The 112,280-nt window shown below is 27.8% G+C and overlaps 10 protein-coding genes, 1 long non-coding RNA gene and 1 pseudogene across 13 annotated transcripts in view; 4 read left to right on the top strand and 8 right to left on the bottom strand.

Annotated features, from left to right (window-relative positions):
* LOC149054720 (paired box protein Pax-1-like) overlaps window positions 1-16,737 on the bottom strand; it is a 17,960-nt gene extending 1,223 nt beyond the window's left edge. Inside the window, exons 1-3 of the mRNA XM_089229061.1 lie at window positions 16,598-16,737; window positions 3,717-3,870; window positions 1,711-1,940 (exon numbers count right to left, since the gene is read on the bottom strand). Of these exons, the coding sequence (XP_089085187.1) occupies window positions 1,711-1,940; window positions 3,717-3,729 (243 nt within the window). The 5' untranslated portion in view covers window positions 3,730-3,870; window positions 16,598-16,737. The remainder of the gene's footprint in view (window positions 1-1,710; window positions 1,941-3,716; window positions 3,871-16,597) is intronic.
* A 16,168-nt stretch (window positions 16,738-32,905) lies between these two features.
* LOC107168132 (Dystroglycan) lies at window positions 32,906-42,310 on the top strand. The gene is made up of 16 exons (XM_015517439.2): window positions 32,906-33,339; window positions 33,648-33,825; window positions 36,373-36,564; window positions 36,628-36,756; window positions 36,809-36,931; window positions 37,000-37,155; window positions 37,213-37,488; window positions 37,563-37,682; window positions 37,751-37,974; window positions 38,033-38,170; window positions 38,239-38,617; window positions 38,681-38,887; window positions 38,980-39,150; window positions 39,222-39,533; window positions 40,408-40,770; window positions 41,068-42,310. Exons 2-16 carry the CDS (start codon window positions 33,655-33,657, stop codon window positions 41,314-41,316), a joined length of 3,210 nt encoding a protein of 1,069 aa, XP_015372925.2. The 5' UTR covers window positions 32,906-33,339; window positions 33,648-33,654; the 3' UTR covers window positions 41,317-42,310.
* Window positions 42,311-43,768: 1,458 nt separating this feature from the next.
* Window positions 43,769-45,235, bottom strand: LOC107168123 (G-patch domain and KOW motifs-containing protein). Its single transcript, XM_015517426.2, has one exon. The coding sequence runs from the start codon at window positions 45,068-45,070 to the stop codon at window positions 44,042-44,044; it is 1,029 nt and encodes a 342-aa protein (XP_015372912.1). The 5' UTR covers window positions 45,071-45,235; the 3' UTR covers window positions 43,769-44,041.
* A 3,167-nt stretch (window positions 45,236-48,402) lies between these two features.
* Window positions 48,403-51,728, top strand: LOC149054721 (52 kDa repressor of the inhibitor of the protein kinase-like). The gene is made up of 3 exons (XM_089228588.1): window positions 48,403-48,510; window positions 49,140-50,853; window positions 50,929-51,728. The coding sequence occupies exons 1-3, from the start codon at window positions 48,403-48,405 to the stop codon at window positions 51,726-51,728; spliced, it is 2,622 nt and encodes an 873-aa protein (XP_089084714.1).
* Window positions 51,729-52,512: 784 nt separating this feature from the next.
* On the bottom strand, window positions 52,513-54,925 carry LOC149054722 (uncharacterized; annotated as a pseudogene).
* Window positions 54,926-56,876: 1,951 nt separating this feature from the next.
* Window positions 56,877-69,882, bottom strand: LOC149054723 (PAN2-PAN3 deadenylation complex subunit PAN3-like). Of its 2 annotated transcripts, none has more exons than XM_089228941.1 (13): window positions 69,641-69,882; window positions 68,792-68,893; window positions 64,046-64,147; window positions 62,391-62,504; window positions 62,088-62,301; window positions 61,867-62,013; window positions 60,175-60,291; window positions 59,929-60,094; window positions 58,858-59,083; window positions 58,658-58,797; window positions 58,408-58,596; window positions 58,174-58,336; window positions 56,877-58,106 (listed from the first exon to the last, which is right to left on the bottom strand). In XM_089228941.1, the coding sequence occupies exons 2-13, from the start codon at window positions 68,870-68,872 to the stop codon at window positions 57,975-57,977; spliced, it is 1,791 nt and encodes a 596-aa protein (XP_089085067.1). In that variant the 5' UTR covers window positions 68,873-68,893; window positions 69,641-69,882; the 3' UTR covers window positions 56,877-57,974. The 2 variants fall into 2 exon arrangements, with proteins under 2 accessions (XP_089085067.1, XP_089085066.1); XM_089228940.1 differs by lacking the exon at window positions 69,641-69,882 and adding an exon at window positions 69,234-69,585.
* Window positions 68,842-70,016, top strand: LOC149054724 (uncharacterized). The gene is made up of 2 exons (XR_016191976.1): window positions 68,842-69,019; window positions 69,112-70,016. It is a non-coding gene; the product is annotated as an uncharacterized LOC149054724 (long non-coding RNA).
* A 2,083-nt stretch (window positions 70,017-72,099) lies between these two features.
* Window positions 72,100-80,622, bottom strand: LOC149054725 (DENN domain-containing protein 2A-like). The gene is made up of 10 exons (XM_089228947.1): window positions 79,166-80,622; window positions 78,916-79,044; window positions 78,723-78,828; window positions 76,737-76,930; window positions 76,444-76,665; window positions 76,216-76,358; window positions 75,875-76,033; window positions 74,853-75,048; window positions 74,540-74,776; window positions 72,100-72,594 (listed from the first exon to the last, which is right to left on the bottom strand). Exons 1-10 carry the CDS (start codon window positions 80,147-80,149, stop codon window positions 72,349-72,351), a joined length of 2,616 nt encoding a protein of 871 aa, XP_089085073.1. The 5' UTR covers window positions 80,150-80,622; the 3' UTR covers window positions 72,100-72,348.
* A 184-nt stretch (window positions 80,623-80,806) lies between these two features.
* Window positions 80,807-83,887, top strand: LOC149054726 (syntaxin-10-like). The gene is made up of 4 exons (XM_089228946.1): window positions 80,807-81,556; window positions 82,224-82,429; window positions 82,599-82,693; window positions 83,593-83,887. Exons 1-4 carry the CDS (start codon window positions 81,494-81,496, stop codon window positions 83,667-83,669), a joined length of 441 nt encoding a protein of 146 aa, XP_089085072.1. The 5' UTR covers window positions 80,807-81,493; the 3' UTR covers window positions 83,670-83,887.
* Window positions 83,888-84,393: 506 nt separating this feature from the next.
* Window positions 84,394-87,865, bottom strand: LOC149054727 (uncharacterized). Of its 2 annotated transcripts, none has more exons than XM_089228945.1 (5): window positions 87,540-87,865; window positions 85,508-85,595; window positions 85,185-85,440; window positions 84,911-85,108; window positions 84,394-84,790 (listed from the first exon to the last, which is right to left on the bottom strand). In XM_089228945.1, exons 2-5 carry the CDS (start codon window positions 85,589-85,591, stop codon window positions 84,528-84,530), a joined length of 801 nt encoding a protein of 266 aa, XP_089085071.1. In that variant the 5' UTR covers window positions 85,592-85,595; window positions 87,540-87,865; the 3' UTR covers window positions 84,394-84,527. The 2 variants fall into 2 exon arrangements, with proteins under 2 accessions (XP_089085071.1, XP_089085070.1); XM_089228944.1 differs by having other exon boundaries at window positions 85,508-85,601; window positions 87,540-87,864.
* A 1,532-nt stretch (window positions 87,866-89,397) lies between these two features.
* LOC149054728 (elongator complex protein 2-like) lies at window positions 89,398-99,053 on the bottom strand. Its single transcript, XM_089228942.1, has 12 exons — window positions 98,709-99,053; window positions 98,064-98,253; window positions 96,899-97,015; window positions 94,708-94,935; window positions 94,303-94,560; window positions 92,958-93,175; window positions 92,717-92,893; window positions 91,785-91,962; window positions 91,496-91,642; window positions 90,354-90,519; window positions 89,718-90,230; window positions 89,398-89,606 (listed from the first exon to the last, which is right to left on the bottom strand). The coding sequence occupies exons 1-12, from the start codon at window positions 98,847-98,849 to the stop codon at window positions 89,453-89,455; spliced, it is 2,487 nt and encodes an 828-aa protein (XP_089085068.1). The 5' UTR covers window positions 98,850-99,053; the 3' UTR covers window positions 89,398-89,452.
* Window positions 99,054-101,555: 2,502 nt separating this feature from the next.
* Window positions 101,556-105,462, bottom strand: LOC107168119 (uncharacterized). Its single transcript, XM_015517419.2, has 8 exons — window positions 104,789-105,462; window positions 104,540-104,608; window positions 104,038-104,076; window positions 102,393-102,500; window positions 102,227-102,333; window positions 102,096-102,157; window positions 101,914-102,014; window positions 101,556-101,839 (listed from the first exon to the last, which is right to left on the bottom strand). The coding sequence occupies exons 1-8, from the start codon at window positions 104,888-104,890 to the stop codon at window positions 101,639-101,641; spliced, it is 789 nt and encodes a 262-aa protein (XP_015372905.1). The 5' UTR covers window positions 104,891-105,462; the 3' UTR covers window positions 101,556-101,638.
* Between the last annotated feature and the right edge of the window lie 6,818 nt (window positions 105,463-112,280).

The raw sequence follows: 112,280 nt of genomic DNA on the forward strand, positions 1-112,280 counted from the left end.
TTTTAGTATCAAATAATAACCAATAGTTACAACCAAGTATATCAAAAACGGACTTCAGCTCAACTTTTAAATCAATATATGATGGCCACATATGTTATTATAAGTTATAACCATATAGTTACCACGCCCACACATTGTACGACACACGACGTAGCTGTGAATCCGGTTCTAAGGTATATATATTAGTATATTGCATGTGGTCACCGTATTTCCATAACTGTGTGATCCATGTTTTAAATTTTCTTATTATTTACCAAATTAAATAATATTGTTTAAATAAAATTATTTCATTGAACTCAATAGTCATTACTCATCAATAATTTTATTTGAACGACCAACTAACCTATTATACGTCCCATGGCAGAGTAAAGTTGAATATTTTAAGCTATTTGGTGTATTATGTTAACGATATAAGTTATAATACCACTCGACCCATACGGTCACACGAAATACAGTATTCAAAATCAATAACAATTAAAAATGCATGGGTTGATTACAGTATTATTAAAAAAGGTCAGGTAAAAATATTGGGTATAGAATATTAAAAAAATACATTACCTAAATAAATAAATAGTATAATATTGGTTGTGTATAATATTATGTATTTAAAATGACACATGTCTCATTATTATAATACAATTTATAATTTTATAAATCCTCAATCTAAAACGATACAACTATAACATCATTTTATTCATATTATTTGTTCAAATATCCCATTTCGTCTAAATCTGAACTTATAAATTCCGTTTTAATATATTTTGTTTATTTTTTGCGGTTACAATATATCAACTGCTAAGAGAAACATTGTATTTAATTTTAAAGTTTTTCAACACAGAACAATTTTTTTACTGTCAATAATTTAAATAATACTGTATAGCGTAATAAATAGTTCAAAAAGATTCAAAATAATTTTGAAGTTGAAAAATCATAAAAATGTTTGTGTTTATAACTAAGGATTAAAAATACAACAGTAAGTTTTCCATAAGTTTTCTTTCGAGTAGCTATAGAGAAAACTCAAAGCGTCATTAATGGAAAAATGTTTTGAGCGTTTGAGTTTTAAATTTTTATGAAATCGCGTAACGATAACGATTTATCCTCAAACTAGGTATATGTATATCTATGATAATATAAGGTATTATGAATTATGATAACTACCTACATGCAATGTTTTTGGAAAAATTGATTAACCATGCCTTATTCAAAATGCGTCCTAATTGAAAAATAATATATTTGTTTCGAAATATAGAATATATGACAATATTAAAATATAATATATCCTAGACTGACAAATCATCTCCGTTCAGAATCGTTTTTCGTATACAATTATACCTATCATTGCATTCAAATCTAACCTACCCTAGTCAGAGGTCCACCCCACCACCTAATGTACAGCAGAGCGACATCCACTTACCCGCCTTTTTAAGTTGCACCGAAAAAACAATTTATTTCGTAGAAACCTATATAACTATAGTGTTAATAGTAATATGCATTTTTGTAAAAATGTATTCACCTATGTGGTATCTAGTAACTATTAACTATATAATGTAATATATCATATACGTAAGTACCTACTGTTTAGATATATCACGGTTATTATACTCTAATTTCTAAAGTTTAGATATAAGGCGTTATAAATTAAAATATAGGGTTTTTTTTTTAACAAAATTTGATTCCATGCTAAACTGTGTAACCTAACTGTATGTTTACCTTATTTTTTTGCAATCCAGCACCACCAATTGAGCCCGGTCGTATGGAGCCAGTTTCGTAAAATCTAGTTAGGATTTTTGACACGCATCCATGTGAAACCAGAAGTTGTCGAGATATATCACATGGGCGGACACCTAACAGAGCTAGCTGTACTATTCGCCTTCTAACGTAGTCCGGCAATGGGCGACCGTTGACAAATACACCACCTAATTGGTTAACGCCAGCTTGACCTGTAATATGAATCAATAGATAACATAATTATCAAATTATCAATTTTAATTTATAGTACTATTTTATAGACTAGGTACTAGGTAGATAGACTTAATGCCTATAAATTTACGAGTTTTAAGAAACGCAGATTCCAAAATATAATACTTATTAAACAATGATTGAAGTCTCAATAAACATCAAAAAGCTATAATCAAAACATAAAAGTTGATTACGACAAAGTATATACCTATTTATAACCTATACTATATACAAATGTATACTGTATGTCTGTATGCCTGCAGAAAATAGAATATATATTATTTTCGTATTAAACACTTTATAACATTATATAAAACTTGGAGTTAATGTGGGCAGACCCCCTCCCAAAAAAAGTGTATTTAATCCACACACATAAATCAATTTATATTTTTCTTTATCTACAGAGTAAAAATATATATATAAATAACATCGTTATTTATTATTAAAATTAGAATGTATGGTAGTATGTTTATATGATAAAAAAAATACGGACAATGTATAGAAATATTATATTTATAAGTCACTATAATTGTTTAAGGCTCGATCAGAAATTGGAGTTTGCGCATGGCTATATGCCTATATAGTACATAATAATAATTGTTTACCTTTGGACGCTTATAATGTGACAGTAGTGATAGCTTATATATTTGTAGTATGAAGAATACACCATGTGTAATATATTATACATTGTGGTAAAAAGGTATCGAAAATAACGATCCTGCACTAAAATCATAGGACATAGATATTAGGTATAATATCTATGGACTATGACTAAAATGGGTGTTTTAATTTTTCAGAATAATATCTAAACATCGATTATTATAAGATTACTTCAACAATTTTCAGGCAGTCAGCTGCTGTCATCATTATTCAGACTGTAATTTAATAATACACTACATGACACAAGTTTCTTGCATATATAGGTTACCTTAATATTATATATTATTTGAAATATTAATATAATAGCTAAGATAATAATAATAATAATAATATACATATAATTGATCGGTGTGAAAATACGCTTAATCAGATATATTATTGAAAGCTTAAAGCTAATATCTCTAGTACCTAATTTCTAATAAATAAAAATCGAAATAACGATAACCTGTAACAAAAATTAAATTAATGTTGGTTTGAAATGAAATAACATTGGTATTCAGAATATAGGTAGGGCTAGTAGGAAGTAGTTGCAATGAAATTGTAAATGCGTTAATTTTACCCAGAAATCATGAGTTTAATAAACACTTGTCGACACGACATGTGGTGATGTATTATTTTGTGCCCAATACATTCATGTTGAAAAAATAAGAAAATTTAAAAATTATGACACTCTTCGGTCCTAATTACTCTCTAGCGTTTGTGGAGAATCAAAAGAATCCTGCGGTAAAAAAAGAAATATAATTTCGATATATAGCGTGTATAATGTATGGTATAGTGCATAAAGTTGGATCAATTGGAATAAGACCTTCCAGCGGTTAGAGGCGGATCCAAGCCGGTGAAATGATGCAACCCTGTAATTTTGTAAAACTACCGCCCATTAACACCTAGGTGGTAGACCTTAGCAGATGTACCGACTTGGCTCCCGGTATTTATCATCATTCAATTCTTTGCAAGACGTTCTGCGCTAGACATATAATGTTTTAAATACCTACCTAAAGAGAATACGACGATCCGTATAATTATGCATAATTGATTTATATGCGTAAACATCTGAACGAAATATATGCATGGATGTTACGTATGAAACTAATGCTTACCAGTATGTGGCATAATGTTCTATATAGGTAATGACGTATACTGGAAATGTACCAATATGATATTATATTCAAGCACTTCTTTTAGTTGTTGACGTAACTTGTGTTGAAAGTTTTACTTAAAACTCTCTTCATTTATAGTTTTCCAATAACTCATCTAAAAAAAGAGTTCATTCTTTAATCAATTGTAAACAGTAAACACTATAATTAGAAATTAAGTTTTAATAAATAATATAATAAAATATAATTCTAGCAAAATATTAAATCCACAATAATTGTGTATAGTATAGAATATATTAGTATTATTATGGCACATTTACTACATTTTGATTTTGTTATCAAACTTTTCACGAAATACCTACCCATTAATTTCACAGACTTCAATCATAACGTGTATCAGTGCAGTATATCGGTTTTAGACTGATGAAATAGATAAATATTTTATCATTTTTATCAATTTTATCAATTTCGTGTAATGGAAATTATTATTTTACACTTAGTGTAATCTTTTTTTAACTTAACTGGTACTATATGGGTAACTTTTTGTAAAATGGTTATCAGAAAACTCAATATGTAAATAGTTAGGATAGTCTAGATAATAGGTTAAATTAGTAATAGTATGTAATACTATTCCCCCAAATCTCAATTTTAAATTATACAGTTAAACAGTTTTATACATATGTACTTTATTGAGAACCAAATAATTTGTTATATTATTTGTATACCTTATAATATATTAATATTATTTCTTAGTAGATAAATTGACATTTTTAACATTTGTATTGATTTTGAATACTGTGACTGTAGGCAACTCACGTGGAGGTCAGATTGCTTAAGAGGAAGACACTGCAGCATCGTTTGTTTTCTCTCTCTCTGGTCTGCGCGCAACACAGGCAAAACATATTTACGCAGAATTATTTTTGTTTATATTTTTGAGTAATTTTAGAGTTAGAGACAAAAACAATAAAGATAAAAATTGTTGAGATCAATTTTTTGTTTAATATACATGTTTTTATTACAAATGATGCACATGCAGTCTATGATATTTGTAAAAAAAAAACATGTAGCTCGTTGCATAAAAAGGCTAAACACCCCCAACATAGAAGCTCGTAGCCACAGCCCACAGTACTTGAATTACGAAAAACATAGAAGAAGGACGTAAAAGTGTTAAAAATTTGCGCGTACATGAAATCTGAAACATTATTAAATGCGTTATTATTGATTTGGAATTTGCATATAACAAATTACAATAGTCTCCGCTCCCTCAAGAGTACCCAACAAACTAAAACACCTACTACTCGTAGGTTGGTGCGATATATATATATACAGGGTGTCCCGTGAGGATTTACTCATTGCGATATCTCCCGAAATAATGGTGATATCTAAATTCTGGTTTTGTAATAAGACTCACAGTGATAAGAACTGCAATTATTTCATATTTTAATTTATTTTAATGTTTTGGTAAAAAGTTAAAAAATATATTTTTTAATTTAATTATTTCAAAAAAAAAGTTAAAGAAAGCCATTTTGTTGAGTTTATTTTTCTGAAAATATTGACATTTCAAAATTTTAATTTCATTAATTTTCTGATTTTTAAATTTTTTTTAGTTTCGAGAAAAATTGTGAATTCTTTAACACCGTAATGTTATCAATCATGTGACCCGCCTCGCCGCGCGCATTCCCATACGGCCGGCCGAATATTTTTCGTGTTCAAAATAGTTATAAATTTATAATCATATTTTATTTCTTCAAAACTAGAAAAAATATTAAAAATTAGGAAATTAATGAAAATAACATTTTGAAACGTCAATATTTTTAGAAAAATAAACTCTACAAAATGGCCATCTTTAATTTTTTTGGAAATAATTAAATAAAAAAAAGCGGGTAAGTGGATGTCGCTCTGCTGTACATTAGGTGGTGGGGTGGATTAGGGTAGGTAAGATTTGAATGCAATGATAGGTATCATTGTATACGAAAAACGATTCTGAACGGAAATGATTTGTCAGCCTAGGATATATTATAGATAATTAAAAATTTTCAAATCTTTGATTTAAAAAGAAAATTTTGTATAAATTTCTAGCTTAAAATAATTTGTGAATTTTCGTAATTTTTACGTATTAAGTCAATATTTGAACTTCAAATACTAATAAAATAAAATTGTGCCTATGTATTTTTATAAATTTTTAATAACTATAAGAATAACTAATGAGGAACTTTGTATTAAATTTTCAAGTATTTTGATAGGGTCAAAAAAATTTTATCAACCCTTCAAAAAAATTTATCAGAAAAATTGAAAATTTCAGTTGTCTATAAATATCTCAAAAAAGTCAAAATATTTTTAAAATTAAATCATGTAAAGAAAATGCCAATCTAAATAACTGATAAAATTTTCACGTATCTACGACTTATACTTTTTGAATAATAACAAATATTTAAAATCGTTTCAAGATAAATTTCGTAAAAATTTAAAATTCAAACGCACCTCAAATTTTTCCTATAATGACGCTTCGAGATTTCTCTATAGCTACTTGAAGGAAAACTTAGTGTTGTATTCTTAATCCTTAGTTATAAACACAAAAAATTTTATGATTTTTCAGCTTCAACATTACTTGCAAATTTTCGCATTTTTGACAGATTTCGTAAAAATTTGAACTATAAACGCTTATAAAAAAAATTGTGCCTTTGTATTCTTATAATTTTTTAATCACTATAAGAATAACTTATGAGGAACTTTGTATTAAATTTTCAAACAAATTCTTCTCTAATATCCATGAAAACATTTCGTAATCACAATATAATCATCTCTACTAATATATATGTGTTATAATCTGTGGTAACATTATTGAACAAATTTTCAATTTTTCAATTTCCGATCTAAATATCTGGTGAAATTTTCAAGTATCTACGACTTATAATTTTTGAAGTATAACAAATAATATTTAAATTCGTTTGACTCATTTAAGGATAAATCGTTTTCATTACGCGATTTCAAAAAAATTTAAAACTCAAACGCTCAAAACATTTTTCCTATAATGATGCTTCAAATTTTCTCTATAGGTATTTGAAGCAAAACTTATGGAAAACTTGGTGTTAAATTTTATAACATTAGATATAAATACAAACAATATTATGAATTTTGAACTACAAAATAATTTGCAAATATTCATGGTTTTGACGAATTTCTGTCAATATTTGAAATTCAAATGCTAATAAAAATTTAATTTGAATTTCCGGTTGACATTTTTTTTGTGATAAAGATTGAAAAATTTGTAAGGAATCTTGTATTTTTGAATTTCTAACTTATAATAATTTGCGAATTTTCGTGATTTTTACGTATGATGTCAAAATTTAAATTTAAATGCTTGTAAAAAAAAATGTGACTATACATTTCTTTTATTTTTCAACTGCTATTGTAAAAATATATTATGAGCCTTGTATTAAATTCTCAAATCTTAGAATTAAAAAGAAAAACTTGTATAAATTTCGATCTAAGATAATTTGAACATTGCCGTAATTTTTATGTAATAAAAAAAAAATCGTGCCTATGTATCTTTGTAATTTTTTAATCACTATATGAATAACTTATGAGGAACTTTGTATTAAATTTTCAAGTATTTTGATAGGGCCAAAAAAATTTTATCGACACTTCAAAAAAAATTTTTCAGAAAAATTGAAAATTTCAGTTGTCTATACATACCTCAAAAAAGTCAAAATATTTTGAAAATTCAATCATGTAAGGAAAATGCCAATCTAAATAACTGGTAAATTTTTCAAGTATCTACGACTTATACTTTTTAAATATTATCAAATGTTTAAAATCGTTTGAGGATAAATCGTTATCGTTACGCTATTTCGGAAAAATTTCAAATTCAAACGCACTTAAAACTTTTCCTATAACGACGCTTCGAGTTTTCTCTATAGCTATTTGAAGGAAAACTTAGTGTTATATTTTTAATCCTTAGTTATAAACAGAAAAAATTTTATGATTTTAGATTCTGAGCGGAGCGATGAATGTATTGATTTTACCATGATGTGTGTTTTTTTTTTTTTTTTGTGTCTGTCATCACGTTTTGGGGCAGTAAAAATACTTCGATTTTTAACTTCAATACCTCGTTCGATCAGAAAGTGAATCTAGTTGGTACTTTGGGGGGTCAAAAGTAAAAAATTCTTAATACTTTTCTAAATAATTGAGAAAAACAAACTAAAAATTAAGGGAAAAACGGGAAATTTTACGCACACTCATTTTTCGACAAAATCGATTTTGGTTTTTGATGTAACTTTAAAACAAATGACCATAGATACATGAAATTTTCACCTAATGTTTATATAAGTATATTCTATCCACTATGCAATTTTCAAAAAATTTCGACTTAAGTTGAACTATTCATAGGCATTTCAAATTTTCGATCATTATTAGTTTTTTTTTAATTAATATCGATATAGTATATTGTGTGGCAAGGGCGGGAAGTGAGCCATTTCAGTCGCGGGCGTCGTGTGCGGCACGAGCCGTAGGCGAGTGCCGCATTTCGCCCAAGACTGAAATGGCCTTCCCGCGCGAGCCACACATACTATTTTTTGTCACGCCCCTGCGTTCATGGAAAAGGTTATGCAGGGATCTATGCAAAATTATAGACTATTCTACAAAAACAATTTCATGGAAGACATTTTATTTTATTTCACAATTACAATTTTCACTTTATATATTTTATTATTGTAACTGATAAGATTATTATACTAATATACTATATTATTACTAACGCATCGTTCGACGCACTTATCTAGGAATAGTGCAAATTAAATATGTTTAAATGTTTATGCGTCATGCAAGGAGGTTATACTATACATTTAAGATGTAACCAAAAGTTTATGTTTTGTAAGAACCGTGGTAGGTATACATTTTAATTTCTGGTTGTGCAGGGGATACGCGCCCGGCGGTCGGCACTTTTGGGGATTTCTTCTTTTCCGCCCGGCACTTTTGGGGATTTCCTCTTTTCCGCCCGGCACTTTTGGGGATTTCCTCTTTTCCACCCGGCACTTTGGGGATTTCCACTTTACCGCCCGCTGGACGGAAAAAGGACGCTTTCGAACGCTTCAACCGTTGTCGAAAACCAAACTTTCGGTGCAGGCGTGACAAAAAAAATTTATTTGTTAGGCAGAAAAGCTTGAAAATTTAATACAAGGCTCTTAACATATTGTTACAATAGCAGTTGAAAAATAAAAGAAATTCATTGTCACAATTTTTTTTTATAAGCATTCAAAGTTTGAATTTTGACAAAATACGTAAAAATCACGAAAATTCACAAATTATTTTAAGCTAGAAATTCATAAAAATCTTCTTTTTAAATCTAAGATTTAAAAATTTAATACAAGATTCCTTACAAGTTTTTCAATCTTTATCACAAATAAAAATTCCACCGGAAATTCAAATTAAATTTTTATGAGCATTTGAAATTTAAATTTTTACAACATTGGATTTTCACTTTTAGCGATTTCCTTATTTTGGTGTAACTCTAAAACAAATTACCGCAAATCCTTGAAATTTTGACTGAATGTTTATATTGGCGTTTTATATATTTGATTTGAGCTGTTTACTGACATTTTAATTTTTCAGTTTAGTTTTTTTTTCTATAAATATCGATAAAAATTTATTTGTTCGGTAGAAAAGCTTGAAAATTTAATACAAGGCTTCTAACACATTGTAACAATAGAAGTTAAAAAATATTTAAAATTCGTAGGCACGATTTTTTTTTATAAGCATTTAAAGTTCAAATTTTGACTAAATACGTAAAAATTACGGCAATGTTCAAATTATCTTAGATAGAAATTCATAAAAGTTTTCCTTTTTAATTCTAAGATTTGAAAATTTAATACAAGGCTCCTAACATATTTTTACAATAGCAGTTGCAAAATAAAAGGAATACATAGTCACAATTTTTTGTTTAAGCATTCAAAGTTTGAGTTTTGACAACATATTTTGTAAAAATCACGAAAATACAGAAATTATTTTAAGCTAGAAATTCATAAAAAATTTTCTTTTTATATCTAAGATTTGAAAATTTAATACAAGGCTCATAATATATTTTTACAATAAAAATTGAAAAATAAAAGAAATGCGTAGTCACAATTTTTTTTTTACAAGCATTCAAAGTTTGAATTTTGACAACATATGTAAAAATCACGAAAATCACGAAAATTCGCAAATTATTTCAAACTAGAAATTCATAAAAATTTTTCTTTTTAAATCTAAGATTTGAAAATTTTTAATAATCTATAATAATATATCCTAGACAGATAAACCGTCTTCGCTCAGAATCGTTTTTTGTATACAATGATATAATATCATTGGATTCAAAATTAATTCCATCCATTACAGTAACCCACTTGTAACCTACTGTACAGTACAGTCTGTACAGCAGAGCGACATACACGACTTACCCGCTTTTTTAATCTTCAAAATTACTTGAAAATTTTCGCGTTTTCGACATATTTCGTAAAAATTTGAACTATAAACGCTTATAAAAAAAATTGTGACAAACGATTTTTAAATTTTTTTAGCTACAATAAGAACAACTTATAAGGAACCTTGTATTAAATTTTCAAGTTTTTTTGGTCGTCCAACATTTTTTACCGACACTTCAAAAAAAAATTCTCAAAAAAATCTGTTGGAAAATGTTTACTTTTGACCTCTATAATGCACCAAGGATATTCACTTTTACATCGGAAACCACACCCAAAGTTTGAAATCGAAGCATTATTTCGACTAGTTATGCTGTACACAGACACAAAAACAAAAAAAAAACACTCATAATTGTAAAATCAATACATTTATCCCTTCGTTCAGAATCTATAATATATTTCTTAATTTTTTTACAAAAACATTAAAATAAATTTTAAAATGGAGTAGTTGTAGTTCATATCCCTATGAATCTTATTATAAAACCAGAATTATGATGTCTCCATTATTTCGTAAGATATCGCAATGGGTAAATCCTCGCGGGACACCCTGTACATATAGCATAATTTGTCATAAAAATATATTTTACATATACCGTGTATATATGCTCGAATAGTCCATTTATAAGAACTTGACAAAGTTTTACTCCACGTATAGAAGGGAAACGATCTGAAAGTTAAATTATTGAAATCGAATTCGATTCCCCGTGGACTTATAAACGCGGCGTGTATATTATTATATCACATTGCAGGTCTTTTTGTTGGAACGGACGTAAATATGTCATACACGCTATACGAAGTTTATACAATATATTATATTATACATACAACATGCATGTGATGATGTGCAGACAAATCGTATACATTCATATGTATACATATATATTATGACACATTTTGTTCGGCGGCGTTAAGTACGCGTGAACAACGCGCGAGTGCATCTGCAGTGGCGGCGGCTACGGTCCGGTTGACCTGTGCGGATCACCCGCTGACGCGCGTGCGGTAGCAGTGCTGTGCGATGCAATGTTCCCCGGACCGTATCATTGACGTCCTCCGGCACCGCACTGCAAGTCTCCCGAGAGATGCGCCTTTATCACATCGGTCGCTGCCCATCGATTTCGACGAAATCACCTCGGTGGCACACACGCGCAACCACACACACGAACGCATAAGCATAATAAATTTAATAATAATAATGCTACTGCCGCCGTTCTGATGTTATATTATTGTCATCATCGCCCGTAATCCCGTGTTAAACGCGCGTGCGCGAACCCTCTCAGTCGACCCGTTCGCACGGATGAATTGTTTACAATAATAATAATAATATGTAAACGGTGGCGGTGTCTCCCACAAAGGACCCGTGATGTGTAATGCATATTATATGAGTGCGTGTGTACTTATCGTATTTTGAAGCCGCGGACGTCGTCGTCGTTCGGTGACTTTAATAATTGGTTTTGCCCTGCACCGCCGGTTTATCGACACGGTTTTAACGCCTTATGCTTCATATATTATTATATATATAATACATCCCGTTGGTTATTGCCATAACCACTCTTTCTTCTATCTTCATCTACCAATCACCACCTACCTTCAGTTTACCCCGTTCATTTTTATTAACTTTGTCCTTTCGCATATAATATTTACATAAAATATATATTATTTGATTTCACAAGCTTTAGATACTGTGATTGTGACATATGCAGATAAGCACTTGGGTAACTAAAAAAAATACATCAACGTTTATTTTTCTGTAATAACGTACCTAGAGAGCATATTATCAATAACTGATTTCATACTAAACACATAAATATATACATAGGTATACAGGATGTAACAGAAAGACCTGACCAAAAAAAAAAAAAAAAAAATTATGCCAATACATCGTATGACAATTTTTTAGATTCTGAACGAAGTGATGAATGTATTAATTTTACAATGATGTGTGTTTTTTTTTTGTGTGTGTCTGTGTACAGCATAACTAGTCGAAATAATGCTTCGATTTCAAACTTTGGGGTGGTTTCCGATGTAAAATTGAAGATCCTTTGTGCATTATAGAGGTCAAAAGTAAACATTTTCCAACAGTTTTAAAAAAAATCGAGAAAAACAAAAAAAAAAATGACAGAAAAACGGGAATTTTTACGCAAATCAGTTTTCAACCAAATTGATTTTTTTATATGGTTGTAATTCAAAAACTAATCACTGTAAATACTTGAAATTTTCACCAAATATTTATGTAAGTGTTATCTATATACAGTTTAATTTTAAAAAATTTTGACTTTTTTGAGTTATTTATAGACCACTGAAATTTTCAATTTTATTGAGAATTTTTTTTTGAAGTGTCGGTAAAAAAATGTTGGACGACCAAAAAAACTTGAAAATTTAATACGAGGTTCCTTATGAGTTGTTCTTATTGTAGCTAAAAAAAATTAAAAATCGTAAGTCACAATTTTTTTTAATAAGCATTTATAGTTCAAAATTTAATGAAATCTGTCGAAAACGCGAAAATTTGCAAGTAAGTTTGAAGTTGAAAAAATCGTAAAATTTTTTGCGTCATTATAGGAAAAATGTTTTGAGCGTTCGAGTTTTACATTTTTATAAAATCGCGTAATGATAACGATTTATCCTCAAACCAGGTATATGTATATCTATGATAATATAAGGTATTATGAATTTGAATTATGACAACTACATGATAACTACACTAATTGATTAACCATGCCTTATGCAAAATGCATCTTAATTGAAAAATAAAATATTTGTTTCAAAATAGAATATATGACAATATTTAAATATAATATATCTTTGACTGACAAATCATCTCCGTTCAGAATCGTTTTTCGTATACAATGATACCTATCATTGCATTCAAATTTAATCTCATCCATTACAGTAACCTACTGTACAGAGTACAGCAGAGCGACATCCACGACTTACCCGCTTTTTAATATTATATGATAAATAAATAATTTAAGAAATATACTCATGTCAGCAAATTCTCAAAAACCATATTTTTTTTAAAGTTATTGCGTTCCAAATTAATTTAATCAACAAAATATCGAATTTTAAAAAAAATTCTAAAAAATAAACTGCTTGACTTAGATAAATCTTTTTACCATTAAAATTGTTTTTATAATCAAATTTTCAAATAGGCTATTTTGAATTTATCCAACATTTTTTTAATTTAATTAATTTTTTTTCAGTACTAAAAAATAAAACATAAACAAATGTATTATACATGTAGTGCTATAGGTTCACTTAATAACGAAAATAAAAAATATTAATGTGAAAAAAAGTTAGTCCAAAAGTCAGTTCTATCTGTTACACCTTGTATACCATAATTATATTATTAGACTAAATACCGATACCTAATATATTATATATTGTGATTCATAATTTCATATACTAAGCATTTAATATGTAATACATTTACCAAAAATCTAATTCTTATTGAATTAGATATACGACTTATTTTTAATGATCTTAATCAGATTTTGTTGACCCAAAAAAAGTGAAGTAGAAGATTTTTTGAAAATATCTATATCTATGTATATCAAAATCAAAATTTGAACGACTGGTTTTTAGTTGACTGAGGAATAATTCCATGATAGTAAGAATAACGGTTTGGGAGGTATAAAGGCCAAAGGGACAATGATGATTTGAATGGCAATAATCTATCGATTTATAATTTGTAAATATTGTCATTGTTTTTCTAGAGGGGTCATACAAATTAAATCGAAAGCTTGAATAGAACAGATGAGGCAAATATAACCACTTTACTCCTCTTCAAATGACGCCACTGAGTTCCTTAAAACCAGATAACGCAATTTTTTATATGAATCCAAACCAAACTAAACTTTTCAATATGTTCAAACTTTATATCAATCCAAATAGGAAATTGTTTAGAAAATAATAAAAAATATATATACATTTTTTTTATTATTATTGATCTTTATATAGCTTCGGCGACATGGACCATTAAAACTTACATGTTTTAGGTGACAAAAAAAATATATATATATATATTTAAATCGTTCTTTAATCACTCATTTCTAATATATATTTCATCACTTCTTCAAATCAAACCAATTTTTTAATACCTACTGCTTTATATATTTGTATACAGATATTGCCTAATTACATCATGCGTGGAAATATTTGTCATTATTCTTAAATCTTAAATATATTATGTAATTCAATTTAGTAAAATGTTTTATAACTATACAACTACTATAACTAGATATATTGATATATATATATATCATAAATAAAAGCACCATATTGAGTAATCGTATGCATGCCATATGTTAATTAGCCACAAGTTGATCACAAAAAATGCACCATATATTATACGTCACAAATCAAATCTTATGCACTCAGCAGATTTACAAATGAAAATAATTATTGCATAAGCTGCAGAAATAAAATTGTGTACACCCGCATGTATTGCTGATATGATTTAGTTTTTAAATGACCATACCTAAACATCATTGCAAAAAATGTATCTAAACCAATCTTTGCGTACAATTATAAGATTTATTAAAACATTAGGAGTCTTGTATTAAATTTTGAATCTTTATTACTAAACGAATAAAATTGTACAGTCATTTATAAAAAAAAAACTAAAAAGATCGAAAATGTCAAATTTTTATAAATAACATAAAGAGATTTTAAATATTTTGAAAATTTTTTCATGTATAGAAAATGTCAGTATAAACATCCAGTGAACATTTCATGAGTCTATGGTAATTTATTTTAGAGTTACATCAATAACAAAATTCAATTTTTTCAAAAATTGATTTTGCGTAAAAATTCCCGTTTTTCTTTAATTTTTTTTTCCTGGTGCTTTTGAAAACTATTGAGAATTTAAAAATTTGACCTTAATGATAATATGAAATTAAATTTAATGATAATATAATATCATTGTCTGCGAAAAACGATTCTGAGCGGATTCTTTTATTTTTCTCGATCTTTTGAAAACTGTTGGAAAATGTTTACTTTTGACCTCTATAATACACCAATGATATTCACTTTTACATCGGAAACCACCCCCAAAGTTTGAAATTGAAGCATTATTTCGACTAGTTATGCTGTACACAGACACAAAAACAAAAAAAACACACATCATTGTAAAATCAATACATTCATCACTTCGTTCAGAATCTAAAAACAGAAAATTTCAAATATCTCTAAAGAACTTAAAAATTTATTTAATTTGCATATAAATATATAACTTTGTAAATAACATAATGTACCACTTCCTTATCACAGTACCACTAAGTTCCCCCCCACCACATCCTAAATTTTGAACCCATATGCTAAATGTTTTTGTGGGCCCCATAAAATATTATTTAATATTAAATAAGTAATCCTATAAAAATGTCAAAAATTAAAAATTTCATATCAACAGGCCTCTAAAATAGCTGCACCCCTGCATGTACTGCAAATCTAATAGTCCCCCTTAGTGGAGGCCCTGGTACCATTAGAGAAACTACAAATCAATAATTAAAATTACCACAAATTCAAATATATCTTTAAGATTCTACGATTAAATTGTACACTATTGTATCTATAGTATATATATTATTCTAAACAATTTGAAAACAGTACTAAAAATTGTAAAATCTCTTCTCAATATATCAATTTCAGTTCATATATCTATATCTATATACTTATGTGTATTTAGTATTTACTATACCTACTTATATATTAATTAGATTTAAAATTAATGAATCGTTTTAACTTTTGATCATGAATCATAAGCTATATAATAACCTAACTATGAGCTATTATTAAAAATTGATCGAAGTAATAGGTATACCTACAGTTTACTTATTTTACACTTATTTTGGCATGTGATTATTTTTACCTTTACTTAAATATGATTGATTCTTGTACCGTGAATTAGTTGTGCACAAGACCGGTACTGCAGAATATTGTTTATTATAATCATTATAAATGTAGTATGTATTCGAGTATAACTATGATAGAATACATGAACTAGAAAGCTATAATATAAATCGAAAACTGATTGATTCATATATAAATTCAATTAATTGATAATTATTTTTATAATATAATGGCCTAGTAGATAATTTCTATGTTTTTTTTTTATCATTATATTCAAAACCATCACTATTCACTATGGTAGCGCATATGTAGGACATATAATATATGGTATAATTGTATAGGTATAATATTTTATGAATTAGCAAAATAGTAATTATATTCAAATAAATTATACAACTTACACAGTTACACTTATAGTATGTTAAATAATAGTATTGGTTATAAATAATAATTATTAAAATAATTTTATTAGGTAATTTATTATGTGGCGCCGCGGAAACAATGCGAAAGCAGTTCTCATGGCGTCGTCAGTTAAAAAATGAAAAACAAAAGTTAATATAATATATGTATCTAATATTCACTTACCTGATTATGTAGGTACTAGGTAATAATCGTTTGGAAATATGAGATGGAATATACGGGTACTGTAATGCTCTGCAGATACTCGATTATATGCGATGCAGCGACTGATCGTGAACCGTAAACTGTAAAGGATAACAGTTGCCTGAACGTTCGCGACGCTTTCGATGGTTACTCGGATACAGTAGCGCCAACCCAGACCCCGCCTATCAAAAGGGGGTACACGAGCGGCCAATCCGAGTCTAAACACTTGGCACGCGTCACCTTGACGACCACTAAACAATTTCTAGCGCCCTTTAAATGAAAACATCACGGTCCCGGTTTATTGCATTTATGGCTTTCGTAGTACCAGCTTTAAATAGTATTAAAAATACAATTTTGTATGATATAGTACATTGGTAATGATTTATCATGTTAAATAAAAATACACCTATACAGTTATACTTATACACGATATATAGGTACCAGTGGCGGAACTACGATTGAGGCCCGTGGATACAATTTTTTTGGAGGCCCTATATCTGTAATTTAAATTTCAAAACATTGGGCTGTTTACTTGTATGCAATAAAAAAAAATATATTTATATTTATAGTAAATTAATAATTTATTGAATTATAATTTTGGAAAGAGTAATAATAATATTTTATTTACAATGAAAATGACTTTTTTCTGCTACGGTTTTGAGCAAACGTCTTCACCAATAACGATAATAATAATATGCAGTGATTCTCGATGGAGGTATAAAATTATTAAATGCGAGTCAAGGAAAATAGTCAAGCCTCCATTAAAAATATGAATAAAACGTATAATATATTAGAATAAGTGACAATCGCGTCCACTACAATATAAATAAATAATAATATAACGTAACGATTTGCGAACACGGACACACGGTATAATAATAATAAGATTGTCGATACACGATATGGGATTTCGCGTTCACGATATATTTAATTAAGTAATATGACAACTCACGTGATTGTACTAACTACTTTTTATAAAATTTTAAATTATAAGGTTATTTAATTTTCTTTAAAATTTAATATATTATGTAGATGAAATAATATATAAATTGGACTGTCCAAAACCATTAGTTTTAATGATTAATATTAAATTTCTAGTATTAACGTAACACCAATGACGACAATGATTATATACGAATCACAATTTAATGTTGTCTTTCAATGAAAAATAATTGTAAAACTACTTACCTAAGTAACTTGGACGTTGCTTCTGACACCAAACACCGTCAAAGGTCAAACACCCAATAACACCACTCTTATATTGAAATCTTTAGAATGAAATGAAAAAAATAATTTCTTTCTTGGGCCGTAGACCGTAGTATATAATCTATTTCTATAATTTAGTATACCAGCTATTATTATAGGCTCCACTCCGAGTTACCGTGTATCACCACCGCATGCCGCATATCGCAATAAGACAATATGACAATATTATTATTCAAATTAATAATAGTACCTACTAAATTCTATGGTGTATGAATTCAGGGACGGATTGGAATTTTGGACCGGCCCGGGAAAATAACTTTTTAGCGGCCCCATGTTTAGATGGTAAACTAATTTGTATATTTATAATTATATCAACTCGATACTACTTATTACAATATTATAAATAATCTAAATTTAAAATAAAAACATTTTTATTGTTCAGACTACAGTTCCATGCCGACTTGCATTGTTAAAATTCGTCGTCGTTACCCGCCGACAGGCGACAAAACGAAGACGGAATATCAGATTATTTGTAGATTTACTGTTCACGGAGATTGTTTTATTTTTGATTAGAATTATTGCTATAACTTTAAATTATTATTCAGTTTTTGTTAAATTTATCCTGTTATACAATATAATAATTAATATAATAATATTATGCGTCATAGACTTTGGTAATATTTATTATTCATATTTTGGTTATTGACTTATTGCTTTCTAGTTTGCAATAATTGATATGAATAAAATTTAAAATCGTATTTATGAAAATCTATAAATTTTAAAATTTAATTTGCGACAGGTTACAGCCGTAGTTTGGTAACGCATGCAGCGGCCCCGTCAACTAGTTAGCACGCGGCCCATCGGGAATTTCCCGATTTCCCGATGGCCCAATCCGTCCCTGTGTATGATTAACCATAATATACATTATACACGTTTAGTAATCACTTATCAGTTATCAGTATACTTTGTATTATTTCAGTATTCAATGATTTTATTTACTTGAACCGAAATTTTTTTTTTAAAGTACATAATTTTGCTGCGAGGCGCCGAGGCACCTTTTACGATGAGGCCCGCGGAAAATCCCGCCTTCGATCATATGTAGTTCCGCCATTGATAGGTATTAGGTACTATATTGTCTATATTTATATTGTATATATATAAAAGTACCTACATATTTCTGATAATTTTATACTACTATTAAGAACAAACACTAATAAAAACATCCACTTTTCAAATGAGAATTCCCGTTATTACTGCAAATTATTTAGCAGTTGATTTTCTTGATATTTATATGTATCTTAATCCAAATTTCGATGAGTAGTTTCTGAGTAATTACAATGTTTAAGAATAAACCTTAAAAATGGTTATAAAAAAAAACTTAAATGTTACATATATAGTCTATTAGATGTAATATTTATTTTACTTGGATATTATGTTTACAAATTATTTGTATATTGACAGATCAAATGCAATTGCCAACGTTTTCAAATTACATGAGTCCCTAAAGCTACTTAACCCATAACGCCGTACATATATTATAATATTATCTTTACTTATTACACAAAGTTATAGAACTCAAAACTATACTTTATTGATATAGCTAGGGATGCACGGTTTAAGCATAAAAGTATAGGGTGGACATGCTCAAAATATCACATCGTAAATATGCATGTAAATTACAGTGAAACCTCCTTTAACCGTCGCCTCCAAATATCGGATGGAATTTTGGGAACGGCGAAATGATGTGTAAACTCTGCAGTATTTCCCCTCTTAATAGTGTACATTTCTAAACAGCGGACAAAATTTAAGCGACCGAGAATGTCCTGTATTTAGAGATTTCATTGTATTATATTTTCGATTCTTCTATATTTTGAGATATGAACAAAATTTATAAACATAATAATGTCATTGAAAAAAATAACAAAACTAATTATTGAATATTTTAACTCAGCCTCTAAGAGAATAATTATAAAGTGATAAAGAACTTAAATACAGTGAAACCTCTAAATACCCGACACTCAGGGTTGCTTAAATTTTGTCCGTTATTTGCAGGTGTCCACATGCAATTAAGAGGTGTCCGTTAAAGGAGGTTTCACTGTAAATGAAAATATTTAAAATTTAAATGATTTAATTTTTCTTTACTTATGCATAGTATAATAAATTAGTACCTTCCTAGTCAGTTCCTACTAATTATTACTTAGGTACCTATAATTTATATGTATTAGTGAAATTAAGATATAATGTATTTATTATAAATATAGTCAAATAATTAATGTAAAATGAAGATTTAATATATATATATATTAATCCATTTCTCAAACATTAAAAATTGTTATGAATACAAAAAAAAAACTAAATATATGTGAATAAATATTATATAATAAGTATATATATATATTTACCTATAGGGTTAAAACTTTAAATGATGTCCAATCGGTCACGAATATAGCTAGGTATGTTTAGATGACCTGGGCAATTCAATATCTATCGTGATCGTCACTTATTACCTACCCCCTTCACACAAGATAACCATCTGTCGCATTTAAAATTTTCCCTTGCAATATAATATATAAATAAATATAATTACTACCTATTTTGGTGTTATCCCCTCCTATATAATATGTATATATATAAAATATTCATCCACCATTTTTTTGTAACTGTTTATTCCCACTTTTCCCAAAACATTGTTAAAATAATAACACTCAAAACGGCCAAACTATACATATACACTACAAATATATACATTTTATATATTATTATATTATATTACACGTGCACTGAACAGACTACAGGATATTCTGAAAAAGGATGTCATAGTGATAATTGCCACTTGCTCACAGTATTATTATATTTGTTTCACTGTATGTATGATGCATGTAATAATAAAAATAATAAAATACCATCCCCTTATTTTGATAATAGCGGCTGACACGCGCTATTTTTCGTGATGTCCTTGCATGCTATACAGTAGGTATACATGTATGTCATAATTATTATTTCAGAAGATGAAACGTCAGATAAGTACCACATGTTTAATTTATTTTAAAGAAAAAATAACGAATATCGTACAATCTTATGCGTTTTTCTAGTTTTCTATTTTCTATTTATTATTTATGGAAAATAACACTTATTAGATGGCTAGACGGTTCAAACCTGCAATTAGATAACACTTATATACTTGCTATAACTCTATATATTATAATAACACAAATTTGAATGTATTTTGACTATTTTGCTGTATACTATATATGTATATATTGTATAATGAATACATAAAATATGTTCTTAAATACAATCATTCATATATTATTATTATAATAATGCCTATTGGCTATTTAAGATAGTTACAACTGTATTAGGTAAAAGCAAAAACTAATTTAGAAAACGTTAATATTGCGTATGATAATATTTTATCATATTTCCTTTAAGCTCATAGATAAATATAAAAATAAACTCGAAATTAACTAATAAACATATCTTTTTGATTATAATTTTAAAATTATTTGTATTTATATTTTTTAATAATTTGTTAGGCTTCATTAGCTAATGAGATTATTATGTCCTATAAGAGATCTTTTTATTATTATTACCAAATTTGAACGATTTTAATTAATATAATTAAAAGTTATAATTATTATATTAATGTATTAAGTTGGTAAAACATTGATTACTTCCTACAGTTGGGCCCCAAAATATAAATTTTTATATATAAATATTTAGATTCCGGATTATTTTAAGTACAATAATACATTTACTACATTTGTTGGGTCGTGGATTTTTTTTATAGTTAAACAAAAAAAAAAATCAATTTTGTCAAAAACTGGTTTTGCATAAGAAACTCCGTTCTCTTATATAGAAATAATATATCCTTTCCGGTGAGAAAGTGAATCAAGTTGGTGCATTATTGGAAGGTCCAAATTTCAAAATTTCAATAGTTTTCAAAAGCACCGGGAAAAAAACAAAAAAATTTAGGAGAAATGAGAAGTTTTATGCAAAATCAGTTTTTGAGAAAATCGATTTTAGATATTGGTGTAATTAAAAAAAATATATCGTATTAGATACATGAAATTGTCACTGAATGTTTATATTGGCATTTTATATACTTGATAAAATTTTCAAAATATATTAACAAATTTTAAGTTATTTATAGACATTTTAAACTTTCTGTTTTTATTTATTTATTTTTTTTTTTCTATAAAACAATAAAATTGTAGGTATTCGTTGGCTCAAAAATATGGAAAATTTAATGTACAAGTTTAATACATAAGTTGTTATAATAGCAGTTGGAAAATATTAAAAATACATAAGCACGTTTCTTTTTTTTATAATCGTTTTAATTTCAAATTTTGACAAAATTTATTAAATAAGAAATTTACAAATTGTTTAGTTGTTAAAAATGTATAACTTATTGACTTAGAATCACTGATTTTATATTAAGTTATTGTTTATATTATTAATTTAGCTTAGATCTTACATAACATAAAAATATAGGTACATATTATAATTAGATCATATCCATATACCATCATACCCAGAAATTTTGTATGAGGGGGATGTTATGCATAACAGTTGACAAAAACTTTTTTCTAGTAAGGAATAATATAACTAATAACTAATAAGTAATAATTAATAAAAAGTATTAAGTAATAACCCTAAAACAGCCTTATAACTTATAAGTTGTTTTATGTAGGTCGACAAATAAAAGACGATGGAGGGGGATGTAACTGCAAACCTCCCCGCACTGAGCATACTACCTATACATTAATAATTAATTTATACGCCTATTAAAAAAAAAAGTTTATTTAATTTTAAACTAATTTAATATCTCATGTACAAACGCATGTAATATTATAATAATTAAATTAATATAGAACACATACGTACCTATTGTTAATTATTATGAATTAAATCCACAAGTATATACCTGTTCAGAATTTGACGTGGACAATTATTTTTAGCAAAAGAAATAGTAAAAAAGCGGGTAAGCGGGTATCGCTCTGCTGTACATTAGGGGGTGTGGTGGACCTCAGACTAAGGTAGGTTAAATTTGAAAAACGATTCTGAACGGAGATGGTTTATCTGTCTAGGGTATATTATAGATTATTAAAAATTTTCAATCTTAGATTTAAAAAGAAAATTTTTTATGAATTTCTAGTTTGAAATAATTTGCGAATTTTTGTGATTTTTACATATGTTGTCAAAATTAAAATTAAAAATGCTTGTAAAAAAAAATTGTGACTATGTATTTCTTTTATTTTGCAACTGCTATTGTAAAAATATATCATGAGCATTGTATTAAATTCTCAAATCTTAGAATTAAAAAGAAAAACTTTTATGAATTTCTATCTAACATAATTTGAACATTACCGTAATTTTTATGTATTTAGTCAAAATTTGAACTGTAAATGCTTATAAAAAAAATTTGTGACTGTATATTTTTTTTATTTTTCAACTGCTATTGTTACAATGTGTTAGGAGCCTTGTATTTAATTTTCAAATCTTTGATCTAAAAAGGAAAACTTTTATGAATTTTTATCTAAGGTAATTTGAAAATTGCCGTAATTTTTACGTATTAAGTCAATATTTGAACTTCAAATGCTATTAAAAAAAAATGTTGCCGATGTATTTTTATAATTTTTTAATCACTATAAGAATAACTTATGAGGAACTTTGTATTAAATTTTCAAGTATTTTGATAGGGCCAAAAAAATTTTATCGACACTTCAAAAAAAAATTTTCAGACAAATTGAAAATTTCAGTCGTCTATAAATATCTCAAAAAAAGTCAAAATATTTTGAAAATTTAATCATGTAAAGAAAATACCAATCCTAATAACTGGTAAAATTTTCAAGTATCTACGACTTATACTTTTTGAATAATAACAAATATTTAAAATCGTTTCAGGATAAATCTAACGATTGTTCGTTACGCTATTTCGTAAAAATTTAAAATTCAAACGCACTTAAAATTTTTCCTATAATGATGCTTCGAGTTTTCTCTATAGCTACTTGAAGGAAAACTTATAGAAAACTTAGTGTTGTATTTTTAATCCTTAGTTATTAACGCAAAAAATTTTACGATTTTTCAACTTCAAACTTATTTGCAAATTTTCGCGTTTTCGACAGATTTCATTAAATTTTGAACTATAAATGCTTATTAAAAAAAATTGTGACTTACGATTTTTAATTTTTTTTAGCTACAATAAGAACAACTCATAAGGAACCTTGTATTAAATTTTCAAGTTTTTTTGGTAGTCCAAAATTTTTTTACCGACACTTCAAAAAAAATTCTCAAAAAAGTCGAAAATTTCAGTGGTCTATAAATAACTCAAAAAAGTCAAAAAAATTTGAAAATTAAACTGTATATAGATAACACTAACATAAACATTTGGTGAAAATTTCAAGTGTTTACAGTGATTAGTTTTTGAATTACAACCATATAAAAAAATCGATTAGGTCGAAAACTGATTTTGCGTGAAAATTCCCGTTTTTCTGTCATTTTTTTTAAAACTGTTGGAAAATGTTTACTTTTGACCTGTATAATGCACCAAGGATGATATTCACTTTTACATCGGAAACCATCCCCAAAGTTTGAAATCGAAGCATTATTTCGACTATAGTAAAGTTATGCTGTACACAGACACAAAAACAAAACAAAAAAAAAAACACACACATCATTGTAAAATCAATACATTCATCACTTCGTTCAGAATCTAAAATACCTATTATTTTTCAATCAAGCGGTTGATAAATTTTGCACATACATCGTGTAATACATATAATATGCAATATGCATTGATGCTGCAGAGTGTAATTATACCTACTTTGATATTATGATACTGCAGCAGGTGTATCCGGTGCATGCATATTTATTATTTTTATTTATACGTTCGTTTATTATATTTTATTCGTGTTAGGTGTTAGAATACCATACCATCCATCCCATCATATACTAATATAGTAATATGTAATATGTATCATCTCCAAATTTCAAAAGTATGTTAAATGGAATGATGAGAGAGTACACATAATATACATAATTATAGCTCTGTAAGATATTATTCACAACTAGGTATATAGTGTCTATTAAATTTCAATAGATTTACTTCGGTAGGACGGTATAGGTTAATTTAAAGGCGGTAGATAATATGCGGTTTATATATCTAGGTTTATAACCTTCAATTTTTTTTATTTTATCATTTAGATTAGTTTATAGATAACATATAAAATATTTCATTCAGACTCGTGCGGGAATTTAAAAACACCGTGATAATATAAATGGATTAAACGAATTAGTTACGTTGGGTGGAAAAGAAAAGATAATATAATATAATAACTGAGTGAAAGTCCATAATATGTATAGATTTAATTTTCAATTGCATTAAAATATTTTTTTTAAAGTGCATTTCTGTATTTTATAGGTACCTACTTAATATTAGTAAATAGTAGGTATATGTAATATGTATATACGACTACACTATACATATAGACTACAGAACATGTACCTATACCGTAAAGTATACGATTTAGTTTGGGTGTACCCGACACGTGTTCGAAAATGATATGTTCGAATAAAATGTGTTCGAATGAAAAGTGTTCGAAAAAGCATATGTTCGGATGAATTTTTGTTCGAATGAATTTTTGTTCGAAAACTTTGTATTTATTATTTTGAAATTATAGATATTAAGATATCTATTATTTATAGTATATTCCAACTATTATACCGTTAACCAGGGAAAGACGGTTATTTAAGACAATTTAACAATTAACATTATTTACGCACCGAATTGCGTACAATTTAAACTTTTAACTTGAATATACTCGTATATACATTTATTTATTTTATTTGACGATATACATAGACCTATACATTTAATAATTTTTTTCACTATATAAATAATAAATTAATAAATAATATTTTAATATAATATGCTTGTTTTTACCTATATATATTTAATAATTTTTTTCACTATATAAATAATATTTTAATATAATATGCTTGTTCTTAAGACTGAGTTTAACTATTCGAACAAAAATTCATCCGAACATATGATTTTTCGAACACTTTTCATTCGAACACATTTTATTCGAACATATCATTTTCGAACACATAACCCTTATCTTAGGTTGAGAGATATAGGCGTATTATAGGAGATAATTTTACGCTGCAGTATATACATGCAATACTGCATAATAGTCGCTATTATAAAGCCACTGCACCACCTACATCTAATTTATGTGCTTTTAGAACAAGTCAAAGCATAAAATGCTTTCTGGGGGAGTAATATGTCTCCAAGTTGAAGGCTCCAACTCATAAAAGACAACAAAAAAGTAGAATAAACTTTTATATCAGTTACAAAAAAAACAACACCTGCACACCATCACATAGCCCATTACATAGCTTTATTTAAAAACAAAAACCAAACCAACCATAATGTCATTAAAAAATTAACATTAATGTAGGATATTTATTCTAAATTATGCAATAAAATGAATATCTATACTTCTGTCGAATCAAAAATTATTTTCAAAAAACACCGTCATAGCTATGGAATCCTAAGTTTCCTAACTCTCATTCAATAAATACGAAATAAGCCACAAGATAATAATAATAAATTACGTTTTCATGATATTATCAACTATTATTCGTATCTCTAACCATATTATACTCAAATAAATTTATGTTATTTTTTGTACATTTTTAGTTCGTGATTTTGAAAATGTTTGTCAACATTTAAACTTCAAATTACAAAAAAAAATTGAGTCTATGCTTTTAACTTAAAGTATATATATATATATATACAATATAATATATATTGTTAATTTACTATTAACGTACAACGTTCTTGATTTGACTTGACTAAAATAATTTGCGTTAATTTTTTTCTGCGTTAACTTGTCCACCACTCGGTAATAAGTAGGTACATCAACGTACAAGCATGACATTATTTATATACCTACCTAGTTATTTAGGTATAATAATGCAATCCATATATATATTATATATATATAATATAAATAGTCTACAGTCTACACCATCTATACAGCACTACACTGTATTATTTCTCTATTTATTCCATCGTTGTTTTTGCGATTTATAGCGGTGTGTAGTTTTGCTTTACTGCAGTTTATTAGTTTATAGCAATGGATTTTATTTTGTATCTATAATTATATATATATATGCTATATATTTCATATATGTACATACTATTGTTCCGAACCCTGGTAGAGCTTAACTATAGAAATCTGGGTAAACGGAGAGTGATAAAAGTATTTTGGTATGTACAGTTGGTCGGCCCGATTGCGTCAAAAAAGGTGTTGTAGATAACGCTCATATATATACTTTCGCGCCATACGCACCACGCGGGGAATGCAGCAGGATGCTCGATTTTGGATTTAATGCAAGTAATTACTGACAAAAGGTTCAGCAGGATAATATATATATTATAAAGGCTTAACCTCCGGTGAGATGAGGGAACGTTTACGGCTATATATGCTATATATATATATATATATATATATATATATATATATATACATAATATAATAATACGTATGCCGACCACTCGCCCATCGCATTGATTAATACATATATATATGACGTGCAGCTATATATAATATCATGCGATATACCGGAATGGAGTTATTGTGGGAGGGTGGGTGGTCGGTTGGCTCATGCCGTCCGGATGGTGAGAGGTGATGCAGGTTGCGGGTGATGCGTTGGCTGTGGCGGAGAAGGCGCGTGAACGTCCGATATGGCGCACCGGATCCCCCTGGGGGCGTTGCGCGTTGCGCTGCTCTGGTGTCGATAACACACGGCTCGCTTCGCTTCCAGGCTTTAATTGGCAGTTTTGGCGACGCACACGCCTATATATACACGGCCCGACGTGCGCGTGGTACGATAATCGCTACGGGATTGGAAATCCACTCTGCACGGCGGAGACGAGTCGACAAAGACGATAGGCAGCAGGGGGTGGGAGAGAGCGTCCAAGTTGACGACAAAAGCTGAGCTTTGGTAAATGGGTGGTGGGAAAGTGTGAAACTGTTTGTCTACACTTATATATATTACAATATTCGTATATATACATACATTATTCTTTCATATATATGTAAAAGGGTCTATTGTATTTATGCCGCCGTGGTGGTTTATCAGTGAAGAGACACTGTATAATATATATATATACTAACGGTTTTGTAGTATATTGGTACATATACAGTATATTCAATTATTGAATTATATATAATAATAATAATAATATATACATTAAACATTTTATATCATAATATCATCACATCATATATTATTATATATAATTATTATAATTTATAAATGTAAATCTATACCTATATTATGTACCCGGAATCGCTTACTTAGCCTTATGCAATTATAGGTACATATTTATGTATTATAAATATAATTTTTTTTAATATATACAGAGCGATTTACCAAACATGCTCAAACCAATTTTTCCATCAATAATGAATTCATCCAAATTTATATTTTGCATGTTTTAAGTATACTGAAGAGTGAAGAGTTAGGATTATTTAGTTAAGGACCATAATTTAGGATACTTAACGATTTTTTACACTTCTTAAGAAGTGTCAAATGGCTGTATACAAATAACTTCATTTTTGTAAATGATAACTGATCTTTTTTACTGTAAATATTATGAAGTAGATAATTTTTGTGTTCTTATATCCATCTAAATAAAAATTCTATGAAGCTATAGTGGTTCCTGTTTTATTAAAATGTGTCTATATTAACTAAGGATGTAATAGTTCGTAAAAATGGATTTATGAGACTATAAAATAAGTGTAAATTTTGAAAAAAAAAAATTTATTTAGATCTATTCTATCTACTTATTACTTACATTTAATAATGAATTTTCTCGGCCGGTCGACTAGCCACCGACTGAGACTAAGTGGCAAAACTTGCGCCACCGTTCAAAATTTTTTGCAGATGCTGCACATATATAGATATGTATACGCGTATGCCATTTGAAGGCTGTTCTACGACTGTTCTCTGAATATTATAGATTATGAGTAATGACTTGAGTAGATTGATTTCAGATATCCGGAGGTGGCTGAATCAGTCAAGGCTCAGAAGTAGGGCTCGGAAGTTGATGACCTTAAAAACAATAAAAAAATGCCCTAAAAAAATATGTTAAAATGACATAAAAATGGCAAAAAATGTCCTAAAAAAATGACCTAAAAATTACAAATATTAATATTATACATTTTTTTTTTTAATATTTTACTCTATTTTACTATAAAATTCAAAATATGACATAAAAATGACAAAAATGTCCTTAAAATAGGAAGAATTATAAATTTATCAAAGCTTACAAATTATTTAAAAATTAAAATCATTGCATTCCACAATTAGAGCGTATTTTAAGTTATCGAAAGTAATTGAACGACGATTATCTGTTAATAAATATTTATAATTGGAAAAAAATTTCACTCTACGTCTACTGAAGTGATTGGGGCAAATCTGAAATGTACCAAATCATCAGTTAAAATGACTAAAAATGTGGGAAAATGACTTAAAAATTTCAAAAAATGACTTAAAAAGTAATAAACACCAAAAAATGCAAAATAAAAATTAGTTATTCGGATTCACATGCTTATGAAACAGATTTGTAGCCAGAAGAGTATCGTCTAAAAAGTTCAAAAAAAAAAATGCAAAAGCAAAATGCATCAACTTCCGAGCCCTACAGTCAGAAGTATGACATTTCATATGGCCCAAGCACTGACAGGACATGGATGCTTCCAGTATTATCTATAGAATAGGATGAGGGCAGCTGATCCTCGTTGCAATCACTGCAAGGAGCCGGAGGACACGGTGGATCATACGCTGTTCCACTGTTCACACTGAGTGGAGGGTAAGTTTGAGATGGAGTATATAGTGCATTGGTCAGCGACTACTGCCCGAGGATGTTCCCGATACCATCCTGAGGCCAGAACAGGAGCTCCTCCCACATGATATGTCAAGGAAAATGTGGATTGAGGCGTCAGCGGATAAGCAGAGTATATAGCGTACGGTAGGATGGTGGAGACGATACTCGGGCTAAAGGAGACAGCTGAACGCTTCAGACAGGCAGAAGGAGGACAGCCGACAGGTAGGGATAAATTCGTTTTTTTTTGTGGACCGAAGGCCAGTTTTATTTTTAAAGGTGGTTAGAGGCCCCACGTATGTATTATGTATATCTAATTATCGAATATAATTAATTTTTGGTGAATAAGCCCTACGGGACCGGGTGGCAGTATTATGCTAAACAGTTCCCATCCGTTTCCGTTTTTTTGAACGGAAAAAAAAGACATCTCCTAAGGAAGAGGCTGAAATATATTTTTACCTATTCTTTAAACAGAAAATTTCTAAAAAAATTACGTCACAGCAAACCTAATCTTACGGGAATTTCATACTTATAAAATATTAAATAGAACAAATAATAGAACATTTTAATAAGTACCTATGTATACATAAAAAATAAATTTTTGTTTACTTAATATTATAATACCTATATAATGCATGTTATAAAATAATTTTATAATACAAACTCTAGCCTTCTGTTTTTCATACGAAAAACGATAATTTCATCCACTGGTATATTTATTTATTTATCAATGTGCAATAGTGCAAGACCGCATAAGTGATCCTGGCCTATTTTTGAACGTAGCTACGTAGTCATGTTTTTAGTTTACAACAATACAACACAAGCATAAAATAAAGTAAATAATAAATATAAATAATTAAAAAGCAGTAGATAGGTACTAGTGTACTACCTAGATTTATAAGTCAATTTTGTAGATTAATAATTTATTTTTATAAATATTAAATAATAGTATGGTCTGTATTAAGTATTCAATTGCTTTTAAAAAATAATATATTAACTATTTAGTCCTACAAATATTTTGAAAACTCATAAGGCATTATTATAAATATTAAATAATAGTATGGTCTGTATTAAGTATTCAATTGCTTTTAAAAAATAATATATTAACTATTTAGTCCTACAAATATTTTGAAAACTCATAAGGCATTATATTTTATTTGTATTCTATTATAATAGAATACAAATATTAAGCAACCAAAAATAGGTATTACAAGATAAAATGTTACCGTCTTAGAGAAGAAAAGGATCTTTCAGCGGATGCTATACACTTATAGGCTAGCAAGCAATTATTCCAAGCAGCTTTTTGATATTAGGAATAAATTATTTCACTTCAATCTGAAATACATTTAATGTATCACAGTCAATAAATTCGCCTAAAAATACAAGAGAAAAAAATATTGTGTGTAGGTACGTTACTCATTAATCAATTTTAAAAAACTTTTATACTATACCTAATAATTTAATTACCTTCAATTTGTTTTCTAAATTTCTAATCCATCTTGATTTCCAAAGTTAGTCTTCTATTATACGACTCACAGGGAGAGGCGTGAATGCTCCCACGCCCCCCCCCCCACACACACACACACACGTACGTCACTGTTGAGTACTTACCCGACTTGGATGGATTTCCTAACTTAGATGTATTCAGCTCAGATATTCAGTAGGTACTTGGTATTCGAGGTGACTAGTTTCCAATTGATGGACTCCAAGTCCGTAATTTCCCCGTCAGGCATGAGTAAGTGTGATTTGAGTTTAATTGTTTGATTAAAATAACACAATGAGCAATACGTTTTTAAAACACTACAGTCGTATATATTATATTATTAATTGCTTTATTATTAAGTCTCAGTATAAGTATAACTTCTACACCTTTCATTTTAATCATATATGTAGTTTATAAATAGTACCACTTTAGGTATTTAACTATAAAAGCATAACATATTATAAACATTTAAATTTAAATTCGATTTGTTGAATTACAGGGGTTAGTTTAATGAAATTAATTTTAGCTTGTTTTTATTACTCGTATTATCAAATACTGTTTTCTATACAACGCGCACATATGAGGCTTGTGGATTATTTTTACAAATTTATAATGACGGTAAATTATAATTTATAATGAATCAAAAAAGGTATACCATAATATACATTAAAATAATATATACCTATATACATATAATATATACTAATATTATAAAGTTGAAGAGTTAAAAAAGTTTGAACACGCAAATCTCAAGAACTTCTATGGTTCAAATTTAAAAAATTATTTTTTTGTAGGATCGTCCTTTTATCGAGAAATGCTATAGGCTATATAACATTTTAAGAAAATCCACAGGTTAAGTTTAAACTTAAGAATTTATAAGAAATGTATGAATTAACTTTTAGGTGCTGTAAATTTAATCAAAAAATCAAAAAATTCTATGACGCAATGGCTTTCAAATGAACTAATGTACCAAGTGTCTCATATATACTATATACAAAAATATGTGATATATTATTGCACAGTTACTTTTCGTAATTATGAAATAAATCGTTTTTCATTTTTTTCACATAAATACCTATGATGTATTTTATTTCACCTAACCTGTGATGGATTTGCCAATCTAGATATCATCCTACTCTGCCTATTAGGAAATCTGAAATCTGCCTATGCAATGTTTGTTTTTAATATAAAAAAGACACACATACACAATATTGACAGTTTTGAAAAGTCCGAGCAGGCGACCTATATGAAATTTAAATTAAGTATAACTTATAAACTAAGTTCGTGCGTCGGAGAGTCTAACTTCGCAATCGTTTTTGAAATGCTTAACGCTTAATTACTACGTTAAAAACCGCAAAAAGGAGTGTGCGTAAAGTAGAAAAATTCCCTTGATAGAAAATCAGTATGTCATTGTCGTATGTGCATTGTAGTCAGTAGAACAACTATTATATTGAAGGGCTTCTAGTTAATTTCTATGTAAACGAGGACTAAAAGTTTATTACTATTTTCTGAATGCCACGCGCCATCTAGGAGCTTTAGTCGGCGATATAGGCGGTATTCAACAGCAATCGAACGAGAAGAACACCGACAAAATGTTGTCATGGAGGTGCTAATATTAATATTATCTATCCGCGTCTGAAATTTGGAGATGATATTATAATATTATGGTAAATCAGTCTTTGAGTCTCCCTCCCCCCTTGCATCTTCCCACTCACTACCACCTCCTCTTAACCGACAATCGTACGGACTTGATGTGACTACAAACAGACCACGGTCTACAATTATTATAGTTATTACTTTATTAGTTATAGTACATTTTACTGAATGCGGTCCGTACTGGTATTCCTGATTCCATATCCGCTGTAGTGACTAGTGACCGCGGTACCGCGCACACGTCGAATGCACACCCATAGCGTCCGATTTTACTTTTTTTACTTCATATCATAAACATATTAAACATCGTTATTTTTATTATTACTTATTAATATATTATTGCCGTAATGCCGTCGTGAGTTAATACGTGTATCATGCCTTTAGCATCGTGACCGTTGTGATAAATAAGTCTTCGGGACATTAGCCTGAATCCAGTGTTATTATTGCTTCGATTTTACATTCAAATATTATCGCACGCAGAAAGTAAGTAACGTCGGAACTGAGTGATTTCGACCATTCCCGGGTGTCGGACGTCCGCCGAACCACCGACCGGCAGGCTGGACGCCCTGGATCCCGTCGGCGGGTACCATGACGGCCAGTTGTTTGCGTCCCCCGTGTGTGGGCGTGCGGTGAGTTTTTCACGTCCCCCCGCCCACCTTCGGACCAATTCCCTGTCGGACCATCTGTCGCGCCCGCTGCTAACTGCCCACGCAAACAACTGGTCGACCCGTTGCTTCTTTTTTGTCTTGCCATATTCATTATTATGATCGTCACTTTGTATTCGGCTCTAGTGTCCAAATGAAGAATATAGCTGCCTTTGTGTTTCTTCTGTGTCTGGCATCTGCGCACAAGTCTGGCAACACCAAACATAAATGGTGGAGCATTCCGGAACCCGTTGCCACTGTTGGCAAGTTATTTTACTTCAAAATTCCTCATGACTCGGTCGTTGACAACACCAGTCCCATTGACGTAAGTCCATTTTACTTGACTACATAATAGTGTATCGATTCTATTTGACTCAAACAATGAGTCTTTTAACACAACCTAAAACCATTGACAAGAAATTTATTTTAGATTTACAAATATACAATATAATTAGGAAGTTGTGCATCCCTATCGTTGGTTAGGTTAGAAAATAATTGACAAATATATTAAAACACTGGATAGTTCCATGTAGAACTAATTGAGATGCATCGCAAACTTGTGTTATGAATAATAATAAATTAACAAAAAATATTGTTTCATGAAAAAATTCTACTAAACAAAAATAAATTAATATTCTTACTACCTGTCATACCTTATTAATTTATTATACAAATAAACAAACCATTATTACAATCACTTGAATATTATAATATGAATTGAATTAAAATGTATCTCAAATAATTACAGCTTTTTTTTCTTTTTCAATATACTTAACAACTTTCTACTAGATCACTGTTACACGCAACAGATTTTAATTTGTCTGACTATCAAATGTTAGTTCTAATCAATCAATTTTTAAATAATCAAATATCACATAAATTACCTATCAAGATTAATTATATGTCCTGTTTGATTTGTTTTATTCTGGACAAATATTTCTAATACATGTCTATCATACATAAAAATGATTTAAATATTTTTTATGTTTGTTTCAATATTGTCAGTAATTACAAATTATTGAATCAAGGTTATCATACTAATTTTTATGATCTTATAATGTTTTATAGCAACAGTTTACACTCTACAAACTTACAAAATTATTATTTAAATGTTGATAACATATGAAACTAAATAATTGTTGATTCATTGTTAATAACATTTATTCTATGATAATTTTTATGCTTTATTATTTAATATACATTATTTATTTTTATATGTTCATACAATCTATAAGAAAGAACAAATGTCAAACTTAATTATATATTAATATGACAAATTATTATACAATATCTGTATCAAACTAATTTCAATATACTATTTTAAATATCGAGGTGTTTTTGATATATTTTTGTCAAATTTAAACTCTTTAAATATCAATCAATATAAAAAAATTTTGAGGTACCACAATAACATTTTAATATTTAAAGACGAGGAAAAAGTGTATTAGGAATATTTAACTTTACCAAATTGTAGGTACTTATTAAATATGAGTTTGTTATTAAAAGTGATAATAATACCTACTTAATTACAAAGTATTTTCTTTTTAGATTCTGAGCGTAGCAAATTAATTTATTTTACCTATTAACAATGGTATGAGATTTTTTTCCTGTCATCAATATTATGGGTAGTAAAAATACTACAATTTTTGACATTAGCATCTTTTCTGATGGAAAAGTAACTGTAATCGGTACATTCAGGAGATAATAAAGTTAGTTTTTGAGAGTGTACTGAAAAACAAAAACAAAAATAAAGAAATAATTGGAAATTTTACATAAAATCAATTTATTTATTTTTTGTTTAACACATAAACTAAAAACTGTAGGCACCTGGAATGTTCACCAAATATTGATATTAGAATTTTTTATGTATGGTAAAATTTTCAAAATATATTGACTTTTTTGATCTATTTATAGCTGTAAACCATTTTAGAATTTTATACAAAATTTAATTAACGAATCCTAATAAGTTGCTCTAATATCAGTTCTAAAAAATAGTAAGAATACATAATTAAGATTACTTTTTACTCTGCTTTTTATATGAATTTAAAATTCAAATTTTGACAAAATTCATCCAAATCCTAAAAATTCATAAAAATTTTTTTAATCAGGTATTAATAAAAAGTTTGTTTTATAGCTAACATTAGAAATTTTAATATAAGACTCCCAATAAATTTTTCCACCTTAATCAAAGAAATACTTCACCGACTAGTGTCATTAATTTTTTATAAGCTTTTGATCTTAAATTTTTAGTATATCTTTTATAATTTTCTGCGATTTTTAATTATTAAATTTGATTATTTATATATGTTTACTAATATGATACACAATTTTGTTCAAAATAATATTTTTCCTGCAAAGACTTGTGATTAAATCCAAATCTAACACATCCATTACAATGACAGACTTAATAACTACTAAACAGCATTGCAGCACTCACTTAGGTATCCACCTTTATTTTTTTTATTTAAAATTTTTGAAATAGATAATTTATAATAGTTGTTACAAATTAGCATTGAGTCATGGATCCTAGCTAAAACTGTAATTGATAAAGGGACCCCTTATTTGTGATAACTTACTTTTCAATTTTGTTTAATTGTAAAAATGAAAAAAAAAATTATATGATTTATTTTTATTTTACATAAACACCTTTTTGTAATAATAAAACATAATAAACACAGATTTTTTCAATGGATATACCTAACAACCCAAAGAGATCTATTTCTTACTTCAGTACTACATAACCACTGATCACCTAAAAACACCTGGGAAAACTCCTGGGACCACCAATTGGGAATCAATGATTTATAACATATTGGAAACTAATATCATATTAAATATATAAATTATATTCAATATTTTTTTGTTTGCTCAGTTTTTGGGTCAAGATGGTGGTGGTCTTCCAAGTTGGTTAGTTCAAGGTAATGGTGAGCTTGAAGGAATACCAGGACCTGAAGATGTTCGCGATCATTTGTTGGTAAGAGCTGGAGACAAAAGTCGTCGAATGGTTTCTGATGTAGCTTATATTAGAGTTGCACCATTGAAATGGAAAAATGTTCGAAATAATGTTAGTATGATTGATAAATTTTACCGTACCTAAATAATAAATTAACGCTTGACATGGTTACAGAAACGATGTAAAAATTCTGAAGATTCTATTTTGCTATGCCTCATTATTGGTATGAATTTTAAAAGTATACAACCTTTACAAAGGCTTATTGCACTGAAAAATTTGGCAGGATTTTTAAGCCTTCCTCAAGTAAGAATAACTTTATTCAGATGTTAAATTATTACTAATGCAATTTCTTTAGGATGCTGTGTTATTAGTGCCTCAAGAAAGTGTATCTTCTTGGTTAATTGACTATTTAGTAACATCTGAACGCCAATCCCATAAAAAACAACAATTCAATGATACATCATTTGTTCTTTGGGAGGTAATAAATCATGTTATGTTACAGCATAATAAACAAAATATACTAAAACTATTACCAATGTCTTAAAGGTTGGCTGTGGAGGTGATATTTTGCAAGAACATATTGATCATGTACGGCAAATGCAGAGTAATACAGTTGATGGAACTTTGTCTGAGGTATTGCAGTTGCCAGTTACCAGTTGGAGACTGGTAAATTCATTAAACCCTTTACGAGGCCGTCGTCAGGTAGTATATATTACTATTTGAATGGTATTGATATTATATATGATTATAATTGTTTAGGTGATGATGACAGGCGCAAAACAAAACACAAATTCTGGAAATACTGCTGAAGTCGATTACAACGATGATAGTTTGACCAGGAATCTTAATGCTCTCCCTGATAATGACGATGATGATGAAGAAGAAGAAATTATTCCTGATACTAGACAAACTATTATTGAACCATCTCCGGTATATATACCTCATCAATATGATACTGACCATTATCATAGACATCACCGTAGAGATGAATCTGTGCTGAATATTCCAAAAGACATCAACTCTACGCCTGTTCAAGTAAATAATACCAATATACTTGCTTTTTACTGGATTAAAATTCATTTTTTTTTTTTACATATATTAAATTTTAGAATATGAAATTATCTTCAACTCTTGATTTAAGTGGAGTCATTGGATCTTTTGAGAACATTCAGCCAACACCTTCATTTTACGAGCAAAAGTCTTCAACTTCTACTACTCAAGAATTATATGTTTGTTACATATTTGACTGTTTTATACATAATTGTCAACTGATTTTTTTAATTAATTTTAATTTTAGGAATCTGTAGGTATGGGTGATTCGTATGATGTAACAACAATACCAGATGATATATCTACTGAAACTCCGAATCTTGTGACAGACAAGATAAAAGATCTAATAAATGAGAATTCTGTTAGTACTTCAACTACTTCAACAACATCAAATGGAGAAAATCCTAACACATCTCCAATAATTAAACATAAGTTACCTAAACTTGCTATTACGGCTGGCAAACCATTTAAGTAAGAAGTTTGTACAAAATGTTCTATCATATATTTTGAATCTTTATTATGATGTCAGGTATCCAATTCCTAACAATATATTCTATGATGCTGAAGATGGAGATACAAAACACTTAAAATTAGCATTGTTGAACACCGATCCAGCTTTATTATCATGGGTTGAGTTTGATGCTGAAAAACAAATCTTACTTGCTTTGTATGTTGTTAAAAAAATATTTTGTATTATTATGTACCTATTTGTTTTATTTTTACTAAACTTTTTAGACCTTTGGAGGATCATGTATCAAAATGGGAAGTAGTAATCGAGGCAAAAGATTCTGGGAATCTGGCTATTAACAATACATTAGAACTGGTAGTCCAACAGCTACCTCACCTACGTGCCATTAATCATCAGTTAACACTTCAAATGCGCTTAAAACAAGATTCATTAGCCTGGACTCATCCAGTCAATTGGAGCTTGGATATCATTGACAGAATCAGTACAATTTACTCAACTGATGTTAAAGATATCACAGTCTTAGACTGGCCAAGAGTCTCTCTTTTAGCTGCCAATAAGGATAAACATAGTATTCAGTTTACTTGGACCAATGATACATTGCCACGTGAAATCTGTCCTAATGGACAAATAACTCAAATTTTAGGAGTATGTTTGTTATAGTTTATTTTCCAAATTGTTGATATTATTTAAATGATTCATTTGTTATAGGTTTTAAAACCAGAAAAAAGTGGTAAAATGAAATTTGGAAAATATTTTGGTTCTTCAGTTGTTTTGGAAGATGTTAGCTGGCAAGGATTAGGTAATTGTGCTACAACATCATTTATTTCGAGTCAAAATTATCAACCTGTGTTGCGAAATCCAGTTGATCTTATTAATGCCACTTATGGACAGTTATTATCTTATGTCGTACCAGAGGTAAATAATTTATTTGTGCACATCATACTTATGTGACTAGGATTAAGCATTCATATTCTATTTGTAAAACTTATCTTTACTTTTATTTTTAGGATACATTTTATGATCCCGAAGATGGTTCTTCACGCAGATTGAAGTTGTCATTGATGACTATTGATCGTACACAAGTTCCGACAAATAGCTGGTTACAATTTGACACTAAGAACCAAGAGTTTTATGGAATTCCATTGTGGGGTGACAAAAGCTTTTCTGAATATCAACTTGTAAGTTTAATTTTGTACTTTTTCTTTAGTTGATTTAAGAATTAAAATACTATATTTGTTTTTTTGTTTAGATTTGTACAGATAGAGAGGGTAGATCAAATCATGATAGTCTAGTAGTATCTATACATAATACAACTAAGCCTTTGCCATCAGCTGAATTTGATATGATATTCAAAACTCCAGAATTCAAAGAATTCAATAATTCAGCTAAACTAAAAAAAATATTTGTTGAACGTATAGCTAACCTTTTTAGAGATAAAAATACAGCCAACATCGTTGTTCTTGGAGTCAGCTCAGTTAATGGTATGACAATGGTGACATGGTACAATAAAACATTAGAAATTGATCGGTGTGATGAAGAAAAAATTCTACAACTGAGACAAGTATGTAATTTTTACTTAAGAGGACGCTACACCCGTATGTGTTGTCTCTGTTTTACAAGTGCGTAACATAGCAAAATCTGTTTAGCGTGGGACAACTGTTTTCCCTCAATATTTATAATCGAATTTTCAAAATTTCACAACGCATAGGTAATAACTTTATCTGTGTCATAGCGTCGTTATTTTTTTGATAGCACTAACCAATAATTTTAAGTAATTTAATGAAAAAATAAATGTATTTTCTTAAGCTTATAACTTAATTATATTTATGTTATCAAAAAAGTAACGACGCTATGACACAAATAAAGTTCTTACCTATGCGTTGTGAAATTTTGAAAATTCTATTATAAATATTGAGGGAGAACAGTTGTCCTGCGCTAAACAGATTTTGCTATGTTATACGTTTGTAAGATGGAGACAACACATACGTGTGTGGTGTCCTCTTAACTACTGTAATAAATCCTTAAAACCTGTTATAATTTAAAATAACAACTCAAGAAATTTAATACTGTAATTAATAATTAAAGACATTTTGTTGACATATATATTACTATTGCTAAATGTCCTGTAAGTTATAAGTATACCTAAAAATAGTATGTCCAATGGGCCAATTTGATAATTATGCTGGTCTATTTGTTTTCATAATGCCGACACACTATTTATGTGGGCTAGTTGTGATGACCCCTGTTTTAGGTTGTTTATTAATAATTGTAATGTGCTAAATTTCTGTATAATGTTGTTATATATAGTTATCACAACACTTAAATTACTACCGACTAATCATATCTTTAACATAGCTAAAAATTATGACTATTTTAATTTAATGTGTTAATCATGATATTTAAAATAATTTAATTTAATCTATTTTTACATTTAGGTCTTATTGAATGAAGATGAAAAGTTATCTGAAAATGTAACAAAATATATGAAACCATCATTTAATGTAGTTGGAGCACATGTTTTGCCTTCTGGTATGTGTGAAGGTGGATTTACTGAAGTTCGACCACCAAAAACAACCAACAATGTTACACCTCGTGATGACAATATTTTGCTTTTATTCGACAAATCAGAACAATATTTTTCGACATTTATTATTCCAGCAATCATAATTTTAGCAATGATGCTTTTTGCTGGATTATTAGCTTGTTTATTGTATCGCCGACGACCATCATCAAAGTTAAGAATTGGTGATGATGAAAGACAAAGCTTCCGAAGTCGTGGTATTCCGGTTATTTTCCAAGTAAGAATTACCCTACATAATTATGTATAATAATGTGTGTGAAACTATAAATAAATTTGTTCTTTATTAACAAAAATGTACTTTTATCATTTTTAAGTAAAATCCCAGTAAACAAATAAATAGTATTAATCCGGGTCTGCTTATACAAATAATTTGCTTTTCATTCAGCTTATTTGATAGTAGATGAAGTTATTTTTCTAAAATTAAAAATTTTATATTTTTTGTGATTTAATATAAAAAACCAGATAGAAAGTTAACATATTCTGTGATATTTGACAAACTTATTTTGTACAATAGGATGAATTAGATGAAAGACTTGAGCCTACAAATAAAACTCCAATAATCATGAGAGAAGAAAAGCCGCCTTTACCACCACCCGAATATCAAAGATCAACGCCAATGGCCACCACAGCTTTACTAGCCGATACAGAAGATTCACCATATCAACCTCCACCACCACCCTTCTCTAATGTTGGCTCCAATCATAGGTCAAAACCGTCATCAACTCCGTCATATCGCAAACCCCCACCTTACGTTCCTCCTTAACAAGTCTGATTCTAAATTAGTTTTTAAATTGGTCTTTTACATCAATTTGACTGATTCCTTTTAGTCATTAAATAAAACTTTTAAAACAAGTTATTAACAAACAAAAATAGTGTTCGCAATAATATTGTCATTATTTATTTTTTATTTTTTTTACAATCTATTATTTTTAATGTCTTTAGCAATAACAATTATTATTATTTTATCAGTATATTTTTTCTATAATCGTGAATACTTTGTTAAACAACTTTTTTCAGGCGTTAGACTTTAGTGTACTACAATATTATGTGAAGTAACTAATAAGCATTTATTATTTTACCTTTCACGATTTCTCCAAACCCTCGCTTATTGTTCTATGTGTTGATGTAAGTTTGTGTAGTAATTATTCAAAAATAATTAAAATTAGACAACTTAATATACTACACAGTTAATGTATTATTTTTTTTTGCATATTTGCAACATTTTTTATAATCAATTTTTTTTATCCAATTTATTATTATTATTAATATTATTACTATTAAGATAAATTACATAATTATTCTGTTTTAATTTAATAAGAAGAATTGTAATAAAAGTTAAATCAAAACAATTTTGTTTAGTATTGAAATTTATTTTCACTAAAACATGACCAAAATAATACTTAGTAGTATTAGTAATACTCATTGGGATAGACTTACTTTTTTTTTGTTATATATTATAAATAATATAATATTGAAGAAAAATTATTTTTACTTAAGGGCTTCTAAGTAATTTTTAAGTTAGTGGCTTTGGTGAGTGTAAATGTGTATTTTTGTTCTTATAACAATAATTGTGGCAGAGGTCACAGAATTTTATGCCATCGAGTATGTTTAGTTAACTGAAAATTATTATTTATTTTTTTTTTTTTTCATCTTTTAGAGAATATTGTAATGGATAATATTAGTAATCATTATTAAATTGTGTTGTAAATTAAAAGTATTATCAATGGTGATAAAAATATATAAGAAAATTTCTTTTACATGTTCTTTTGATTAATTTATAATAACATTTACAGTTGTGACTCATGTTTGTATTTTAGCGCCCTACCTTTCCTGACTGTCCCAAAAGTTCTGAAAAAAAAACTGATGACTACAAACGCCATGACTATAGTCCATAGTATATAACTTTGTTGTTTAAATTATTTATTACTATTTACTATCATAAAACTACAAAGGTGCGATTTGGGTTAAATTTATGAGGGTGCTAGATTTATATCAACCAAGGTGGCCTGTGAAAGGGCCTAATAATAAATTATATATATCAATTTTATAATATTAATAAAGAAAAAATATATAATAAAAAAGTAATATATCAAAAAAATATTATTTAATATTAATGAAGTATAAAATAAATTTAAGAAGTACCTACCTCATTTTAGACTGTTAAGAGAATTTGTCTCTTTACTGTGACATCAATAGGCAATACCTTGTTTCCCCAAAAAAATTTTGTCAATAAGCATTGATATGTAGGTACGATTTTTGGCTGTGTAACAAATACTATGGTAAATAATGAACTTGTTTATTATAGCAGCTACATTTATAACAATCCGTTGATTTGTATATTTAATTGCATGGTATATAGGCAAAATATACCATTTTGAAGAAAAGTATACTTTTTAATATAATTTAGCCAAATCACTGCATAATACATACATATATTTTATAACTTAAAACTCTGTTTCCCATAACTATCCTTTCACATTAACAATGAAACAAAATTGTCATGTGAACTAAGGATAAAGGTATTTAAGGACTTAAGGTAGTATAGATATTTATTATTTATGCATGGGTGCTAAATTTAATTTATCCATAATGTATTAATGTGAAAATTATTTTAAAAATATTGAATATTAGAAATACTTATTAAGTAAGTACTTGGTTTGTTACAAGAGAACATTGCAGAAATTTAGAGTTTTTTATTTTAAAATACCGGCAATATTGCATTAAGTAGATACTAGGACACAAAAGTTATTGAATTGTTTTGTTAGTCTATTTTCATGCTCTAAGGTGTGTACCTTTATTAAAATAAAAATGTAATTATGAATTTTCTATAATAATTTTTTTTTTTTTTGTTATTTACTGATATTTATGAATTATGAATAGCACATTCATTTCATTTGTATAAAATATAATCTAAATTCATGGAACCTATACTCTGTTCCAAAAGAGAAAATCTTAGCACGTTGAATGGAGGATGCTCACCACCTCGTGTCTTCTCTTTTGTAATAAAGTATATAATATCTACAGATCCCAGTTATGATTACTATTAAGATCATAAATAAAATAAGGAACTTAAATATTTTCTTAAAATTGGTTAGGTATTAGGAATAATTTTACAAATTTGGTCTAAGACTCAAATAGTGGAGGACAAGGGTGTTGTGGGTCACCAGATATATTTCAGCTGAAAAATATATTTTAAAAAGCAAGGAATTAAAAAATAGGTCTGCAATGATATGTTTTAATGTGTAACAGATGTCAAATGATGTTCATATGATTACAATTAGTAGTCGACTTATGGCTCATATTTTTAAATACTTTCACAATAATGCTGTCATGATATTATTTAATAATTAATGTAGTTAAGTAACAGCAGGTATCTGTCTAAACATTACAAAAATATACAATAATTATTCATAAAATACATTTACAAAAATAAGTAACATTAATAATTAGTAATTAATAGTTAATCTATAATCCTGAATATACATATATTACGATGAAGACTTTTTGTGTTTATATTTTTTATGTTTATTGTGATTAGATTTATGTTTTCTATGTGGTGATCTGGAATGTTTGCTTTTTTTTGTTTTATGGTGTCTAGATTGACGATCATCGTAAATGTCTTCTTTAACTATTTTTTCACGATGATTAGATTGATCATCACTGTCATTCGATTTAGTTTTACCTTCATGATATTCTTTATACTGTTTTATATTAATTACATTACAATTTTTATCAAATTCACTTTTTGTAACCAGATTGAATAAATTTTCGCTAACATTCTCTAATTCTCCAGTGCGTGAAACTTTCACAATCACTCTTGAGGATAATTCATCAAAACCACAAACTTGTCCATACTGGCCATTCAGTTTTCCAATAGTAAATTGTACAAAAGATCCTCTTTTGAGTTTTAGTTCTCCTTCAGAACTTAGTGTTTTTGGTACAGATTTAACTAATTTATCAGCGCCCAAACCCATTCCTTTAGACCTGATCTCTGGCAGACTAGTAGAAGTTATTTGAGAATTATTACCAACACCTTTAGTAGGTTTCCAACCCATACCTCGAAGCATAGCTAATCCAAATTTATCAATCGGTATAGTTTCATAGTCTTCGGCCGTAGACATCTCCATCCCTTCCTGAGGATCGATTATCAATGGTACTTCAACTATTCTTGTATCTTCTTCTTCTTCTTCTTCATCTCCTTTTTTTTTTTTACAACCCTTTAATATTGCCTGTACAGCCATTTCTTCCAATGTTGACGCTCCGTTTTCTTGTGGTTTGTTTGATATTGAGCTTACAAATTCTTTTGCTGGTAGCCTCTGTTTAACTGATTTTGGCATATGAATAACTAATTCATGATCAACCTTTTCTACTGCTCCAGCCACTTTAATCGATTTCTCTTCGACGCATTCAATAAACTGAATTGCTTTCTCTGTTTTTGGAAATACAGGAATTACCTTAGGTTTAGATATTTGTTTAAACGAAAAAGATATTTTTTTGGTATCTTCTTCTTCCATCATAACTAATTATTAATATTCAGTACGTTAACGGTCAACGATCAACGACCAAGCGAGCAACAATTCGAATACTGGATTTGTTTAAACGTAAGTTGAGGTTGACGAAATTACGTAGAGTCGTAGACAACTACTAACCAACGTCTGACGAACTTAAACGTTAACTATAAACACTAAACAAAATATAATAGTGATAAGTGATAGCACAGAACCAGTCGGCAGTATAGATATTAGATTAGATTACATTTTTATTTTTATTAGCACAGAACAATTTTATAAGGTATATGAAAATTTAAATATAATAAAAATAATAATTATTATTAATTTAATTGTTTTTTGATGAATAGAACAATATTAGTTTTATCTGAAAAAAACGTTATTCAATCATTAATGTTATATTAAAAATATTATCACTAGATACTTCATAGCCTCAAGCCTGAATCCCCCAATGTGGAAAACAAAATTGTAGTAACTCAAAAACGAATATCCACATGACCATAGATACTTGAAAACTTTCCCAAAATGTAATTAGGTATGACCATTTTCATACTTGATAATATATTAAAATTTACAAGTTTTTTTTTGTGTGTATGTTTAAGCCCAACGACCTATGTTACTGAGAGTCAAAATAAAAATAAAAATGAATAGGTATTCAAAATATTTTGATTCTTTTTATCGATAATTAATTTTAAAGTTGGTCAAAAAACTTGAAAATTTAACCTTGAATAGGTACAAGACTTCATAATAATTAAATTAGAGAGTGTAAAGAAAAAGGTTGAGCGTAAATCCATATTTTTTCTGAGCATGTAAAGTTAGTATTAAAAAATAAATTCGTCAACATTACGAACATTTGCAAATCATTTTTGAGTTGAAAATACTTTAAAAAGTTATTTTTGTATTTAAGATATTTTTAAAATAACAAAATTCCTTATAATTGTTTTACCTATACCAAGATAAAAAAGTTAAACGAAGTCAAATAAATTTTTATGAGCGTTTCAGGTTCAAATATCTACGATATTAGATATTCAACGGTAAATTAAGTAGCAACTATGGACATAGGAAATTATTGTCGAATTGTCATTAAATGATTTCCTATTATTTTATTATAATTCAAGAACGTCAATAATCATTAACTTCTCAAAATGTTTATTTTATCACTTTTAATACTTCTTGAAAACAATTTCAAATTGTTTTGATCATTTTTGAGTTATTTATGAATATTTCTTCCTTAAATAATATCAATAAATAATTTCGATTGGTCAACATTTTTGAAAATTGAAGATAGCAAGTTCCTCATAAATAAGTTGTTATAAAAGTCAATAGATGAATATCAGTTCATATCCTAGATTCAAAATCTAAAATATTGCTCGAATAAATACCATTTAAAATTAGAGCTGTATGTAGTAATACAAAAAGGTAAGTTTAAAAAATTATCGACAATAACAATATCTTCAAAAACATTAGTTATACGTTTCAATAAATGAAAGTCCAACGTTTAATGAATAATCTGGTATAGTATCGATAAGTGTAAATGTTAATTTTAGAGAATAGGGATAAGCGTCGACGTACATATTACTCGTGTAAAATCACATAGGAAATCACGAAATCATACATAAAAATACATAGAAATTTAGCGACAAAAACGAGCAGAATTTCATGAATTGGTTTTTAAAAAAGTGATGGTGAGTAGTTAAGCATCTTAATAACACCTCCCCCCCATCTGCAATATCAGTATATTGCAGCATTAATTATTAAAATATAGGTATAGGTACAATTTATAACAAAAAATACAATTACATAATACATTTAACATGAATATCCTCTATTAGAAAAAAAAAACAATTACTCAAAATAAAAATATCCGAAATATTTGATTGAAAAATTTACAAAATGTGTACAACAAATTGAAGCATGTAGGTACTTAAAAAATTTTACGGCGGGATTTTGTACAAGCAAATTCATTAATTATATCTTCATAATCAATTTGTCTGCAGATTTCATTTTCGATGTTAAGAATAAGAATAGCAAAACTGTTTAAATGATCCTCTGTTAGTCTCTATCGCAAGTAATTTTTAATTCTTTTTAGTGTCGAGAAGGACCTTACAGCAGAACAGTTTAAGGCTGGAAGGCATAAAAAAATTCTTGAAACTATGTCTATGTAAGGAAATAGATCACTTATATTCTTTTCCTTTATTCCTTTAATAACATAATCATTTCCAATACTGTACGGGGAATTTGTTCTATACTTAAAAGATAGTTACGGAAATGTTGACATTCATTAGAAAAACTTTCACCTAAATCATTATTATATATTTTACAAAGTTCGTTTGCACTCAAATCCAATATTCAGAGGATGAAAGAGTTGTAAACTTCAGTAAAAATGAGAATTTTTCCTTTATATTTTCATAAAACTTTTACCTTTTTTCCAATTCGGCATCAAGTTTATCCAAAATTGCGAAGTGTTCACTTTTAATGATTCGCGACTATCAACGATGACACATTTTGTACACAACACTAATAATAATAATTTAATTTTAAACGAGACGTGTATAATTTTCTAATTATAAATTATTATCATAATGATAGGCGGTCGATGATTGTCGCAGGCGCGGATCTATGGGGGGGGGGGGTCATGGGGGTCATGACCCACCCCAAAAAATCAAAATTAAGTCCTTTATTTTTATTTAAAAATTAAAATATGCAGAAATTGTGTTTTTAATGTTTCACAGATTTTTTTTTCAAAAAAAAAAAATATATAAAATATAATATATAGAACATATTTTATTTATATATTATATTATATAGGTACCTACAGGCTACAGCCTGCATTTAAACTAAATCATCACTTGTTCATAAAATCATGATTTCCAATAAACATATATTTTCTAAGAATATTAATAGTGTTTATAAACTGATTGACGATTGACGATAATTAATAAGAAATCGGCGGAAAGAATATGTTCGTCGTTCGGCGGAAATATTATTTTCAACCCGTATAATAATATAAGGTACACTTACACAGTTACACTTACCTACAGTCTACACGCGACACGCGTACGTCTATATATTATATAGGTACTTGGAATGGCGACGCAGCCACCGCTAATCACTAATTTGCGTTCTAATAATTTGTTACAACCATATACCATATACAACGTTAAATGTTTGACTGCTTATTGAATCATTTTATTTTGCTGTGAACGTCTGGGACACGTGCATCAGTCGTCGAGTACGAAAAAAAACTATGGCGAGTATATAATTATAATTATTGTAATAATCGATACAATTCCTATTCGAATGAAGTTTCAATCGAGCATTTTATTATTCAAATGATTATAATGTATAAGCTAATAGTTTATATTAGGAGTCTACAACCTTTTTATGCAGTGGGCCTATTATTTTCTAGAAATCTTGAGGGACACATCCGTAGTAAAAACATGTATTTTGTATAAAAATTAAGTTTATATAATTTATAACATACTAACATATAATTGAATTTTAAATTTTAAATTCCAAATTATTTATTTTTCATTATTAAAATAAAGTACGAACTAATTCATAATATGTTTATAGCGATATCTTATAGTCGTTAATTATAAGTTAATTATATTTGATTAAAATTATAGAAAAAATACAAGCTATACGTAAAATGTGATCCCGCAATGCAGTAGCAATTATGAAATGTGTAGCAATAAATTAAAAAGTGTGCAATACTTTTATAACATTTTTAATATATCTTTATTTATAATGCAAATTCACTTTTTTGATTCATAAATCTTAAGTTTCTCGTCATATATCAAGGACTTTTATTTTATAATTATCATATTCAACGGCAACATGGTTGATTGTTAATACTTAAATAGGTTGTTACTGGTATAGTTTAATATTGGTAGCACAATAAAAAAAAATAATATTATAAATATAATTTTTTATATTTGTTAAATGATAAAATATTTAATAAGTAGTAGTGATTTTGATTTCTGATATATTATTTATTCTATACCAATAGAAAATTACTTATAATCTATAGGTATACAAAAATATCTAAAATTATGTCTTTCTGTATTTTATGTAGGGTGATTCATTTAAAAGAAATAGCGGGTCGGTAAGAAAAATAGACACATTCTTCAGTAAGAAGCCAAAACTTGGGTCTGACAATCGACAAAACGAGTCATCTACATCTACTTCGGTACCTAATTCTGACCATAGAAATAATTTGGCGATTGACATTCCGTGTACGAATACGTTATCTGCATCTAAATCTGAACAGAAAAACGACTCCCATATCAATTTTGATTACTCTTCAGATATTGGTTGTTTTATAGGAAGCAAAAGCATTGACAATTCTTCTAAAGCTAATCTTCTTGAAAAACACTGGATGCCACCTATAAATTACGAATTTCCTTTTTGTGTGGTCACCAAGAATGGAAAACAAACCAAAAAGTACGCTCAAAGATCACATCTTAATAAATTCCATTGGCTCGTTTTATCACACAAAGACCAGGGGCTGTATTGCAAGTATTGTGCTCTATTTGCTTCAGGCTCAGGTGGTGGAGTTCAAACAAATACGCCTCTTAAACGGCTTGTTAAACAACCTTTAAAAGCTTTTGATGACCTACTTGGAGAAAAGGGGTCTCTATTAACACACCAGCGAAATAAATATCACCAAATGTCGGTCGAAGCTGGGAAAAGTTTTCTTGTAACTTACCATAACCCTGACCTTAATATTGCTAACCAAGTCTGTAAGCAGCGAATGGCGCAGGTAAAAGAAAATAGAGATCGTTTGCGACCAATTGTCAGTACAATTGTATTATGTGGCCGCCAAAATATTCCCCTGCGTGGGCATAGGGACAACGGAAAAATAATTCTAAATGTTGACAAAAATGAGCAAAATAGCGTGGTAGCAAATCAAGAAGGGAATTTTAGAGCTCTCCTAAGGTTTCGTATCGAGTCAGGTGACTCAAATCTGCGTCAACATTTAGAAGTAGCAAACTCCAATGCAACATATATCAGCAAAACAGTGCAAAACGAATTGATCGATACATGTAAAGATTTGATTCAAGAAGCTATTTTAGCTAGAGTAAAGGAAGCGAAATTATTTTCATTAATATTTGATGAAACAACTGATATCTCTCACACTGAGCAGCTGAGTCTCTCCATTCGATATTTCTATAATGGAGTAATCAAGGAGGATTTTTTAACTTTTTGCGATGCTTACGAGATGATTCATTTTGAGGACGCAAGAGCAGAGCGTCGATTGACAGGCGTTGAATTGTCACGTATAGTGGAAGATCTTTGTTTTAAATTTGATATTGATTTGGCATGGTGTGTTGGTATTGGTACAGATAGCTGCTCTGTGATGGCTTCTGAAACTAAGGGTGCGGTTCATGAACTTTCTAAAAAAGCCACTAACGCTAAGCGTTGTCCATGCAACAACCATATTTTAAACAATTCATTAGCCAAATCTTCAAAAGTTTCGGCTTGTCGTAATGCTTCAGCAACTATGAGGAAAGTAGTAGCTTTTGCTAATGCGTCAGCAAAACGGCACAAAGTCTTTGAAGAGGAGCTTGAAGGAATGGCTCTACAAGGAATATGTGAAACTCGTTGGGTTGAAAGGCATAATGGACACTTACAATTTCAAGGCGATAACTTGGTCAAAATATGTAATGCCCTGCATCGAATTACAACTTGGGAGGACAGCAAAACTGCGAGTGATGCTCAATGTCTCCGACATGTTTTATGTAGTTCTGAGTTCATTATTGCATCAGTATGTTTGAATGATGTCTTAGGTATGTGATGATTTATAGATTTGTAAAAAAAAATTTATGACTTTTTATTTAATGTATTAATATTTTACATTTTAGGAACAACTGTGTCACTTAGCCGTTTTCTTCAGACTTCGTCTATTGACTTGAAAAGGGCAACCGACGCAATGAAAGACACTATTTTTCTTCTGAAGCAAAAGAGAACAAATAGTGATGTTGTTTTCCAGCAATTATTTTCAGAGTCAAAAGAGATTTTCGAGCAGTTAGATGTGGAGATAAGATTACCAAGAATTGTTCCTAGACAGAAGCACCGAGAAAATAATCAGCCAGGTCAAACTGCAGAAGAATATTTCCGCAAAAGTATATATATTCCTCTCTTGGATTCAATAATAGCAGATTTAGAAGAACGACTTTCTCCAGAAGTGCTTTCATTGTTTAATTTGGGTGTATTTTTACCAAAAACTGTTTACTCAGAAGTTGATTTGGTAGCCGTACGGGAAGCAGTTAAAAACTACACTGAACTTCTACACAGGCCTCATATATCTACGGTATTGTCAGAATTTCAGCTTTGGGTTACAAAATGGAAACGTGAAGTAGAAAGTGGAAATAAAGTACCGGAATTCTTACCTCAGGTAATAGAACAGTGTGACACAGATTTATACCCAAATATAAATGTTCTATTGCAAATACTCGCAACACTTCCTGTAAGTGCAGCTACAGCGGAGCGATCGTTCTCCACTCTCAGGCGCCTTAAGACGTGGCTTCGTTCAAACATGGGAGAGGAACGCCTCACTGGTCTCGCTTTACTCAATATTCACAAGAATATAGCAGTAAATGTTGATGACATTATAACCAGATTTGGAAAAACAAAACAAAGAAGACTAAACTTTGTCATTTAATTAATTAAAACAACAATTATCAATAAAGTTCTTATTTTATTATGTCTTAACTGTGTATTAAGTTTTTGTCTTTTCGTAAATATGACCCCCCCTCAATTTTAGTTCTAGATCCGCGCCTGGATTGTCGCTAAACTGAACTCGAAGAAAAAATTTCAATGTTTTGTTAAAAATAGATAAACAAGAGTCACGAATCAAAAATATTTCTGCCTCTATATCTATTTTTGCCTATGTAATACCTATAGCTTTATTATAAATTGTTTTTATACAGCTATAATTTTATTTTACATTTATTTTGTATACATATTAAGTATAAAAATAATTTCATATAAAAATAAAAGCGATCTATGTGTAATGTGTATTAAATATTATATGGTATATAAAAAAATAGAAATAAAATCAAATTAATTTTTTTTAAATCACTAAATAACACAACATTTTGGCGCCCAGGGCTACAGCCCTGGTTAGTCCTAATATAAATACGTCCCTGCATTTACTTACCACAATCCATTCCTGGTATCTGCAGAGACCGCTTTTAAATATTCTTTAATCGGCCTTAACGTCAAAGGTATAATCGTTAATACGTACAAAAAAATAATAATACTAAATACTAAAATATACATTTAGAATTAAAACTTGTAACTGTATGGTATACATACATTTTTTTTTTATTCATAACCAAGTAACAACAGCATATTTTTACACTTATCAACTTAATATTAACGTTTTATTATTTTTAAAAATGATTACAAGAACGTCGAGTTATTATAATAAAGTAACACCTGCAAAGGGTAATGGAAAAATTTTATTATAAACAAAACATAAAATCAAAAGAAAGTTTTACACATGTATACATGTCACGATATTGTTTGTTTGTTACACTAACGTTTTTAACCGCAAACAGTTACTACAACTACAGATTATGTAAAATATATAATTTATATAATCTATGCTATAACTAATATACCTATCTACTATAATTTTGAATATTATATTAATGTTCTGCTGTATCTTTTTTCTAAATTCTAAAGAACAAATGGTAGTGATAAATACAGCTTATAAGCTATAATTTATACATACAATTTACTATAATATGTAATGAAATAAATAATAATTAACTTGTTCATCAACTATAGTGTTTCATCAATGTATATATTGTAATCATTTCCATTTCTTATTCAGAAGTTCACGTTGAAAGTTCTCGGCGGCTGCTCTACCAAAATTACTAGGATTGTAAACGTTCAAATAATATTTTGTTGTGAACGTTGTTGGAACAGTTTTAGTTAGTACAAATATATCGTAAACATCCTTGATTTTAGCAAATTTCTTTTCTCTAACATTCAAAATCATAACCGAAGTTTTTGCAGTCATTTTAATACTAACCGAACCATATAGTCCTCGAAACGCCAACGACGACGGTACGCCGTTTTTCATCAAAAATTTAGGTGCAATTTTTAGGACAATTTTTTTAGCAATCTCCTTGGTCGGTATCGATAACGTTTTACCAAAAATGCCTCGTTTAAATCTAGCCCCAACGTCGTAACTGGTTGACGTCGTAGTGTCTGCGGGATGTTCGTTTCGTTCGTCAGGTTTGATAAAGTCATAATCGTCCAAGTTGCAATCGTTATTACAATCATGATCATTAAGTTTCGACAAGTTATAAAATAATTCATCGTTATTTATGACAATTGTCCCGAAAGGTTCTATTTGCACATCGATACCTTTTAAATGTGAGTACAAATCCAAACGATCTTCAATCCACATTGTGCAGATGACTTGTACGGGCGATGTCGCAAGATCGGCGACTAATGGTAACGCGAGAGACACGATTTCAATCGATTTACAAGTATTCATCATTATTACATCTTCGGTATCTAGAGTATCGGAAATAAAGGCGTGCGGATAGCATTCGATGAGTAGGCTAATGACAATACCAGTAACAATATCGCTACAACCTATATCAGATAACAATTTTGGTACTTTGGAAAATTCATTGCTGACCGAGTCGATGCCAGTGTTCACGGTATTTGGTACTTTGGAAAACTCATTACCGATTGCGTTAATTCCAGTGTTCACGGTATTTGGTACTTTGGAAAACTCATTACCGATTGCGTTAATTCCAGTGTTCACCGTATTTGGTACTTTGGAAAACTCATTACCGATTGCGTTAATTCCAGTGTTCACGGTATTTGGTACTTTGGAAAACTCATTACCGATTGCGTTAATTCCAGTGTTCACGACATTTGGTACTTTGGAAATTTCGTTACCAATTACATTAAACGCCGAAGATATATGGCCAAGGACATAAAAACTTAATACTAGTGAAAAAAAAAAACAAATTACAAAATACGTTAAATACTTCATTTTTTCGCCTATGTTCTTATCCGTAGTCGATATTGTACGCAATAAGACGCTTTTGCTTTTACTTAAGGTGAAACTAGAAATTGATCTAGATTTAAGAATTCAAACTTTGTTAATACGCGATTTTCAATTAATTCGAAAAATAATAAAAATATAACGTCAAAATACGTGTTGATAAACATGAGCATTGAGCATACACATCTTACCTTGAGTTCAACACATTCACACATTCACTACTAAGAGTATATACTACAATATTGGGATTTATAACTACTATCCCAGCAACTTGTATAACATATTTAAATAATATATGGATGACGGGGATCAAATTTGAGACGATAAACTAGTTAAAACTACAGTGAGCAAGAGTAACAACCACGTGGCTATAGGTAAAAGAACAATGAAATGGCTAAAGACAACGAACTAATGACTATCGGCATCGAGCAACGACTGTTACGAACTTACGACTGTAACGGTGTAACTGTCAACTGAATAACTGATCAACAACGACAACAACGTACAACATTATTACAACAGTTCTTAAACGTCTTAAACAAGTTAACCAATTACCGAATGTCGGATATATTGTAACGAGGAAAAACGGTTGCACTTTATACGTTAGGTTAGGTTATGAGCAGTTGTAGTTCACCGCGGGTATATTAGGATTAGGATTTAGGGCCACCACACGTGCAGCCGTACAGGGCTACCAGTCCACTTTCAGTTGCATGCATAATCATATTCTATGATAATAGGTCAATGATTACAACCTTGTTTCCAGTGTTTCCACGCACGTCTGCGCATAATGAGACGGCCTCAAAGTGATCTTGTTATTTGTTAAGTTGTATTATTCTAAGACCGTGAGTTGTACTATAGTTGTAGCATAGAACAGTTTGGTTGTAGCACAGAACAATTATATAGAATAGACAGTCGATCAGCTGTGCGGGTTTACGTATCCCTATGGTATGAAGTATTGGACTCTAAAAATTGTACCGTATCCGTAATCTGATAGGATGTTGGCAACGTGTATCCCTCTTTGTTACGAAATTTTAAAAACGGATACAACGCAATGGCCAGGCGGCATTAACCACCTGTCCTGTATGGCTGTATGTTCTGTATCCCGTAATCCGTAGTTGTAGCGTTTTCATATGTTATTAGTATTATTACTTATTAATTTATTATTCAATTTTTTTTGTAATTAATAATTTTCATTATGGTTGTAAAGTGTCTGGTATGCCCTAACAAATATGGGCCATTATCCCAAACTAAATTTATAATGTGTTAGTTCTTTAAACCTATAGGTATTCTATTCTAAATTCAATTTCAATATCCTGTTATTACATAAGCCATTAATTAAAGTATTTTAATATTTTTTTCATTAGAGTTATTAATTAAATACAGGGCCAGCGCTACCTTTTGCGAGGGCCTGTGCAAAACGTATTTAATTTATTTAACCAATTAGGCAATAACTATAGTTATCTATAATTTATAGACTAGGTGTAATTAAAAACGAAAAATTATCAAAAATACATGTCCCAAATAAAACAATTTTTTTAATAATTAAATTTAATATATTAAAGAGTTAAGCTCTTCCAAAATGTTGACCCTAGTTACATCTATGATGTTTAATGGTATTAAAAAATACTTTAGGGAAATAGCGATTATCAATTTTCAACTGTTCAATGATTACTTTTAAACGTATGTGTAATACGTCAACTTACATATCATATCATACGAGTAAACAGACAAATTCCAAAATATATATTAAGGCATACAAAGGTTTTGTAATTTTACCACACCACGTTACTTTTCAAAATATTATACATATTTAATATAATATTACTTATATCCTTGTTTTATTTTATTGCAAGATTTTTATACAAAATATATTTAAGCACGAGGTCCTGGACAAATGCCCCGTTTTGCCTCCCCCTAACGCCGGCCCTGATTAAATAATTTATTTTACATTTTAATGCTAAACATTCAAACTTGGTAAAATTACTAAGTACTGTACAAACTACAAATATCGTTTTGTGGTAATCAATGTTCAGCGGTGATATTGATATGAACTATTTAATTGATAACGTATGCCACGCCCTCCCGGAGACCGTGTTCAAGGCCACAGTCACCCGATTTTGCCAATACACAGTGTCGTACCTCTGGTTGTAGTTGTAACAGAATTTTGTACTGTATAAAGTATATAGACATTGGTCATATTCATTGTATTCATATTGCTAACATTTAAAATACATATATAAACATTAAATAGTATATACTATTTACAAATATTCGTTTATGAGTCATTCTAAAAAATAAAATCGATTTTGTCAAAAATTGGTTTTGCATTAAAATTCCACGTTTTTCCTTATTTATCCTATTTATTTTCGTTTTCCCAACGCTCTTGAAAATTACAAGCAATTTTTTTATTCTGACCCCTAAAAGTACCAACAAGATTAACTTTCTAATGTCAAAACTCAAAACAAATATTGTCATTGTAAAATCAAAAGATTCAAAACTTAAAACATATGAATTATGTTAAATTTAGTACAAAGATATTTATTATTAAAAATACTGTGATGACTTTGGCTTGTAATAAAAAAAAATAGTTGTCTCCACAAGTACAGACACGTCATCATCAAACCTCCCTGTAACAGTTGACACTTTTAACCCATTTCCCGTTAAAAGCTTTCATCTAGTGGCATCATCTCATTCCAAACTCAATTTCATGTCGACAAGTAAATAATTAATAAGTAAACGTAAAATAGTAAACATACTTGAATAATTAACAACCAGTTAAAATAATTTATCTTTTATTAACTCTTAATAATATTACATGACAAAACCTTAAGAACTATTATTTTGGACATTTTATTCTCAAATCTATCACAATCAAACAATTAATAAAAAAAATATATCTTAATTATAACAAATGATAGACATCACCATTGCTTCAATACTATAGCTTTGTGCGATTTACTTTTAACTAAATTAATAGCTGCCATGTAAATTCTCCAAATTCTCAATAATATATAGAAATATTATCATACATATAGCTATCTTTCAATATGTATCAAAATATTTTTTTGTTAAAATTAATAATGTTTTTTTTGGTAATAAATGATCACAACAATTTAATTTTTGGTAAACCAATAATTCATCAATAAGAAAAAAAATATAAATTAAAATCAATTAGCTTTAAAAATAAAAATAATCTATGATTGCCATAATATATAAAAAAACATTAATGAAATAGAAAATGTTTAGAATCATGGAGTAATGCTATAATGACTGAATATAGAGACAACTGCATAAAAATGTTTAAATAATGCTTAATTGTTATATCAATTTTAGGTAACAAGTAAGTTATAACACATATTGAAAGACAACTTAAGTCTCATTAAATATTTATCATCTTGTTCATTCCTAGCACAATATTAAATGTAATACAAAATAAAACAATTGAGAGACCAAAAAATTTACTATAATTGCAATAATCAACTTCAGTTAGCTAGCTATGATATTATGTTTTATTATTGCTCTATGTTTAAAATATATATATATATATTCTTTGCAAATACACAGCCAAATGGAAGCAAATTGAAAAATAGACTCAAGTAAAGTTAATTTTTGCAACATTTATGATTGGAATGTTGAATTAGGAATGAAATTTGGTAAAAAAATAATTATAAAATTTAAAATAAAATAAGAAGAAAATTAGAAAAAAATAAACAAAAATGTAAAAATTAGCGCTTATAAGCATTCAACCAAATTAATTAATCCATCATGTGATAAATGATCTTAATTGTTCTTAAGACATTACTTAATTATTATAAATTAAGTACTTGGACTTATTGCTAATCATTTGAAAGTCCCATAGTAGGACTTCTAAGATTATTCAGCCTTAATATGATCATCGGACGCAGCCACGGAGGCAATTTCACAATATGACTGTTCTAAACAATGTTTCAGTTCTTGAAAGCTAACCACTAATATGGTCTTTTCATCACGCGAATACAAACAAATCTAAAACATAATTATTTCGAAATAAGTAAGTACGACAAAAAAAAAAAAAATAATAATAATAATTTACAGTATCTGATGATCCAGAATCGAGTTTATTTAAAGTTTGAACTATGTGCGACATATCCAGCCAAGGGCGTCCATCCTCAGTCACTTGATGAAATAAATAGTCCCTAAATAGTTTTAACATATATCGATCACCAGTTTCTGACCACGCAGGATCTAAATTAAACCTAAAAATAAAACATTATTTTTTTAAACATTTTAAATGTTATTAATATATAATTATACTAATTATTATTACTCAGGTCGTTCATTAATTGATCCAAGTTTCACAAGCAATCGAAACAAACGACCATTTTCCATTTCTTTAGATAACTCATTTTCCAAATTGTCTGAGTGATTCTGCGCAGCATCCAGTTGAGTGTAAAATCTAGCTCCTATCATTGGCATTAGCTCTGTAATATGCCGTCTTTGACTACTCAGTAAATACCTGAGAAGATAGTTATCATATGAGATTGTGTTATACTATATTTAAGATCAATGAACCAAACCTTATTAAGTTACGAATATCACTACTGTAAGAGCGTGCCATTAAATCAATAGAAGTAGCAAGATTATCTTGATGAACAGCTATAAGGGATCGACAAGCTAGAGCTAATAAAAGCTTACCAAATTCTGTTAAATCTTCTTGCTAAAAATGTTATCTCATATTTTTAAATATTCATTATTTAATTACTGAATTTTCACTCACTTGAAAATGACCAATCATGTTTGAACTGGCCATATCATTTAACAAAATATCTGTTATAGCTACACAATTGATCCGAAGTCTAGCCCTGGTATTTACATGACCTGTCACTAAAACCCTATTTAGACAAAGACCTCGTAAAGCTAATCCTGATCCATGTATTGCTCGTAGTGCACCACTAAGTTGAATTGCATAATTCCATAGTGTATTTTCAGATAAAAGTCCATTACTAAAACAATGTTTATAATTATTATTTATTACAAATACTGCAATTATAGGTATAGTTAGTTAAATGCAAGTCTTTAAATAGTTGCATAATTGATATCTTGAAATGGTAAAATAATAACATGTAAATTATGAAAAGTTCACCACATTATAAATAATATTGATTTAACAAACAAGCTCAACCTCATTATTTTCAAAAATAATGAATTTGTTCAAATTTTGATGTTTGGAATTTAAAGGGGAGGTTAGCAAATTTTTTCTCTTACTGACATACACACAATGTCCCACATTTTACATGTTCACAATAATGATTTTAAACATTAGAATGTAAAATTTGATTGGTTGCAACAGAACTAAAAAAAATTTGCTGACATTCTCTTAAAGATGACATTTTTAAATTTTTAGGATAAATGTTAAAAGTTAAAATTTTGATTTTATATAGACTTCATTGAAACAATTTGAAAATTTACAGGAAATATATTATTTTTCTTTGAAAAAAATAAGTTATCCCACAGGATATACTCATTAAATGGGATACAATATGAGGACTTGAAAATAAGGTCATTATTATATATTAAAAAAGATAATTAATAACAAGTAACAACTTAAAATATTTTTAAAATACCTTGGTAAAATTAAAAAGAATACTTATAAAAAATATAACTTGGCCTAAGAATAAATAATCAACATTTAAGTTTAACATTTCTGATTATAGCAAACTCTCAAGTGAAATACTTCTTACATAAATGAACAACATGTTTTTTTTGTATCGCTAATTTCAATTACTGACTAAAAAAAAACAACCATAAAAAATTCTACTTAATATAAGACTGTTAAATAATAATTTACCTATGCTGGTGTCTTAAAATTGCATTTTTAGTGTGGCTATAAGGTCGTGGTGCGTTTGGATCAGAACTAAATGGATCGTTATAACCATTCATTATTTCATTAGAACTGAAATGTCGAGTTTGTAAAGATTCAGAATCTGGATGATAATTAAAAACAAAGACTAATGCTAAAAATAAAAACAATAATTAATCCAAAACAATATCACAAAATGTTATTTTATAAATAAAAAGACTCAAGAACACTCACAAGTATCATTAAAAGCTTTTGTTATAAATACATCCTTTAACTGAACAATATTTGCATGATTAATTTTTTTCCAAGCTTCAATTAATGGAGCATATTTTGTAATTGTTAATCGAAAACCTATAACATCAAAAACTTAAAATAAACTAACAAAAATATAATTTTTTAATTCTGAAGATTTTAGATTTTGAGCGGAGCGAGGAATGTATTGATTTTACAATGATGAGTGAATTTTTTTGTGTCTGTCATCATGTTTCGGGGGAGTTAAAGTGCTTCGATTTTCTACTTCAGTATCTCGTTCGATCAGAAAGTAAATCTAGTTGGTACTTTGGAGGGTGTCAAAACTAAAAAATTCTCTTTAAATAATCAGGATAAACAAACTGAAAATTAAGCAAAAGATGGGAATTTTTACGCACAGTCAGTTTTCGACAAAATCAATTTTGGTTTTTGATATAACTTTAAAAAAAATGACCATAGATAAATGAAAATTTCACCGAATCTTAATATAAGTATATTCTATCCACTATGTAAATTTCGAAAAATTTCAACTTAAGTTGAACTATTTTTTTAAAATTAATATCGATAAAAATTTATTTGCTGGGTAGAAAAGCTTGAAAATTTAATACAAGGCTCCTAACATATTGTTATAATAGCAGTTGAAAAATAAAATAAATACATACCCACATTTTTTTTTTTTTATAAGCATTCAAAGTTTGAATTTTGACAAAGACATAAAAATCACGAAAATTTGCCAATTATTTTAAGCTAGATATTCATAAAAAATTTTCTTTTTAAATCTAAAATTTGAAAATTTTCAATAATTTCTAATATATCCTAAACAGATAAACCGTTTCTCCTCAGAATCGTTGTTTGTATACAATGATATAATATCATTGGATTCAAATTTAATTCCATCTATTACAGTGACCCACTTGTAACTTACTGTACAACAGAAAGACATCCACAAATTACCTGTTTTTTATTAATTTGAAGCACTAATCTAATGTGAAATGATTGTAATATTGAGATAACAATTTATATGTAAATAAAAAAGCTATCGCCTATTCAAGCTTTTATCTCTTATTTTTACATCAAAATAAAAAAATATTTTGAAATTACTTTAATCGACACTTTAAATTAAGTTTTTAATTATAAAACATTAGTTAAACCACTATGGACCTTAATTTTATAGCACTGCAAAAGTTTCCAATACTAAAAAAATTCAACAGTTCCAGAAGATTGCCTTTAAAAATATAATGACTGCCCACCTTTATATATCAAATACACATTACGTGAAGGTCTTTCAATGAAAACTGTGACAGAAGAAGCTGCACACTTCCTATAAACTTTCATAACCATTTTCAAACACACCATAATCTACTTATAAAGAATCTCTTCACCCAAACCATACATGAAAACCCCAGGCATTGTCTAAAAAGCGAATTGTTAAAAATTAAAAAATTATTTATTAAAAAAAAATACATATGAGCAACTGAACAACTCCAAGTGAACTGTTACTAATGGGTAACTTCTTACTTTAAATATGCATGCACATTTGATTCTTACGTCACATACTTATTGAGCTAAAAATTATAGTTTATTTACCTATATCTTAATGTAAAATGTAAAATTACCTTCTAATAAATATAATAGAAATAACTAAAAATAAATAAAAAGGTTCATTAAACTTTTTACCATGAATGCGTTTTAAACAACATTTCTCTCCATTCTTAGAATAGGTTGCTCGATAAGTGGATGTATTGTAAGTCAATATTTTAGATGAGTGCCCATATATATCGAGTGGATAAACATCATGATAATCTTCAACAGTTTCTGGTAAATCTAAAATACAAATATCAATAACCTATTAATAATTCATAAAGATAAATTACTTATTTATTGAGGATGTTACAAACCTGGCCATTGGTCTGAGTCTAGTGAGGCAATTGATAAAGCATTTCTATGCAATAAATCTCTTCTTAAATCATCTTGGGCATATAATGAAGATGTTGGTGATTCAACTGATGGCATTGGTAAATATCCAGATGGATCATCAAAGATATTACCATTAGGTTGATTAGTACCATTAGTGTCTGGAGGATAGAAATATGTTGTACCATTGACATTTTTCTATTAAACACCAAATAATAATAATACTTAAAATGTATTTTTTAAATATTTAAAAGTTATTAGCGATAATATTAAGCTTAATTATCTACCTGATATGCTTGTATAGGCTGAGATTTGTCTTTAGCGTAAATTGAAGAAACATCAGTATTGTTTAATGAACCAGCTAGATTTCTAGGTACGAAATCGACAGTTGCTATAGATGCCTGAAAATTGTCAATTGCCTATCACAACATGTGCATAATAATTGTAAACTTTTTTTATTATCCTAAGTGTTTAAAACAAAAATTAACATTGTGCTTTGAAAGGTAACTTATAATTATGTCTAATAAAATGTATGTGTATTTTAACTTTTAAGTAACTAATAAGATAATTATGTGATCAATCAACAGTGACAAGCAGTTAAATAATTTACTGAAAATTCTTCTGGCCTTTGAGATTAATATAAATCATAAAACAATTATTTAACCATTTACTGAAAATTACCACATTAATTAATGCAAATTAACTCAATACAAAATAATTTTTGGTTAATACATATTGGAATTAGGTATATTAGGTTTTTTATGTTAAGGCAAATATTTTATTCAATGATACGGAAATATAGAATTGATATATTATGCATATACTATAGTTAAATATATAGTATCGTTATCAATATACTAAAACTAAAGTAATATATTATGGTATAGAATTTAAGTATTGGAAATATACACCAAAAATATTTATGTATGTTGAGCCATTTGTATATGTATTTCTTCCTGAACTTCTATTTTCTGTGTCCCCGAATATTAACTAATTATGTATGAAAAACCAAATTAAATATTTTATGAAAATTAAAATGTTTTTAAAAATATGTTATTTCCAGATTAACTTTTTATCAATTAATAAACATGAAGGATGTCAAGGCCAATGAGTTTAAATAGTTTAATATAAAAATATACCAACAGAAAAAACTCATGACTCATGAAAAAATCAGATTTTGATCATTTTTTTTTTATTTGAAAGATAAGGAATTTATGCAGGTCGCAAGACATCAATTTTAAATTCTATTTTCAGAAATTGCTATCAAATTACATATTACAAATTTTTGATTTTTAAATGTATTATTTATTACTGATATTGATAAAATTTAAATAATTTAAGAATCAGTCATCAATGAAACCACAATGTTTTCCTCGTAAAAAATACAAAAAAAAAAAATTAATATCTGATTGTTCTACAAGGAGACATCATTTTTACTGTACACTATTTAGATGTTTTAAGAGTTTTAATGGTTTGATTTTCTTTTTCTAAACAGATTTTTTATATTTTTGACCCTAACATATTCACTTTAAAGTTTAAACAATATTTGAATATATTTGTTGTCTCTAAAAAATTGGAGTTAAAAATACTAGTTAAATATAATATAAAATAACAATAATAATTGAAAAAAAAATATTGTAGTATGAATTGCACATGTAAATGAAATAATACTTATTGAAGAGACCGATAAAAAACAAAAAATTGTAATCGTAACGCAGACCAAATTTTAGTACATTTAATAACATTGTTCATGAAACGTATTGGAATCATTCAGTATTTTCAAACTATGTAAAATGGGGTTATTTGACATCATTTTTAGTGAATATGTTAATAAATAGCTGACACTACTAACGCTAAGTATAAATGGGGTCATTAATTTAATCCAAGAAATATATTTAATATAAAATCTAGTAATGAGATATACTTTTATTTTATTATTTACCTTTTTCATTGATAAAGAGGACTGGTTTATATCTAAATTAGAATAATTTTTTGATAATGTTGAGTACAGTGTTGATTGAGGTGGTGAGTTATTTTGTCGTTTCTATAAAAAAAAAATAATTATTTATTTTCATTATAATAATAATAATAATAATAAAATATACAAAACTGTATTTTAGAATTAAAATAATAAATGCAAGTTTATTTAATTCAATATGATATATTGATACAGTAATTCAAAATATTTATTGCAATATATTATTTTGGTAGTTGATACTCAATTATTCATATTAGTGGCACTAATTAGGTATAGCCACCAACCCACTTTTTCATGGGGTAGCAAGATCAAATTTTTGCTACTTAATGAAAAATTGTTATTTTGGTGTCATAAACATAATATAGTATATTTATCAATTATCAGTAATTTCTAACCATAGTGAAATAATCACCTATAATTTAAAGCAATCATAATTTAAAAAAGGGCGGGTAGGTCGTGGATGTCGCTCTGCAGTACAGTAGGTTACAAGTGGGTTACTGTAATGGATGGAATTAAATTTGAATCCAATGATATATCATTGTATACAAAAAACGATTCTGAGCGAAGATGGTTTATCTATCTAGAATATATTATAGATTATTAAAAATTTTCAAATCTTAGATTTAAAAAGAAAAATTTTTATGAATTTCTAGTTTAAAATAATTTGCGAATTTTCGTGATTTTTACACATGTTGTCAAAATTCAAACTTTGAATGCTTGTAAAAAAAAAATGTGCTAATATATTTCTTTTATTTTTCACCTGGTATTGTAAAAATATGTTAGAAGCCTTATATAAAATTTTAAATTCTAAGATATAAAAGGAAAATTTTTAATGAATTTCTAGCATAAAATAATTTATGAATTTCCGTGATTTTTACGTATGTTGTCTAAAATTCAAACTTTGAATGCTTGTAAAAAAAATTGTGACTAAGCATTTCTTTTATTTTTCAATTGCTATTGTAAAAATATATTATAAGCCTTGTATTACATTTTAAAATCTTAGAATTAAAAAGAAAAACTTTTATGAATTTCTATCTAAGATAATTAGAACATTGCCGTCATTTTTACGTATTTAGTCAAAATTTGAACTTTAAATGCTTATAAATAAAAATTGTGACTATGTATTCCTTTTATTTTGCAACTGCTATTGTAAAAATATGTTAGGATCTTTTTATTAAATTTTCAAGCTTTTCTATCTAACAAATAAATTTTTATCGATATTTATAGAAAAAAAAGTTGAAAAATTAAAATGTCAGTAAACAGCTCTAAACAAATCTAAATATTTTGAAAATTTTATCAAATATATAAAATGCCTATATAAACATTAAGTGAAAATTTCAAGTATCTGCGGTCATTTGTTTTAGAGTTACACCAAAATAAGGAAATCGCTAAAAGTGAAAATCCAATGTTGTAAAAATTTAAATTTCAAATGCTCACGAAAATTTAATTTGAATTTCCGGTGGAATTTTTATTTGTGATGAAGATTGAAAAACTTGTAAGGAATTTTGTATTAAATTTTGAAATCTTAGATTTAAAAAGAAAATTTTTTATGAATTTCTAGCTTAAAATAATTTGTGAATTTTCGTGATTTTTACGTATTTTGTCAAAATTCAAACTTTGAATGCTTATAAAAAAAATTGTGACTATGAATTTCTTTTATTTTTCAACTGCTATTGTAACAATATGTTAAGAGCCTTGTATTAAATTTTCAATCTTTTCTGCCTAACAAATAAATTTCTATCGATATTAATTTAAAAAAAACTAATAATGATCGAAAATTTCAAATGCCTATGAATAGTTCAACTTAAGTCAAAATTATTTGAAAATTGCATGGTGGATAGAATATACATATATAAACATTTAAAAAGACTTTTATGAATTTCTATCTAAGATAGATAGAACATTGCCGTAATTTTTACGTATTTAGTCAAAATTTGAACTTTAAATGCTTATAAATAAAAATTGTGACTATATATTTCTTTTATTTTTCAATTGCTATTGTAAAAATATATTATAAGCCTTGTATTAAATTTTAAAATCTTAGAATTAAAAAGAAAAACTTTTATGAATTTCTATCTAAGATAATTAGAACATTGCCGTCATTTTTACGTATTTAGTCAAAATTTGAACTTTAAATGCTTATAAATAAAAATTGTGACTATATATTTCTTTTATTTTTCAATTGCTATTGTAAAAATATATTATATGCCTTGTATTAAATTTTCAAATCTTAGAATTAAAAAGAAAAACTTTTCGAAAATTTCAAATCCCTATGAATAGTTCAACTTATGTCGACATTTTTTGAAAATTGCATGGTGGATAGAATATACATATATAAACATTTAAAAAGACTTTTATGAATTTCTATCTAAGATAGATAGAACATTGCCGTAATTTTTACGTATTTAGTCAAAATTTGAACTTTAAATGCTTATAAATAAAAATTGTGACTAAGCATTTCTTTTATTTTTCAACTGCTATTGTAAAAATGTGATAGGAGCCATGTATTAAATTTTAAAATCTTAGAATTAAAAAGAAAAACTTTTATGAATTTCTATCTAAGATAATTAGAACATTGCCGTCATTTTTACGTATTTAGTCAAAATTTGAACTTTAAATGCTTATAAATAAAAATTGTGACTATATATTTCTTTTATTTTTCAATTGCTATTGTAAAAATATATTATATGCCTTGTATTAAATTTTCAAATCTTAGAATTAAAAAGAAAAACTTTTCGAAAATTTCAAATCCCTATGAATAGTTCAACTTATGTCGACATTTTTTGAAAATTGCATGGTGGATAGAATATACATATATAAACATTTAAAAAGACTTTTATGAATTTCTATCTAAGATAGATAGAACATTGCCGTAATTTTTACGTATTTAGTCAAAATTTGAACTTTAAATGCTTATAAATAAAAATTGTGACTAAGCATTTCTTTTATTTTTCAACTGCTATTGTAAAAATGTGATAGGAGCCATGTATTAAATTTTAAAATCTTAGAATTAAAAAGAAAAACTTTTATGAATTTCTATCTAAGATAATTAGAACATTGCCGTCATTTTTACGTATTTAGTCAAAATTTGAACTTTAAATGCTTATAAATAAAAATTGTGACTATATATTTCTTTTATTTTTCAATTGCTATTGTAAAAATATATTATATGCCTTGTATTAAATTTTCAAATCTTAGAATTAAAAAGAAAAACTTTTCGAAAATTTCAAATCCCTATGAATAGTTCAACTTATGTCGACATTTTTTGAAAATTGCATGGTGGATAGAATATACATATATAAACATTTAAAAAGACTTTTATGAATTTCTATCTAAGATAAATAGAACATTGCCGTAATTTTTACGTATTTAGTCAAAATTTGAACTTTAAATGCTTATAAATAAAAATTGTGACTAAGCATTTCTTTTATTTTTCAACTGCTATTGTAAAAATGTGATAGGAGCCATGTATTAAATTTTAAAATCTTAGAATTAAAAAGAAAAACTTTTATGAATTTGTATCTAAGATAATTAGAACATTGCCGTCATTTTTACGTATTTAGTCAAAATTTGAACTTTAAATGCTTATAAATAAAAATTGTGACTATATATTTCTTTTATTTTTCAATTGCTATTGTAAAAATATATTATAAGCCTTGTATTAAATTTTCAAATCTTAGAATTAAAAAGAAAAACTTTTCGAAAATTTCAAATCCCTATGAATAGTTCAACTTATGTCGACATTTTTTGAAAATTGCATGGTGGATAGAATATACATATATCAACATTCCGACATTCGGTGAAAATTTCATGGTCATTCGTTTAAAGTTACATCAAAAACCAAAATCGATTTTGTCGAAAAATGAGTGTGAGTAAAATTTCCCGTTTTTCCTTTAATTTTTAGTTTGTTTTTCTCGATTATTTAGAAAAGTTTTAAGAACTTTTTACTTTTGATCCCCCTAAGTACCAACTAGATTCACTTTTTGATCGAACGAGGAACTGAAGTAAAAAATTGAAGCATTTATACTGTCCCAAAACGTGATGACAGACAAAAAAAAAAAAAAATAATAAAAACACACATCATGGTAAAATCAATACATTCATCGCTCCACTCAGAATCTAAAATATCAACTATGGATGAAACATTTTATTTTTTTTAAATATCTATATCTATATCAATATGTTTGAATTCTAGAATATTTAATTGTGATTTATGACAAGAATATTATCTAAACTCAAACATAAATTATATCAAATATTATTAGAACAGTTATTTTACAATTTTAAAGTAGGTATCTATATTGCTTTTTTCTTCTTTTAACAAAAATGTGTAAAAACTAATTGTTTCTTAGAGGGTATTTTTTTATACAGTTTACTACCTACAATCGGGATTTTTTTCAAATGCCAGTATTTCATAGTATAAAAATATATAAATAATAATATGTAATATATATTATTTGTTTGTTGGATATTATATTTTAAAAGTTAATAATTGCTTTGATAGTTTTTATTTATATAATATAAGAATTATTTAAGAATTTAAAGTAATTTTATAATCAATACATACAATTAATTAATAAGTTCTATCAATTCTCATGACCTTAGGATATTGAGGTCAAATCTCTAAGTTACTGAATAAAAGCAACTACAGTAATAAATAATGACCAAAAAACCAAAGACAATACAATTAAATTGGCATTATATACATACCATATAAGTAGCAAGTTTTGATTCTTCTGGAGGACCATTTTGCAATAAATTATATTGTGTCACTAGAGTCATTGGATCCATTTTTGAACTTTGATCTTCTTGCTTTACAAAAGAAAACATAAACAATTAATGAAACTCAACTGCTTGGTAGTATCCAAAATTGCAAATTCAAACATATTTCAAACATGAAGGAAAATACTTCAAAACGCTTTGAATAACTACTTATAGGTAATTAAAATAGCTAATACTAACTGCTTAATGTAAGTTAAATATTGTGGGTAACTGTATTTTAATGTTGTATGTACAACTCTGTCAATTAGATTTTTTTAAGCCTAATTCACGAAACATGTCACTACACGCCAAATTATTGACACATCTGATCATCTGTCAGTGTGTCGAGGAATGAGCACAAGAAAACCTTAAACGTACACAAATCACTCACTTGAGACAAAATTATACGTCTGAAGTCCAAAAAAGGGTTGTTCGATCTAATACTGTCGTTGGTTACTGCATTACCACTCTCTGTTCCCAGTGCAAACATGAATGTACCTATGCAAAGTTACTGAAAACCTAACAGTGAAACGTTGAGCAATGGTAATGACAGTCGCCGCAGACGATGCCACCGCGGTTTATCATATTTTACTATTTAGACAGCGATCGAGTTATTTGTTTTGTATTATTTTAAATTCGTTTTTACAACAGTACGGAAAAGTTTATAATTATTATTATTATTGTCCGACAGGAGTCGGTTACTCAAACGGACGAAACTATCAAACACCTTATGAACGCGCGTCAACTCTGCTACTGAGTAAACTGTAGAGTACCCACTACCGACAACTGATTACTGACCGATGACTGTTTGCAGTTCGCGTCTCCCAAGCCGTGTCGCCGCGGTCACAGAGTGGTTTGTTATTATTTTATCGTTCGTTCTTTCCTTCTTTCGGACACACACTTTGTACAACGGTAAATTAATTTCTTTGTCTATAAATTTTAATTTTATAAAATTCTACAATATTCTCCTCTGTGGCCATGCCATCAGCAGCTACACCATCAACATTGTGAAATGTGAATTGTGATTTGTGATTGTGAATACTAAATAGTGATTTATGACTTATGTTGTAGTTTTAGGAATTGTTATTGTTTTCTTTTCGTGTAGAAATTATCTCATGGAAGATAAACTTTGATAATTATCATAGAATAAAAACACAATATTTTAAATTTTAAATAGTTACATGTGGTTATATATATATAGATGAGTATTAATGTATTATCAAATATCAGCCCCTAAACCACAGAACAATAAATGCCTAAACCTCCAGACAGTGAACATTTAGATTTTAGAGTTTTAGACCCTTTCAGAGTTTGATGAGAGCAAGAGTTGGATGACTGACTGACTGTACTGTGTTCAGATCTAAACTTACATAACAGGTTACCTAAACTAAAGTTTGACGTTCTGTGGTTTGACAAACTACAAAAAGTTGTTCTCTACGCCTATCGTCTTCAATCGCCAGATTCGAGGTCCTTTTTACATAATATGTTGTTAAAATTTGAACTTTAAATGCTTATAAATAAAAATTGTGACTATGTATTCCTTTTATTTTGCAACTGCTATTGTAAAAATATGTTAGGAGCTTTTTATTGAATTTTCAAGCTTTTCTATCTAACAAATAAATTTTTATCGATATTTATAGAAAAAAAAACTAAAAAAGTTGAAAAATTAAAATGTCAGTAAACAGATCAAAACAAATCTAAATATTTTGAAAATGTTATCAAATATAGAAAATGCCTATATAAACATTCAGTGAAAATTTCAAGTATCTTCGGTCATTTGTTTTAGACTTTTAGAGTTACGCCCAAATAAGAAAATTACTAAATGTGAAATTCAGTGAAAATCCAATGTTGTAAAAATTTATATTTCAAATGCTCATACAAATTTAATTTGAATTTCCGGTAGACTTTTTATTTGTGATAAAGATTGACAAACTTGTTAGGAGCCTTATATTAAATTTTCAAATCTTAGAATTAAAAAGAAAGACTTTTATGAATTTCTATCTAAGATAATTTGAACATTGCCGTAATTTTTACGTATGTTGTCTAAAATTCAAACTTTGAATGCTTGTAAAAAAAATTGTGACTAAGCATTTCTTTTATTTTTCAACTGCTATTGTAAAAATGTGATAGGAGCCATGTATTAAATTTTCAAATCTTAGAATTAAAAAGAAAAACTTTTATGAATTTCTATCTAAGATAATTAGAACTTTGCTGTCATTTTTACGTATTTAGTCAAAATTTGAACTTTAAATGCTTATAAATAAAAATTGTGACTATATATTTCTTTTATTTTTCAATTGCTATTGTAAAAATATATTATAAGCCTTGTATTAAATTTTCAAATCTTAGAATTAAAAAGAAAAACTTTTCGAAAATTTCAAATCCCTATGAATAGTTCAACTTATGTCGACATTTTTTGAAAATTGCATGGTGGATAGAATATACATATATCAACATTCCGACATTCGGTGAAAATTTCATGGTCATTCGTTTAAAGTTACATCAAAAACCAAAATCGATTTTGTCGAAAAATGAGTGTGAGTAAAATTTCCCGTTTTTCCTTTAATTTTTAGTTTGTTTTTCTCGATTATTTAGAAAAGTTTTAAGAACTTTTTACTTTTGATCCCCCTAAGTACCAACTAGATTCACTTTTTGATCGAACGAGGAACTGAAGTAAAAAATTGAAGCATTTATACTGTCCCAAAACGTGATGACAGACAAAAAAAAAAAAAATAATAAAAACACACATCATGGTAAAATCAATACATTCATCGCTCCGCTCAGAATCTAAAAAATGGGCAAGTAGATACGGAATATGGATTTGCTGTACAATTGGTGTCTAAAATGCATGCTGTAATGAATATATATCAAATTCTAATTTCTTCCAAATTTGAACTTTAATGTCAATAAAAAACCTTATTAAGTATTCAAGTATTTTTTGGTTACAGTATGAACTTATCTAAAAAAAATAAAATAAATTATAAAATTTTATACATTTTTAACCACAAAATAATATATTTGTAATTTCGATACATAAAAGAATTTAGACAAAACTCCAACTTCAGACGCTACTAAATGTTGTAGATTTAAGTTCAACTCTTTCCACAATACTTTTAAGCAAAACAAAAATATAATTCTGAATAAATATGTTTTATCTACATTGCCTGTCGGCTAGAGAGAAAACAAACAGCGCACTGACATCTTCTTTAGAAATATTGCCCAAAAATATCAATCATGAGTAAGAAAAACCACTAATGTATGATAATCATATGAACACAAATAAATCAATTTAATAAATACCAATGAAATATTTTTAACAAATAAATGCTAATATATTACAAACAATACAAAAATGATAATATTTTAATAATACTTTTAGTGTTTTATATTTCTCTTACATATAAAACATTTTTAGAAATCTTGATCTTTGGTTAATATATATAATTATATTAAATTAAAATTTATCATTATACATTATAAATTATAAATCAATTAATTAAATGGATTCATGAAACTGCCCATTCTTTTATCCGATCACCTATTGCCTTCATAGACTGTAGTGTTTTTGATTTACGTTTAATTTTACTGAGCTCATTAGAAAATTCATCACATCGGCACTCAAATACGTCTTTTTTGTCTATATTATTATGCATTTTATTATTTAGAAATGTGGTAAACATAGCTGTTTCTGTAAACCATTCCAAAAAATTCCGATGTGCAGTATTAATACCAGCATCAATGAAAAATTGTTTCTGAAACAAAACAAGAAATGTATTATACTCTAAACAGAACAAAACAAGTTTTTATGTAAAATACATCTTAATAATAATTCAAAATTTAATAGAGATAGTTAGAGCATTAAATTTGTTAAAAATGGAAAATGATCAAATAATTTTTTTGGGGTAATTGTAATGAAAGTAAACCATTTTGTATTTAATAATTAAAAATTATGTTTTATGACTTATGAGTATACAAATTAAATATGTTATTTTTTAATATATAATTTAGATACAAGCTACTGATTGTAGGCAATATCCTTTTTATTTTAAGAAACACAACTAACTTGACATTGAATTATGATTTATTATCATAAATATTTACCTACTATCAACGTCATTCAACCATAATATTGTTAATATTTTAAAATGTGTTAAAAAAAAAAAAACAAAAAAAAAAACAACTTTTTTCTGAATAACTTTTTCTAATGGAACAATAATTATTTTTGTTATTATATCTATTGTATATGAATATGTATATATTATATTATGCACATGAAATATTAACATAGTTGCTAACCGATTCCCGGACGAAAAGTCCGGTATGGAAATAGTTGGACAAAAAGTTCGGATTAATTTTTTGATTGCCGGGCAAAAAGTCCGAAAGTTCAAAATTGTCTATTCCATTTTCATTTAAAATTATAATGTACCTTATATTATATAATATTATCATGTAGGTATATATATAGTATACACATGTAATATTATATATATATATATATATATATATATAGTCAGTTCATATATAATTATTATTTATTTTAAAAATGTAATTGTAATACTTTTATTTCATTATTATATCATTGTACCTACTGTTTTTTATATTTTCTTATTTCTTATTATTTCTTATACCTAAAAAAAAATATTATGGAAATCCGCTATAGTCTGGTCTATATGGATCTAATGTTTATCGCAGCCGTACGTCTACAGTTTATCTACCATAATATCATACCTACAATCTACATGCTACAAAAACGTTATTACCACAATTATAATATAAATCTTGATAATTTCTGTTGTATTTATGTTAGGTATAAGTAGGGAATGGATTTAAATGCTCTAAAAGACAAGAAAAATGCCTTAAAAAAATACGATTTAATGCCCTAAAAAACTTTAATAAAATGGGTTCATATTCAATAAAAACAAAATTTTGCATTTAAAACTTATAAAAAAACACATTATTATGAAAAATCTAATAAAAAATATTTAAATACAATACAACCTTAATTAATTAACTTTAGATAAATAGTTTATCGGATCTTATCTCTTATCTTTACCTTAATGTGGGTAATAATCTGTTGTAACTTGTATGTATATATTTTGTGTCTACACATGTCAACAATAATTTCGTAATTTCGTAACATAATACACGTGTCAACAATAATTTCGTAACAATATAATACATATTTAGGTATTTTAATTTTTTTTAAGAATGAATGTGGAAAAAATGACTAAAAAAACCACAAAATGCACTAGAGATTTAAAAAAATGCTCTAAAACTGCAAAAAAAAGCAAAATAAAAGTTACATTTTTTAATTCTTTGATGTATGAAATGAACTTTTTGCTTGGAAACCAATGTTTTCGGACATTCAGAAAAAAAAGGCAATTTGCATTCAAATCCGTTCCCTAGGTATAAGAAATAATAAGAATAAGAAAATATAAAAAATATATATATATATATAAAATATTATAATTACACAATTATGAAAATTTTGTATTTTCGGACTTTTTGTCCGACACTAAAAATGTGTTTGGACTTTTTGTCCGGCAATCAAAAAATGAATCCGGACTTTTTGTCCAACTATTTCCATACCGGACTTTTTGTCCTCAGACTTTTTGACAGATTACCTGCTTACCAAATAGTTTTAAAAAAAGCATTTAATCTATGAGTAAAAATAGGAAAATATTTTATCAACAATACCTGAAAATTATATTTATTTTCTGTATTTGATAGAATAAAGGATTTATAATGACCAACTAGTTCCACAAACAATCGTATAAGAGACTCTGATGCTAAAACTGCTTTAGTTGATTGATCCAACTCCACCTTTAACCCAATAACATTTTTCAAGCCTTTTGCAATTCTTGATGGTAGGACACTATATTCATCTTTTACTTTACGCAATGTTTTGTTAGCATCCAAATCAAAAATGAAAACCTGATTATTAACATAATTATTAGGAAAATAAGCATACAAAATTCATGTATAATATATACATAAATATAATATTTACTTGATCTTTTTCACTCAATTGAGAGAATATATCTGATTGATTATCAGTTTTTAACAGACCAATGATATATGGTGTTGGAGCTTGAACAAAATCAGCAACAGATACCATTTGAGAAGGAAGAACTGATACAAGAGTATGTTGCCAAGCAAAAGGATATAAAGAAGATGTAAGTGCTTCAATACTACTTGATAACAAACTGTAAAAAAGAATTTAAAAAAAAAATATTACAAATTAAATCAAGTGTCAAAAAATATTAGATTTATTTTTAAGATGTATTTGTAGTAGTCTCCATCTTACAAGTGTACGATATACCAAATTTTTGTTCATTAGTTTCAAAAGTTGTTGTTAATTCTGATATTAAGGAAAAAACTGACCTATTACCAAATTTTTCGGTAAGAACAATATAATAACATCTGTGCTTAAAAATGTTGGCGATTTATTGTTATATACATTTTCAAGCAAAATATGTGTATGTAAAATATTACACATTGATAATGTTTTAATGTTTATATCACGTTTGAAAATTGTATAGTCAAAATTCAATTCACTCTAATACAAAAATTAACGGCACACAATTGAAACCAGTGAACAGAAATTTGCTAGGTTGTGCTTGTGTATGATGGAGACAACAAATGCATGAAAAGCATCCTCTTAACCAATAATCAATTGTTATACAAATTTATTTAAAACTAAATTTTATTATTTTTAAATTCATATCTTATATTTATAGTTTATACTTATATTATTTAATAGATGCAAATATTTTAATTATTTATAAGTAATATTATAAAACTATACAAATTCTTAAATTAAATGTTTCAAGTTGACAAATATAAACTTTTCTAAGCGTACAAGGTGTTCAAAAAGTTTGTAAGGATACATCAATATTCAAACAAATATCCAGTAAATAATTTTCCATTTGTTACTTAAATATAAAATCTTAAAATAATAGCTGAATAAATATTTTAAAATTTTTCTAAAAAATTGTTAAATTACTTAATTTATTTAGATATAATTAATACCTTATTGATTTGCTGAGAAGTATCAATTTTCTTTCTAACAACATTGTAGCTAACATTTGTATAAACGTATTTGGTTTAATAATGTTTAAAAGTTTTAGTAGATCATCTTGATCATTTAGAATATCAAATGGTATACGAAGTACTCCTTCTCCGTTAGGGCTAAAAAATAAAGTTTCAAAATGTTTAAAAAAAAATAAATAAATAAATGTGGTGAATATATGGTACATTAGATTATTCAAGGAATCTATGGCCTTGATATCAAATGGTTCAAACATGAAGTTGTCTTGTGAACCTAAAAATAGTAAAACAAAATATTGTTTATAAAATGTTTATTTACTTACAGCTCAGTACTGTAACTTGAAGGTTCAAGAGGTAAATAAATTGAAGAACCAAGTTCTGGAAATGGCTGGTCATATAATAACTTAATAAACATTTTCATATTGAATTCAGATAAACCATGTCTTGATTCAATTTCTTGTAATACCTGTAAAGTTCATTAAGATTATTTAATATTTATAAATATAAGTTGAATAATCTTATTAAAAATGAATGGTAAAAATATTACGTGCCTTAAAGTAAAAACTGTTAGCTTTAATTGAAGAATATATACAATATACTAATGGTAAACAATAGGCAGCACCTTCAGGCTGTACTCTATAACAGTAACCATAGTTACGTCGACCATTTTCATCAGTAACAGTTAATGAATATGTTCTACAATCATCTGCAGTAAATGGCCAAACATGTGCATCAGGAAAACATAAATTTTCAAATTGTTCTGGTATTTTAGCCTGAGATTACAAAATAATCATTAATGAAATTACATTTGTTAAAAATTAATCTATTTAACCACAATAATTACTTGTGTAGGATATTTATGTTTTATATAAGGTAATTTTTCTTTGGTAGAACTTAAATCCAGTCCAATTAATAAAAGTGCCTGAAATAGATGATTTTTATCATGAACAATAGTTGAACACGATGATGTTGTAATTTTTTTAGCCACTCTACGTAAATACCCTTTACGCTCTAAAGTTTGTTCACTAATATTTTTATCTAAAAAAAATAAAAAATCCATAAATGACACATCATTTATGACCAATATTATAATATTTTTAATTCACTATGAATTGGTCACTAAAATAAAATTAAGAAATGAACATTAAAAATTGAATAAATTTTAATTTGTTTGACATACTTTCATCTATTAATGAAATATTATAGAGTTTAAAGACAAAGTATATGATTAATAAATTAAATGTTTTTACCATCCCCCCTATTTTCATAATTTTACCATCAGATGTAAATCAAAGCGTCTACAGATAAGTAATGTAACATTTAACCATTTATTTTTATGTTTAAACGTATATTCTGTATGCAGTACACGGCAGTATCTCATAGTGGGCCCTTCCCCATCTAAAAATCTACTATGATATATGTCATATAATATATTATATATATTAGGTGATCGACGCTACTGTCAATGTTTGATTGTTAAAAATCTTTCTGTAAAATGTACTCGTATTATAAATACAAAATTAAGACAAGAACTATGCGTGAAATAGGACTTTTTCATAGAGAAATTACTTATTATTATGTTATTTAAGCTAAATCTTTTTCAAATATTTCTAAAATAGAAGCCAGTGTCCTGTAAGGTACATTTATTGCACCATTCCTTTTTAACATCTACATCGCAGAGCAACCCCCTACTCAAAACACAAAAGTAGCCGACTTTGCGGGTGACAAAGCATTAGTTGTATGCCACTCTAACCCAGACATAGCTGCTTCTTTTATGCAAACCTATTTTAAACTACTCACCTCATGGTACACAGAATGGGTCCTGAAATTAAACCAAATAAAATCACTAGACTCTACCTTCACATTACACCCCCAGAACACACAACTATTCTTCAATAATCAACCTTTACCCTACTCCCAAAACGTAAGACTAGCCTTAAACCGCTGGCTCACATGGGTTCCTCAAATACGCTCCAAATGTTTAACGCTCAATGTCGTAGTCGACAGCTGTGATACCTACTGATCTCTAAATACTAAACATATTCATCTGAACAATAAACTTCTTATACACAAAATACTACTTAAACCAATATGGGTGATGGATCTATGATATACAGCTCTAGGGATTAGCAAAACCTACTATACATCAATAGAATACAAATCTATCAAACCAAAACTCTAAGACCATCTATTAAAGCACCGTATTATGTTTCCAATCACAGATTCCATCACAACCTCTTCATATCCTTTTCCTTTGTTGCAGACATGGCTAAAACACACTACAAAACATTCCATAACAGCCTTTTAACCAAAGGAAACTCACTCATGTTCAATATCTCTTTTTTACTATCCCTGGAAATCCTTCCTAACGGCTCAAACCAAATGGTGTAGAAACCTAATGACAAAGTAATTCAATTTTAAAACTCATGTTTTTTTTTATCGTAGTACCTTCACTGAAGGGTTCTACGCTCTGTTATTTTTATCTATTTGTTTATTTAATTATTATTACTATCTATTACTTCCTAAGTTGTTTTTATTGTTTTTTTTTACAGCAGATTGAATAAAACATTTAAAAAAATAATAATAATAAGCTAAACAATTATAAATTACAATTAAAAGCTAAATACAGTATTTTTGTACATTAATGTAATGTAATAGTCGTTTCATTGGTTTATTATGTGACCAATAATAAGTGCTTTATAAAAATAAAATGTAGTTGATAGATACTTTTATTAAATAATAGATATTATTATAATTTAAGATTTCTAATACCTAAATGGTAAGTTTATTCTCATCGTTAACTTATATAATTATTAAATTATTTACATACCCGTTAGATTATTTATTGATCCACTAGAACTGTCTTCACAGTTAGAATCACTTTCCTCTTGAGTTTTAACAAATGTACCATAAGCTTCATTCATTAACATTTGAATCTTATAAAAGTACACAGTATTGACAATTAATTTAACTAGGTAAAAATTATATTAAAATAAAATAAAATAAATTATTCTTATAAATACTTTTCTCTCATGAGTCATAGTCATATTTTTGTTTGTTTTTGAATCCAATTCATCAGTAGTATCAATTTGAAAATATGATTCAGATTCTTTCAAATTAACTTCAGAATTATAATCTTTAATTGGCGTGGACTACAGATTAAAATAAAAAGATAGATTTACTATTATTTATAGGTATGATAAGTATTTTAGTAATAGATAAATGAAAAAATCAAATAGACAATCATTATTTTAATTAATTATTAGAACTTACCATATAATGCAGATTAGATTTATTGGAATCACAAATCTGATCATTACCAATTATAAGCGTATGACAATTATTAGCAGTATCGATGTTTGGCCTTGAGTTGGGTTTTAGGAATATTGGTTGGTCATATATATGCTCTACGTCATATTCATTATATAATTTTCGAGTTAAATAATTCTGTTCATCAGTATGGTGTATTTTTAAAGAATTACCAAACGGTTTATCACTTTCTGGACACTTTAAAGACTTTGCCAAATTAAATAAGTTAGATTTCTTAGAACTGATATTTGAATTACAATCTTTTCCAGTAGTCTTTTCATCTTTAGGTCCATATGTATGGGAATTTTTAGTTATAAACTTCTCTAGCTTTTCCAACATAGCTTTTGGATCAGACTTGGTATTTTTATGAGATTCCATTGTACAATTATAAGGAAGATCTAGATCTATTTGTTTATCATGAGCAAATGTTCTTGGTGGCTTTTTAGGAGGTGGACCAATTGGTAAATGAGGTTTTTGTGGAAGTTCAAAATTTTTTTTTGGTACTTTTGGTTTACAACCTGCAGTAATGCCGTTAGTTTCTAGTCTTTTTTTCAAACAGTTGATGATAGATTTTTGGTCAGTTGCTAGTTTATTTTTATCATCTTTTGCAAATGTATCTAGATATAATTTTTGATTTAAACTGTCAGTCTTATTATAACTATGAGAATCAGTTGGTGTAGTTGTTTTATTACACTCACTAGTGTTTGAAATAATAATATTACTAAATTGTTTCTCATTGTTAGTTACCATCACGGCCTGTGAATGATCCACAACTAGCTTTCTCGTAATGTTTACATCCCGTCTGAAGGCAGGAGTTCTTTTGATATTTCTTTTGTTCGCATTATTCTCGTGTCTTCTCTTCTCATCCAATAATGGTTTCTTAGAGCTTTGAAATGATTCGAATCGTTTCGTCAATACGTCTACATTAACAACGTTCGTTTCATTCATAATTTTGATAATATCATCAGTGAAAATGTCACATCTTATAGTGAACAGTTACCAAAAAAAAACTTCGCAGAAAAAATTATTTTTACCGATAATTATTATAAATAGCAATCATTGAACACTTAGTACGTACACACAGCTTAGTGTACACGAGTGTACTGAACTCTGTCAACTCTCAATTCTAAATGCAATGCTTAATCTATGTCAATAATAACGAATTATGAAACGCGCAACTAAACTATTAAACACTGTACGATAATAAATAATAATTAATAACAATTAACAATTATCAACACAAAATTATTAGACTAAAAAAAAGAAACGAACAAGTTCTTATGATATTAAATATTTAAATGTTTATTTATACACTATCAAATATCAGTATATTATTATATTATCCACGGCCCACGGGTCAGCCACCATCGCATGCATGCATTATACTATTGTTGTTACCGTTCATTCTACATGGTTGTTACCATTATATCTGAGCACAACCATTGAATAATATTTTATAGTACCTACAGGCAACAGCTGGTTGATGAAAAAATAGTGCATGGCCATCGTAATAACATAGAACAGTAATAATTATGCTATTTTTTTTCAATGATATGATTTCAATATCATGATAGAAGATTAAGAACTATAGGTAATAGGTATGATCACTTCGAAATTCGAATATGACTTCACGACTTCAGGAAAGTTTTGTGCACTACGCATTGTGTTGTGTGTAAAGTCAACTGCGCAACATTGAAAATCGGTAACGTTAATATATTTGTTGCGCACTTGTCGTGAGCATCTTGCGCATTGGATCTGTGTGAATGCGTGATCATACCTATATAGTTATTTCTATCATGAACTTTATTCATTATGATACTCTTATTAGGACGTTGCTAATAACTTTATTTTTACAAAATTTTATAGACAGATAATAATATTTTTATCATACAGGCCGACGTAAAATGTGAAAATGTGAATACGCCATTGCCATTGATGAATGATGACTATTCACTAGATATATTGACCACCTGTTATAATTCGTAATTTTTTTTTATTAATCATTTACCTATAAATTATGATTTTCCAAACAATTACTTCTAATCCTTATGTCAAATATTAACCATTGTCACTATTTTTAATAGTTCATAGTTTATTATCATCTCTAGTACAAGATTTAGTTAATACTAAGATAATTACAATTCACTTATAATTTTTTACCTACTACAGATACAATAACTTTATGTATAAAAAAATTATGTTTCTATCTATTAGATTACTAATTAACTATAGAAATTAATTTGTTCTAAAAATTTTAATTACTAAGTGATTCCAACACCAAAAGATAATAATATGATGCCCAGAGGAAAAAATGGTTATTCCTGGGAGTTAACCTCAGGAACTCAAGACAGTGAGGTAAGATTAAATTCATTTAAACTAGCTTATTTTTAAAGGAAATTGATTAGACAATTAAGAATTTAAGATTGATAATTATCTAATACCTATAGAATATTAATAACTAAATAAAATCTTCATCACTTAATGAAATAATGAATTTAAAATTAAATAAATGATTATCTTTGAATTTATATACCTAATTCTATTTATCACCATTTATTACTTTAATTCTATTTAATTAGCTCAACAACATTGCTAACTCCAAATTTTACTTCTACTAATCAAGAGTTTAATAAATCTCTTCAGAAATTTTTAAGTAATTTAGTTAATAACCTTACAAAGTAGTGTATAAGATGTAGTTTGCTGAATTATTTATAAAAGTGTAATGTCCATTCTTACTATGTCCCGTTAAAGTTAACAGACACATAACTGACAGAATTTTGCTGGTGAAAATTCCAATAATAATCGGCTATCGATTGACAGATACAGGAGATACGAAATTGTAATAACCGGCCTTAGGCATTTCTTTTTATAATACAATTAAACAATGTGTGTATCAAAGTTAAAATAAACCATTATATTTATTAAATTTTTTAGTATTTTAGTATTAAATTTAATATTTAGTGTTTAATATATTTTACTACTTTTAATTAAATTATTTGTAACAAATTTTTCATTACATTAGCCTTTATTAGAAAGGAATAATGAAGATCCAGATGATGTGTTATTTACATCTCGCCCTGGCACATCAACATTTGTGGCTGATATGCTTAGTTCACATTCTCATAAGATGAATAATCAACACAATCAACTGGACCTCATATCTAATTCAGTAAAAACTTTGAAAAATGTTTCAGAAGATATAAGTGTTGAATTAGATCATCAAAATGTGTAAGTTATAAATTATTAATATCTATTTAAACATAACATCCTTTCATTTTTTACCATTTACTGTACTGTTTAATATCGATTTACACTTTCATAACAAAGTGATAGAAAAAAAACTTATCAAATTAACTATATTTTAACTACATTACAAATGTATTTTTAATTTTTTTAGAATGCTCGAAAATTTGAGCTCTGAATTAGACAAAACAGAATCAAGATTAGACATGGTATCAAAAAAGGTGGCACAAGTTCTACAATTGTCTGATGGTAATATTTTAATAACATCAAATTATATAATTTCAACAAAATTTTCTCTGGTATTTACATTTAAGATTTAAAAATATTAAACATCTAAAATGCAGAGTGAAGTTCAATATCTGTGTGTTACAATTTGAAAATGGTTTGATACATTACAACATCTATATTTAAGCTATTTATTATTTTCTAAGCTTCATACATTTGAATGTTTATTGACTAATTCAATAAGTTGTAATTTATTGAAGAAAAAAAACTATTAAGATGAGAAAATATGAACATATATAAACATAAAAGATACATATTATAGTATTTGGACTTTAGAGACCCTGGCAGACGTCTTAAGTGTAGCCGGTGCCATGACCTACTAGTCGACTAACCACTACTATCCCGCTATGAAGTGCTATTATTGAACAGCTTCTTCAATCAAGCCAACCATGACCTAATATGTATCCCTCCATTGTGCTTATTGTAAATATTTTTCTTAGATTGTTCAAATTAAATAAGTGTGACAAAAAAAAAAAAATATTTTTATTTCTCTGGTTGGATTTTTGAACCAAACTATTAGATATTAGGTTTGGTTTGATTTGGAATTTCTAGTTCAATTTTCAATACATAGAATTGTCACAAAATTATAGTAAATAATTATGTAAATATAATTACAGTTAATATTAGAAGATAAAATAAAATAATTGATAAACGGAAAATAAACATAGGTAGTCTTATGAATATAACTGATAGTTTATAATATTAGATGTGTTTTACAGAATAAACATATACAACTAGATAATTGAATAAATTTATTAATATTTTACTGTCGTTATTTTTGAAATATCTTTTTTAACAAATTACATCCTACAATTATTTCTATTCTATTCAATACAATATTAACAATGCAATTTATATTTCAGATAAAAGACAATGGATGGCGATTGGAATTTTAGTTGGTATTATTTTAATAACCATCGTTCTTTTAATAATTTTGTAAACTATATTTAAACATTATATTTGGCAAAAAAGACTGATTTTATTTATTTTATATTTACTTTTCTCATAAAATATATTTACATATTATTATGATAAATTTGAAAGGTATTCATTACTAGTCTAAATTCTATTATCATTTAATTTATTGTTATTCGGAGTATATATTTTATCTTATTTTATATCTTTAAAATAAAATATTATGAATTATGGATTGATAAATTGTTCTTGATTGTTCAGCATATTGTATAATTTTTCTCTGAAATGTGTTCTTCATTATATCTATACAAAACATTTTGATGTACTTAATTTTACCCTTGCATTTATTTGATTATCTTCTTAGACGTTTAATAATACTATAATAAAACTATTTATTTCTATTGCACCTTTCAACTTCGATATTTCCTTCCATTATACTCTGTTCTTACTAGATTAAATGTAAAATCTATTCTTGATATATATTTAATATTAGAAAACTATGTTTGACCAGATATTAGTTCCTAATGACCTTAGCTTGAATCACTCACATAATATATTCTCTTTATTCAAAGATTATGTACCTATAAAACTATAGAAATTTTAATTATTTTAAAAATAAGCACATATTGTTTACAAAGTATTTTAAAATATATTACTATTATTTAATTGAAATCATATGTTCACTTATAAACTAACATTATATTATATAGTATAAATAAATAAACATATGATTATAATACAAAATATTTTATATATGAGTTATATAATTTTTGATGGAGTAATCTGTAATAATTATAATGTTGTTATTAATACACATAAGTCAAAATACATCAAACAGATAATGATATTTTATGCAAGAAAATCTACAATTAATCTTATACAATTATTGATCAAAACAATAGTTATAATTAAAATTAAAATTAAATGAATATGGATCAGCATATTGAGTTAAATTATGTTCTCTGTAATACACTATATACTGTGGATAAAATTCGTAATCATTAAATTTTACATAAACCATACCATTTAATGATTTAGCAGTATCGAAAACGTTAGGTATAACGTTCAAATTATAATTCACGTTAACATCTTTGATTCTATGAACCAAAACTCGGCAAATTATAAATGCTCGCTCGATAGAAATTTCTAAAAAATAATATTTTAAATTAACATGAAAACAGGAATGTTTCGAATATTTAAACAATACATTATAATATTATACAAAATAATATAAATATTTTTTATCACTTAAAAAAATTTACCTACCACTATTAAAGTCATGTCTGGATGGAACAAAAGGTTCAGCAAAATTATTGTCCATAATATGGTCCATAAGCCATTTGGTTGCACATTCTAGTCCTTGGTTATAAGTATAAAATAATGCTCGTTTGATTGCTTCTCTTGGAAAACCCATATTAATAAGTATATGCATTAAATTTTCATCATAGTCTACTGTAGTTGATCCTGATTTAATATAAATAAATATATTTTAATGAAATTATAAAATTTAATTTAATTGATTAATGTATCAATCATTTACCTTGATTACATGATGCATATTTGTTGGCATACAAAGGGCAATATGAAAAGCATACACCTTTTCCATATCGACAACGACTAGTGAAACGCCAATCTAAATTATTCTCAGCAATTGATTGAACATTTTTAGTGGCAGTAACATGATATAAAAGCCATTCATTTACATTTATATTTTTAGTATTTATTTCCATTTCATTTTTTCTTAATGTGTATAAACCCCAAAGCAGTGGATTTTGTACTTTATGAACACTAATTACCTGAAATTATTTCAAATTTCTATTCATAAAAATAAATCATTGATAAACAAGTCATAAATTGTCTTACATCAAAGAGGTCATACAAATGTCTAATTTCTTCAACTTCATATAATTCTGAATCAACTACTGGTTCAATAGAATAATCATTCATGATTCTGCAGCTATAATTAAGATTGCTCATACAAGAACCAAATATTATTGCAACAATATTAATTTAATAAATATATATGCAAAATAATAAAATTTTAAATCAATGTTTGTTGTTTAAAAATCTTTTAAGGTATTTAAATAATTGTTAATAAACTATATCGATAAGATTGTATTTGACTTCAATCTAACTTAATTAAAGGGTACATGATAATTTTAAGTGATTAACATTATATTTACTAAAGAAACTCCATTATAAACTTTATCAAAAAACTAAATCAGGAAAATAGACTGGGTACCTAAGTATTTTTAACACTTATTTGTCCTATTTGGTTATATTTTGATGAGACCCAATTAAAGATGCATGATTTAACATTTTTTTGAATATTGTCTTCGATGACTTGTAATAAAAAAACGTCAAATTAAAATAATAGGTAAATCTGAAACCATATTAAAATTAAAATTATAGGTATATAATCCTTAGCACTATTGATTGAAAAGCCTGAATTGGCCTGATATTCGAGGGCTTGGCTGGGCCCCAGATTGCTATTCCATAAGACCAGACTGGTCTTATGATTGTCTTATACATAATAAGTTTGTTTTGGAGTTGAGGAGTGGTCAGAGGAGGTGAAGTCTATTGTTCGCTGATTTTCTTTTTTCTTTTAGGTGGGGGCCCCAGGTTAGTGTTTTATCGAGTGTTATGCCTAAGTACTTTATTTCGGTTTGGACAGGGATGGGGGCGTTGTTCATGATTAATTGAGGGCATTCACGGGGAGATTGTATTAACGTAAAAGTGACTTGTACAGATTTGTCAGTATTTATTTTGATTTTCCATTTTTTGGCCCATTTGTCTATTTTATTAGCGTGATCCTGGAGTGCAGCTGAAGCTAGGATAGGATTTGAACTAGAGGAAAGAATAGCTGTGTCATCGGTGTATGTTGCAAGAAGGGTGTTAACCTTACACAATGACCTAAAAATATTAACTACCACTGAACTAGCCAAAACAATGTATAAAAATTTTCACCAAAATTTAAGCACTCATCACAATACTTTAATATCACACATGTCCTCCCTCACCCTCCCAAAAAACCCACCACGCAGACTAAAGCAAAAATGGTGTAGAGACCTATTAAATTAGTAAAGGAGGTGTTACCATTGGGTTTCTTCCTCATCACGTCATTCATGCTACTTTATTGTTTTTTTATCTTATTTGCTTATTGTAATTACTGTGTACAGATTGTAAATTGTCTCCACACATAAAATCAAAAAGGCTACAATTAAACAATCGATTACGCACACTAAGCTCATTGCTACACAGAAACACACACACTAACCTAAATGTCAAATTAATAATATATAAAGCTCTTCTAAAACCCATCTTGACCTACGGGCTCCAGCTCTGGGGTAGTGCAAAAAAATCAAATATACAAAAAATTCAAGCTTTTCAAAACATTGACCTAAGAAAAATCACAAATGCCCCTACCTTTGTATCCAATGTTACGCTCCATAATGATCTATGAATAACAACAGTACTTGACGAAGCAAAATGCTACTACAAAAGATTTCACATCAAACTACCTCTTCATCCTAATCCTCTTATTAAAAAACTATCTACCTTGTCCATTCCAGGTAATCGAAAGATTGTGCGAAGATGGTGTCGGGACCTTCCGTCTCAAAATTAAAATTAGCTTAACTTAAAAATTTAAGAACACAAAATAGGTAGTGTCACCAATGGGTGGCTTCTTCCCTCAAAAAAATCATATGTAAATACCCTATTCACATTTGCTTATTGTTCTAGTTAAGAACAGATTGTAAATTTCTTATAAAAAATAAAAAAATAAAATAAAATTTGACTGAAAAAAATATTTATAATACCCTAGGTATATCTAGGGAAATAATATATTTTCTATATATAATATCCTAACAGCAGGAAATAAATTTAATTTACGAACCCAATAGAATAGAATATTAAATATCTTGAGGTGCAACACAACCAGACCTGACAGTAGATTCAGTTTTCAGTAGAACTAAATTCGTAAATTAGGCTTCCCGTGATATAACCGTCGTCCGTCAACATTACAGGCAACTGATGTTTGGGTGAAATTTTGATATTGTATATTTTTGTATATAAACTATAAAGTAAACAACAGATTCTACAATGGCTGGCTAAAGCAAGAATACCAATAAATTAATGAAATAATGACTGTCGAAGTGTCGACTGACGTTACAACATAGAATAACCAGAATGTCCAGATCGAGAATGGACACTCGCTGAGCACTCAAAAATCTATTCAATTTGGTGGAATATCAGTGTATCCATGTTTATTGGAATTTACGACTTTATTACTTATTGGGCTAAAGGTAATTTATATATACATATAGAGTTGGGCATTACCAGAATATATAGGTGTATATTCTGTGACTATACAGTATACCTAGTGATAACGATGGGGATTCCCGAAAAAAAGTTTTATTTTTGTTTAGGATTTTATTTTAATTATTAAACTCAACGATATTGTTCTGTTCAAGCAAACTATTAACTATTGTTACTTGTTAGTGTCTTTATTTCTTTAATCCTAATTCTTTATAGTGTGAACACAGAATAATATATTCTGGATGTGAGTGTCAGTAATATTGATCGTTTGAGGGCCGCTTTAGCAGTCGATGAGTGATTAGAAAGAACGTTTTCAAAATTAAAATTAAAATAAACTTTATGGAATTTCATTGTTTATACGTTTACCTGTTTACTTTAGGGAATGTAAATAATTTTTATAGCAAAAGTATTTAAAATTTAAATCAATATTATAATGAGCTATATTACACAACGATATACGATAACATTGTTAAGAACCCCGATTATTATTATTAGTATATTATAATCATAGACATATTATAAAACAATATAATATGTTTTATATGTCTATGTATATAATTTACTAATTTAGCATTAACATTATTATTACATGAACGTCATGAACAATTTGTAATGTAGAACGCTGACTCAACATTCGGCGAGCGTACAATGTAAAACCGTCCCGTCTCCCATACGGGCCAGTCGGTTGATGACAGTATGATGATAAATATTTTTATTTTTACTCATATAATTAAACCTATCAGTATATTATCACATCTCATCTCATCATCTTCCTTTTCGAATTTTTCGAGAGACTTCCGGATGTCATAAATATGGTTCAGAATGTTCAGATAAACTATTTTTTGTATATTATAATTTATAATTTTCGGATTAAATACGTTATACTAAAGTATTGATTGTACATTTATTGTTGTGTTATTATAATTATAAATATTACATAAAAGTATAAAATATGTTCGTTTTTTAATCAATATTTTACATTTACTAATTTAAAACAAAATATTATGTCTGGAATGAATTCTATACTTTTAAAATGTTATTATTTATAAATATTAGTTATTTTTTTTTATTGAATGTAAGATGGAACAATGAAATAAAAATATTTTAGCGAGACGTAAAATAAATCTGATATAGGTTCGCCACATCTGGTCAATGGTATATGTATAATATGCCGTTGGCTGGTGTTATAGGTTCCAATGGTTGTTTTAAACTTGTTCTAAAGAGTTATCAGAGGAAGGACAGTTGGTTCGTATTGCCACAGATTATATAAAACTATTATATAATCTGTGGTATTGCCAAGGATTTATTGCTAAAAACCCGTGTGATCACCCATCCATGAACGGCATGATTGCATGAACAAGAAACTCGGTTAGTAAGTACACTCAGAGCATTTCCGCAGTTGAGTGAATTTGTTGAAATTAGTTAACATATTAATATTTGAGAAAATCACAAGTATTTTATACAATTTATTAAATTTATACAATAATACAATCACGGAAAATCTTTTAAAAATATGTCATAAATTCTAACCATCATGTCCGCACCACAAGATGCCATTTGTAGAACACCTTCTCTATATCTTGAGTCAGTCTTACGCAGTAATGGTTGAAACTTAATTTTCTTTACTGTTAAGTGATGTCCAAATCTATAATAATGTATTATTTAAGGAAAAGATAAAAATTGAAAGTGACAAATTTAATAATAAAGCAGTATAAAAATGTATAATATTAATTATGTAGCTTATGAAAAAGGATACTCATTGATTAAATCAGCAATTTTAAACCAAGGTGTGACAGATTTTTCATCATAATTCCATGTATATAAACTAATATTTCCACAGTCAGCACCAACAGCCAATAAATAGGTTTTATTACATTCACTTATTAATGTGGGAGCAAAGGCTACAGCTGTAAAACTCTTTTCTGATGCTATTAAAGGATTAGTTTTGGCACAGTAAGTTATTTTGCTATCAACACTATGATTATTTTGACCCCAAATTACTAATTTTCCATCTCTAGATCCAGTAGCAAAGTATACAGAATCATGAGTCCAGGCACAACACCATATTATTCGCGTATGAATACCAGTGTGTTTGTCTGATTTGCTTGTTATAATAAAATAATTTGATTTTATATCATATTCAAATAATGACCAGGTACGATCACGTGAAACGGAGAGAAGATTTTTACTATCTGGTGAAAAAGCTAATTGAGTCACAGTTAAATTATGTGACATTAACTTTTGTATCTGTTGAAAATTTTCGGTACTCCTACAAATCAAAAATTAAACATTTAACTAAGTTATTATAGCATTTTTGGATTTAATTTATACAAATTACATTTTAAATACTAATATACATATTATTATTACATAGTTTATTTTGTTTTATTACCATATTATAATAGAAGCCAGTTCTAATGATGTAGCTTTAGCTGCTGATGCTATCCATTTATGATTAGAGGAAGATGCTAAACAGTAAACTTCATAAACGTGACCATAAAGTTTTTGAATTTCTGGCCATAAAGTATTTTGAATTAAATCTTCTTCAGTCGGAGGTTCTAATACAAAATAATATGACATACAATTATTTAAATTTATATAAAAATTTTGCTGATACTGGATATAATGGGCATAACAATAAAATTATTGTTATTACTCATTATCTTTATGCCTATAAAATTTGAAGAATATCAAAAGAAAATCCTCTTAAAATTTATTTTAATACTTAAAGTTTCTTGCTAAGTATAAATGTTTAATAATTCAAATCCTATTTAATCTCCATGTACTTTAAGCTACATTTAATTATTTGTATAAATATATAGAAAGTGGTAGGTACTATATATATATATGTGTGTGTGTGTGTATATATATTAAATATGTACCGGGTGATTCTTTTATCATTGAACACTTATTATTTCAAAAATTACTAATGAAATTATTATTTTACATAGTTTCAAGTTGTTCAAAAACCAACGTTTTTATTAAAAAAAATTATTTTAAAATATTTTTTATCCTTATCATTTTTTAAGTTTTTTACTTTTTTGAATGATAACATGAGTTTTAATTTCATATTCCAAAACAGAATATTTTTCTAAGTATTTTGATTCATAAAAATTGAATTTAGGACGAGTAGTTTATGAGTTATAAGTATTTAAAGTTTAGATTGGCAGAATGGAGTGGTACGAGGTTACCCTGCAAAATGTTTGTCTACTACTCTTGTAGACACGCTCGGATACTACGCTTGTCTAAATTTTAAATACTTATAACTCAAAATACTCGTTCTAAATTCAATTTTTATGAATCAAAATACTTAGAAAAATATTCTGCTTTGGAAAATGAAATTAAAACTCTATACTGTCATTCAAAAAAATAAAAAACTTAAAACATTTTAAAAATATAACTTTTTAATAAAAAAACGTTGGTTTTTAACAACTTGAAACTATGTAAAATAATATTTTCAAAAACATTAATAATTTTTGAAATAATGAGTGTTCAATGATAAAAGAATCAACCGGTATATATTTTTAAACTTACGATTTAAATACAAAGGAATAAAATAATGTTCAGGATAATCTTTCTTTTTTGGTTGATTAGTATTATTTTTACAGTCATCTTCAGACACTGCTTTATTTGATAACCCAAGTGATGGAACAGAAGCACCAAGTGGACATTTTGTGATATCTTAACAAAAATTAATAGCACAATATATTTTACTGAACAAAATAAATAAAAAACATGTTACTAAAATCTGAAATAACTGAATCATTACAAATAAAAATTTTAATAAAACTAATAATAATTTGAAGATTAATAATATATTTACCGACAGAATTAAAATTGATTTTAGCTAGTTGACTCATATTTTCTAAAAAATTGTAGGGTGCTTGAAATGTTCTAATAACTTTTTCTTCAGCTGAAGACACAAAACTTAAACTCGACAACAAAGCAACACTAGACATATTATATCCATGAACTTGAGGTCTTGCCATTTCATGCCAATTCTAAAACAAATAATAAATTATTGGGAATTTATTTTGTCGAGATTTTTTTGTAATATTATTATTTAAGAATTAAGTTAATTGAGCAAAATGCATTGATTCAAGACTCATTGTAATGTTTCATGCTGAAGTAGAGTAAATGTGGTATACTCTGTTCCAAGAAAGAAGGTACAAATTTCTTTGTTTATCGGTGCATTCCTCAACATTTTTGCACGTTTAGTTACGATTTTCAAAAGTTTGGACTATCAGTAATGAGTGAGAGAAATTTGGTCTCCGTGTTATTGATGGTGTTATTTGAATGCACATGGTGCATGTACCTTTTCAAGAGGAACAGAGTATAGTTTGGGCTCTCTAAAAATATTTTTAGAAATGCATATGGAATAAATATAAGTTATAATATAGTTAATTTATTATTTATAATAAGTTCAGAGATTTCCAAAATATGACAGGTTATTTACTAATTAAATAAATACTAATATTTATTTATTTAAGCCACAAGTCTGGCCCTTCATCAGAATTTAGTATTTATCATATAACTAATAAACATACTTCAATAATATGACGGCACTTGTTCTCCAGACACCGTGACTTGCCCGGAGAAAAATGGCGCTCGATGGTCGAGGATCGAACCTGGTCCGGCTGAGCTACAGCCGACCTGTTAGACCGCTCGGCCACCTCGTCCCCCCAATATAATTATAATAGTTTTACCCGTACCATATCAAATAAATAAATAATTTAATAATAAGAAAAAACTTACGTAAGAATGTAAATTGGTATTTTGTTTGTTTGATTTAAGCCATTGAGCATGAATTCTAGTAGTCTGGTCAGAACTTACAGAAACAATATATTTTCCTTCTGGATCCCAATCAATGTCCTCAACAGATCCAAAATGACCTCCGATTGTAACTCCAGGAGTCCAACTACCACTAATATTCTAGAGTTTAGTAAGTAATTAGAAGATTTTTAATTATTTTTTACTATTTGTTTTCATCACATACTTTTGTCCATAGATGCAATGATCCATTATGTCCATGGGCTAATATACTATCACCATTAGGAGAAAATTTTCCACCATAAAACCCTAATGTATTACCACCAACTTCGCCCAACCTTATTGAATCAACCCAAAGACCACTGTTTTCATCATATGCCCAAACTGCCAATGTTTTATCCATAGAAACTGAAAGTAACTCCATTTTTTTCTCTGAAATATGATCTAGAATAATATAACATAATGTAAGTACTCAGCATTTGACTGGCTTTACGTAAAAAAAATAGTTTTCATAAAATTATTATATATTATTTTGGCCGTAGCCATTTTCCTCCAAAAACGAGATACCGTTTTCCTCCAATAAACTTACATAACTTTGTCCTAGTTCCTTAACTATCACTTTTTTCGGTCGTGAGAATAAATCGTCAATTGCTTTTCGCTTACATGCATTATTCACTATTTGTCGATTTATTTTTTTTGGTGATGGCAAATGATTATGTACATTTTTGTGTAATTAATCGGCTACTATTTCTTCATTTTTATTAGTGTATATAACTGCTTGACAAGTCGTTAAACAACATCGCCAACGTGATAATTCAGATTTTGACTTATATGCTAAGAAATATTTATAACTATCACGAATTAACAAAGGTTTTCCTCAAGAACTTTCAATAAACGTTGTATATGTACGTATCTTTATTAGGCTTAATCAAAGTTACAATCGACTGTTATAAACTACGTGTGCTGTCGGACACTTGGACTAGCGTTTTTCCCTAGCCGATTAGAACGCGACCAGAATTTAATCAACAGATACGCGCAAAATGTGATCCTAGCCATACTCTATTTTTATAATACGAAACGCAACACTACAACACTGACTAAAATATTGGAGGAAAATAGACATAATTTTAGTCAAAAATAATGTGTAGGAAAATGGAAACCAACCTTTTTTGTTTTTGGCAGAAAATGGACAGTGGAGGAAAACGGAATCTCGTTTTTGGAGGAAAATGGTCCTGCCCATTATTTTAGGTTTGAGTAAAACGTTTTGTAAATAAATTATACAATACAATTTTTTAAATTTAACTATTTATTGTTATAGATTTATATTACTGTCATAACCTCTACTATAATGTCACAACATGGATTTCCAAACACAATTTTTTTGATTATGACCCTTCATCTGCTAAATGAGACATTTTAATTGTACTGTCACACTATAGTAGGTATAACTGTAAAGTGTATTTGTTTAATCTTATGATATGTTTTTGAATCATCAAAAACAGTTGTGTTTAAAAGGTTGGGAGACACATCTATAGGCAACTACTGAACTACGATTAATTTGATTAATATACCTGAACAAAAATTAGGTTTCCAATGTACTCCATAAATCCAACCATCGTGTCCAGATATAACAGTTTCTAATTGAATCATATAATTACAGTCAGAACCATCTTGTTTAGTCACATTTAATGTTTTACTCTCTAATTTTAATGTATCATTGATTTCTTTATTTGATTTGCAATTGTTATAACTTTCTTCAATTGTAAATTTCCACAATCGCATTACAGAATCTTGAGACCCACTAGCAAGAAACAAATTTCCTAAATTACCTAAAAAACATATAAATGTAAGCTATTTAAAGGGTACATATTTTTATCAAGTTAAGATAAGTAATATCATGAAAATGTTTTTTCATTGGTCATACATCCAAAAAAAATTATAAATAATTTTGTAAATTGATGATACACAGTATTTACCTTCAGATATAAAATCTAATGAACGAACCCAATCTTCATGACCCATCAATGAATGGCTAAGAAGAAATTCTGAATTACCATTGCTAAAATCATTCATATACAACTGTATCTTGTTATTTGATAAACCACATGCCAATAGAAGACAATTTGTATTGGATAACAAAGTAATTTTTAGAGACAAACATAATAAACTGTCAAGGTCAATAGTTTGAGCACATAGAGATGTATCTGAAAATAAATAATTTATCTTCACAGATATTTAGAGCAAACGCAATTAAATTGTAAAAAGTAATTTTAGATTTTTAAATAATGATGTGAACTAAGCAAAGTATGTATATTAAATAATAATTTATTATTTTTTACATAAATTAAGGAAAACTACATTTTAAATAAAGGCCAACATTTTTAAATCTGACTAGATAATGGAGTTTTTAGATAGATTGAAAGTATTAGTATTACATATATTGTATTAGTAACATTTTAACTTTATATATTGAGATGCACACATAATTTTAGATAATTTTCCGCCTAGTTAGTAGTTTTAAAATAGTGGAATGGAAAAAATTCAACTGTGTCAATTTTATTAATAGAAAATTAATTTTTAATTTTTAATAGTTATTTAATTACCTCTAATACCGATCCAAAGTCCACATATAAGTACTACAAAATGAAGTAAATACTAAATTATTCTTTTTTAAAGGTAAACACAATTTTTTTTCGTTAAAGTATTAATATTATTGGAAATATTTAATAAGAAATCATAAGAGAAAAAAAATTTTTCTAATCATTTGGATTGTTATATTTTTTTTTAGTTTATCAAAAATTATTATTCTGTTAACTCTTCCCTATTTTAAATGAAGGTACAATTATGTTATTGTTAACTGGACAACTGTTTATTTGTTTCGACATACAAAAAAACACGAATAACTATGACTTTAGACACAATAACTATTGCACAATAGCTAGCACTCGATGCACCTTCCTTCCAAGTAGCACTGGTACTAGGTGACACGGACATGATTTCTGAAAAGGGGGGATAAAAAATAAATGATATAACTAAATGGGAGGGGAAAATTGGAAAGTCTTCAGCCTATAAGACCAGTATTTAGCGAGAAATTAATAAGTAAATATGTTCACAAATGGTAAATTATTTCGGTCAACGGTGTGTACTTTATTCCAGTATCGTGAATTTTGACAGTTCTCATTTAAATAAAAATTTATTAAAAATTGTACAACCACGCTATCAGCTTGATATTTTCACAGTTGATCACAAATGTTGTGATCCATAAACTATGGTAGTTTCATGTATAAGGATAAAAACCCCCATCATAAAACACGATATGGAAGATTGTCCAATTCAATTCTCCATAAAGTCAAAACTTTGAACTGAACCTGTAGCGATAATGACCTCATATTCTCATAACTTAATAACAAGTAACAATGATAATATCCAATAACATTTTAAACACAGACATACAGTGAAAGCATAGCCCATTTCGTCAAGCCTACATACATCTATTATACATATAGTATTGTCGAAATTCAATAGCTCGATAGATTATGATATGTAAAATATTATATTAGTGCATCCTTTACCTTGTTCCAAAAGAGAAGACACCAGGCGGCTATAGGCAAACCTGTTTTTGCTACGTAAATCTGGTGTCTGCTTTTTTGGAACAAGGTATACATAATGTAAGCAAAAACAAAAAAAAGCCAATGGAAGGGAATCTGACCCCCATGCCATCCCTTGTGTATGCCACTGCACTGATATCAATGTATCGCAAATGTACTACTCACACTGGATTAGCAGGTAGTCACTATTGTCAAGAGCTTACACTACTTTTTAATATGAAATTAATACTCTGGAAAAAAGTAAAAACTAAGAATATGATAAAAATAATAAAAATTTTAATTTCATAAAATTGTTTGTTTTTTTTTTTTGTAATAACTCAAAATCATGCAAAATATTTTTTTTAATTCAAGTAATACTTTTAGAGAAAATGAATGTTTTACTTTAAAAAAATCATCTTGTAAAGCAAAATTTGGAATTTTTAGCATGCTTTATAAGTATATAATATCCACTATTTCTTGCTCAAAACTCTTAAATTAATTATACATTTTTTCAATTACAGACAAATACATTTTAATTAGTACTGTATAGATATTCAAATAATATAAATAAAAAACTTACTTTCATTTTTGTGTTTATTCCAAACTTTAACTGTACAATCACCAGCAGCAGTAACTATAATAAGTGTTTGATTTTCAAGTCTTATTGCATCATTTATTGTAACAACATCAGAATGTCCTAAATATAAATTGTTTACATTTAATCATGATTTAAGACTAATATAATAGTTTCAACTATATATTTGTATGTCTATAAATTAGATAATCGCATAAAATTACTTCAAGGATGTCGGTGAGGTCAATTTTTAGTACAAAACATGTCTAACAAGAAAAAAATCTCACAGGCATAAACAAAGTGAAGTGGGGTGTTCTATAATTTGTCGAATGTTAGATTTTGTTAATTTTTTTTTATTTAAAAAAAGAAAATATTTTGCAGGTTATATCAAAGACCAATTTTTAAAATTATGATTATAAAAGTAAAATATACAATTGAATAATGCACAATATTTGTTATTTTTCCAATGTATTTTACAAGTACTAATGAAAATAAAATGAAAAAGTTCTCATCTTTTAGATTAAACTCTGACATTTCAACAAGATGAGAGGGTTTTCCTTCTAAAATAGATATGATCATAACGAATAGTAGATTTGTAGAAAAGTATTATTATTGAGGTATAATTTCTATGATTTATAAATTTGAGAGAATTTCAAAAACCGCTACAAGACTTTTAAATTTTAAATTATATTGGTCAAACTTTTTATTTTATAGCATTAAGTAACATGTTAATTCTTCCCTATAAAACTGTTTTCTTGCTCTACAACTACAATACTTATGAAATCTAACACAATTTATATCCACAATTGTATACCCGTAAAGAAAATAAGTTTATCTTTTAAATCATTGTTAGGTAATTTCTACAATAACATTTAATTACTAACTATAATACATCAAATTTGTTAATTAATTCAAAATTGTTCAAAATTTAAGTTTAAGCTAGAAATAATTAACTAATATTAAACTTATCTATGATACCAGAGACTCATGCCAAACAAACAATATACACTGAGGAACGAGGGCCAAATAAATGGTCTATAGTTAATAATGGCTTCCAGAAACTTAAACTTCCACATTAATATTTTCTAAAGACAAAATTTCCTTTTGACGGGAATGATTTATTTGCTTACATACTTACCAGATTATGTAAATTAACTCTAAGAAAAATTACCAATTAGTTTTTCATAAGCTTTATAGGATCCTGTAGGTAAAATATCTTCCCATAATATAGCTGTATGATCAGTTGAACAAGAAACAAAATCTTGTTGGCAAGAGCTATCTACATTTTGTACCCACTTAACACTATTTACACGCATTGTATGTGCAACAAATGAAGAAACAACTAGTCCATCACTTTCATTCTGAAATAATATAAGTGTAAAATTTAATATTATTTTTACTTTTTATTTTCTGATGATTAAGCTTATGTAATAAGTTACCTATTGCATTTACACAAACAACAGTTAATAAATAATGAAATTTAAGTTAACAAATATATATATATATATATATATATATATATATATGTATAAATTATATACACGCTTAAAATATCATTTTTACATTTTCTAAGACCATTTATATAATTAAATAATTCATAAGAGCCATTTATATTGATACCTGCTTGCATCATAAAACTAAAATATTAGATGGGTTAAATTCTGGCTTTTAGGTCCGTAAGGTTATGTTAAGCCTCTAGGTTTACATACCTATGTACTAGGTAGTAAATAACTTAATAATAAAATCTTTTATGCTTAATAACCTGGTGTTGTGATACGGGAGAAAAAAAGCTATAGTTATTGTTAAGTTAACTTACCATTATTTGAGGATCATACAAATGAATAGCGTTACAAGAACCATAAATAACTAATCCATTAACACCCCAATCTAAACAATTCGGTGAGCTGTTTACAGCTGAAGACACGTACACTGTCTTAATCCGTTCGAATTTACACATTTTCTTAACTGAAAAAATATAACTATATATAAATATCTATAAATTTAAACAAAAATTGCATTAACTACAGTCCAGGTGTCAATTATTAACTACTATTAAGTATAAATTTTAAATTTCATTTAAAAATTATTTCCCACTATTAATTTATTAGATATTATTAAGATAGGAAAGGAAGACGAACTACATAGTACATATTAAAATATCAAGTATAGAACATTACATATTAGATACAAGCCATACAACACACAAATCATGGAGCACATGTTTATTGTTATTATCAGTAATAACACGATAGAAAGTGATAAGCTGTAACGTGTCTGCATAGACCTTATACTGAGTATAAGGTCTATGCGTGTCTGCTGAGTATCATTTATATATTTTTCCAGAGCCATCCCAAAAATTGATAAGCTTTCTATTGCCAATAGTGGAGAGCTATAAAAATTCCGAAAATAATTTTGCAGACAGTATTTCAGCCGACAAATATTTTGCCCGGAAATATTTGACCAGGAATTATTTCAGCCGAATAATATCTTGGACGACAGTATTTGATCCGAAGATAATTTAACCGACAAATATTATGGCCGAACCTAACCTAACCGTATTTTAGCCGATAAATATTTTGGACGACTAATAGAATATTATAGCTAAATCGATTTAAAAAAAAATACATAAAATTATATAAATAATAAAATATATAAATTAATACTAACCTGGACATGTAAAATGTATTATGTTGAGTGTGGGCTTGGCTCGGAGCCCCGTTCCCGGATAAATAAGGAGTAAGGACCCCTTAAATTATTTATCAAAATATTTAGCCGTACTTTTTTTTTTCGGCTAGTCATTCGACATTTTTTGGTGGCCTCTTTTTTGTCTATTATTACTCTATTCTACTATTAAGTAATTACTAATAGGTACCTAGACTTAAAGTAGGGTATTGCACAGATATCATATTAAATTAATTTGATTGTTGGGGAATTGCAACTTGTAAATACCAATGATCACGAGAGTCGAGAGATCTCTATAATAATCTATTAGATATATGGTTATATTGAAATATATATTTTATTTATGTTGCTTTGTTTTTTAATTGCTTATGATATAGGACAACAGTTATTAATTTATTATATTTATAATATACATAGGTATCATATCAATATCATTATATTAATGTTTGAAAGTATTGATTTTCCTTTATACTGCCCAAAACATAATAAAAAATTTTTATATATCAAAAAATAAAAAACTTACTTATTTTTACTTACGTTAAAAATATAAATCGCATTTTAAAAGGCATAAGGTCGCCACACACCGCAGCGGTGGCGGTAAAATTGAGACAATTGAGTCCGGTTTCATTTTGCCGTAACCGCCACCGCCACCGACACCAAAACCGCTACCGCTGCAGTGTGTGAGACCTATAGACGGACAAACTTATGATAACTATGATACTTTAAAGCAAGCTGCTCATATATTATATTTTTTAAAACCTAATAGAAAAAGATAGGTACATCGTACATATATTCATATACTTTACATATTTTTGGATTACCATATTCATACTTTTTTAATTAAATATTTAATGATATTGTGATCTTAATATAAATAATAATAAATAATATTATTAATTATTATATTATTTTGTACCTATGTTAATTATCTTCAACAAAATATGTAATATGTATGTGACCTAGCTATGGGCTATAATTAATATAAATTATAAATATACCTATAATATGATAAAAGACTGAATTTAAATCAAATATTAATTTGGAGACTTTTTTTCCGTTTACCGAAAATTTCATGTATTTAGAGTTACAGCTGTAAAATAAAATAATTGATCGAAATCTGGGTTTGCGTAAAAAATTCCGTTTTTCTGTTACTTTTTTAGGGTTTTTCTGTGCTTCTTTGAAAACTATTGAAAATTTATCACTTTTGACCCCCTCAACTAGATTCACTTTCCTTTCAAAAAAAGTGGTATTTGTGAAAATCGAAGCACTTTTACTGGTAGAAATTTTGTCCTTAAACAACACAAAAATAAAATAAAACACGCATCATTGTACAGTGAAACCTATGACTTAACGGACAAAATGACCAGGTCCCTGCAAAAAGATAGGCATTCTAATGTATTTTATTTTGACCTGTCTATAACGGACACGGACACTAATATTTAATCCAACAATTTCATAACGGACAAAAATACATACATTCATACTACGAAACAACGTTGATAAGGAACGCAATTAGGTCGTTCAGTGAAAACCACGGATTACGACCAATTACATTATCGCCGATTACGATAACGCTAATTGCCTATTGAATTTATAAAGTCCAAGATGGCGAGATATCCAGCTATAAATTGCATTTTGCAATACTTACGTATAAATGATAACCATGAGTATCAAACACTGTAGGTATGTATAATGTACAATGTATGTGTATAATATCATTGATTATAAATACTATTTATAATCAATGATAATATTAATAAAGATTATACCAAATATGTACATATTATAAAATATAAAACAATACAAAATATGTTGTAACAACTCGCACGAGGCCATACCCAGATTCGGCGTGGAGTGTACATTGACGAGGCTGGTATAGGTCGCCAACCCACAGCCGAGATTTGAAAATCAGAACATGCGGGATTTTCTTTATATAAATAAATAACTAAATCGGAAAAGGGAAAATAATAACAAAGTGTAATAACTTTAAAGTATATGATTATCAAAAAGTAAAACTTATTATGAAAAAAATTGAAATTTTAACAACAATTATAATAGTCAATGTTAAGTTGAAGATGACTTCAAATAATTTTTGGCTTTTTCATAATCATTATCAAATCTTTTAAGTACTATAATATTCTGAATAGTGTTGGTATATCCATCTGCTACTAACATCTCTAATAAAACATCAATATCTTTACGTATAATTCGTGGGACAGATGTGGGTGTATCCGATTTTAAGTTTTCAGGTGAGTTTGATGAATTCTGTAAATATTTAATAAAATATTTCTTTATATTTTTGATTATTAGTTATCATGGGAATTATATTTTAACTTTACATCATTAGTTGCTACAGTTGTTGATGACAATTTTTCCTTGTCCTTCTTGGTTTTTTTTTGGCGCTGACCAAGATTGACCTTTATATCTAGGTCTTCTTCGCCTAAATCAAAATATATGGTTTATAGAAACTATTGTTTATTTGAAATTTATATCTTATTACAATTTTTAAATTTAAACTTACCTAAGGAATTATTCTTTGATTTGTTCACAGAAGCTGTCTGTAAGCCCTCTGCCAAAATCGACCTATTTATATATAAATGCAATATTTTAATGAGTACGCTATTTAAAAAAATTAAATACATTTTTAAATACCTAATACTTGAAAATGTACTGGTTTTATTTTCTTCAATTGTTTGGATAAATTTATCTGATAATTCATCAATTTTAATTGTTAATTTGTCAATTTTATTTGATAACAGCTGAAATACAAAATATGATTAATGTTTTCATAAATTCATAAAATGAATGTTAATGCTACCATGAATTGAGCTTTTGTGTCATCAGGCAGTTCATGAATAACAGTTACCACAAGTTCCACATTGCAATAAATTTCTTTGGTTACTGCATTATAGGCAAGTTTTGTTTTCTATAATTGATAAATACTGTTATTAAGTAAATAATTAAGTCTATAACACTATTAAAAATTATTATCAAAAACTGATAAAATAAAAATGTAAATAGTTGGATGATCTTTATAAAGGGTTAAACAACTTTCAAATAAAAACGTATATTTTATAAAATTAATAGTAGCATAGCTTAGATTCTATACTTTAAGAGGATAACAGTATAATACTGTCTATTTTTCTCTCTTAGATCTACGCTCAACATAGATATAGCATTAATTTAAAATGGTTTATTATGGCTTTTTGAGTAATCTAAAAATAAAGTTAGACTCAATAGATAGGTCTGAAAAACATTGGTATGAGTTATCATTCATACATAGAGCACTACCACCTACTGCTACTGTAGTTCACATTATTACATTGATCATCATAATTTTGATACCAATACTTTATACGTAAGTCCTATACCATAACACATATCAGTCATAACGGTACACCTAACATTCAAGTAGTCAAGTCATTAATTAAAATGCCATAAGATAAAATAATTAGTGACCTAACCAATGAAAAGCTGGGAATTAAGTAATAAATTTGGTCATAACAGGAATGTGCATTTCAGTAAAAGTTTGATCATACATTCATACCTATCCGTTTAGTCATGCCTAATAAAAACTATAAACTAAAGTAGTTTTGAGGGTTTGACAAATTTTAGATTTTATAATTATTATTATTTTATTTTATACATGACGTCAGTCTTGTGTTAAGGAGTAATGCTGCCGGAGACACATATATTTTGCAACCTAATAACCTCTCTTCCACCAAAAAAATGTAAGAAAAATTAGTATACAAATGCCCCTCTTGCCCGTAGTTAAACACGTCTCTGCTTGACGTGAATAGTAATAACAATACAAATTTAAATGGATTGTCAATTATTTTCAGAGAGTAAGTATTTTGACAAACTGATGTCTGATCACACTGATGACCATCACAATTTTTCCTGATAATCCTTAAAATGGATGATAGTACTCAAAGATCATTCAAAATCATAAAATAGATTTGTTAATTTTTTGCTAAAGCAAATTTACCTATTGGTAAACTTAAACCTATAAACATTATGTTTCATACATTTTTAATTACTTCTTTATGATAATTCAATTTTTTAAGTAGTTATGAGTATATTAAACATCACAATTTAAAAACACTTACAAGTTGTTAAATTATCAAAACACAGATAATGTTCTTACCTACAAATTTTATGATAAGTTAATTCAATCTATCATAAAATCTACTTTCGGAAATAAGCTATGCTGAATTTTTCTAACATTATATCATAAAATTAACAGAAGATACAATATTTTTTTAAGCTCTATTAAATTTAAAAATTATTTACTTTATTTTCTTTTTAGGTAAGTAAATCTGATGTCAATCTAGTATTCACTATTCAGTTACAGTAAGAAAAAGTACAAAAGTAAACTAACTGGGACATTTATTTAAATTTAAAATTTTAAGACACCAATAATTACTTTCATACCTCACCTAATACGAAATTATCAACTTTACCTTTAAAAATTCAATATTGTCATCTGATTGGATTTCCATCTGTAAAAAAAAAAATGTTTCCAAGAAATAAATTTGAATATAACACTAGGTACATTTATAAAATTAAACACAAAATATGTAAAAAGGAATTAAATAATAAAAAAAAAAATGATGCATCAACACCTAACACTGCTGATAATTTTGTCACATAAACGCATTAGTGCAATGATTGGTGTGTATGCATGTAGGAGGGAAGTGCTTTAGGTCTTAGGCACCCAAAAAAATTGTTTAAAAAGTTAGGGTAAAATAATTTAGAAAAAACCTGGAGCTTAAGCCCCCCTTGTTTAAATGTTTAATTGTGCAAATTCCAATACATATTCGCTTCTTTTTTTCTTATTTACAACATATTCAATGGAAATCCCCATATTAAAATAAGGTGCCAAGTCATATTTTAAAGTAATAGTTAGAGTTAATTAACAATAATGGATTAGGTAGAATATCAGATGCATTAAAATAATCTTACCATCTTTCCGTCGGGTGTTGGACATAATATCACTAATTCATCTGTTTTCTCCAAATTTAATTCATCTTTCTATAAAATAATTAAAAATATCAATGTAATTGCATTTTTCAATTTTTGAGCTACTTATACCTAATAGTTACTTAAAACCTATGTGAGACGCTAATAAAAATGATAAAATCAATCGGTAAAATTATAATATTTGTTAGTTAATAGTATAATTGTTAAAATAAGTAAAAACTATTTATTTACCAGCTTTTCGATGAATCCAGATACATTTTTAGGAGTTTTTATTTTAAGTTCAAATAATTTTTTTTCAAAGCGAACGTTGAATGTAATAAAATCGTCTGACATGTTTGGTTATTTTGTTGTTTTAATTTATTCAAATAATTAATATGCACTATAGTACCTATCTAATATTTGGTGTATTAAACGGGTAGTCAAGACAATGAACTGGCTTAACTAGCGTCCGTAAGGGAATATTCAAGGTGAATAGTTTAGGATTAACACTACGTAAGGCGTTAGTGCGTTATTACAACGGTGGTCTAATCACTGAACGAGTAACGACTAACGACTGAAGTATAGAACTTTGCAGAAGGAAGAATGAAAAAAAATGGTCAATAAACTTGTGGAACAATGAAGGTATGCATTTCGCAGATACTGCAGATGCCAGATACGAAGATACAAGATTCTAGAACTCAAGAGCTAAGTTACAACCAACAGGCAACAGGCCTGCAAACTGTAGAAGTAAAATGAATAAAAACGGAAAAACCAAGAATCTAGATGCTTAAGTGACAAAAATAAAAAATTAACAGCTCGGCATTTTAAGAGGTGTAATCGTATGTTTATCTATTTCGTGACTTCGTGTATAGCTGCTTGCAGTATAGGAGTATAACATAGCACGATTAAAGAATAGATGATTACAGTCTGTAATTTACAGATTAAGACGCCCAATAAGCATATCAGACATGATACTGTCACGATGAGAACAATCTGCAGCGCTTGATAACAGTAGTGGAATATTTACGTACTATTGAACTTTATTAATATTATAATCATGGCTAAATACTATTTTTAGTATTTCTTTTTTCGTGTATTTAGCCAATAAGCCATAGATAAAAGATATTACCAGGTATATAATATATTATATTATATTTCTTTTAATATCGCAAATTCCCAAGAGAACGCACGCACTAATAGGGAGTAGGGACCATTCCACACTATATCCACCACAGAATAGGTGAAATCAGAATGGACACCGATAATTATTTTACATTGGCTCTTATGGAGAGTACGGTAATTTGAGCTAAAGTGCCACCAGTGTTCACAAAAAGTACAATGACAAAAATATTGTACGCAATAATTTTGTATAGAAACATATTCAACGTTGGCGGTTTATTTGAAATTTGGTTATGTTATATTATTATATTTTAGAGTATATTTCATCAATATCAGTTAATTAAGATCAGTTTTACCAAAAAACTGTACTCGAAATACATACATATTACATATATTTCTATTCTATATTTGATTTGAAATGGAAATAAATTAGATTCATATACTTTTTAGTAATAAATAATTTTTATTTTATATTTTAAAAAACATAAATATTTGCAAGAATTGATAAAAATAAATTTAATTAACAAACTTACTATAAAATTATAGGTTATTTATTTGATATTTAATGTAGCAGCCTAATGTAAAAATGTATTTTCTTCATTATGCAATAGGACCAATATAGGTAATTGTAGATGATATCAACCAATAAATCAATAAGAAAAATTAAAAAAAACAAACATGATTTAATAACAAATAATTTTATTTACAAAAACAATTGCAAATAAATAATAAATAAACTATATAGGTGTATAAAAAATCTTTATTTGAACAATTTTATTTGGTGTTATATATATTATTTTAATAAAATATGAATAAACAATGATATAAACATGGTGGATGTTTTTAAATTAATAGCTCTAAAAAGAACTGTTTTAAAATAAAATAGCACTGCATGTATAGCAAGCTTGTACAAAAGAAAGCAAATAGAAAGCAATAGCACACTGCAAAATAATTTTACAAATGTTTTAGTACAATCAACTTTCTATTTTTCAATTTTTTCTCAGACACCAAAGCTTTATTCAAAAATTTGATACCTGTAAAAATTCTGAAGCGTGTAAATAAATTTATAAAATATGATTTTTCAAAATTTTTACATGGATGATCATAAGGTACATTACAAAAATCAATTTTTAACTTAGCCCCAACACCTTCCTCATAGGCAATACAGGGAAAGTTATCGATGAAAATATTTTCTAGCTCATAGATATAATTATAAAAATCATCATCAGGCATCATCAAATTTCCAAAAGTGCAATGGTTACTAGTTGGATATGCTTTGATAAATGATAGTAGAAAGGATTGATCCAGTTGTTTTTGATACTGAGCATAGTCAACACAAACCTGACAAGTATGTTTTTCCAGACATTTTTTCATTAAATACCCACATACATAGGTAAAGGAGTTCCTTTCAGGAATCTCTAAATGTCTGTAGTCAACTGTACCAACAGGAATACCTTTGAATATAAATAATTCTTGGTTCGGTTCTTCCAGAATAAGAGCTTTTATCAGTGGATGGCATAACAGAGCTTGATATTTGGTCAAAATCATTAATACAATTTGCACCAGGAGAATGTTGAAAGTAATTTAAATAAAGCATTTTTTTAAATGCCCATATAAATTGAATTGGTGTAGGATTAAAATTATTGCCTTGACTTTGGCGAAAAGTACAGAATAAATTTTCCAGGCAGTCTTGATTAATCCTACCAGTATAAAGGACATAATCTTTATTTTTAGGTGCATTTAAAGAATTCCATAACATTTTTAAACCAGATATAGAAGTTAACCAACCATTGATAAAGTTCATACGCTTAGTTTCATCTGAACCTTTGAATTTATGAACAACTTTTAAATTTTTAAAAACATCAGCCATTTTATTTAAATGAGTGACTTGGGCTTCAGTGTTTTTAAAAGGACGATTGTATTCTTTTCTTTTAGGAACCTTAGAAGAATTGAAAATGTCGAATAACTTATCCATATCATTTATAAAGTCTATGGTGAATTGGGCACACGGTGGTAAAATACCAGACACTAAACTAATTGACATACCAGCAGCCACAGAACCACTAAATACTTGGGTAGCTAAATAAACTCTCATTTTTTCGAAAGGCCCTATATAGGAGCATAAGTTAATTTAGGTGCTAATCGAAGATTACACCCGGAATCATAATTATAAAATGAATTAAGATGGTCTTTAGTGACAACATTATCGTTAATTTGAAAGTTATGTTTAAAAAACATATTGCGGGTTGACTTTATCAAATGAGGGGGATAAAAAATATAGACAATTGATTTTCCTTCAACATCAAAATAAGGCTTACTAGGAGAAACATAAAGGCTTTTAGAAAACTGCATAAAATTAGTGCCTTGGTCTGTAATAAATGCCTTAATATTGAGTTTGATATTTTGGAGACGACAAATTGTTGACAAAATTATGTCTTTCAGATCAATACCATTACAGCTACTTGAAACAAGAAAATAGGCAATTGGTTGTTTCCAGTTATAATTTATACTTCTCAGCATAAGGACCAAAGCATACTTAGCAGGTTCATATTTTCTACGGTTAGAAGATTCATGAAAGCCAATTATTTTGTCTCTATTAACTCTATAATACAGATTAGTTTTTAATGCCATTTCGTCAGCACACAAGACACAATCAAGCCAATCACTTTTAAAGTTATGAATTTTAAATGAAAGAACAAAGAAAATTAAAAATTAAATCATTAAGACCAGGATTGATTTCATACTTACTGGTGATTCTCAAAAACAAACGAACCAACGAAAAATCTGTAGCTCAGACTAGCCGTATGCTACATAAAACTAGAGTTCACAATAGTTTTGTTGTGTGGCTACACTGGTGGCACTTGAGCTCATTTCGTCGATTTTGGAGAGTGTCCATTCTGATTTCTGATTTCACCAATTCTGTGTATCCACCAAAGTGGCATTAGTACCTTAGCATTTAGATCATATAATATGGATGGAGCCATGGCCTATCTCGCCTGTGTGGCAGTGTGGACAATTTGAAGCACATATTACTGTTATAATAATTATGATATTAGCAACGATTGACGAGTCTCTCCTTGAGATTTGCTATCTGCGCATGCGCGAGTCTACTCGTCGCATATTTATTTAGTTATCAGTTTATCACTCATGACTCATGAGTTCCCTGGAGAATTAAAAACAGAATAAATATGCTACGAGTATACTCGCGCATTTGCAGTCTCGCAGATAATGAATCTCAAGGAGAGACTTGTCGCTTATATTATGTGCTTCAAATATCAGGCCATGGCTCCATCCATAGTATATGATCTAAGAAAAGAATGGATAGGCCATTCCTATATTAACAACATAGTGGTTTGCGGGCCGGAATGTGGATGAGACTGATGAGAGTCAGATTGCTATTTATATAGTGCTCTCACTTTAGTAAGAGGTATTATAATTTATTTTATGGTAATTTTTATATTTTTATACTGATAAAACCCCTTGTAACACATAGATTATAATTGTACTATGTTGTAATCTCATTGTTCATGCCCGTGCGATAAGGCCTGACGCCTGATGGCCTATCCATTCTTTCATTATCTATGGGATTTACCAATTGCTATATCTCTGCGAATTCTGGTTTACTGTTTATAATACATAACTGTTTTGGTAATAAGAAGCATGGGAATAAGAACTACCTACAATTATTTCATATTTTAATTTATTTTAATGTTTTGATAAAAAAGTTAAAAAATATATTTTGGTGTACATGTCGTATGCTATCTACACAAAATTTATACTTGTGTCACACGCTATCTACGCAAAAACATGTATTCTCACCTAACCTTAGGTAATAATTTTATTAGAGCTTGTAGTTTTACAGTTGTCATTGAAATTATAATCGACTTTTATATTCGATCTTTTATGCCTCTCTTTAGATTCGTCTATTTATACTATTAATCCTTTTCCACTGTTCTGCTACCACGTATCGATATAGAATGAACCAATCTGAGACTATATGATGACCTCTGTGGCTCTGTTAGTTAATTTCTCAGTTTGTGTGACTTTAAATTTATTTACCCAGCACCACACAAGTTAAAATAATTTCACATAAACTTAAACCACTTTTATTTTTTCCATTTTTATCTACGTAGGTAAAAAATGGATTTTGGGAACGTATTGATCGCCATTTTTGACATTTTGACAACCTCTTGTTTGGCATTGCATGTATTTGGTTTTAAATAATTAACCGGTTGCATCTCGTTTTCAACTTTTTTTTTCATGTTTCTTTCATGTCACCAACACTCCCCCCGTAACATTTAATTTAGTACATACATTTGAATTCAGCGATAACCCACGTTCTTTTAAAAATTTGACACGAGGTTCATCGTTAAAAATAATATTTCTGTATAAATCACCTAAATTACTCATTTTCATAAAACTTAAATAAACACAAAAATACAAATACAAACACGTTAATCAAATTTTCACCGAATGTTTATACGAGTATATTCAATCCGCCATGAAATTTTCAAAAAATTTCGACTTAAGTTAAACTATTCATAGGCATTTGAAATTTTCGATCATTATTAGTTTTTTTTTAATTAATATGATAAAAATGTATTTGTTAGGCAGAAAAGCTTGAAAATTTAATACAAGGCTCTTAACATATTGTTACAATAGAAGTTGAAATATAAAAGAAATTCATAGTCACAATTCTTTTTTATAAGCATGCAAAGTTTGAATTTTGACAAAATACGTAAAAATCACAAAAAATTCACAAATTATTTTAAGCTAGAAATTCATAAAAAATTTAATACCAGATTCTTTACAAGTTTTTAAATCTTTATCATAAATAAAAAGTCCACCGGAAATTCAAATTAAATTTTTATGAGCATTTGAAATTTAAATTTTTACAACATTGGATTTTCACTTTTAGCGATTTCCTTATTTTGGTGTAACTCTAACTCGATAAAAATGTATGTGTTCGGTAGAAAAGCTTGAAAAATTAATACAAGGCTTCTAACACATTGTTATAATAGCAGTTTAAAAATATTAAAAATACATAGTCCTGATTTTTTTTTTATAAGCATTCAAATTTTGAATTTTGACAACATATTATGTAAAAATCACGAAAATTCGTAAATTATTTTATGCTAGAAATTCATAAAAAAAATTCCTTTTATATCCAAGATTTGAAAATTGAATACAAGACTTCTAACACATTGTTACAATAGCAGTTGAAAAATAAAATAAATATATAGTCACAATTTTTTTATATAAGCATTCAAAGTTTGAATTTTGACAACATGTGTAAAAATCACGAAAATTCGCAAGTTATTTTAAACTAGAAGTTCATAAAAATTTTTCTTTTTAAATCTAAGATTTGAAAATTTTTAATAATCTATATTTACTATAATATATTCTAGACAGATAAACCGTCTTCGCTCAGAATCGTTTTTCGTATACAATGATATAATATCATTGGATTCAAATTTAATTCCATCCATTACAGTAACCCACTTGTAACCTACTGTACAGCAGAGCGACTTTCACGACTTATTTTATTTTTATTTTTCAGTATTAACAAAGTAAAATATTGATCTTCGCTTTTTAAGCAAGTGTCTTTAAATAATATATATAATATATACGGATTTTTTTTCCGTGGCTTTTTTTTCCTACATTCTTGTAACCTACTGTACAGAAGAGCGACATCCATGACTTACCCCCCTTTTTTTATTTAACTATTCCCAAAAAAATTGACCACAGCCATTTTGTAGAATTTATTTTTCTGAAAATATTGACGTTTCAAAATTTTCAGAAAATTGCAAAATGGTTATCTTAAATTTTTTTGAAAATAATTTAATAAAAAATACATTTCTTAAATTTTTACCTAAACATTAAAATAAATTTTAAAATTATGTAATTGTATTCTTATCCCCGCGAGTCTTATTACAAAACCAGAATTTTAATGTTTCCATTATTTCGAGAGATATCGCATGGGTAAATCACATGGGACATTCTGTATAAAGACAATAAAATATTTAATTGGTATTGTTCATTAACCTTATATATTACCTAGTATTAGGACTGTAGTACCACAGAATATATGAAATATATATATATTTATAATATATTTCATGTATTCTGTGGTAGTACTGTGATACTCATCGTCATCATGATAATGATAAGGCGCACGAGCTGCGGGAGCTGCTGCTCATGCGATTATAAATGCACTACAAAACTGCAAAAAACTGGTGTAGTGTATTGAGGTGAAACATAAAAAAGTCCAATCAGTGCACTTTAATTTTTGCCGTTGGTACATAAAATTATGTACTGGTGTCTGGTGCAGTCAGTGTGCAGTGTAGTGGAAAATGCTTTAAGTTAGTTGAATCACAGAGTAGATGAATAGCTGATTCTTAAAATGATTTAAATTCCCATGTGATATACTAATATCACGTGTGAGCTGTGACCAAGTGGCCACGATTTAATATACATGCCACATGGATTGTGTCGTTTTGATCATAAAGATTAGAGTTTTCCTTAAATCATAACCAAACCTCAACGTATTGAACTATTGACTGAGAATAATTGTGTTACCTATCGACTCGTATCGAAGTCTAAGATCGATACAGGTCGGTATATA

This window comes from Diuraphis noxia, unplaced genomic scaffold (genome assembly GCF_037042655.1).
Source record: "Diuraphis noxia isolate RWA-SAM2 unplaced genomic scaffold, SU_Dnox_SAM2 contig0005, whole genome shotgun sequence".
Taxonomy (NCBI): domain Eukaryota; kingdom Metazoa; phylum Arthropoda; class Insecta; order Hemiptera; family Aphididae; genus Diuraphis; species Diuraphis noxia.

Bases quoted from the DNA above. Each gene is read 5' to 3' on its own strand.
- LOC107168132 (XM_015517439.2), top strand. From the start codon at position 33,655: ATGAAGAATATAGCTGCCTTTGTGTTTCTTCTGTGTCTGGCATCTGCG. The intron at 36,932-36,999 runs GTAATAAATCAT...AATGTCTTAAAG, and splicing joins CATCATTTGTTCTTTGGGAG to GTTGGCTGTGGAGGTGATAT. The intron at 37,683-37,750 runs GTTTGTTACATA...TTTTAATTTTAG, and splicing joins CTACTACTCAAGAATTATAT to GAATCTGTAGGTATGGGTGA.
- LOC107168123 (XM_015517426.2), bottom strand. From the start codon at position 45,070: ATGATGGAAGAAGAAGATACCAAAAAAATATCTTTTTCGTTTAAACAA.
- LOC149054721 (XM_089228588.1), top strand. From the start codon at position 48,403: ATGTATAAGCTAATAGTTTATATTAGGAGTCTACAACCTTTTTATGCA. The intron at 48,511-49,139 runs GTATAAAAATTA...TATTTTATGTAG, and splicing joins GTAGTAAAAACATGTATTTT to GGTGATTCATTTAAAAGAAA. The intron at 50,854-50,928 runs GTATGTGATGAT...TTTACATTTTAG, and splicing joins ATGTTTGAATGATGTCTTAG to GAACAACTGTGTCACTTAGC.
- LOC149054723 (XM_089228940.1), bottom strand. From the start codon at position 69,332: ATGTTTGCACTGGGAACAGAGAGTGGTAATGCAGTAACCAACGACAGT. The intron at 68,894-69,233 runs GTGAGTGATTTG...TCTTTTGTAAAG, and splicing joins GACGTATAATTTTGTCTCAA to CAAGAAGATCAAAGTTCAAA. The intron at 58,337-58,407 runs GTAATAATAATT...TTTTATTTTTAG, and splicing joins TCAATTAATGAACGACCTGA to GTTTAATTTAGATCCTGCGT.
- LOC149054725 (XM_089228947.1), bottom strand. From the start codon at position 80,149: ATGAATGAAACGAACGTTGTTAATGTAGACGTATTGACGAAACGATTC. The intron at 78,829-78,915 runs GTATTTATAAGA...TACTTTTATAAG, and splicing joins CTATGACTCATGAGAGAAAA to ATTCAAATGTTAATGAATGA. The intron at 74,777-74,852 runs GTAAATATTATA...GTTAATAATCAG, and splicing joins AATTGAGTGAAAAAGATCAA to GTTTTCATTTTTGATTTGGA.
- LOC149054726 (XM_089228946.1), top strand. From the start codon at position 81,494: ATGATGCCCAGAGGAAAAAATGGTTATTCCTGGGAGTTAACCTCAGGA. The intron at 81,557-82,223 runs GTAAGATTAAAT...TCATTACATTAG, and splicing joins CAGGAACTCAAGACAGTGAG to CCTTTATTAGAAAGGAATAA. The intron at 82,430-82,598 runs GTAAGTTATAAA...TAATTTTTTTAG, and splicing joins GAATTAGATCATCAAAATGT to AATGCTCGAAAATTTGAGCT.
- LOC149054727 (XM_089228945.1), bottom strand. From the start codon at position 85,591: ATGAATGATTATTCTATTGAACCAGTAGTTGATTCAGAATTATATGAA. The intron at 85,109-85,184 runs GTAAATGATTGA...ATATTAAATCAG, and splicing joins ATATGCATCATGTAATCAAG to GATCAACTACAGTAGACTAT. The intron at 84,791-84,910 runs GTAGGTAAATTT...ATTATTTTTTAG, and splicing joins CAGACATGACTTTAATAGTG to AAATTTCTATCGAGCGAGCA.
- LOC149054728 (XM_089228942.1), bottom strand. From the start codon at position 98,849: ATGTGTAAATTCGAACGGATTAAGACAGTGTACGTGTCTTCAGCTGTA. The intron at 92,894-92,957 runs GTATGTGATGAA...ACTAAACTCTAG, and splicing joins CATTGCATCTATGGACAAAA to AATATTAGTGGTAGTTGGAC. The intron at 90,520-91,495 runs GTAAGTTTAAAA...ATTTTGTATTAG, and splicing joins TATTCCTTTGTATTTAAATC to AACCTCCGACTGAAGAAGAT.
- LOC107168119 (XM_015517419.2), bottom strand. From the start codon at position 104,890: ATGTCAGACGATTTTATTACATTCAACGTTCGCTTTGAAAAAAAATTA. The intron at 104,609-104,788 runs GTAAATAAATAG...ATTATTTTATAG, and splicing joins CTGGATTCATCGAAAAGCTG to AAAGATGAATTAAATTTGGA. The intron at 102,334-102,392 runs GTAGCATTAACA...TTTGTATTTCAG, and splicing joins ACACAAAAGCTCAATTCATG to CTGTTATCAAATAAAATTGA.